This window comes from Microcaecilia unicolor, chromosome 6, assembly GCF_901765095.1.
Source record: "Microcaecilia unicolor chromosome 6, aMicUni1.1, whole genome shotgun sequence".
Lineage (NCBI taxonomy): Eukaryota > Metazoa > Chordata > Amphibia > Gymnophiona > Siphonopidae > Microcaecilia > Microcaecilia unicolor.
The window spans coordinates 33,138,374-33,278,895 of record NC_044036.1 but is presented as its reverse complement, the minus strand read 5'-3'; the positions used below and the strand labels follow the sequence as shown (position 1 = coordinate 33,278,895).

The 140,522-nt window shown below is 44.5% G+C and overlaps 2 protein-coding genes across 3 annotated transcripts; one reads left to right on the top strand and one right to left on the bottom strand.

Annotated features, from left to right (window-relative positions):
* The first annotated feature begins 30,909 nt into the window (after positions 1-30,909).
* Positions 30,910-80,254, top strand: C8B (complement C8 beta chain). 2 transcript variants are annotated; one of them, XM_030206547.1, is made up of 12 exons: positions 30,910-31,088; positions 35,273-35,429; positions 39,187-39,328; positions 44,480-44,621; positions 54,055-54,187; positions 54,308-54,505; positions 57,478-57,718; positions 64,079-64,207; positions 66,188-66,351; positions 72,073-72,226; positions 75,994-76,062; positions 80,058-80,254. In XM_030206547.1, the coding sequence occupies exons 1-12, from the start codon at positions 31,006-31,008 to the stop codon at positions 80,207-80,209; spliced, it is 1,764 nt and encodes a 587-aa protein (XP_030062407.1). In that variant the 5' UTR covers positions 30,910-31,005; the 3' UTR covers positions 80,210-80,254. The 2 variants fall into 2 exon arrangements, with proteins under 2 accessions (XP_030062407.1, XP_030062405.1); XM_030206545.1 differs by having other exon boundaries at positions 30,911-31,088; positions 35,258-35,429.
* Positions 80,255-83,659: 3,405 nt separating this feature from the next.
* Positions 83,660-136,817, bottom strand: C8A (complement C8 alpha chain). Its single transcript, XM_030207017.1, has 11 exons — positions 136,570-136,817; positions 127,087-127,186; positions 122,569-122,713; positions 119,663-119,810; positions 112,042-112,231; positions 109,231-109,431; positions 104,536-104,776; positions 100,732-100,866; positions 96,911-97,068; positions 87,997-88,219; positions 83,660-84,530 (listed from the first exon to the last, which is right to left on the bottom strand). Exons 1-11 carry the CDS (start codon positions 136,683-136,685, stop codon positions 84,382-84,384), a joined length of 1,806 nt encoding a protein of 601 aa, XP_030062877.1. The 5' UTR covers positions 136,686-136,817; the 3' UTR covers positions 83,660-84,381.
* Positions 136,818-140,522: the final 3,705 nt, after the last annotated feature.

The window sequence follows — 140,522 nt, the reverse complement described above, 5'->3', positions numbered from 1 at the left end:
CCGTTTCACATATCCACCCTCCCCCCTCAAAGATCGCCGCTAATCTTAACAAAAAAAAAAAAAAACACAGACAGCCTTCAGCCATTGGCTGTCTGCGCTGCAGCCACTCATCTCTCACTGGCTCTGGAGCACAGGAACACGAACTTCAAAACAACTTCCTGGTACCTGCGCTCCCACGGAGACAGAAAGAGGAGAGAGGAGCAGCAGCACAGCAAACAAATCAATGCATGAATGCTGCATGCACTGCCAGGGAGGCTGCACAGAAAAGAGGGAGGAGGGCTTGGGATGAAGAGGGCGGCTTGGGGGAGGGACAGCAGACTGGAATGTCGACGGTGAACACAGGGGGAGGAAAAGGAGCACAGAACGGGAAGGGGAATGCGCCACCTGCTTAAAACACTCACACATACACACACACACTTTCAAACACATACAGTCACTCTGAGGGGGGGGAGGGTGGCCTGGAACTTGGAGGGTGACTGGGGCGGTGAGAGGAGGGGAAAGAACAGCGGCACGGTAGGGGAAGGGGAATGCACCACCTGCTTAAAACACTCACACATACACAGAAACACACACACTCTTTCAAACACACACACTCTCTCCCTCAATCACTCACACACAAAGTCTACATATATCAAACGCACACTCAAATTCTTACACACACACTCATTCTTACACACACAGCCTCACTCTGTCACACACACTTGCACATTCACTCAGTCTCTCTCACACACACACTCTCACGATGAAAACCATGCTAGCGCCCGTTTCATTGGTCTCAGAAACGGGCCTTTTTTACTAGTATTATATAATTGATAGCATCATTCAACAAATTCTTCTATGTGAGCGTGAAGTTTGGAGTCTCTATAGGATCGGTCAGAATCTGAATATAAACCTTGAAGCTCCAGTTCTGTATCACAAAATCATATTCCCCAGCAGTGAAGCTACCCCCTTACAACTGACCACTCAAAAAATATTCAAATTACGAACAGCACATGCTCCTTTCACTGCCAGATACTTTGCTTAAGTACATGGGTTTTTTGTTTGTATGGTAACTCTACAGCAGTGCTTCTCAAACCAGTCCTTGGGGTACAACCAGCTAGTCGGGTTTTCCGTATATCTACAATGAGGATGCATTAGATTTAAAAAAAATCAAAAACAAAAAGTACCAAGGGCCCTCAAAAAAAAGGTCAAAAAAACTTTTAATCATGTACTTGGATAAAACAATCCTTGAATGGACCCGACACGGTCCGTGTTTCAGCGCACAGCGCCTGCGTCAGGGGTCACAGAGTCTCGTAGACTAGGTACAGCTGTGCTTTATGATATAAAGCGTTTGCTGAGAGCGATATACTGACTACGCGACAAAAGAAGTTCGCTTATACGGATTTGTTTGATCTGATGCGAAGGGATAACACAGCGGTATAGTATATCGCTCTTAGCAAACGCTTTATATCATAAAGCACAGCAGTACCTAGTCTACGAGACTCCGTTACCCCTGACGCAGGCACTGCGCACCGAAACACGGACCATTTTATCCAAGTACATGATTAAAAGTTTTTTTTAACCTTCTTTTTGAGGGCCCCTGGTACTTTTTGTTTTTGTTTCTTGGACTTTTGTTTATACTTTGTTCCCTCTCTTTGCTATGATGCATTAGATAAAGCCATATACTAAGGAGACGTGGAGGGGCATAATTGAACGAAAACGTCTATCTCCATGGGCGTTTATCTCCGAGAACAGGTTCGTGAAGGGGCGGACCGAACCGTATTTTCGAAAAAAATAGACGTCCATGTTTTATTCAACAATTTGTGAGCTGGGCATTTTTGTTTTTCAGTGATAATGGAAAATGAAAGCGCCCAGCTCAAAAACGAATAAATCCAAGGCATTTGTTCATGGGAGGGGCCAGGATTCGTAGTGCACTGGTCCCCCTCACATGCCAGGACACCAACCGGGCACCCTAGGGGGCACTTTTACAAAAACAAAAAAAAAGGTAAAAGAGCTCCCAGGTGCATAGCACCCTTCCCTTGTGTGTTGAGCCCCCCAAATCCCCCTCAAAACCCACTGCCCACAAGTCTACACCATTACTATAGCCCTAAGGGGTGAAGGGGGGCACCTACATGTGGGTACAGTGGGTTTGGGGGAGTTGGACGACTAAGCATTAAGCAGCACAATTGTAACAGGTAGGGGGGGATGGGCCTGGGTCCACCTGCCTGAAGTCCACTGCACCCCCTAACAACTGCTCCAGGGACCTGCATACTGCTGCCAGGGAGGTGGGTATGACACTTGAGGGTGAAAATAAAAAGTTGTGAAACATCATTTTTTGTGGTGGGAGGGGGTTAGTGACCACTGGGGGAGTCAGGGGAGGTCATCCCCGATTCCCTCTGGGGGTAATCTGGTCATTTAGGGCACTTTTTGGGGCCTTATTCGTGAAAAAACAGGGTCCAGGAAAAGTGCCCTAAATTCTAGCTACAAACGCATACTTTTTTTACATTATCGGCGAAAGGCACCCATCTCTGATCGGCCGATAACCACGCCCCAGTTCCACCTTCGCCACGCCTCCGACATGCCCCCGTCAACTGTGTACGCTTCCACGATGGAGTGCAGTTGAAAACGTCCAAAATCGGCTTTCCATTATACTGATTTATTTGTTTTTGTGAGATAAACGTCTATCTCCCGATTTGGGTCAAAAACTAGGCGTTTTTCTCTTTCAATTATGAGGTGGATAGTATGAAAATCTGTCTCATTGTGGATATCCTGAAAACCCAACTGGCTGGGTACGCCCAGCACTGCTCTACCAGAAGTGGAGACCCACTAGTCCTGAGCATTTTTATTTTTCAAACAGGGCAGACACTTTGAAAAATAATACAAAACCCTGCAAAAAGGCACTCGAAACCTATATAGAAAACTTACCAAATCATTATAGCCCTAACCCACCTATGAAGTCAGATTCTAGAGCACCAAAATAGCCTGCTACTGAGAAACTGGAACAAGATGGACTGTTACATAATCCTACACAAGCAACACATGCCGTCAGAATCCTTCATCTCAGTTGCAGATGGAGAACATGACTCTCGCTTGATACAAAATAGGGAACCGCAAAAAACGTGCAGACAAAAACTGAAAGCAGAGATACCAGACTCTGCATGTTGTGCAACACCAGAGAAACAGAAAGAAATGTATGCCCTCCTCTACAGTGCAAAATAAAGCCGACAGATGTAAACTCAACACTGACATAATTCAATCATTAAACTGAAAATAAAATAATTTTTCCTACCCTTGTTGTCTGGTGATTTTATTATTCTATCGTTCCCAATCTCTGATTCTGCTTTCCTCTGTCTGTGCTCTTAACTCTGTTTCCAGGGCCTCCTTTCCATTTCATTTGTTTTTTCTTTTCTCTCCTCCTTTCTTCTTCATTTCCTGCATTATGTCTGTTTGGCACTGATCGTTCATATTCAGCTGCCTTCAAATGTTCTGCCTCCTTCTCAAATCTATTTAGCTTTCCCTTTTCCCTTCCCTTCATGTGCAGCCTGACTCCCCTTTTCCCTTCATATGCAGCATTTCATCCCCCCCTTTCCTTCTCACTTCCATTCCATCTATGTGCATTTTCTACTCTCCCTGCCCTCCTATTCAAGTGCAGCATTTCCCACTCTCCCTTCCCTCCTATTCAAGTGCAGTATATCCTCCCTCTACTTTCCCTTCATGTGCAGCATTTCCCCTTCTCTGTTCCCTCCTATCCAAATGCATCATTTCCCCCTCTCCCTTCCCTGCCCTCCTATCTAAGTGCAGCCTTTCCTCCTCTCCTTTCCCTCCTATCCAAGTGCAGTCTTTCCCCCTCTCCCTTCCCATCAAGTAGTACCTCTCATTCCTTTCCCCCAATGTAGCACCTCTCTCCCTCGGGCAGCAGTGATCCCCAGTTGCTGCTGCCTGTACCAGCTCTGAGAATCAAAATGGTGCCTGCGACCTCTTGCAGTAGTCTCATGAGCGTTCGCAGACACCATCTAGAAACACAAGGCTGACATGGGAAGCAGTGATTGGGGGATCGCATCTGCCTGACCAACACCTAAGCCCCCTCCATAAATTAGGGAAAGCACCAAGTCCCCGAACCTACTTGAAATATTCAGGTAGGTCTGGGGACTCAGGGCTTTCTTGTGCAGATTTCACTGGGGGTGCAACAAAGATTTGGGGGGGTTAATTTACATCCCATAGTGATGCCTATGTATAGACGGAGGGGAAAGTAAACCTGAAATCCAGCAAGCTTGTGTTTTAGAAGGATTAAGAACCATCTTATGTTGCAACAGCCATTTCGCAAGAGAATGAAGACAAGATTGCAAGGGTGATAAATCAAGCACAGATGGAAGAATGGGATAAATCAGAAGAATATTGTGTGCATATATGAAAAATTTTATATTGCAATCCTGGATAAAAAGGGCCAGAGGACTAAGGAAAATATTAAATAGTAGTAAGGATTGGAAAGAACCTTGAGGTACACCATAGTTCAGAGATCTAGTAGAAGAAATAGATGAAGGTGTAGATATCGCAAAACACCTATTAGAAAGAAATGATGAGAACCAATTAATGACAGTACCAAAATTTCCATAGACTGAAGACGAGCTAGAAGAAGAGAGTGACCCACTAAGTCAAAAGCAGCAGAAAGATCAAAAGAATCCAGAAGAACAACCTGACTGACATCTAGAAAAGAGCGGAGTTCACTATTCAAAACAGTTGCAGTGGTTTCAGTAATATGTAATGCCCAGAACCCTATTTGACATGGATGTAGAATAAGATGATGACCAGAGAACTGAAGCGACTGATCAAAATTGACTTTCTCTGTGATCTTGGAAAGGACACTGAGATTTGAAATAGGCTGGCAGTGTTAAAGGAGGGAGGGATCAGATGCAGAATTTTTCAGAATGGGTTTGACTATTGCTTATTTCCATGGTACATGGACAGAACCAGTGGTAAGACTCAGGTTAACCATATGTAAGAGGAAACACCCATGCTTAGGAATTTTAATCCAGGAGGAAGGGAAAGGGTCTAAGAGTGAAGTGGAGAGGTGCATAGAAGATACAACAGTAGATAATTGGGTAAGTGATGGAACTGAAAAGAAAAACCAAGAAGCTGAAGAAGTCAAACAACCATGGCAGGGTGAGTTATTAGGTAAAAGCAAAGGAGCAGATGTTGGTAAATTAAAGAATGTTATTGGAAAAGAAAGCAGCCAAGGAGTCAGCATCAGGTAAAGAACTGGATGATGTGGGAGACCTGATGTTGGTGAGATGGTAGACAATGAAGAACAAGGACCTGAGGCTGATTCTGTTCAATATATTTGTGAGCGACATTGCTGAAGGGTTAGAAGGTAAGGTTTGCCTTTTTGCAGATGATACCAAGATTTGTATCAGAGTGGAGACCCCGGAGGGAGTAGAAAACATGAAAAAGGATCTGCAAAAGTTAGAAGAATGGTCTAATGTTTGCAATTACAATTCAATGCAAGGAAGTACAGAGTGATGCACTTAGGAAGCAGAAATCCAAGGGAGCCGTATGTGCTAGGTGATGAAAGGCTGATATACACAGATAGGGAGAGAGACCTTGGGGGTGATTGTATCTGAGGATCTGAAGGTGATAAAACAGTGTGAGACTGTGGTAGCTGTAACCAGAAGGATGCTAGACTGTATAGAGAAAGGCGTAACCAGCAGAAGAAAGGAGGTGTTGATGACCTTGTACAAGTCATTGGTGAGGCACCAGTTTTGGACGTCTTATCTTGTTAAAGATGTAAGAAGACTTGAAGCGGTCCAGAGGAAGATGACAAAAATGGTATGGGGCTTGCACCAAAAGACATATGAGAAGAGACTGTAAGACCTGAATATGCATACCCTAGAGGAGATGAGGGTGTTTGTGCTTTTTCGTGCTGCGTCCCAGAGCCCAAACAGAACCAGCAGTACTGGTATCATAACTGGTATCATATAAACTCGGACAGCTGGTAAAGTCTATTAAAAATATTATAACTAGAAACAAAAAAGGAAAAAGAACCAAAAGAAGCTTCTTGGGGTTAAGACAGGTTTATTCTTTATCCAAAATTAGGACAAAAAATAAGAAATAGAATAGATACAGTATACAGGACAGAATGGAGAACACGTACAGAAATGAAATAACAGTGGAAAAGGGACAGGACATTCTTTCAGACTCCCGGGCGTGGGGCCAAAAGAGATGTACGCTGCCCATTTTCCTGCCTTACAAAAAAGGTTTATATAGGGTTTTCTTTCTCTTACAGTACAAAGAAGTAAGAGGGAGGGGAGGTTCTCTCCCCCCCTAGTTAGCATCTTGCAAATACAGTCAGGATCTCCTTTGTTTATAGTGTCAACATAGCATATGTTTGCATTTCCTTAGAAGATGTATTTGTTCTGTGGTCAGAAAGTGACAAAATGTTTTGGATCATTATCTCTCTTCTGGTCATATTTACAAAAGAATATATTTGTCAGAACTTTTGGTCTCAGTATTTTCCTTATCCTATATTCATATTCTAAAGAGTGGAGACAAGAGTTTTAACTGCTCCCTTTTATTAGAGGTGTTATATTTCTCCCCTGTCAGCTTAGACCCTGTGTTTTGGAAATGGGTCAGAACATAGATTCTCTTGTGTTCAAGGAAATCTAATATAATAAAACGCACCGTGAACGTTCTGAAGACAACGTTCTGAAGCCACTCAAACACTCCCTGTAGGGTTCGTGGATTCGTGGTGTGAAGCCAGCCAGCCGTCTCTGCCCCGCCCTCGCGTCAAACGTCATGACGTCGAGGGCGGAAAAAAAACCAAACAATTCCGGCAGCGCAGCGTCAGGGAAGGAGGTGGCGCTCCCGACGTCTCTAGCCTTCCCTTCACTGTGTTCCGCCTTCTTCTGACGTCAAGGATGACGTCAGAAGAAGGCAGAACACAGCGAAGGGAAGGCTAGACGTCGGGAGCGCCGCCTCCTTCCCTGACGCTGCGCTGCCGGAACCGCCATGGAGGTAAATTTAAAAAGAAGAAAAAAAAAAGGGATGTTGGGGGGAGAGAAGAGGGTGGGCAGTAAAGTTGAACAATGGGAGCAGGAGGGCAGGGGAGAAACAACAGCATGGATGCAAAGGAGGGGGCATGGAAGGGAGAGAGGGGACTTGCTGGAAAAGGATGAATGGAGGCGGCAGGGGACAGAAGAGCATGGATGGGCATGGATTGGGAGGGCAGGGCTCAGGGAGAGAGGGGAATTGCTGGAAAGGGATGAATGGAGGGGGCAGGGGACAGAGGAGCATGGATGGGCATGGATTGGGAGGGCAGGGCTCAGGGAGAGGGGAATTGCTGGATAGGGATGAATGGAGGGGACAGATGGGCATGGATGGATATGGATTACAGGGCAGGGCTCAGGGAGAGAGGGGAATTGCTGGATAGGGATGAATGGAGGGGGCAGGTGACAGAGGAGCATGGATGGGCATGGATTGGGAGGGCAGGGCTCAGGGAGAGGGGAATTGCTGGATAGGGATGAATGGAGGGGACAGATGGGCATGGATGGATATGGATTGCAGGGCAGGGCTCAGGGAGAGAGGGGAATTGCTGGAAAAGGATGAATGGAGGGGGCAGGGGACAGATGGGCATGGATTGGGAGGGCAGGGCTCACACTCTCTCTCTCATATACAATGTCTTTCTGACTCTCACTCTCACACACTCTGTCTCATACTGTATCACATTCACTCTCTATGTGCCACACAGTCACTCACACACTCGCTTGGTCTCATACACTCACTCTCACAGAGAATCTGTGTCTCACACACACTCTCTCTCTCGCCTACACACACACACTCTCTCTCACACTGTGTCTCACTTACACACTTGCACACACTCTCATTCTCACACACACACTCTCTCACAAACACACTCACACCCAGACTCACTCTCTCTCTCACACACACACACTCACACTTTCACTCTGACTCTCAAACAGTCACTCTCACATACACTCTCCCAAACATACACACTCCGAGGAAAACCTTGCTAGCGCCCGTTTCATTTGTGTCAGAAACGGGCCTTTTTTACTAGTACATAATAAAAGCCATTGCTACCTGGCTCCAGAGGCCTGTCTCTCAAAGGGAAGTCTTTGGCTCTCCCTTGTGAGATACAGTATTTGATCTATTGTTCTAGGCAGAAAAAGAAGTCTTTTGCAGGTGTTGTTTTTCTCATGGTTACAGTAAAGTCATTCTCCCTTGCTTTGAAGTACCCCTTCACAAAAGACATGGAAAAGGAACTCTGTTGCCTGGATTCCCTGAGGCCTGTCCACACTTATGGGTCGTGGGCAGACAGGTTTACAATTACCTGGCTGGGCAGGAGGGGGGGGGGGGGGGTAGAGTGAATTGCTTCCAGCAATAACTGTTCTCATGATCAGAAGGGGAGAAATCTTCATCTCTCCCTGTCTAAAAATGAAAAATTAATTCTATGCATGGAATACTGGAGGCCTTCTTTATGCCTCCTCCAACAAGGGACAAGGGAGATATGATACAGACGTTTAAATACTTGAAAGGTATTAATATAGAAAAAATATTTTCCAGAGAAGAGAAAATGGTAAAAATAGAGGACATGAATTCAGGTTTTGGTGTGGTGAACTGTCGCGTGCACGGGGACCTTGGCACACTGTCAGGCTTTTTCCCCGGGAGCACGGGTTTCGCGAGTCCTTGGGCCACTACCGTGGAGCGGCAGTGGCAGGCAAGATCACCTACAGGGTAGAGACGAGACAAGACTGGACTGGAACCCCGGACTGGAGTTCTACACCGAAACACTCGGAACTGGAACGCACCGGACGGGTGCGCACTGGAGTGGGGCCCGCTGGGCTGAACACACTGGAGTGGCCCCACTGGACTGGAACATACCGGAGAGAAACCCGCTGGACTGGAATACACTGGAACGGAACCCGCGGAACTGGAACACCCTGGACCTAGTCTTCACCTACACTTGACTGCCTTCCCCCTCGGGTTGAGCCCTCAGGTTCTGGCAGCCGGTAGGACTTACAGGAACAGCAGGAGTAATGGTCCAGGGGTGCCCCCTGGCACCTAGACGAAGGCAAGGCAGAGAAGCAGGAACAGTCCGGGTTCTGGCAGTCGGCAGGATTCAACACAATGACTAGTAGACTGTACCTAGGCTAATAGGAACGCTATACCCAGGCAACCCAGTCATACACAGGAACATACACAGAGCAAACTCAGAAGACTTAGAAAAGCTATACACCAGCTAACAACAAAGCAGTGCCCAAGCTAACAAGTCAAACACTAGGAACATACACAGAGCAAACTCAGAAGACTTAGTAAAGCTATACACCAGCTAACAACAAAGCTGTGCCCAAGCTAACAAGTCAAACACTAGGAACATACACAGAGCAAACTCAGAAGACTTAGTAAAGCTATACACCAGCTAACAACAAAGCTGTGCCCAAGCTAACAAGTCAAACACTAGGAACATATACAGAGCAAACTCAGAAGACTGGAAAAGCTATACACCAGCTAACAACAAAGCTGTGCCCAAGCTAACCAGTCAAACACTAGGAACATACACAGAGCAAACTCAGAAGACTGGAAAAGCTATACACCAGCTAACAACAAAGCTGTGCCCAAGCTAACCAGTCAAACACTAGGAACATACACAGAGCAAACTCAGAAGACTTCGTAAAGCTGTACATCAGCTAACAACAAAGCTGTGCCCAAGCTAACCAGTCAAACACTAGGAACATATACAGAGCAAACTCAGAAGACTGGAAAAGCTATACACCAGCTAACAACAAAGCTGTGCCCAAGCTAACTAGTCAAACACTAGGAACATATACAGAGCAAACTCAGAAGACTGGAAAAGCTAAACACCAGCTAACAACAAAGCTGTGCCCAAGCTAACCAGTCAAACAAAGAAACTCACACAGAGCAAACACTGAAACTGTGTACAGAGCACTCTATACACCAGGACCTTTAGATGAGATGAGATGAGATGCAAAGGCCAGGAGTGTAGTCTTCAGATGACTAATAAAGCCCAACACCAGAGCCACAGGTGCAGCAATCACCTTGCAACCAAACAGAGGCTTGACACTCAGAGCAGGCATCCCATAGAAAGTGACAGTGGAAGCCATCTTGGATACTGGCAGAGACGAAGAGGCGGCAGCCATCTTGGAAGAGGCAAAGCCCACACAGGTGAGGTTCAGTAGTGCAATCAGCACACAGAGCCAGAGAGAAACTAAGACAGAGACAGACACAGAGACCAGCAGAAGCCAGCACAGACACTGACTCCCAGAAACAGGGTAAGTCTGAGGGTTGTCACGGCCACGGACGTGACATGAACTTAGGAATAATGTCAGAAAATATTTTTCATGGATAGGGTGATTGATGCCTGGAATGCCCTCCCGAGCCAGATGGTGGAGAAAAAAACCATGGAGGAACTCAAAAAGGCATGGGATGAACACAGAGGATCTCTAATTAGAAAATTAATGGTATAAAAATCAAAACTTAAAGAGTTGCATATGTGTTTGCATGTCAAGTGGTGCTTAGATGGCAACTCTGGCTATAAAAACTAAGGTCGCTGCTGGGCTGGCTTGTATGGTCTATGTCCTGCATTTAGCAATCCAGTTTAGGGTGGTCTGGACAGGGCTTCAATGGTCCATATCATCTTCCAGAGCCATTGTTTTAGCATCGGAGTCACTTGTAGCCTGGGTGCCTGGAAGGCCGGGGCAGAGAGCCCTGTTGCAGCTCTGCCAACTTCTGCAACGTTTGTTGCTGCACCTGCTGCTGCTGTTCAAAGTAGAAAATGCGACAAAGGAGAATGCTTGGGTGCATAGGAAGAGGAATGGCCAGTAAGAAAAAGGAGGTGATGATACCCCTGTGTAAGACTCTGGTGAGACCTCATTTAGAATATTGTGTACAATTCTGGAGATCGCACATTCAAAAAGATATAAACAGGAAGGAGCTGGTCCGCAGGGTGGCTACTAAAATGGTCAGTGGCCTTTGTGATAAAGTGTATGGGGTCAGACTTAAAGATCTCAATATGTATACTTTTGGAAGAAAGGCAGAACAGAGGAGGAATGATAGAGATACTTAAATACCTATGCAGCATAAATGCATGGGATGCAATTTAAAGGAAGCTCTGAAAAACTACAAATTGGACCTCACACTGGGAACTGCAGTATAAAATGGCTTTACGCATATATATACCGCCAAGACGGGCATTCCATATGGGACTCTCCCCATGGGGGGAATGCCCAAAATGTGGACAGAGTGGAGCAACATTAGGCCACATGTTCTGGACATGCATATGTATTCAGAAATTTTGGTCATTGATAACAACATATGTCTCTGGTATGTGGGGGCAGATCTGGAGAAGTGACCCAACTATGCTGTTCGGAGGCCTAGACCTTAGTCCTTCGTTGAGGAAGGGATATAAAGCATTTGTGAAGAGGTCTGTAATAATTGGAAATACAAGTCATTTTGGCTGAATGGTTAACAAACAGATACCCAACGAAACAACAATGGCGCACACGTATGCTGGTTTTGGTGCGTATGGAGAGACTTGGTACAACACCACTTGACTCTGAACAAGGGAAAAAATTTCAACAAAGGTGGAGCCCGTTTTGGGACACCATGAGCCCAGCGGCTAGAAGTTACTTGTTGAACATTTGATTGAACTGTTGATTATGATCAAAGCAGGAAGATACTTACCAATGCAGAGAGAGGGGTAGGGGGGAAGGGCGGGTAGTTGTGCTGTTAAGATGCAGGGGGAAAAAGGGAGTTAGACATTTGAACCACCGTCTGGAAAAGAAATAGTTTGTTGTAAAATGAAGTTAGATGATTAATTAATGTTGTTAACAAAAATCACAATGTCAAGGTGGGTAATTTGATATTAGCAAGGGGGGGAGGGGGGGAAATGTGATGATGTGTTTCTTTTGCTTTGCCAGGAAAGACCTGTTATAAATGACTATGAGCAATGATTGTTGATTGGTTAATGTGAAATATCTTGAATAAAAACTATTGAAACATAAAGGAAGCTCTGGAATGTGGGGGCATAGGATGAAGGTGAAAGAGGATAGACTCAGAAGCAACGTAAGGGAATACTTCTTCACGGAAAGGGTGGTGAATTTGTGGAATGGCCTCCGTGTAAAGTGGTGGAGACAAAAACGGTATCTGAATTCAAGAGAGCTTGGGACAAGTACATAGGATCTGTAATAGAGTGACAGACCGAATAGATGGCATGGATGGGCAGACTGGATAGGTCATATGGTCTTTATCTGCCTACATTTTCTCTGTTTTTAAGCTTGAATAAATTGCTGCTGCTCAGGGCTGCCGAGAGACTAGGCCGGGCCCGGAGCAAGACCGCCTCCGCCCCCCCCCCCCCTCCACTGCCACCCGCCCCTGCCATCCCCATCGCTCTCCCCGCCGCTGCCACCCCCATCACTCCCCTCACCGCTGCAGTTTGTGGTCTCACCTCCCTGCCTCCATGGCTCCGGGCCCCCTGCATTCAAGGCAGCAGTCGCAGATCGCCTCTCTTCTGGCCTTCCCTCCCTGTGTCCCGCCCTCGTCTGATGTAACTTCCGGTTTCCGCGAGGGCGGGACACAGGGAGGGAAGGCCCAAAGGGAGGCGATCTGTGACTGCCATTTCGAATGCTGAGGAGGCAGGCAGGTGAGACTGGGAACTGCAGCGCCGGCGGCCTGACACCGGCGCCGGGCCCCCCTTGGAGGCCCAGGCCCGGGGAATTTTGTCCCCCCTGCCCCCCCTCTCGGTGACCCTGTTGCTGCTGCTGTTGCTGTTGCCATTCTATTAGGGCCTGGATCAGTTTCTCAATGTTTTCCGTACACCTGCAGTGCACACTGCGTGAGAATCAAAGCAAAATAAAAACCCACCTGTCCAGCACTTACTAAACTCTTTAAAAGTTCCTTCTCTCTCGGGACAGAGTTAATCTCTTTAGCTCATTGGCCCCATGTGATAGTCCTACAAGGCTCAGACCTCCAGAGGCTAAGGATTCTGGCATCTTCTAGCAGGATATGCTCAGATCCTACCACTGCCACAACATTTGATACTGTGAGTGACGGTGGGCTGTGGAGCCCCATAAGACAAACTACACACACTCCACAAGTTACGATGAAAACAAATAATAGTTTATTAAAGGTAGCCAAGAAGCATTCCTGTTCACTTCACAGGAGGAGAGAAAACAATCTTCTGCTCAGTGTGCGGCGACGGCCAAACAAGGAAACAGGATGCTAGGAATAATTGTGAAAGGAATGTAGAATAAGACCAAGAATATTATAATGCCTCTGAATTGCTCCATGGTATGACCTCACCTTGAGTCTTGCGTTCAGTTCTGATCGCCGTATCTAAAAAAAGATATAGTGGAATTAGAAAAGGTTCAAAGAATGATAAAGGGGATGGAACTCCTCCCATATGAGGAAACGCTAAAGAGGTTAGGGCTGAGGGGAGATATGACTGAGGTCTACAAAATCTTGAGTGGTATAGAACAGGTAAAAGTGAATTGATTTTTCACTCTTTCAAAAAGTACAAAGACCAGGGACACTCAATAAAATTACATGGAAATACTTTTCAAACAAATAGGAGGAAATATTTTTTCACTCAAATAATAGCTAAGCTGTGGAACTCATTGCCAAAGCATGTGGTAACAGCGGTTAGTGTATCTGGGTTTAAGAAAAAGGATTGGTCAAGTTCCTGGAGGGAAAATCTATAGTCTGTTGTTGAGATTTGAGTTGAGGGAAGCAACTGCTTGCCCTGGGATTGGTAGCATGGGATGTTGCTACTAATTGGGTTTCTGCCAGGTACTTGTGACCTGGATTGGCCACTGCCGGAAGCAAAATACTGGGCTAGATGGACCATTGGTTTGACCCAGTATAGCTATTCTTATGTTCTTGGCTTTTTTTCAGGGAGTACTTAGGGGTCTTGAGTACCGGCACCTTTTCCATTGCCTGCTAAAACTGGCTCATGGTCCCTAAGCAGGGGTGTAGCTATGGGTGGGCCCAGGCCCGCCCAATTTCGGCCCAGGCCCACCCACCGAAGCGCACACAGTTGCAGGAGCATAAGCACGGCACGACGACGGAGGAATCCATTCCAGCCCGATTTCGCTCAGGCCCGCCGCCCGCCCACCACCACCCAAGCGCACACACACACTGCTGCAGTCTGCAGCAGCAGCAGCCCCGTCGCGGTAGCCAGGCATCCGCTTAGGTCTTCAGGGTAGGCTCCGAACATCAGCCCACCGACGCCTACCTTCGTGAATGCACTGCAGGGCCGCGCAGGCAGCGCGCCGCGTCATAGTTTCCCATCATGATTCTATCCGGATCCTACACGGCGGTAGCGGTACGGTAGTAGCAGCGGCGCTAATGACTAGACGTGCGCACGTGCACTATGCGAGGCGAGCCTCAGCCTGGCCCTGGACGTGGGAATTGGCATCGGAGGACCTGGAAGTTCACGAGAGATCACTCCAGAAATTTCAGCAGTAGTGTCTGTCTCCATAACTTTACTACCAGTGCCAAGGTAAGCAGCAGCTGCCTGCTGCCAGCAGCCCAGCCCAGCCCAGCAGCAGCCAGCAGGTTATAAAATTGCAAATGCTTTTTTTTTTCCATTATAATCATCATGTAATTTTTTTTTTTTAATTAAGGCTAGCTGGGGTCTGGGCACTATTAAAATTTATTGTTGTGGAATTTCTGGGTGGGGTAAACACTTCACTGCCTAGGGCAAAAAAATGTATATATTTAATGATTAAAATATACCTTTTTTTGCCCTGCAGTGAAGAGCCCACCCCGAAGCCCACCACCATGACCTGCCAGCATTTTGATTATTCTTTTGAAATCAAAATGATGGCTGTGGTCTGCTAGTGGGCTTCTGGATGGGGGGGGGGGGGGTAGACGTGCCGGTGCCTAGGGCAATGAGGAGCCCATCCCCACCCAAAAATTCCCCAACAATAAATTTTAATAGTGCCAAGCTAGCTTAATTTTAAAAAAGTTGTCTTTCTCTCATTTTAGTGGGTTTTTGGGTGGGGATGGTCTCTGCAGTGCCTAGTTTAAAATTTATTTATCTATCCATTTATATATATATATATATATATATATAGTGCCCACCCATATTAGCTCTGGGCCCACCCAAAATCTCAGGTCTGGCTACGCCACTGTCCCTAAGTATTAATGAAATATCCCAGGCTCTGCACACTAATGCTGCTCTTTCATAGATTCTGTGGTTGGTTGGAGGAGCCCTTGGTATTGTGGGGTGAGTCCATCAGTGGTCACCCAACCCCTGAAGGATGGCCTGGCAAGCACCTTTTTTGCTAGAAAAACTTCACTGACTAATTCTGTAAGCTGTGATAAACACAGTGCCTGCCCTTACAGGAGGAGGCCGCCAGGTGGCGCTCTCCCCATTGAAAACCTAAAAATGCCCATTCTGGCCACTAGAGGGAGCTTTAGAGTATAGTCCATGGTAGTGACCAGAAGGAACAGCTAGGGGGTGCTCCTGGCATAGGACTTGTACTGCCCTGGGAGGCCACCAGGGGGACTCTGAGTGGAAGCTGGAAAGGTGGAGAGAGTTCTGGGTGCGGACCTTTCTGGAAGCAGGGGGAGGGGCCTAAAGAGAGGTGGGAATGGATTATTGGGCACCCTATAAAAAGCACCCTCTAAGCCAAGGGAGGGGAGAGAAGATGGGGGAACCTGCAACACCCAGAACTGGAGAATTATGGGCCCGGGACTGAAGAGAGAGGCTGGCGGAAGTGGAGCTCAGGAGGGAGATCGGGAGAGGATTCCCTCAAAGGGCAAAGAGGTACTTACCTGGTAGGGTTATGAACAATTGCTACTGAAGTGTTTAAAAGAACAAACAGCCGTGGGGTGGAGGATAGGACTGTACAGTCAATGTGAGTGAAGAAAGTCTTATCCAGGGGTGGTGGCTGTTTTACACTGAGACCCAGGTCTCCCACGGTAGATGGGCTCAGTGAGAGAATTGGTACTAGATGACTAACGGCTGGAAAGAAGTGAGTTCCACAAGACTGCCGTATAGTTCAATAAATTGAATTTGCATTTTGATGACTGTCTCATTTGCATGTATGTGAAGGCTGGAGAATCCTAGTTGAAGTTCCAGGAGAGTGCGAGGGGTCACAGCCCGTGGATCAGAGGGGTGACCGGGGCACACTGAACGGGACAGGGGAGGATTCCCAGCCGAAGGAAGACATGCCTGAGCAGTCACCCTGAATAAGGCAGGAGCCCCAGATATAGAGGTGGGTGCTTGCAAGTGACTAGGAGAAGACCAGCCAAAGTCCTGCTCAGGAGCCCCGGGCCAATGAGGCTGGGTAGAGAGCAGGAAGGGCACATGGCTTTACAGATTGCCCTGAAGTCAAGTACCAGGGAGCCTGAAGAGAGCTTAGTTGAAGAATATGCTGAGGTGGGGAAGATAAAGGAACCCCTTGTGTTTTGAACTGTTTGTTTCAGTGCTGTGCTTGCTGGACTTATTCTGAAGGGAGGGGGAAGATAAAGGAAACCCCCTTGTCTGAACTGTTTGCTTCTATGCTGTTTTGCTGGAGTTACTAGGGATTTACCACAAGTTGAACTGCTTTGATTGGAAGTCTGTGGCTGAGCAGTTTGCCTGGCCAATTGCAATACATAGCTTGGCTTGGGGGACAAGGGAACTCCGAAGAGACTAGTAAGTGAGACCCCGGCCAGCAGAGGGCTGCATTTCTGAATCACCCAGCGGCCGGGAGCGTTACAAAGCACAACAGTATCTTTGGGTGGCCTGTTCCTGCAGGGCCACAGCATACATGGATTCCTCTCCACTCAGCAACAACTCTTGCTGGTCTCTAGTCTTGTCCCTGGATCCAGAGTTCCAGCATAGTCTCTAGCGCCAGGTCAAAACAAAAACTCTTCAAGGTACCAAGTTCAACCTGCCTACTGGGTTGCAGCTTCTCAGCGTCAGAGTAAAGGCACCCACAGTGGGTGTCATTGCTTTCCTCTGGGCTCCCTTTAACCTAACTCTGGCCAGGCCTTTTATATTTCCTGGACCATGCCCTCCTGGCTCCTCCCCTCCCATGTCACTTCCCCAGGGGCAGGACTAGGGGTTTTAGACAGCTCTGACAATGTGAGGGAGTGTCCTTAGACGGAAGTGGCAGCATCCTACAGATTCCCTCACACCCCCGTTATTAGCATTCAATACTGAGTTGAGCAAATGTTATTTTAGCATTTATCTGGTTTGAAGATCTTTAAAAACAGAAATGGTAGCAGTGTGGGGTGGTTCAATGGATTTATAAACTTCTCACTGCTGGAGCTCGAATTCTAAGTGGAGAACACATAAAAGTAATGAAGCAATTTAACTCGCAGGTAAGAAAAGGAATTAATTAAGAGCTCTCAAAAGAGCTTTACCTGAGAATATGCTGATATCGCTATTGCCAATTAGGGAGCTGTGAATCTTTTTAAAAAGAGTTTTGCCACCCAATTTGCTGAATGCAAAACCCTGTGGGCACCTGAAGTCAGCTTCATGAACCCCTTTTTAGGAAAATACTATGGGCTAAATTTTCTAACATGCACTAACCTTTTAACATGTAAAGTATCCAAAAAAACAAAAAACAAAACTGAGAACCATAGAATGGAGTCAAAATATAGATAGGAGATCAATCCGACACTGTGAATCTTTATAAAAACATGTATTTGTGTGAGTGAAGAGTTCTCAGAGTATAAACTCACCCAAGCGAGACTACCCCAAAGTGATTTATGTCTCTAAGGGTGGACAAGCTTCTCGAGCATGGAACTTCTCCGTGGTTTACATTTTTGTGTAAGCAAAACCACATGCTCGTGCTCTTATCACCAAATAGTGAACAACCTAATCTAAAATTCTAAAAATTGTCCAAAAGTGTCAGGGTTAATCAATCCTATCTATTACTCCATTTGACCTCATACATATGTATCAAAAATACTAGATCTCTATCAGGTCTTCAATATTTGTAATTGCAATGAGGCACTTATCGTTTTGTAGCAAATAGCTCCCCCCCCCCCCCCCCCGGGTGTTCAATGGATCACTCCGATTGGATCTTGCCTATTGCGTTCCAGCAGGGTGAGATATCGCATGCATTAATGTGAGTTGTGCGCTTAAAGGCCAATTTACACAGAGTATAGAAATCAGACTTTAGAGGTCTAGGTCAGGATGTGCTCAGTTCTGCAGGTATTTTGGTAAAGGCAGTGCCCACACAGGGCTTCTCTAAACTGCCCGCAAGAGTGCACACGTACCTGCCGCTAACATCTGAATTAGTTATTTGTATTTCAAACATTCCTAACCCGCTTAAACCTAAGCAGCTTACCTCAGTTAAAGTAAATTGATTTTTTACTCTTTCAAAAAGTACAAAGACCAGGGGACACTCACCACCTTATAATTGAAAGAGAAAAACGCCTAGATATCGACCCAAATCGGGAGATAGACGTTTGTCTCACAAAAACGAATAAATCGGTATAATGGAAAGCCGATTTTGGATGTTTTCAACTGCACTCCATCGCGGAAGCGTATGAAGTTGACGGGGGCGTGTCGGAGGTGTGGCAAAGGTGGAACTGGGGCGTGGTTATCGGCCGAGGAGAGATGGGCGCCTTTCGCCGATAATGGAAAAAAAGTATGCGTTTGTAGCTGGAATTTAGGGCACTTTTCCTGGACCCTGTTTTTTCACGAATAAGGCCCCAAAAAGTGCCCTAAATGACCAGATGACCACTGGAGGGAATCGGGGATGACCTCCCCTGACTCCCACAGTGGTCACAAACCCCCTCCCACCACAAAATATGCCGTTTCACAACTTTTTATTTTCACCCTCAAATGTCATACCCACCTCCCTGGCAGCAGTATGCAGGTCACTGGAGCAGTTATTAGGGGGTGCAGTGGACTTCAGGCAGGTGGACCCAGGCCCATCCCCCCTCCACCTGTTACACTTGTGCTGGTAAATGGGAGCCCTCCAAACCGCCCCCCAAACCCACTTTACCCACATGTAGGTGCCCCCCTTAACCCCTTAGGGCTATAGTAATGGTGTAGACTTGTGGGCGGTGGGTTTTGAGGGGGATTTGGGGGGCTCAACACCCAAGGGAAGGGTGCTATGCACCTGGGAGCTCTTTTACCTTTTTTTTTGTTTTTGTAAAAGTGCCCCCTAGGGTGCCCGGTTGGTGTCCTGGCATGTGAGGGGGACCAGTGCACTACGAATCCTGGCCCCTCCCACGAACAAATGCCTTGGATTTATTCGTTTTTGAGCTGGGCACTTTCATTTTCCATTATCACTGAAAAACAAAAACGCCCAGCTCACAAATTGTCGAATAAAACATGGACGTCTATTTTTTTCGAAAATACGGTTCGGTCCGCCCCTTCACGGACCCGTTCTTGGAGATAAACGCCCATGGAGATAGACGTTTTCGTTCAATTATGCCCTCCACGTGGTCCTTTTACTAAGCCGCAGCAATAGGGGGCCTGCGCTGGCATCAGAGCATGTTTTTGACGCGCGGCACTGGCCGATTACCGCTATGTAAACACTGATGCTACAAAAATTAAAATATTTTTGTAGTGCTGGAAATGGAGCACATGGGGGGTGGGAATTTCCGCAGGGCTGCCGCGGTAGCCTGGCAGTACATCCAGTTTAGTGATTCATAAGCATGAATTGGGCTTACCGCCGCTTAGTAAAAGACCCCCTCATGGAAATACTTTTAAAACAAATAGGAGGAAATATTTTTTTTCCCTCAAAGAATAGTAAAGCTGTGGAACTCATTGCCAGAGGATGTGGTAATAGCAGTTAGCGTATCTGGGTTTAAAAAAGGTTTGGAGAAGTTCCTGGAGGAAAAATCCATAGTCTGTTATTGAGATGGACATGAGGGAAGCCACTTCTTGCCCCAGTATTGCTACCATGGAATGTTGCTACTAATTGGGTTTCTGCCAGGTACTTGTGACCTGGATTGGCCACTGATGGAAGCAGGATACCTGGCTAGATGGGCCATTGGTCTGACCCAGTATGGCTATTCTTATGTTCTTAACAACATAAAGACTCGCATAAGGGTGCACTAGGGCCACCTTTTACAGCTGTTTGGTAAACAGGTCTCTAAATTTATCTGGATAAATTATGGTCCCCATCCCCAGCATTTCTCTGGCATCTCCAAAATTCAAATGGATACGTTTTGGCCAGACATCAACTTGTCTGGCCAAAATGAGTCCGTTGACTGGCACAGAAGTTTTTAAAAAAAAAAGCACATGTGCATCTGAAAATTACTGGATAAGCGCTTTGGGGAGTGACTTGTTCATATGAATGGAAATATGTGATGGTGGAACAATCATTTTCTAGGTTTTCCAAAGTATTAAATGAGTCAATCTTGAAGACGTTTCTACATTTCCTTCGATGTCTATATAGAGGGGAATAATCGAACGTCGCCGGCGAAATAGGTCGCCGGCGATCTATTTTGGCGGCGGCGTAACAGCTGGCCGGAACCGTATTTTCAAAAAAGATGGCCGGCCATCTTTTTTTCAATAATACGGTGTGGGCCGGCGAAATACCTTGGATTTTGCTGGGTTTGAGATCGCCACTTTTGTTTTTCCGCGATAATGGAAAAAACTGCCGACGATCTCAAACCCGGCGAAATCCAAGGCATTTGGCCGTGGGAGGAGCCAGCATTTGTAGTGCAATGGTCCCCCTCACATGCCAGGACACCAACCGGGCACCCTAGGGGGCACTTCAAACATCTTTTATAAACAACCAAATTAGCTTCCAGGTGCATAGCACCCTTCCCTTGTGTGCTGAGTCCCCCAAATCCCCCCCAAAACCCACTGCCCACAAGTGTGCACCATTACCCTAGCCCTAAGGGCTGAAGGGGGGCACCTACATGTGGGTACAGTGGGTTTGGGGGGGGTTGGGAGGGCTCAACATTACCCACCACAAGTGGAACAGGTAGGTGGGGGATGGGCCTGGCTCTGCCTTTCTGCAGTCCACTGCAACCAACAACAACTGTTCCAGGGACCTGCATACTGCTGTCAGGGTGCTGGGTATGACATTTGAGGCTGGCATACAGGCTGGCAAAAAAGGTTTGTATTTTAATAATTTTAGTGTGGTAGGGGGTTGGCGACCACTGGGGGAGTAAGGGGAGGTCATCCCCCATTCCCTCCGGTGGTCATCTGGTCAGTTGGGGCACCTTTTTGAGGCTTGGTCATGAAAATAAAAGGACCAAGTAAACCCGGCGAAATACTGCTTATCGCCGGGTTTTATTTTTCCATTATCTGCGAAAGCCGACCATCTGGTAGCCACGCCCAAGCCTGCCCATGTTCCGCCTTCGCTTCGCCGCCAACACGCCCCTTTGAACTTTCGCCAGCGAGGCAAAGGGAAAGCGGCGAAGCTATCACAAATGTAGCTTTCGATTATACGCTTTTCGCTGCTTTTGCGAAATCACCGGCCATATCCCGATTTGTGTCGGGAAATAGCCGGCGATTACTTTTGATTATAAGCTGGATAGTGTCCATTATTCAGGTTCATAAAATTGTGCAGAATTTCATGGTCACTGTGACAGTGTGTAGTGGAATTCTGCAGAGCTTCACAAATTCTACTGATTCCTTTGAATATTTCACAGAATTCCTTGCAAACATGGGGGCCCTTTTACTAAGCCGTGCAGGTGGCTACGTGCGCCCAATGTGCGCCTAATTGGAGCTACCGCCTGGTTACTGCCTGGCCCTTGCGATAATTTCAATTTTGGCGTACATCCACTACACGCATCTGAAAAATATTTTTTATTTTCTGACGCACGGCAGCTACGTGCATCAAGTGGAATTTGACGCACATAGACCATTACCGCCCAGTTACCATGTAAGACCTCCCAGCTCATTTTCGAAAGAGAAGGGCGCCCATCTTTTGACACAAATTGGGAGATGGGCGCCCTTCTCACAAGGCCGCCCAAATCGGCATAATCGAAAGCCGATTTTTTGACACCCTCGACGGCTTTCTGTCACGGGGACGACCAAAGTTCACGGGGGCGTGTCGGCAGGGTAGCGAAAGCCGGTCTGGAGTGTGATTAGGAGATGGGCGTCTTCGGCCGATAATGGAAAAAAGAAGGGTGGCCCTGACAAGCACTTGGCCGACTTTACTTAGTCCATTTTTTTTCATGACCAAGCCGTGAAAAGATGCCCAAACTGAGCAGATGACCACCGGAGGGAATTTGGGATGACCTCCCCTTACTCCCCCAGTGGTCACTAACCCCCTCCCACCATAAAAAACAGGTTAAAAATACTTTTTACCAGCCTCTATGCCAGCCTCAAATGCCATATTCAGGTTCATCGCAGCACTATACAGGTCCCTGGAGCAGTTGTAGTGGGTGCAGTGTACTTCAGGCAGGCAGTCCTGGGGGGGGGGGGGGGGGGGGGGGCTCAGCACCAAAGGCAAGGGAGCTATGCAGCAATTTCTGAAGTCCACTGCAGTGCCCCCTAGGGTGCTCGGTTGGTGTCCTGTCATGTCAGGGGAACCAGTGCACTACAAATGCTGGCTCCTCCCATGACCAAATGGCTTGGATTTGGCCGTTTTTGAGATGGGCGTCCTTAGTTTCCATGATCGGCGAAAACCAATGTCGGCCATCTCTAAGGGTGGCCATCTGTAAGGTCGACCCAAATGTTGAGATTTGGGTGTCCCCGACTGTATTATCGAAATGAAAGATGGCCGCCCATCTTGTTTCGATAATATGGTCGGGGATGCCCCTATACGGGGCCTTCCTTAGAGATGGGCGCCCTTATAGATGGGCGCCCCCGTTTGATTATGCCCCTCCACACCTTTAGGTCAATGGCTTGCAGTAAGGTTTCAGACCTAAAATGGACATGCAGCAATTTTAATTTTGACGCACGTCCATTTTTGGGAAAAATTAAAAAAAATGCATTTTTTAGGTACGCTACAAAATAATTCTGCACGTGCCCAAAACATGTGTATACACTACCGCAGCCCATTTTTCAGCGCACCTTAGTAAAGGGACCTCTTGATTCTGTGAGCTCTCTATAGCTCTCTCTCCCCTCTCCCCTCCCCCAGCTGTTTTGCATACAAACAAAATTTCCAAGAGCGGCTTCTTCTGCATGTAACATTTTTATGTGCACAGGTAAGTGTAGCCCCTTTGGGTGGTCTTTCCTATACCATTTTGTAGTTCCTTTCTTATATAAAAAAAAAAATTTTATTTTTGTTTATTGTGCACAGCTGTTATCTTGAACAAAGCCAATTTAATAAACTATTGGCCCTGTTTACTAAGCCGCGTTAGAGGCGTACTAGCATTCTTTGCATGCGCTAAGCATTAGCGCACGCTAATCATGTAGATGCCCAGGGCTGCCGAGAGGGGGGAGGGGGCAAAATTCCCCGGGCCCGGGCCTCAAAGGGGGGCCGGCGCCAGGGTCAGGGCGCCGGCGCTGCAGTCCCCGGTCTCACCTGCCTGCCTCCTGGCCCCCTGCATTCAAAGCGGCAGTCACAGATCGCCTCTCTTCTGGCCTTCCCCGTCTTTCCCGCCCTCGCGGAAACTGGAAGTTACATCAGACGAGGGCAGGACACAGGGAGGGAAGGCCAGAAGAGACGTGATCTGCGACTGCCACTTTGAATGAAGGGGGCCCGGAGCCGTGGAGGCAGGCAGGTGAGACCGTGGTCTGCAGCGGTGGGGGGGTGGCAGCGGCGGGGAGGGCGGAAGCAGGGCAGCAAGGGGGCAGAGGCGGGGCGGCCTTGCCCCGGACCTGGCCTAGTCTTTCGGCGGCCCTGAAGATGCCCATAATATTCCTTTGAGTGTCTACATGATTAGCATGCTCTAATTTTAGCACGCACTAAAAACACTAGTGCACCTTAGTAAGCAGGCCACTATGACTTTAACTACAATTCAAAATGATAACCAAAACATTAATGTAAGGACCCACTAAACTTTAAATGAAGGAAAAGCCTCAAAGAGCTCCAAATCAACAGATCTATAGAGCTTGAAATGATTAAAAAAAATCTATGAAATAATGAATGGATTGGAACGGGTAGATGTGAATTAGACTTGTTTACTCTTTCCAAAAATACTAGGACTAGGGGGCACGCAATGAAGCTACAGTGTAGTAAAATTTAAAACAAATCAGAGAAAATAGTTCTTCACTCAACGTGTAATTCAACTGTGGAATTTGTTTCCAGAGGATGTAGTAAAAGCAGTTAGCTTAGTGGGGTTTAAAAAAAGGTTTGGATTGCTTCCTAAAAGAAAAGTCCATAAGCCATTATTAAAATGGACTTGGGGAAAATCCACTGCTTATTTCTAGGATATCTAATAACAGGTGGCAAAGTTCTACTAAATTATGGTGATAAACCTCCAAACTGTAAGAGTAGAGTTTATACAGCGTATGCAATCAGCATGGTGTTGTTTTAGCAGGGGAGTCTCATAAGTCGCTGAGGTTAATTTTACTTTTTACAACCTTGTTTGCGACAGTTGTAATCATCGGCTCACCCTACCAACCTCCTTCGCTGTTTTATATAGGTGATTTTTATAGTTTTTATCTTTAACTTTTATCAATGCTTGATGTATCCAGGACAAGGCTGTGAGCATATTCAAAAATATAATTTGACTTAGCTTTTGATTTGAAGTGCGGAACTTTCCCCGACAGGTGCCTGTTTCGCACACTCGGCTTTCTCAAGGGGTTGTTGTCGCACCAATCAACGGGACAGCCTATCTATGCTTTACATTAAGCATTACGCATTAGATTGTCTCACTGTGTAGCTCCTAATGCGTATGCTACATTAAGCATTACGATACATCAAGCATTGATAAAAGTTAAAGATAAAAAAATACAGGTAAGAAACAATTCTGTGTTTGAGACAAAGGAGCATGTTCACTAAAGTGAAGTAAAATGGAAAAAATTATATCCTACCTGATATTTTCTTTCCTTTTGTTCTACCAGACCAATCCAGACTAATGGGTTATGTCCATCCACCAGCAGATGACAAAATAGTTCTTGTGATCATAGGCACTAGGTATAAGAGGCTTGGGAAGACTAAGCCTCCCCAGCCACAAGCCCCCAACTTTTACTGCTGCTACAGTTCATGCCTAGATTAGCCGTGGATCTGCCATATTCTATAAAACGGCTCACAAGCTGTAGGAACGCCCCTGACCCACCATGTCCCTCCCATGGCCACACCCCCTTTTCAGATCCATGCTTAAACATTTATGCTCTCATCTTTACAGGATACTGACTAGGGGAAGATGCAAGTGTAAATGCAAATTGCTTCCAATTAGTGCCAATAATGGAACTATTGATCTCTGATGGGACATGCAAAGGTGAACAGACAACATTTTTATTTTTTTAAATTTGGGGGGGCCCTTTGACTAAGTTGTACTTCCCACATGCTAAAAACAGAATTTATTTTTTAGCACTGGGGGGCAGGTCTGGTGTGCACTGTGCTAATCAGTGTAGTTACATTATCGCACACTAACCAAATACCACATGATTAGTGCATGAGACCTTCCTGCTTATTTTCGAAGAAGAAGGGCGGCCATCTTCTAACACAAATCGGGAGATGGCCGGCCTTCTCCTAATGCCGGCCAAATCGGTATAATCGAAAGCCGATTTTGGCTGGCTTCAACTGCTTTCCGTCGCAGGGCTGGCCAAAGTTTAAGGGGGCGTGTCGGCAGTGTACCGAAGGCGGGACAGGGGCATGGTTAAGAGATGGCCGTCCTCGGTCGATAATGGAAAAAAGAAGGCCGGCTCTGACGAGCATTTGGCTGACTTTACTTGGTCCCTTTTGTTCACGACCAAGCCTTGAAAAGGTGCCCGAACTGACCAGATGACCACCGGAGGGAATCGGGGATGACCTCCCCTTACTCCCCCAGTGGTCACCAACCCCCTCCCACCCAAAAAAAAAAACAAATTAAAAACTTTTTTTGCCAGCCTCTATGCCAGCCTCAAATGTCATACCCAGCTCCATCAAAGCAGTATGCAGGTCCCTGGAGCAGTTTTTAGTGGGTACTGCAATGCACTTCAGGCAGGCGGACCCAGGCCCAACCCCCCTACCTGTTACACTTGTGGTGGTAAATGGGTGCCCCCCACCCATAAGGGCTATGGTAGTGGTGTACAGTTGTGGGTAGTGGGTTTTGGGGGGATTTGGGGGTTCAGCACCCAAGGGAAGGGAGCTATGTACCTGGGAGCAATTTGTGAAGTCCACTGCAGTGCCCCCTAGGGTGCCCGGTTGGTGTCCTGGCATGTGGGGGGAACCAGTGCACTACAAATGCTGGCTCTTCCCATGACTAAATGGCTTGGATTTGGCCGGATTTGAGATGGATGGCCTCGGTTTCCATTATCAGCGAAAACTGAGGCCGGCCATCTCTAAGTCCGGTGATCTCAACATTTAGGTTGACCTAAATGTTGCGATTTGACCGGCCCCAACTGTATTATCGAAATGAAAGATGGCCGCCATCTTGTTAGTTAATATGGTTGGCTCCGCCCCTTCCCGGGGCTATCCCCGGAGATGGCCGCCCTTAGAGATGGGCGCCCCCGTTCAATTATGGCCCTCCTTACCACCTAGAAAATAGGTAGTAGGAATTGGTAAGTTGCTCATGCACTAATGGCCATGTGCTAATGGGGAGATTAGTGCATGGCCATTAATAGTGAAAATAGAAAATGGGGCCATTTTACCACTGTGCTAAAAGTGGCCTCAGCGCACGGGGAAGACACATGCTTGAGAATGCACTAGCCAGTTCTTAGCGCAGCTTAATAAAAGGGCCCCTTTGTTTTATTTTTAGGGGGTTTTTTTTGGGGGGGGGGTCAGTTTTGTTTAATTTCAGTAAATTTATTATAGAAACATAGAACATGACGGCAGATAAGGGCCAAATGGCCCATCCAGTCTGCCCTTCCTCAGTCACAAGTACCTGCAGAAACCCAATTAGTAGCAACATTGCATGCTACCAACCCCGGGGTAAGCAGTGGTTTCCCCATGTGCATCTCAATAACAATGGGCTTTTCCTCCAGGAACTTGTCCAAACCTCTTTTAAACCCAGATACACTAACCGCTGTTCCCACATCCTCCAGTAATGAGTTCCAGAGCTTAACTATGAAAAACTATTTCCTATTTGTTTTAAAAGTATTTCCATATAATTTAATTGAGTGTCCCCTGGTTTCTGTACTTTTTGAAAGAGTGAAAAATCAATTAACATTTACCCGTTCTATACCACACAGGATTTTGTAAACCTCGATCATATCCCTCCTCAGCCATCTCTTTTCCAAGCTGAAGAGCCCTAACCTCTTTAGCCTTTCCTCATATCAGAGGAGTTCCATCCCCTTTATCATTTTGGTCTGTGAACTTTTTCTAATTCCTCTATATCTTTTTGTAAGATACAGCGACCAGAACTGAACGCAAGTTATACGTGTAAGTATGAGTCTAGCCCATGCTCCACCCATATGAATGCCTACCTGTAAAATATTCCTTATGTAACATATGTAAGTATTTACAGAACAGAGCTAAGGCTGAATTTGGGTATTTGTGTACATTGTTCTATTCATTACATGCATATTCAGCTCATAAATGTTACACCTACTTTATAAAATTACCCCCAAAAGTGCTTTTAAAATAAATTAGCACCATTTCATATTAACAAATACAAAACAACTTACGCATCCGGCTTCTCCTACATAAGCGCACAACTATGGAATGGCCTCCCAAAAGCCCTGAAAACAATCCACGGCCACCAGAACTTCAGGAAATCACTAAAAACCAACCTCTTCAAAAAGGCCTACCCCAACGACCCCACGTAAACCTCTTCACCCAGCAACACAGCATGACTTTGATCATACTGGAGAACACGCAATCTTCATCCTTCCCGACCCTCCACATATACCTCATACGATCGCATTTCAACCTTGTACTTGTTATCAACCGACTGGGCAAACGCCTTTGACGGTACTATGTAAGCCACATTGAGCCTGCAAATAGGTGGGAAAATGTGGGGTATAAATGCAATAAATAAATAAATAAATAACAAAACCATTAGGCTCCTTCTTTTCTCAATCTGCTTATTTCTTTTCTATGGATTGCAGGTTTCCATGTTGGTCCTTGGAGAATCTGGAAGCATTGCAGATTCTGATGCCTCTTTTTGGATCCATGTAAGAGTTACCTGAAGATCTAGTAGCCTAGTGGTTAGGGTGGTGGACTTTGGTTGTGAGGAACTGAGTTCAATTCCCACTTCCGGCACAGGCAGCTCCTTGTGACTCTGGGCAAGTCACTTAACCCTCCATTGCCCCATGTAAGCCGCATTGAGCCTGCCATGAGTGGGAAAGTGCGGGGTACAAATGTAACAAAATAATAAAATATATGAGTTCTCGAGGCTACATGTATCCTGTCTTCAGATTTCTATTGTGAAAGTTTGTTTTGTTTGTATTTTAAAAAAATACTCCACCTACATAATGAATGCCACCAGCACGGCAGTTAGAAAAGCAGTGTATGTGGACACTAAACCTGTCCAGCAGGTAATGAAATGTACAAATGATTACAATTTCTTACAACCAAAGAAGAAATGAGGCCAAAAGAGGGAGCCACATAGCTTCAAAATAGTTGTGTTAAGGTTTCTAGTTCTAGTTATTTTTCTGCTGTTCTTGGGGTTGGTAATTTGATTGTGCCTTCTCTGTTTGTATTTCTATGAACATTAACAAATCCAGATGCAAGAGATACATGAAGTGTAAGAAGCATTTCCTGTAAATTGGTGTTATCAGCCAATAAATGATTAACAGCTAAAGTCAATCTTATCAAAGGTCAGATTTCTTAAACTCTTCAGAAATCAGCTCCAGTAATTCTGCTTTAATAGAGGCGTACATTAAAACTTTTTTATAGTCCTTAGAGTGGGGGGGGGGGGGGGGGGATTCATTTTCTCTTTCATTCTGTTTCCGCTTTATTTCATTTTGTAAAATGAAAATGCGATAAAAGTTATGAGAAAATCAAAACTAAAGGAAAAAAAAAAAGATTTGGGTGAGGGCCTCTCCACTACACTTACCCAACCTTTGCTTCTAAATTAATCCCCCTCCCCCGCCACGCACACACACTGAAGAAGCACCCCTGCTCAATGCTGTTCTTGGACTTTCCTTCTGACCATTTCCCACATATTAACCTGGGTTGAAATGCGGCAGGAGAGATATGCATGAATACAAAATGGTGCCAGTCTCGGATCTGCAGGACAGGGATCGCTCCTGCTCCATGACTATGCAGTCATATTTTGAGGATGATGAAGAGGAGGGTTCAAGGCTGGTATAAAATAAGCCTAGGCAGACTTTTTAGTTTGGTGCAGGTAACAGTAGCAGCAGTGACAACAAGGTTGGGGAGGAAGGGTCTGGCTTGCTATTAATCAAAATAGAAAATCAATGAACCCGATATTCAGCCAGCGGAGATCAGCCACCGGTGTTATACCTGGAAATCCAATCCCAAGCCATATCCAGGCTCCAGCATTAAACTTCTGGGTATACAGAGCAGGCGAAAACATAGGCAGTTAATTGCAATATTCGACATTTAACCGGCTATGAAGAAATACATAAAAGATAGGACTGTTGTTTTACGTGGTCCTTTTTATGCGGTTATCTTAGCAGGTAAAATGCTGAAAATTGGCACTTAACCTGCTGAATTCCCTAAGCTGCAAACCTCTGTCTCCTCTTTCCTCTTAGTTACTTCTTTTTTACCAGTCAGACCAAGCTGGTGTGGGGAATCTGTTCAGAGGTAACTCTGTGCTACATTTTAGCAGCTTGGAATCTCAAAAGGTCTCTTTCACTTAACTCATGATGGGCATCTTCTCCCTCACAGAAGCCTCCACCCCCTGAGTAAAGGATTCTTTATATTTAATTTGAAAACTATAAAATGGGGATACTCTTAGGCAGTGATGAGCACCAGTGGCGTGGCTACGGGGGGCCATGGGGGCCTTGGCCCCCCAAATTGGCTCTGGGGCCCCTAGTTTGGCTGGTGGCGGTCCCCAACGTCTGCCAGCTGAAGCATTTTTCCGGAGCTGCTCTCGCCGTATTGCTGAGGGCTATTGAGGTGGTTTGTACAATACTGCTTACCGCCCGGTTAGTGCTGTGTGCCGGAAAATTTCTGACGAATTTAGTGGATGCACGTAAAAAATGAAATTACCACCCGGGCCATGCGGTAGTTCAAACTTCACACACGTAGGGCGCACGTATACGCCTACATGGCTTAGTAAAAGGGCCCTTGAGCCCTTCCTAAAAGTACCACTTGCATGTGGATGTCATTTCTGCACATAAATGTCAGATTTTCCACATGGAAATGGCAAATAAGTCTGCTAAAACCAACTCCATAACGTTCTTAGCTCAGTTTGTGGTAGTATTGAAGGCTGGTAGACAAAACGGTTGTATCTCAAACACAGTAGCACTTTTAATGTTGCAGTTCTCAGTTTTTGGACTGTATGGCCTCACATACTGTGCACCTTCTTACATAAAGCAATGTCTGAAAATATTTCAAGGTAAGAACTTGGGGGTGGGGGTGAGGACGGGGATGTCTCCAGTGTTTACTTCAATATATTGACGTATTGAAGAGAGAAAGCTTGAAAGGGTGAGGCCATGGGAAAACGGCGTCTATTTCCTCTGGAAACCCTTTGGCCATTCTAGGTATTAGAAACTGGCTGGGTGCTTCTATTGTTTTCATTATCCATTTATGAAGTTCCTAGGAAGAATAGAGTCCTCCAAAGAATAAGATATACATTCCTAGTTATACTGTACATTTCAACTACTGCTATGCTGAGATGTCTCAAAACCAACATGCCATTTTTAAGCACTAATTTAACCACCAGGTTTTCATGTTGTGTTAGACCAGCTCCAGTGGTTCCAAAGTACAGCTTCCACAAGGGGGCTGATGTGCTGAGGCCTTAAGTTAGTCCATTTTGTTTACCGTGGGAGGAGAATCTCTGGTTTTGACATAAGAGTCAACTGTGCAGTTGAAAACACTATCTTTTCTAAAGCAAAAGGAAGCAGTGGCAAACGGCACAGTGACATGAGTTCATGCACTGAGGCCAGATCTTCATAGTTATGTGGACACCGTCAGAATGACAAAATTGAACACACAGTTCTCAGTGATAATGCTGCTGTTTTGCACTTTGTTAGTCTTTCTAAATGTTCATCATACCAGGTAAGCGATTTTTTTTTTAAATGTCAGTCTTATGGTGTAAAATGCTAGACGACTGAACACTGGACGCATGTTTGTTACGTCTAGATAGACAGAATGGAAGCTGATTTCTAATGGATTTTCTAATTCTATGGTTGTGGCGACATACAGTTTTCAAGAATAGGACACTTGTATTACTACTACTACTACTATTTAGCATTTCTATAGCGCTACAAGGCATACGCAGCGCTGCACAAACATAGAAGAAAGACAGTCCCTGCTCAAAGAGCTTACAATCTAATAGACAAAAAATAAATAAAGTAAGCAAATCAAATCAATTAATGTGAACGGGAAGGAAGAGAGGAGGGTAGGTGGAGGCGAGTGGTTACAAGTGGTTACGAGTCAAAAGCAATGTTAAAGAGGTGGGCTTTCAGTCTAGATTTAAAGGTGGCCAAGGATGGGGCAAGACGTAGGGGCTCAGGAAGTTTATTCCAGGCGTAGGGTGCAGCGAGACAGAAGGCGCGAAGTCTGGAGTTGGCAGTAGTGGAGAAGGGAACAGATAAGAAGGATTTATCCATGGAGCGGAGTGCACGGGAAGGGGTGTAGGGAAGGACGCGTGTGGAGAGATACTGGGGAGCAGCAGAGTGAGTACATTTATAGGTTAGTAGAAGAAGTTTGAACAGGATGCGAAAACGGATAGGGAGCCAGTGAAGGGTCTTGAGGAGAGGGGTAGTATGAGTAAAGCGACCCTGGCGGAAGACGATACGGGCAGCAGAGTTTTGAACCGACTGGAGGGGGGAGAGGTGACTAAGTGGGAGGCCAGCAAGAAGCAGATTGCAGTAGTCTAAACGAGAGGTGACAAGGGTGTGGATGAGGGTTTTGGTAGAGTGCTCGGAAAGAAAGGTGCGGATTTTACGGATGTTGTAAAGAAAGAAACGACAGTAGTGAATGAGCATGAGCATGTGACTTGTATGAGCATGCATTCCAGTATCCTATCTGAGTGAGGATGAGGGGGAGGTCTTGCTATTTGAATATGAAATATATCGCTGTTATATTTGTTTTTCTGGCTTAGACAAACTAGAACGGTTATGCAGGATACTAGCAGTTAGGACTCACCATGGGGCACTTTTACTAAGCCGTGTAAGAGTCTATGCACGCCCAACGTGCGTTAAAATGGAGTTACCACCCAGCTACCACGTGGCTCTTGCAGTAATTTCATTTTTGGTGTGCGTCCGATACGCGCATCCGAACGATAATTTTTTATTTTTGGACACACGTATCGGATGTGCGCCAAGTGGCATTTGATGCACATAGGTCATTACCGTGTGGGACTTTACCGCTAACAAAGTGTTGCGCATGGTCAGTTTCACTAAAATGAGTGTGTACAGCGCAACTGAGAAGAGCAGGGTAGGCAGTGCAGCGAGAATAGCGTGGGACAATGCTTTCGCTGGTGGGGGTTGGAGACCCCTACCAGCCAAACCTGGGGCCCCAGAGCCCATTTGGGGGGCCCAGGCCTCTGTGGCCCCTCGTAGCTATGCCACTGGTACCCATGTCTGTTTTATAATTCCCACCTTAAGTATTTCTTTTATCCTTTATTTGTCCTGTTTGTCTGTCCTGATTAGATTGTAAGCTCTGTCGAGCAGGGACCATCTCTTACATGTTTATTGTAGTGTACTATAATGTATAGTAACGCTATAGAAATTATAAGTAGTAGTAGTAGAAACTTGCACGTGTGCAACATTGCCCAGTTATGCATGCAACAGACACCAGTCCATAATTTGCACGCACAACTTTACATTGTTACAGGCATAACTCACACCAGTCCATAACTCACAGCAGGGGCGTAGCCACGGGTGGGCCTGGACGGGCCCAGGCCCAGCCACTTTTGCTCTAGGCCCGCCCAGCCTCTTCTGCCCGCTCTCCCCCTCCGCGTGGTCTGCTCACTTTTACTGCCCTGAAGCGCCGTTCTCCCTCCAGCAGCACCGGCGATTCCCATAGCCAGCCTTCTGCCAGCGCACGTCGTCGGGGCCTCTTCTCAGGCACGTCCCGCCTACCTGCAACTTCCTGCGTCCCACCTTTGCGGAAAACAGGAAGTTGCAGAGTAGGCGAGACGCGCCTGAGAAGAGGCTCCGACGACGCGCGCTGGCAGAAGGCTGGCTATGGGAATCACCGGTGCTGGAGAGAGAACGGCGCTTCAGGTCAGTAGAAATGACCAGAACTGACCATGTGCAGGGGGCTGTCGTGGGGAGGGGGGGGGGTAGCGGATGGAGAGGAAATGCGGCGGCGGCGGGAGGATGGAAAGGAAATGCGGCGGGAGGGGGGGGGAGTGGTAGTGGGTGGAGAGGAAATGCGAGGCCTGTGCCCACCCAGTCCACCTCCAGGCCCATCTAAAAATTAAACTCTGGCTACACTACCTACTCACAGATGCAACTTTACAGTTACAGGTGTAACTAACACCAGTCCCTAACTCACAAGTGCAACTTTGCATAGTTACACACATAAATTGCACGCACAACTTTGCACAGTAAGCAGAAAAAGTGCACACAAGTTTATAGAATTAGGGTTTTGTGTGAAGTTTAAACTATTACAAATCATTACTGTAAAGAAAACAAAATAAGAAATATAAATATATCCCTTAACAAAGCTATGAGATTGAAGGGGGGCAGACTCAAGAAAAATGTCAGGAAGTATTTTTTCACGGAGAGGGTGGTGGATACTTGAAATGCCCTCCCACGGGAGGTGGTGGAGGTGAAAACGGTAACGGAATTCAAAAATGCGTGGGATAAACATAAAGAAATCCTGTTCAGAAGAAATGGATACTCAGGAGCTTAGCCAAGATTGGGTGGTAGAGCTGGTGGTGGGAGGCGGGGCTGGTGGTTGGGAGGCGGGGATAGTGCTGGGTAGACTTATACGGTCTGTGCCAGAGCCGGTGGTGGGAGGCGGGGATAATGCTGGCCAGACTTATACGGTCTGTGCCGGAGGCGGGGCTGGTGGTTGGGAGGCGGGGATAGTGCTGTGCAGGCTTCTACGGTCTGTGCCAGAGCCATTGGTGGGAGGCGGGGATAGTGCTGGGCAGACTTATACGGTCTGTGCCGGAGGCGGGGCTGGTGGTTGGGAGGCGGGGATAGTGCTGGGCAGACTTATACGGTCTGTGCCAGAGCTGCTGGTGGGAGGCGGGGCTAGTGCTCAGCAGACTTCTACGGTCTGTGCCGGAGGCAGGGCTGGTGGTTGGGAGGCGGGGATAGTGCTGTGCAGGCTTCTACGGTCTGTGCCCTGAAAATGGCAGATACAAATCAAGGTAGGGTATACACAAAAAGTAGCACATATGAGTTTATTTTGTTGGGCAGACTGGATGGACCGTGCAGGTCTTTCTCTGCCGTCATCTACTATGTTATGTTACTATGTTAAAGACTCAAAATATGTGCACGTTGGCACAGGTATACTTTTATCAACATATTATGTTATTTTTTTTTCCCTGTAGCCTGATTATATTGTAATATTTCTTTGTATTCTAGAGTGCTTCACTGCAGTTACAGTTTGCATGCATCCCTCATAGACCTAAAAACGTATGTGCATGCGTTCTTTGATGGTTAGTCTATTGTTAATTACAGCTGAATGGCTGCATTCCCAACACATCTCAATTAGTCTCTGCGGAGAACAGAACTACAGTCACAGTTTCCAAAAATTCAAATCACTGTTATTCTTTAAGAAAAGGTAATTATGATTTGTGTAGCCTTCCAAAGTAGCTTGTAAATACTTAATAATATCCATTTTCAGGATTGCTGCCAAATGAGACTCCATTGTTTTATGACCATGTCAAACATAATGGTTATTTAGATAGTCAAATCCATTATCATGTTTTATTGAGATAATTTGTATTTCGATTCTGAGGATTTGTACAGTACCCAAATAATAATACGTTAAATTTACATTGCTTATCTAACCAAAAGATTAAAATATATAGTTCTGTTATAACACCAACGACATTTGGTTGGTTCCATTGTTTACTTGACAAGTGAAGGTAAAATGTACGGATACAATTAATCATTCCTAAACAGATTTGGCTACTTAAGTTCTTAGTCAAAAAGGAACTTTACTCCCCTATGAGTTAAATAAGTTAGTCTCAAATATAGGGCTCACATTGTGTTCATGGCAATTTTTTTTGGAGCTTAGACGTTATCCAATTTTTCTAGTTGTTTGAAATTTAGCAGTGAAACTGACCTCGTCCGTCAGCTGAATTCAACTATTGATCATGTGGCTAAGGGGAGATGGGCAAGATCTGTGTTGAGTCCACCTCAGCCCCTGGACTGTGTTCTCTCCAGCTGGTCACCTTGGAGTAGCTGTGACCCTTGCCAGAAGAAACGGGTGAGTTCCAACAAATTGTATGAACAATGCAGTAGTATCTCCTGTACATACTTAAAATGCACAATGTTTAGCTAGATATATTGGAATCTGGATGACCGAAGACTGAAAACATTTTTTATGCATAACATCTGGGTAGGGTGCCTCTTTTGTTCAGGATCCAGGGTACAATGTAGACAAAGGGTCTTCACTTGCTACCTCTAGAGGTATGTGGGAATGGAAGGGATAACCATGTCCAGGGTCCTGCATCTTGCATTTTCTTAGCTCAGTTTGGTCTAGCAGGCTGTCTTACCATTTACTTAAAATGTGGATAAAAGTGAGCTGGTTGATGCAGTGTATCTAGATTTTCAGAAAGCTTTTGATAAAGTTCCTCATAAGAGATTCCTGAGAAAATTCATGGGATAGGAGGCAATGTGCTGGTGTGGATCAGGAATTGGTTATTGAACAGAAAACAGAGGGTAGGGTTAAATGGTCATTTCACTCAATGGAGGAGGGTGAATAGTGGAGTGCCGCAGGGATCAGTACCGAGACCAGTGCTATTTAACATATTTATAAATTATATGGAAATTGAAATGACGAGTGAGGTGATTAAATTTGCAGATGACACAAAACTATTCAAGATTGTTAAAACACATGCGGACTGTGAAATATTATAGGAAGACCTTAGGAAATTGGAAGACTGGGCTTCCAAATGGCAGATGAAATTTAATGTGGACAAATGCAAGGTGATGCACATTGGAAAGAATAATCTGAATCATAGTTACCTGATGCTAGGGTTCATCTTGGGGGTCAGCAACCAAGAGAAAGATCTAGGTGTTATTGTAGATAATACGCTGAAATCTTCTGCTCAATGTGCAGTGGCGGCCAAAAAAGCAAACAGGATGCTAGGAATTATTAGGAAAGGGATGGTGAATAAGACCGAAAATACTATAATGCCTCTATATTGATCAATGGTGCAACTTCACCTTGAGTACTGTCTTCAGTTCTGGTCACCATATCTCAAAAAAGATATAGCAGAATTAGAAAAGATTCGAAGAAGAGTGACCAAAATGGTAAAGAAAGGCTAAAGAAGTTAGGGCTTTTCAGCCTGGAAAAGAGACGGATGAGGGGAGATATGATTGAGGTCTACAAAATCCTGAGTGGTGTAGAATGAGTAGAACTAAATCATATTTTATTTGTTCCAAAAGTACAAAGGCTAGGGGGCACTCAAGGAAGTTACATGGAAATAATTTTAAAACAAATAGGAGGAAATATTTTTTCACTCAACAAATAGTTAAGCTCTGGAACTCTTTGCCAGAGGATGTAGTAATGACAGCGTATCTGAGTTTAAAAACGGTTTGGACAAATTCTGGAGGAAAAGTCCATAGTCTGCTATTGATACAGACATGAGGAAGCAACTGCTTGCCTTGGGATTTGTAGTATGGAGTGTTGCCACAATTTGGGTTTCTGCCAGGTACTTTTGACCTGGCTTGGCCACTGTTTGGAAACAGGATACTGGGCTAGATTGGTCTGATCCAGTATGGCTACTCTTATGTTCTTAAAAAGCAGAAATCTTTACTAACTGTAATGTAAAAGTTAAATATGATAGATAGATAGATAGATAGATAGATAGATAATTTATGAGGTAGATTAGCAAGCAGATTTAGGGTTTAGGGGGGAAGTAATCAATGTGGGACCTACGGAAAAATAACCTGACCTAACAGTAGCCCATGTTGATAACTTCCTCCCTAAATGGATACAAATTCAAATGGTTTCTATCTTTTCCTTGTAGTGGGCTATTCTTCTCCTCTCTTCAATAGCTGGATCAAGGTGGTCTTCAGTTTTAATAGATTCCGCTTTCTTTTATCTTCACACTCACTTAATCTTGACAGTACTTTTGGTGCTTCGATCCTGATTCAGATTGCCGAAACATGAATTCATGTCGGGAGAGGTGGCCTTTCGTTGACGTGTAATACCAAATGGATTGTTAAATTTGATTGAAAGATGATTAAAAATGCATTAAAATGTAAAAAAAATTTCAAACATTGAGAATGTTGGATCAATGAAGAATTAGGCCAGAGCTGACTTTGGAATAGTGGTCTATAATTTCTTTCGTCAGTTTTGAAACAAAATCTTTTGCGCTAAACAGCTCTTATGCTCATGTTTAAAACTAGATTTGATCAATTCTTGTCTGTGTGAAGCAGGAGAAGAAGGGAGAAATGAAAGTGGGGAGCTGAAATGAATTAATGAGAAACCTATAAATAGACAATAATCAGGCAGCCTCTGGCTGCCTAACTGTGGACACACTGTTACAGAATTGTCCCCGGAGAGTATTATTTTATGGTCACCTCTGTATCTTCATGATTTTTTTTACCGCTACCTCAGTTTAAAAACAGTGTTTGGTACTTGCGTTCATTATAGATTACTAGTAAAAAAGGCCCGTTTCTGAGAGGAATGAAATGGGCGCTAGCAAGGTTTTCATGGAAGTGTGTATGTTTGACAGTGAGTGTGTGAGAGACAGAGTGAATTAGCGACTGTGTGTGTGTGTGTGTGTGAGAGAGAGAGTGAGAGTGTCTGTGTGAGAGTGTGTGTTTGAGACAGAGAGTGTGCCACAGGGGTCCCCCCCCCCCCTGCATGTGTTGGCATCCTTCCCGCTCCCCCCTGTGTTTCCTTTTCCCATATCCATCTCGTCCCCCTCCCAGCCTCAGGGTCGTGGCGCCCCTCCCCCTGGCCTGCAGGATCGTGGGCCCTGTGGTGGCGTTTTTCTGTATCGAAGTGTGTGTTGAGAGATATCTATCTCGTCCCCCTCCCCCTTCCCAGCCTCAGGGTTGTGGCGCCCCCCCCCCCCCCCCCGGCCTGCAGGATCGTGGGCCCTGTGGCGGCGTTTTTCTGTATCGTAGTGTGTGTTTGAGAGAGTGTTTGTGAGAGAGAGTGAATGTGTGAGTGTGACAGAGTGAGAGTGTTTGTGGCGTGTTTTTGCGAGAATGTGAGTGTGTGTGTGTGAGAGGGAATCCCAGCTTCAGGGTGTTGGCCCCGCCTCCCTTGGGCTTTCAGGATGGTGGTCCCTCCGTCTGCCAGCGTTTTTCCCCCTTCCCTCCTCGCAGGTTGAGGTTCGAGTGCCCCCCTTCCCTCCTCGCAGGTTGAGGTTCGAGTCCCCCCCCCCTTCCAGTGCCTTTCAGGGTCGTGGCGCTCCCTCCGACTGAAGCTGTCTCCCTTCCTGGCACGTTCAGGCAGGCAGGCTGGCTCCCTGCGTGTGTCCAACGTTCAGGCTGCCTGCCAGCGTCGCTCCCTCCGTGTCTCCGAGTTTGTGCGGGCCCGGGGCGATGGGAGTCCTGCGAAGTTGGGAAATGGCTGCCGAGGGGCAAGGGGAGTGAGATCGCGTGTCGCCGATGCTTACGTCCCCGCCTGCCTCTCTCCGACGTTGTGCGGGCAATGTTAGTCCTTCGGAGGTGGGAAATATCCACCGAGGGTCAGGGAGATGGCGTTTGGCCGATTGTCATAGCGCCGCCCTCGACGTCATGACGTTATGACGCGAGGGCAGGCCAGACACTCAGGGCAAACCGGATATCTCTGGCGCCTCAATTTCCGCCTTGAGGCTTCAGAACGTTGGAGGTGCCTTTTATTATATAGAGATTTATTATATAGAGATGTTTCATCTGTATCTGATAACAAATTGCATAGTTCATTTTTAAGGCTGAACGTAAGGTTCAATTAGGAGGTTTTCTCTGTCTTTGGATCACAATTTTCATGATCTGTTTTTTTTTTATCACTGTCTCTATAGTATAGGTACGTACAAATAGAGAAACCATCTCAGTTTAGCGGTGAGCCCTGTAAATTCTCTGACAAGGAAGCAGAATCATGTGTTACAAACAGCCCATGCAGACCTGCAAAGAGATGTGAAGGTTTTCTGTGTAAAATAACAGGTACATGAGTGATTTCATTTTCACATGCAGTTCTTACTGTATCAAAACTACTGATTTCCTGTTTGATCCATGATCATTCTTTGCACTGTCCTTGCTTGGATAGTTTTATGCTGTCAACACAGTGAATGTCATCTCTGGCTTTAATGTGAGTTGGGAAATAGTGTGTTCTGTGCTTTTCCTGATAGGGTGCAGTTGTTGCTCAAGTTTGTACATGCACAATAGTTCACAAGTGTTAAAGGTTCCACTTTCGGAAAACAGGGTGCCCTCTTTCCACATAGTGCTTCCTATTTCCAAAGAATGTGCACTTTTATCGGAGAACAAAAAAACGTTCTCCCAAATTCTATAAATGGTGCTCATGGCATGTATACATTTTCTTAGGATGTAACTGGAAAGGGGGCGTGGTCATGGGAGGGGCATGGAGGGTCAGGGCATTCACTTAAGATGCACTCAGCGTTATAGAATTTTGGGGGGGATCTGCGCCTAATTTAGGTGCAAGAATTTACACCAGGTTTTATGTGGTGTAAATGCTCATTCCCAAAATTGAGGGCTTGTTTTACTAAGCCGTGATAAGCCCAACGCGGACTTACTGCTCGCTGTACAGGAAGTACCGCCAAGCTACCGCAGCAGCCCCGCGGTACTTCCCACTCTTAGTGCGCTGTCATTTCCAGTGCTACAAAAATGTATTTATTTTTGTAGCGCCGGATTGTACCAGGTGGTAATCGGTTACCGTCAGGTTAACGCAGGAGGGAGCGCTTACAGCCACCTCAATGGGTGGCGGTAAGGTCTCCCCCCTGAAATGACCGCGTGGCAAGTGCTTTACTTGCCATCCAGTCATTTCCTGTAGGAAGACCAGACTTCTCTACTAGCTGCGGTAAAAGGGGGCCTCGGCGTGCATGTAAAACACACGCCAATGCCAGTGCCGGCCCCCTTTTGCCGCAGCTTGGTAGAAGGGGCCCTGAGTGTGGATCCTGGCACTAAGCTCTAGTCTATAAATGACGCCCAACTTGGACCACTGTTTTTAGAACAGCACTCGTTTTTTCCAGTGCCCAAATTTGGGCGCCATTTTCCGAATCCAGCCCAAAATGTCATGTGTGGTTTTTTTCTGCTGGTTATCATTTAATGATGTGCAACAGCATGCGCTATGTCATTTGACATGTCCTATGTTGCTGCAAAGAACAGCCCATTCCTATTGCAATGTAGCACCCACTAACTGGAAGTAACACAGTGCGAGAATGACGACTATCACCATTGTACAGTTTGTATCAGACTTCATAATAGATGTCGTGATGATCAGAATATCCATTACATTTAGATAGGCCTATGACTGACACATGGATGGCATTTATGTTTCAAAGTGAGTTGCTCCAACATACATAAGATCAAGATGCAGCAGGAATCTGAAACAAGACTTTAGACTTTAACAAGGTTCAGCGTTGGGAGTCAGGAACCGAGAAAGGGATCTAGGTGTCGTCGTTGATGATACGTTGAAAACTTCTGCTCAATGTGCTGCTGCGGCTAGGAAAGCAAATAGAATGTTGGGTATCATTAGGAAAGGGATGGAAAACAAAAATAAGGATATTATTCTGCCGTTGTATCGCTCCATGGTGCGACTGCACCTCGAGTATTGTGTTCAATTCTGGTCGCCGCAGCTCAAAAAAGACATAGTGGAATTGGAAAAGGTGCAGAGAAGGGTGACAAAGATGATATAGGGGATGGGACGGCTTCCCTATCAGGATAGGTTGAAGAGGCTGGGGCTCTTCAGCTTGGAGAAAAGGAAGCTGAGGGGAGATATGATAGAGGTCTATAAGATAATGAGTGGAATGGAACGGGTTGATGTGGGGCATCTGTTTACGCTTTCCAAAAATACTAGGACAAGGGGGCATGCGATGAAGCTGCAGCGTGGTAAATTTAAAACAAATCGGAGGACATTTTTCTTCACTCAACGCGTAGTTAAACTCTGGAATTCGCTGCTGGAAAAGGTGGTTAACTTAGCGGACTTCAAAAAAGGGTTGGACGGCTTCCTGGAGGAAAAAGCCATAGAATGTTATTGAATGGACGAGGGAATACAGTATTTCTAGGATTGCTTGTTCTTTTGGCCACTGTCGGTGACAGGGTGCTGGGCTCGATGGGCCCTTGGTCTGTCCCAGCATGGCGATGCTTATGTACATATTGCTTTTCATCTTCATACAGCTTAAAACAGGGAGTGAATAGCATCTTGTCAGAGAAATTTCAATAAGGACAACAACAGGACAGAATGAAGCCAACACACAATTCACTATATAGAGAAATTATTTCCCCTTTTATACAAACCCTCTTTTTTCAACTTTCAAGAGATCTTTTATTGACTAACACAACAGGCACAGTATCCCATAAGCAAAACAGTTACACTAGCAGCTTAGCTTAGGGATGCAAAGCATAAATCTCTTAAATAGAACAGTGCCACCTGGTGACTTTAACATAAATGGCAGGTTTTAACTTATAGCTATTGTGTATCTTAACAATTCAGTGGTTCTTGACCTTGTCACTTTACATCTGGACAAGTTTGGCACACAACAGGTGTCTACTGTAAGCATATTCATTGGGGTAATCCCGGAAATCCAACCGGCTAGGTGAGCCTCCAGGAGAGGGTTGAGAATTTAATGTCAAGTATATCACAGTGTTTACTAACTCCTTGTTGATTTTTTTTATTTATTTGCATTTAAGATTTACAATTCAAAGAATATCCTTTGATCAAGGAATTCAGAAATGTAAACAACCTCAAGTTGATTTTACTTAAATTATTTCATATTTAAAAAATATATATATTATTGGGTGGATAGTTTATCCACCCCTACCCTAGCTGAGATAATATTTAGCCATCTCTCTGACTTCATGTGCAACTTTCTTTAAATCAATCACCTTACTTTCTAACTCTTCCTACTTTCTTACCTATATGTTCCATCTTTGCTTTATCCTTCACTATCAATTATAATGTTCTATTACGTATTGTGTTGACATTGTAAGTAGTATACCATGAGGGGCATAATTGAACAAAAACGTCTATCTCCATGGGCGTTTATCTCCGAGAACGGGTCCCTGAAGGGGCGGACCGAACCGTATTTTCGATAAAAATAGACGTCCATGTTTTATTCGACAATTTGTGAGCTGGGCGTTTTTGTTTTTCAGTGATAATGGAAAATGAAAGCGCCCAGGTCAAAAACGAATAAATCCAAGGCATTTGTTCGTGGAAGGGGCCAGGAGTCATAGTGCACTGGTCCCCCTCAAATGCCAGGACACCAACCGGGCACCCTAGGGGGCACTTTTACAAAAACAAAAAAAAGGTAAAAGCTCCCAGGTGCATAGCACCCTTCCCTTGGGTGTTGAGCCCCCCAAATGCCCCTCAAAACCCACCGCCCACAAGTCTACACCATTACTATAGCCCTAAGGGGTGAAGGGGGGCACCTACATGTGGGTACAGTGGAGGGCTCCCATTTACCAGCACAAGTGTAACATGTGGGGGGGGGGGGGATGGGCCTGGGTCCACCTGCCTGAAGTCCACTGCACCCCCTAATAACTGCTCCAGTGACCTGCATACTGCTGCCAGGGAGGTGGGTATGACATTTGAGGGTGAAAATAAAAAGTTGTGAAAAGGCATATTTTGTGGTGGGAGGGGGTTTGTGACCACTGGGGGAGTCAGGGGAGGTCATCCAGTGGTCATTTAGGGCACTTTTTGGGGCCTTATTCGTGGAAAAACAAGGTCCAGGAAAAGTGCCCTAAATTCTCGCTAAAAACGCATATTTTTCTTCCATTATCGGCGAAAGGCGCCCATCTCTGATCGCCCGATAACCACGCCCCAGTTCCGCCTTCACCATGCCTTCGACACGCCCACATCAACTTTGTCCGCATCCGCGACGGAGTGCAGTTGAAAACGTCCAAATTCGGCTTTCGATTAGACCGCTTTATTCGTTTTTGTGAGATAAACGTCTATCTCCCGATTTGGGTCGCAATATAGACATTTTTCTTTTTCAATTATAAGCTGACATGCCATACTTTGTATTGTTTTGAATATTTTTACTGCTGGAATTGCCTATTGCTTATGATTGATCTATTCTTACTGTACACCGCCTGGAGTGAATTCCTTCAAAAAGGCGGTAAATAAATCCTAATAAATAAAGAAATATTCAAAGTGATTTTACTAGAACTTCCTCCCTGCTCCTGTGGGCACCACCTCAAAATGGTGGTGCTCTGCCTGATGCAGCATTGTATGCTGGTACTTTCTCTGTCCCTAGAGAGCTCCCAATCTAAGGGGTCCTTTTACCAAGCTGCGGGAAAAAGGGGCCTGTGCTAGCGGTGGGGGCCATTCAGTGTGTCTTCTCTAGCAAAAAAGGTGCCAGTACTCAAATGCTAGGCCATCCTTCAGGAGTGGGGTGATCACTGAGGGACCCACCCCACAATAGCCAGGCCCCCTGCAACCAGAATCTATGACAAGGCAGAATTGGTGTGTACAGCCTGAGCTCTTTCATAAAAACTTGGGTTCCATGGGGTCAGTTTTAGCAGACAATGGAAAAGGTGTTGGTACTCAGTACCTCCAAGTACCCCCTCAAAAAAAGCCCTGGGGCCATTTTTCCCAAGTGCCAGGGCCCTTTTTACCACAGTGGGTAAAAAGACCCCAGGCACACATGGCCATGCGGTAAGAGAACTCTTACCACATGGCAATGCGACGGGGAGCCCATACCACCATCCATTGAGGTGGCGATAAGGGCTCCCACGCTAACCCAGCGGTAACAAGGCAGCATGCACCAATGTCCAATTACCGCCAGGTTACTGCCATGCAAGCCATTTCCGGAGGGTTTCTTTTTTCCCCCGAAATGGCGCATGCTCGGGGCAAGGCTCCCACCAGTGGCCACATTGGGCCAGTGGTAGTCCCGGAAGAGCGAGTGGTAAGCCTGCGTTGGGCTTACTGCCGCTCTGTAAAATGGCCCCTTAGTTTTTGTAACTGGGACAATAGAGGGTTAAGTGAATTGCCCAAAGTCACAATGAGCTGTAGTGGGAATTGAACCCAGGTTGCCAGGAACAAAGCCGGCTGCACTATTAGGCTGCTCCTCCACTCCTGGAAGAGAAAATAGAAAAGAGTAATGGAAAGCAACTAAACCCTCCTCCGTTTCCTCTCAGGAAGATGCATTCTGCAGAAACTTGTTTGCAATGGAGATGATGACTGTGGAGATCAGTCGGATGAAGAAAACTGCAGAAGAGTATATCGGACATGCACCCATCCAACGGAGGAGTACTGGGGAATAGAAAACTTGGCAAGTGGGTGAGTGTTCTTAGCAGAGAAGGTGACATGGTTATAGATTTACCCTCCACAAGTCAGATGTCTTAAAAGGGTTTACTATTTTGTTGCTACTAATGCTTCCTTAGTCCATCTGATCCTAAATGACAATTTCCCAAGACAGACTCAGGGGCGTAGCTACGGGTGGGCCTGGGTGGGCCCAGGCCCACCCAGCCCAGGCCCGCCCAGCGCCAGCGCCAGCTCCCATTGCCGGCCACTGCTGCTTTTCCTGATGAGCAGTAGGGCCGGCGCCCGGCGCTACAAAAAGAAGAAGCGCTCAGCTGACTGAGCTGAGCGCCAACGCGTCGCTAAGGACAAGAAAAAATGTTTTTTAAAAAATGCGGCACCGCAGGCAGCCTCGAAGCATTGGCTGCTGGCTCTGTGCAGGCTCCTCCCGTCTCTTACATCACTGCCCCTGTAGCGAAGCAGGGGCAGTGACGTAAGAGACGGAAGGAGCCTGCAGAGCCAGCAGCCAATGCTTCGAGGCTGCCTGCAGTGCCGCGTTTTTTTAAAAACATTTTTTCTTCGTCGGGTTAGCGATGCGTTGGCGCTCAGCTCAGTCAGCTGAGCGCTTCTTCTTTTTGTAGCGCCAGCCCTGCTGCTCATCAGGAAAAGCAGCAGTGGCCGGCAATGGGAGCTGGGGCTGGTGGGCCTGAATGGGAGAGGGAAAATGGATGGCAGGATGGGGAGAAAGAGGGAAAATGGAAGGATGGGGAGAGAAGAGGGAAAACAGATGGCAGGATGGGGAGAAAGAGGGAAAATGGAAGGATGGGGAGAGAAAGAGGGAAAACAGATGGCAGGATGGGGAGAAGAGGGAAAACAGAAGGATGGGGAGAGAAAGAGGGAAAACAGATGGAAGGATGGGGAGAGAAAGAGGGAAAACAGATGGCAGGATGGGGAGAAAGAGGGAAAACAGAAGGATGGGGAGAGAAAGAGGGAAAACAGATGGGAGGATGGCAGAGAGAGGGAAAACAGAAGGATGGGGAGAGAAAGAGGGAAAACAGAAGGATGGGGAGAGAAAGAGGGAAAACAGATGGGAGGATGGCAGAGAAAGAGGGAAAATGGAAGGATGGGGAGAGAGAGCGAAAACAGATGGCAGGATGGGGAGAGAAAGAGGGAAAACAGAAGGATGGGGAGAGAAAGAGGGAAAACAGATGGGAGGATGGCAGAGAAAGAGGGAAAATGGAAGGATGGGGAGAGAAAGAGGGAAAACAGATGGCAGGATGGGGAGAAAGAGGGAAAATGGAAGGATGTGGAGAGAAAGAGGGAAAACAGATGGGAGGATGGCAGAGAAAGAGGGAAAATGGAAGGATGTGGAGAGAAAGAGGGAAAACAGATGGGAGGATGGCAGAGAAAGAGGGGAGATGGATGAAAGGATGCAGAGAAAAAGGGGAGAGTGGAAGGATGTGTAGAGAGAAGGGACACTGAATAGAAAAGGGTAGAGAGATAGACACTGGTTAGAAGGAGGGAGAGAGACATTAGATGGAAGGATCAGGAGAGAGGGTAGATGGGTGGAAGGATGGGGAGAGAAAGAGGGAAGATGCTGGATGGAAGGGTAGGGAGAAAGAGGTGACACTGGATGGAAGGATGCAGAAAGAAAGAGGGGAGACTATTGGAAGGATGGGGAGAGAGAAGGGAGACACTGGAATGATGGGGAGAGAAAGAGGAGAGCTGCTGCATGGAAAGGGGGAGTAGTGAAAGATTGGAGAATAAGATGAAGGGGCATGGGGAGAACAAGGGTGAGAAAAAGATGAAAAGCCATAAGTAGATGAAGGAAATTAAAGAATGGATAGTAAGAATGAATTAAATCAGGACAGAGAGAGAGAGGCAGAAAAATATTGAAGAAAGCAAAGAAAAATGAGAGAAAAATGAGAAATGGCCAGGAAACCGTGGCAGAAGAGTTAAGCGAAAACGAAGGAAAGCAGAATCTAGAGACTGGGAGCGACACAATGAGAAAAAGTAAATGGCCATACAAGAAAGGTAAAGAAAATAATTTTATTTTTAATTTAGGATAAAGTAATATGGTGTTAATAAAGTTTCAGAGACCAATACTTCCTTCCTTAGGTCAGGCGAGGATACCGTAACAGCATTATACTGACCTGAGGCAGGAGGTTTTGGCCTCTGAAAGCTCATTGAAAAGGGTGTTAGGCTATTAAATAAATTGTCTGAAATCTGATGCACTGAAAAGCAACACTTTACCCTGTGTGACAAATGCATCTGAATGTGACTACATTTTGCTGGGGGGGGGGGGGGGTAGAGAGAAAATTTTGTGCCCACCCACTTTGGGTTCAGGCCCACCCAAAATTGGCAGTCTGGCTACGCCACTGGACAGACTATCTGGTAAGTTGATGCTAACAGCAATTTTATTTTCTCAGATATCATAGTTAGAGACCACATTTCAAGGCATGCAAACAATGCCATAATAAACGCGACCTTGTACTGCATAGTTCAGGGGTATCCAACCTTTCATGCAGAGTCAATGAACCAAAATATACTGTACCCAACCTCCCTCTCTCTCTCTCTCTGAGTGCCCCCAACTCAGTAGTAATTTTCTAAAAATAAACTGGCAGATATTCAGCCCACGATGGTCAGCATTTTTGTAATCACTGACTGCAGGGGGCAGAATTAACTCCAGATATTCAGCGTGGACCATGTACAGGTGTTGGCATTGACTTATCCGGGGCTAATTCATCATGTGCCAGCCACCAGGCCTTATGTGGGTCTTGGCTAGTACTGAGCTGGTATCCACATAAGACACATATGTGGGTTCCGGCTGACTATTGCCCAGGACCCATATAAGGATGTCTTACCAGATTCTCCCCCCCCCCCCCCGATTCTTATCCTACCTCCTACCCCTTGGAGTATCCAGAAACCTCCTCAGGTTATCCCCCCTCTCCATCCCACCCCCTTGAATATCTATATTCCCCCATAGGATCCTCCTTCTAGTCCTCCTCCCCCCACCTGGAACTTCCAGAGCTCTCCCCCCTCCCCATGATTGCTGCAGGCCTACCTGCCCAATACCTGATGCTCTAGGAGGAAACAGACAGGAGTGAGAGCCATTCACTCCTTCTCATCATGGCTGGAAGGGAAGGAGCGGAGATCATAAGGGGGGGGGGGGTTCTTGCTCTTTTGAGGGGTAGGAGGGACGGAGTGGGGATCAGAAGAGAGTTCTGGATCTTCCAGGTGGTGGGATCAACATAATTCAAGCCAGGAACTGAAATTTATGTGGGTGCTGGCCAGTATTCAGTGTCTGCACCCACATAGCTAAATGACCAAAGTTAGGACTGCTATTTAGGCTTAGCTTTGTGGGCACCAGCACTAAATACTGCTGGCACCCACCTAGCTGCCAGCTCCTCCCCAACTCCGCTCTTGGAATGCCCCTATCCTGCCCACTTCAAAAATGTCCAGCCAGAGCTGTATTCAGCGGCACTGCTGGTTAAGTGCCACTGAATATCCGTGGCCAGCCCATAGAGTGCAGTTTAAGTGGTCAGGAGCCCCTCCTACCTGCTTAAAGTGTGTTTTGAATATGGACTGGAAAGATACTAATGTGAAGAGTTTGAATGGACTTGTGTAAGTGTGAGTTTGGCTCATAGTCCACCCCTGAATATCTCCCCTTTGCAAATACACACTATGGACAGAATTCAGTAAATTGTACCAAACGTTAGGTACTGAAATGATTGGCGCTAAACTAGTATTTTATAAAGGGCGCAGGACAATCTTTAAGGATACTAGCTTAGCATGCATTTTGGAGCCTAACTTAGGCACAAGCATTTACCCCTGCCAAAACCTGGTATAAATGCTGGCACCCAATTTACACAAATCAGTATTTTGTATCAGTCTATATTCCTTAAAGATCAAAAACATAGTAAACATAGTAGATGACGGCAGAAAAATACCTGCACGGTCCATCCAGTCTACCCAAGAAGATAAATTCATATGTGCTACCTTTTTATTTGTACTGTCCTCTTCAATGCACAGACCGTATAAGTCTGGCCAGCCCTATCCCCGCCTCCCAACACCAACCCTGCCTCCCAACCACCAGCTCTGGCACAGACCCTATAAGTCTGCCCAGCACTATCCCCGCCTCCCAACTACTAGTCCCGCCTCCCACCACCAGCTCTGGCACAGACTGTATAAGTCTGCCCAGCACTATCCCTGCCTCCCACCACCAGCTCTGGCACAGACTGTATAAGTCTGCCCAGCACTATCCCCGCCGCCCAACCACCAGCATCAGGAAATCATAGTAGGATCTATCAGATCAGCGTACCTGCCCCTATTTGGCTAAATACAGTGATACCTCAGTTTTCGTTGATAATCCGTCCGAAAACAATCAACAAAAACTGAAACCGACGAAAACCGAGGCAATTATTTCCATATGAATCAATGTAAATCCAATTAATTCGTTCTAGACACTCCAAAATACATACCAAAAACACATTTTATAGAGAATAAATATAGTCCCATGATGGAGCTAAAGGGAAAGGGTTAACTTATTAGCAAGGGAAACACTTAACAGGGACAATGAGATTTGAGCACATGTGATTTTTATCTTACGTGCATTGCGTTACATGCGCGAGGTGATGCTCACAGAACGAGAAACAACGCCACAATGAGCAGGAGAATGCGTGGGTCGTCCTTTGTTTTTCGCAAAATTAGCAGCGAGGTCACGTGGGCACGCCGATGAAATCCGAGACAAATTTTTCACTGAAAAAATCAACGAAAACCAAAACTGACGATAACCAAAGTCAACGAAAACCGAGGTATTACTGTAATTCAATGAGCCAAGCATACTTTCAGGGGTGGTATCGCAATCCTCATTAATCCTTATTTTTTTAGATAATTTTTTCATTAACATTTACTTTCAGGTTATTTTTAGACCAAAACCCTTTAAGCAGTATATCATCAGGCCAAAGCCATTATATATATATATCTCAAATTTCTTTCTTTTATATGTATGTAAGAATTTAGAGATAGTACTTAGCTTTTATAAAGCTCTCAAATGCTGGAAACCAGATGTCACCGACATAGATCCATGCTTTGCGTTTCCACGGTAGTCTCCTATAAAAAATAATAATTCTTAATAAGCAGCGATACTACTATGTCCTAATACATATCTTGATCGATACGAACCAAGAATATTTCTGACGGACGGCGTGTAAGATGGCCGCCGATACTTTTCACCAGGGTTTTATAACCAATCAATTCCCTTTCAACGAGGAGCACTAATCACAATTCAGGAACTGAACAGCTGACTGGAATTCAATCAATGAGACAATTGGGGATCATAATATTATTAAATGAGTGTCTGCCATTCGATTTCCCGACTGAGCCCATATGGTCCCAATTTATGGCACCCAAATGATAGTATTCTATAACATCACATCTAACTTCTGGAATGTCCTTGATCCTCCCATGTCCCTCCAATGGCCACACCCCTTTAGGGTTACACACTATGAAATTTAGGTGCATTTTACAGAATAGCATATAGGGCAGGTCCACACGTAACTATAAACTAACTCCAGTTATTGATTGCTGATACCGCATTGGCTAATTAATTTGTACGTGGATCTGCGATTGGTTTCTAAATTTGCATGACCAGCTTTGGGCAACCTATATAGAATCTGGGGCTGTGTAAGGTACAGAATAGCATTTAGGCAGAATGCTGCGTTTGCACACACGTGTGCTCACATACACACTTAAATGCGATTATTCCAAATCTTTGCACTTGTAAATGATAGCACCTATGGTTATAGAATTGCTCCCCTAGGTGGGATGCAATTTTAACTCCTGTGAATCTAGCTAGGCAATACCCCACCCGCCCATGTATACACCATTTATATAGCTTTTTATTTCAGGGATCAGTCAACAGAGCAGCCAAATATAGGGCTGTTTGAAGAACGTGTTCACTATTACTGATAAACAGCTCCTGAGACTGTGATCAGCCAAATGTGAAACAGGGGAGCATCAGAGGTCTAGAAACCCATTTTTAAAGTACAGAAAATTACATGACCTGCAGAAATGAGGCAAACAGTCTTTTGAGAAGATTCCACCGTGCCCTGCACATTCCCTGCTTGCTGATCCATGACACAGTAGCAGCCTCAGAGAACGCATCACCTTCATCCCTACAAGCTGATTTATAAGAGGTCACAGTGGGGGAAAAAATACTGGGGCAGGTTAGACAATAGGATAAAACAGAGATCAGGATAAGGGGTCGTCTGGAAAGCCCCACTCTGCCTCTTGAGCCTGGGGGAGAGTAAATAGAGAGATTGTTGTAATCAGAAGGAGTCAGAAATCTGATCATTACCTAAACACCAGAAAAAAAAAAGTAAAAGTGTTTGGGGTTTTTTTCTCTTCTTTTTTTTTCACCATTATTTTAGAAATACATCCATGTAAAACACAGCAGCATTTGCATGTATATTCCCCATTTTACAAAAGGAATATATGTGTTCATGGAAAAACATTCCATGTTGGGTTTTACACTAGCTCAAAGGCCCACATTGGTTTAAAAAAAAAAAATGCTCTTCTCAGCCAGAGTTTTACAGGAGGGATTAAGGGAGTCATTCTGCTCAATCCCTTGTAGTTTATTTCCTTCTTCAAAATGAAACCAGGTTAAAATTGTCTCCTCACCTGGTCAGCACGTAGAGATGTAGATTTGCAAAATGTGGTGACATCACCACTTCCATGAACAGACACCTCCACGTAGAAGCTGCTGGATACAGGCTGTTTATTTTTCTTTTTATTTAAATAACTGTATATTTATTAGATGTTATAATATATCATCTATCATATAATAACGAATGGAAAGAAATTAACATATATAATCATCAAAACTTTTTCCCTCACACCGTAAATTTCAACCACAAAATTCAACAAAGAAAACTTAGACCAGGATCAAGGAAATAATTCAAATAAGTAAAAACCAAAACAGCTCAATATGGATGGGAAAGATGTTTTACGTCAGCCAGAACTAAACAGGAACATTAGAGATAGAAGTCATCGATACCATGGGCTCTTCTTTTGACATAATAAACTACAACAATTGTTTAAGATCAAAGAATAAATACTGTTTATCCCCACTGTTCCGGTAGTGAAGTTCTTTGCTCCTGCAGTGCAACCATGCCACTGCCAGGAAGTGGCCTAATGATGATCAGACACCCCAAGGGATCTTCCTCCTTCCTTGGCTTAAGCGTCAATGAACTTTGCAGCATCAAGGCAGGGACTCCCGCAGATGAAGCACTTCAGGGGCATGCACTCACTGTTCGGGGCTGAGAGATGACCCCTCTCCACTTTGCTCTGAGTCTACTGGAGTTGTCCCAAAAACGCCAACCTCTTTACCAGGTGCTATCCTGAAGGCTTTGTGGGCCGGCTGTGAGCCTGAGGTTGCATTGGTGAGTAACGAGTAATATATCACCCATTTAGCTTTCTCTTCCCCATACTAGAGTTGCCCCTACTGTCTCCAATTGAGCCAAATTCGAAAACAGCTCCACATGGCTGCATCAGATGCCATCTTGACCACCATTGGACTGTTGTTTTCTATGCGAAATTTGTAAAATGGCTGCTACTGCTGCACAGTCTGGCAAATACACATTCACAACTCGTGCAGTCGGCACACACTCAGACGTATCAACCCCCGCCCCCTTCAATACCACACTACAAGCCGTATCTTTGATAGAATTGGATTTATTTTGGCCGCAGCCAGGAACATCAAAATTGTTACAACTTAAACAAATTACATTACATCTTCTAATAATCATTATGCCAGCATGCATTTCTACCCGGGTACACAGCTTCTACACATAGTTGCATATTCTGGGCCACAGGCCAAGCCGTACCAAGCCCCTGTGGCCCCCTGTGCTGTTTTCCAAGCACCCGACGTCACTTGGTGTCTCCCGTTGAAGGAGGCACCTACCACATTTACAAAATGATGTTCTAGGCCTCCCGGCCGTCGAAGCCAGGAGACAAGCTGTATACACGTTGTTTCCTTATAACAAGGCTGCTCACATGCAAGCCTACCATTTGCATCAACTTGATAACTTTCCACACAACTCTTTCTGCAGCAGTAGTTACCCCAAACTTGTAACTGTTATGTGTCAAGCTGCTGTGTACCCATTGCTGGCTGCGCGTAAACATTGTAGTCTAACGCCTCGCTGCGACAAATCTTGCCTCTCAACTGGGTGGGCGGGTGAGCTTTGCTCTTCTCCTGCCTCCAAATTCAAAAGGACTTCCTGTGCAGTTCAAATTCCTCTCTCCTCCTCCCTTGCTCCTCCCCTTCTTTCCTGCCCCCTCCCCTTGCTACCCCTTGTTTCTCTCCCACTACTACCTCTGCTCTCTAGCTGTCCCTCCCTGTACCCTACCCCACACTTCTGTCTTCGTTGGCCTTCAGCCCGGTTGTGGTCGGCCCCCGCTTTAATGGGTGAGCCTGGTTCTCTCCTGTTGGTATTTGAAAAAAGGCCCTACCACCAGAATCAAGCACATCCTGACCTGGATGTCTCGATTCCGTTCTTACGTTCAATGTAAAATGGGGCTCCACTTGTTAGAATCCACTTTATGCATCCCCTGTACACCAGATCATACTCCCCCTCTTCCTCCTTTGTCCTGTCAAGATGGAAACTCCCAAGAGGTTTCCCTGCCTCAAGTTCAGGAATATGGTGAAACTGCTAAGTCGTCGATTATATTTACCAAGCTGCCGATAACTTTTCAATTGGCAGAATCACCTAGTGTGTCTCCAACTAGAGAGGAAAAACAGGACATAATGTTGAAAGATTTATGGGACTTTAAGAGTGGAGGGTATGCTTAAATATGTGGTCTCTCAGCCTCTCCTGGCCATTTAAATTGCTTTGAATATCGACCCCATAAGTGCTAGCATTCTGTACTTTTATGTGTGGTAGTGGTGCTATAAATGGGGTGCCTAGATTATTGAATTGCTGAGGGGAGATATGATAGATGTCTATAAAATAATGAGTGGGGTGGAACACGTAGTCATGATGAATCACTTGTTTACTCTTTCCAAAAATACTAGGACTAGGGGGCACGCGTTGAAGCTACAAAGTAGTAAATTTAAAACAAATCAGAGAAAAATTTTCCTTACTCGACGTGTAATTAAACTCTGGAATTCGTTGCCAGAGAATGTAGTAAAGGCGGTTAGCTTAGCGAGGTTTAAAAAAGGTTTGGCTGGCTTCCTAAAGGAAAAGTCCATAGATCATTATTAAAATGGACTGGGAAAATTCACTGCTTATTTCTAGAATAAGCAGCATAAAATGTATTGTACTTTTTTGGGATCTTGCCAGGTACTTGTGACCTGGACTGGCCACTGTTGGAAACAGGATGCTGGGCTTGATGGACCTTCGGTCTGTCCCAGTTTGGCAATACTTATGTAACTTCTCACTTCTATGACACCCTTTTCCTGTCTTTTCTGCAGATTAAATATCTTCACTAATACTCTCGAAGGATTAGTTTTGGACCACAGATACAACGCTGGTGGATGTGCACCCCATTATATTATCAACACCAGATTTCGAAAACCATACAATGTAGAAAGTTACATTCCAGAAGTAAGTGCTGTAATAGACCATGAGTTAATACCGGTTCCCCCATGATTCAATGCCAGTCAGTGAATGTTAAATACTGTTTATATAAAAAGGCTTAATTTTTTTGCCTTTTTTTTTCTAAAGTCCAAAGGCAAATATGTATTTAAATGGACAGAATACGAATCCTACACAGACTTTGAAGAAGATACTTTCGAGGCTTTTATGAAACAGACCAGCTTCAGTTTTGGCTTCAAAATACCAGGAGTATTTGAGCTGGGCTTCAGTTACAGTGACAGCAAATTTCAGAAGTTTATTAAAAGGACAAGAAAATTTTCCAGAACAGTAAGTGCTTTTTGTTGCTTTTCTTACGAAGAATTTTGTCCTTGCAGTGGAGCATACTGGACTGCTATATAGTTTTGAGACTGCTTCTTGAAGCAAACATTTTGAAAGATGCTTCCACAGGTAAAACACTGTTTCCCCATAGTAATGAGCTTGCAGAAAATTGTCTTCCCTGTATGCAGATAAAATCAAGCATGTTCTCATACTACATGGATAATTTTATCTGCTGTAGGGGGAAGCATTCTTTGGGGGGGGGGGGCAGAGGGAAGGGCAATAGAATTTTGAAAGGGAAAGTATACACAATACTTTCACTTTAAAAATTAACGTAACGTCCATAGAGAAATATTACCCATGAATTTTATATCTGTTTGAATGTAGACAAGAGAATACTAGAAGAAATGTAAAATTATACCAGGGGTTACCAAAACTGGAAGACACTTGCAGGCTCATTTTCGAAAGACAAGGATACCCATCTTTCGACACAAATCAGAAGATGGGCGTCCTTCTCACAGGGTCATCCAAATCGGTATAATCGAAAACTGATTTTGGACTACTATTTAGCATTTCTATAGCGCTACAAGGCATACGCAGCGCTGTACAAACATAGAAGAAAGACAGTCCCTGCTCAAAGAGCTTACAATCTAATAGACAAAAAATAAATAAAGTCCCCAACTGCTTTCCGTCGCAGGGACGGCCAAAGTTCAAGGGGGCATATCAGAGTCATAGCGAAGGCGAGATTTGGGCGTGCCTAACACATGGACGTCCTCGACCCATAATGGAAAAAAAAAGGCATCCCTGACAAGCACTTGGACGACTTTACCTGGTCCTGTTTTTCTTATGACCAAGGCACTAAAAGGTGGCCTAAATGACCAGATGACCACCAGAGAGAATCAGGGATGACCTCCCCTTACTCCCCCAGTGGTCACTAACCCCTTCCCACCCTCAAAAAATATCTTTAATAATATTTCTGCCAGCCTCTATGCCAGCTTCAGATGTCATACTCAGGTCTATCACAGCAGTATGCAGGTCCCTGGAGCAGTTTTAGTGGGTGCAGTGTACTTCAGACAGGCGGACCGAGGCCCATCCCCCTCCCTACCTGTTATGTTTGTGGAGGAAACAGCGAGCCCTCCAAAACCCACCAGCAACCCACTGTACCCACATCTAGGTGCCCCCTTCACCTGTAAGGGCTATGGTAGTGGTGTACAGTTGTGGGTAGTGGGTTTTAGGGGGGGTTGGGGGGCTCAGCAGACAAGATAAGGGAGCTATGTTCCTGGGAGCAATTTCTGAAGTCCACTGCAGTGCCCCCTAGGGTGCCCGGTTGGTGTCTGGCATGTCAGGGGGACCAGTGCACTACAAATGCTGGCTCCTCCCACGAGCAAAGCTTGCATTTGGTCGTTTCTGAGATGGGCGTCCTTGGGTTCCATTATCGCCGAAAATCAGAAACGACCAAGTCTAGGGACAACCATCTCTAAGGATGACCTAAATTTCAAGATTTGGGCGTCCCCCGACCGTATTATCGAAATGAAAGATGGACGTCCATCTTGTTTCGATAATACGGGTTTCCCCGCCCCTCCATCGGGATGTTTTAGGAGGACGTCCTCAACAAAACTTGGGCGTCCCTTTCAATTATGCCCCTCCAAGTCAGCTGGGTTTTGAACATCTATGCAATGAATATGCATGAGCTAAATTTGCATGTGTGTTCTTACCAATATATTTACTTGTATATGTGTATGCCCCTGTGCAATTTATTATAGCTGTTGTTCAATCAAAACCTTTAACGGTGATTGTATTTTCAATTGAGGTCTTGAAATCTATCCCCCATAGAACATCCACCTCAGTGGCGTAGCCAAGGGTGGGCCTGGGTGGGCCCAGGCCCACCCACTTTAGGCTCAGGCCCACCCAGTAGCAGCACATCTATGATGTGACTGGCAGGGATCCCAAAGTCCCACCATCCGAAAACTCCCAACAACTGTCCCTCCTGTATACCTTGTAAATAGCAGATCTTCACCTGCAGTGAGCAGCGACTGATGCATATTAATCACACCAGCACCACAGCCTTTCCTCTGACGTATTCCCGCCTATGCGGAAACAGGAAGTTGCATCAGAGGGAAGGCTGTGGGGCCAACATGAGCAGTGTGTATTAGTTGCTGCATGCTGCTGGTGAAGATCTGCTATTTAAAAGGTATGCAGGGGAGGGGGGGGGGGGGTGTTTGAGAGACCATATGGCATGCAGGTGAGAGAAGGAGAGACCAAATCACCTGTGGGATGGGGCATGGTTCTTCTGCCCACCCATCTTGGGCCCAGGCCCACCCAAAATTGGGTGTCTGGTTACGCCCCAGATCCACCTTCCTCCCAAAGCCCCCTTTTAAGAGCATCCGCCCCTCCCATAGATCCTCTAAAGCATATACCCTCCTCTTATAGCCCCCCCCCCCAGATCATGTACCCTTCTCCTGAAGCCTCCAAGAGAATGTATCTCCTCCCAAAGCCCCTTAAGATCATCCGTCCCCTTCTGAAGCCCACTGGAAGAACCCCTTTCCCCAACTTCTTTCCACCCCAGTAGTAGGGGAAGGAAAAGCTGGTAGAGGTGTACAAGGAAAAATGATTTAATATCTTGTTTTATTTTGTTTGGGCTGGCTTAGTAAACGGGGGTTAGTGTGTGCAAAATCTATTAAATGTACATTAAACTATGAATTAATGCATGCATAATTTTTTGCGCATTCAAAATCTCAAATGCATATTGTTTCTTGTTATTAAATCAACAATGTAAAACACCAAAAGCACCAAAATACTGAGAATAGTTCTGAAAATTCTGAACACAACAGATAATTATTTTGGTCGTACACATAACTGGCAGCCACAAGAGGGTGACACTATTTGAAACAAATAAATAAAAATTACAGACTGCAAAACACTTCTGAAATAGAAATATTCCCCAGAGCTGCTGTTCTAGTTTCCTGGACCTTTGTTCCTTTTAGGCTAGTAAATATATCCATGCTCGATCTGACCTACAAGTGGCCCGATATAAACTGAAAAGCAGGAATCTGATGCTTCATTATGAGTTTTTCCAGAGAATAAAGCAGTTGCCTTTGGAATACAGTTATGGTGAATATCGAGACCTCTTCAGGGATTACGGAACGCATTACATCACAGAAGCTGTTCTCGGCGGCGTCTATGAATATACTTTAATTATGAACAGTGAACAGCTTCAGCAATCAGGTTTGTGTTTATATTTGTATCCAGCATCTCATAGGTATTTTGCTTTGCCAGGAAAGCTGTTCTTTACATACCGTTCAACCTTCCTTGGGTGCAAATATGACCATCTCTGGGAAAAGGTGACTAAAGTCACCAGAAACAAACAAAAAAGAGGTTTTAATGAATTTTGTTAGAGCAAACAATTTGTATACAATAGTCCAAATCCCATACTTTTATGTGAAAAAAAAGTTTTTAAAAAGGTTAGAATTTCAAACATATAACTTTCTCAGTCTGCTTATGGACTCATGGAACAGAAAATCAGCCATGCTCAGCATTTTGCATCCACTACTTTAGACACCTTTTCCCAATGGGGACACGTTATGAAAGTAACAGCCAGAAAGACTAAGGAGGCTAGGGCTTTTCAGCTTGGAGAAGAGACGGCTGAGGGGAGACATGATAGAGGTATATAAAATAATGAGTGGAGTGGAACAGGTGGATGTGAAGCGTCTGTTCACGCTTTCCAAAAATACTAGGACTAGGGGGCATGCGATGAAAGTACAGTGTAATAAATTTAAAACAAATCGGAGAAACTTTTTCTTCACCCAACACATAATTAAACTCTGGAATTCGTTGCCAGAGAACGTGGTGAAGGCGGTTAGCTTAGCAGAGTTTAAAAAGGGGTTACTAAATGGACTTGGGAAAAATCCACAATTCCAGGAATAACATGTATAGAATGTTTGTACGTTTGGGAAGCTTGCCAGGTGCCCTTGGCCTGGATTGGCCACTGTCTTGGACAGGATGCTGGGCTCGATGAACCCTTGGTCTTTTCCCAGTGTGGCATTACTTATGTACTTATGTCCTCTACTTGGCTCACTTTTATTACATAGAGCAGTGATTTAACCTATTGTGATGTCATAGTGGCTCATTCCACCAATAAGAGCCAACCTCATTAGTGATGTCACAATGGCTTGATTGTATAGAATGTTTGTACGTTTGGGAAGCTTGCCAGGTGCCCTTGGCCTGGATTGGCCACTGTCTTGGACAGGATGCTGGGCTCGATGAACCCTTGGTCTTTTCCCAGTGTGGCATTACTTATGTACTTATGTCCTCTACTTGGCTCACTTTTATTACATAGAGCAGTGATTTAACCTATTGTGATGTCATAGTGGCTCATTCCACCAATAAGAGCCAACCTCATTAGTGATGTCACAATGGCTTGATTGTATAGAATGTTTGTACGTTTGGGAAGCTTGCCAGGTGCCCTTGGCCTGGATTGGCCGCTGTCGTGGACAGGATGCTGGGCTCGATGGATCCTTGGTCTTTTCCCAGTGTGGCATTACTTATGTACTTATGACATCTGCAAAACAGGTTTCGAAAATACCGATTTGGATGTTTTGAGAAGAAATCTGTCCAAATGGTGCTTCATGATACTTTTGGATGTTTTTCTCTTTCAAAAAGGAGCCCCTTTGGCACCTATGTATCGTTACAGAACAGGCTAAAAATAGGTGCCTTCTCATTATAGGCCACCTTTAATAAATTTACCCTCTGTATGAATTCTCTGTTCTTGGATGGGAGACACCTTGATCATTATTGCATAAAATCAGTGCAATTTGTCAAATAATGATCACTTTTCCCCATGCCTCTCCTCATTACCACTGTTCCTGGCATTTCTTGATATTCTTTAAGGCTCATCTTTTCTGGCCAGTTTGCATTTCCTTTTATTTGCTTGTAGAGATCAGTACCCTTCTCCACCACTGCCAACTCCAGGCTCCGCCCTTTCTGCCTCGCCTCACCCCCATGCTTGGAATAAACTCCCTGAGCCCATACGCCAGGCCCCCTCCCCGCCCATCTTCAAATCCTTGCTCAAGGCCCACCTCTTCAATGTCACCTTCAGCACCTAACCACTATACCTCTACTCAGGAAACCTAGACTGCCCCAACTTGACATTTCGACCTTTAGATTGTAAGCTCCATTGAGCAGGGACTGTCCTTTTTTGTTAATTTGTACAGTGCTGTGTAACCCTAGTAGCGCTCTAGAAATGTTAAGTAGTAGTAGTAAGGAGACAATGGGAGGGTTGTGAGCAGACTCTGCTTCCTGCCAGTAGCATGTCTCACTTGTCCTTGGTAAAAAGAAAAGAGGAAGAGAATACAGAATATACAAGCTAGAACATTAATTGATATATTTCCTCTTATCCATTAAAATGGCATATTTCTTTGCTATCTCCAATCAAATTGTTCTAAATGAAATGATAGATAAAGGTTAGTGGTACCATTCTAATGTCATAACAAAGCATACTCTTTAGAGATAATTATATATAGAGAGAGAAATGGAGACTAAAATGGCAGATAGAGACCACATGGTCCATTTAGTTGGTTGATTTAATGCCTCTTGCATTGTCCTTTCCTCCTTTGCTGCTAAGTATTATCTGTGTTTTTTGCAATTTAATTACTAGTTTTGGTTCCCTAGCTCCTTTGGGAGGTTATTCCATGCATTTACTATTCTTCCTTTGAAGAGATCATTTTTCAAATGATTTTCTTTCAGTTGTTATCAAAGTACAAGTAAGACTGACATCCCTGATTCTTGTAAATAAAAACATGTCCGCCTTCTTGATATTCTTTATAAATGCATACTTGGACAAAGCACATCTAGCTATGGGGTCCTTTTACGAAGATGCGGCAAAAAGGTGCCTGCGCTGATGTCGGTGCATGTTTTTGACGCACACTGAGGTCCCCTTTTACTGAAATGGATAAAAGGCAGGGTTGTTTTTTTTTTAAAGAAATGGACGTGCGGTAAGTGAAGCACTTACCGTGCACCCATTTTGGGTGGGAGCACTTACAGCCACCCCTTGAGGTGCAGGACATCAGACTCACAGAAACAGAAACCTGCCCTTGCAGATCAGCAACTTGGCCACGCCGGAGAAGAGGACTTCGGCTGGCGGAGGAGGGTTGGCGGTGGTGGGAAGAGGGGGTCGAAAGGGTTGGCGCGCTGGAGGGGGGGTCAAAGGTGGTGTTGGCGGCGGGGAGGTAAAAAATGGCAGGGGGGTCGGCGGTGCCGGGGGGGCTAAAATGTGCCCCCTCACCTCGGGCTCTGGACCCCCCTCCCGACAAAGTCTGGCTACGCCCCTAGTGCACACCGGCACTACAAAAATAAAAATATTTTTTGTACTAGCAGAAATGGTGTGCGCTGGAGGTGGTAACTACTGCTGGGCTGCTACGGTAGCCTGGTGGTACTTCCCTTTTAGTGAGCGGTAAGCCCATGTTGGGCTTTCTGCTGCTTTTGTAAAAGGGTCCCTATATGTTCTATATTCATCATTTTTTTTACATTGGATACATCGGGTGAGGGGAGGGGTTTATTTTAGAAGCCATATACATGATTTCCATTTACAAATAATGCCCTTAACATATGTGACCTGCTGAGCGAAAAGGTACCAAAAGTGGGGTTACAAATAACAGAGATAAAGGCTATAAAAGTTTGGAGGGGTAAATTTGGGCAACTTATATTTTTGAAAGTTTTGTGTACTATGGGGTCAGTAGAATGGGACTATGCAATATTTTTCACAATTTAGATATTCCACAGCCTACAAACTGCAAGTGCCTTTAGTGGGATGTGTGATTTCTAGGGTTAATTACTTTTTTATTGATGAAGGTTTCTCATTTTTTAAAGATGTAATTAGTCTATACCTGAGGCTGAAATTTGGCAGGATTATACTTTGGTAACTTTTTGTGCAGCAGGTCACATGTGTAAAAGCCAAAGTCAGAAAACTAATATTTACACGCAGAAATCCACACTGCCTAGAGATTTTGAGGGGGTATGCTTTGGGCTAGACTTGGGTGGAACCAGCATCAAATATTCCCCGTTTCTCAAAGGGAATACAAGGGTATGAGGAAAAGATGTCACATTAGCTTTTACAGCCACTCAACGGCAGGCTTTAAAAAGTGCTCATTTTGGCCTGGACTTTACACGAGGGATTAAGCTTTTCTCTATCTCCAAAATAAAGCCCCATTAAAATTGTAACCTCACTACTTAATTGGTGGCACTTACATGTATATGTTTAAAATGGGGCAACTTCATATGAAAGTGTGCGGCGACGGCCAAAAGAGCAAATAGGATGCTAGGAATTATTAGGAAAGGGATGGCGAATAAGACCAAAAATACTATAATGCCTTTGTATCATTCCATGGTGCGTCCGTACCTTGAGTATTGCATTCAGTTCTGGTCGCCATTTCTCAAAAATATATAGCGGAATTAGAAAAGGTTCAAAGAAGAGTGACCAATATGATAAAGGGGGTGGAACTGCTCTCGAATGAGGAAAGGCTAAAGAGGTTTGGGTTCTTTAGCTTGGAAAAGAGACAGGTGAAGGGAGATATGATTGAGGTCTACAAAATCCTCAGTGGTGTAGAACGAGTAAAAGTAAATCGATTTTTTACTCTTCCCAAAAGTACCAAGACTAGTACTCGAGGAAGTTCCATGGAAATACTTTTAAAAATATTTTTTCACTCAACGATAAGCTCTGGAACTCTTTGCCGGAGGATGTGGTAACAGCGGTTAGCGTATCTGGGTTTAAAATAGGTTTGGACAAATTCCTGAAGGAAATGTCCATAGTCTGCTATTGAGACAGACATGGGAAGCAACTGCTTGTCCTGGGATTTGTAGTATGGAGTGTTGCCACAATTTGGGTATTTGCCACTGTTTGGAAAACAGGATACTGGGCTAGATGGACCATTGATCTGACCCAGTATGGCTACTCTTATGTTCTTATGCCGACACCCCTACATAGAAGCTGCCAGGTCCATGTCATCCATTTTTTACATTGCATTACATTTCACGTCTGATAGCGTGCTATCACCATCACAGTGGCGTTCCTAGGGGGGCTGACACCCGGAGCGGATCGCTGATGCACCCCGCCCCCGGGTGCAGCGCCCCCCCCCCGGCAAAAGGACACCCCCCCCGCGAAAGAAACCCCCCCTGGTGCACGCCGCTGGGGGGGTGTGGCGCGCGCCTGTCCTTTGTTCCATGCTCCCTCTGCCCCGGAACAGGAAGTAACTTGTTCCGGGGCCGAGGGAGCATGGAACAAACGAAGGACAGGCGCGCGTGGCACCACCCTAGCGGCGTGCACCCGGGGCAGACCGCACCCACCGCCCCCCTCCCCTAGGAACGTCACTGCACCATCAAAGTTCAATGCAGATTACAAATAAGAATGACTGGAACAGAGTCCAAGAATCATCCTATTTTTAAACAAGATATATTTTTTTACAAACAAAAAACGTTTTTAAAGCTTGCCTAAATAGGAGACTACTTCTTTGTTGGTGAACTGTAGATGGCAAAGAGTTCCAAACCAAGGCAGCTTGGTAAATAAAGATGACTTTAGCAATTTACAAGATTTAGGGGCCCATTTTATTGCAAGGATTAAAACACATGAGGTCCATACACACTAATAGAAATGCATCAATACACTGTCTTCTGAATTCTCTTCCCCCGTATTTTCACGTCACTTAAAACTCTACCCACAGATAAAATTGTTATACCCTAATGTTCTTTTGCTATTGTTTATCGCCCTATCATTTCCTCATTGTTACGTTCCATTGTTCTATTCCCCAAATGATGTTTTGACTTTGACTTTGTCTTCCCATAACTCTTCACAATGTAACCCATAATCGTACTGTAACAAATTGTATTTCCATAATTCACAATGTATTGTAAGCCACACTGAGCCCACAAATAGGTGGGAAAATGTGGGATACAAATGCAATAAATAAATAAATTTTCAAAACTGAAAAATGTCCAAAAAGCAGCACAAAGCGACAGATGGATGGGGGGGTTTTATTGTCCAAAACGCCCAAATCGCTATTTTCAACACCCATTTTAAAGACATCTTTCTAGGCAGTTCATCTGCAGTGCGTCCAGATCAGAAGGAGGTGTGTCAGGGATGTATTGGGGGCAGGATTTGGGTGTTCCCAAAACTTGGGATGTTTTTCTGCTGTAATGGAACAAAGCAAAAACATCCAGGGCTAAATAGTAGCCATTTGGTCTAAACCTGTTTCAGTCAAGGCTAAGTCACAAAAAAGTACCCTATATGACCAAAAGTCTGCAGGAGGGATTAAGGCATTACCCCTCCCCACCTTACTTCTCCAATGGTCACTGACCCCAAACAGCGTGAAACCCGGGGTGGTGTTTATAGAATAGCGCTCCATGCTGAATTTTTTCAGTGCCAATTGCTGAATGTAGTCCATAGTGGGGCTTCACATCTCTACAGAATGGATATCCAGAAGCTCAGCCGGATGCTGTTTTGCGATGTTATAGGTAAAGACTGAAATGTTGTGAAAGATCCCTTGAAAATTCTCTTTTCTATATCAATAATGTATGGAATTCTGCTGTGTTTTGAAGGGTACAGCTTAAGTGATGTCCAGTCCTGCATGCAATTTGGATTTAACATTGGTGGAAATATTCAAGGTGTCTACCTGAGTGCCGGGATATCAGTCGGACAGTGTAAGGCACTCTTAAACGAAATAGGAGGTAAGCAGAGAGATGCTTTCACAAAGTGGCAGGATTGTTGGCTTCCGTGGAAACAGGCCTGATTGACAGTTTTCTTACCCAGAGGGGAGTAGCAGAGGAAATATGTGTCATGACTGCGCTGCATTTGGCAGAATGTTCTGGGGAAGTCTGTACAGTGCCTGTCTGGTCCTTAATTATTCATTTTTTTTATTGGAATGTCCTAACAAAAATGTACTAACACAGAAGGGAAATTACAAATGTACATTAAGGGAATGAAGCACTTTACCAGATAATTCACAAAAATCATGTTTTATTTGCCCTTAACAGACAATTTTTTAGCGCAAAACATGTTAAGTACTAATGAGATGCATGCAAAGCAGCTCATTATTATGCAAAATTAATAATGCAGCTTTTGTTTAACCTTTCAAGCTTTATTATCTTTTGTTCCTGGAAGCATCAGGCTAGTAATGTGAGGCCTGATACTCCTGAGAAGTCTGTTAAAGGGGCTGGTGCCTAATGGTATAATACCACCAACCCCAATCCCCCGATAGCATAACCCACCAAAACAGACTCTTCAAAGCCTCCTTCTGAAACAGAACCCAACTCCCCCCCCCCCCCCCCCCCCCACCACCACCTCGATCCTCTTGATTGTCATCGGTCATGGCCCCTTTAGGAAATATTGGGATTGATTTAGAGCCCACTCTCTTTGATTGGCTGCAATCAGGAATGATCAATATTCTGGGATACGGCAACACAAAATGGAATTTACTGTGTGATTTAATGGAGCTTTGTAACTGCCTTTCTCAATTGGTTAACTGTGATTTATAAAAGAATATAAAATAATTATTATATCTACATGCCAAAAGTGCTTTCATGTACTGATTAGCATTTTCCAAGTCAAACATCCCCCTACATTTTAGGTGTAATCTTGGGCGGACCCATTGGCACCTGCAGCCTGACAACAGCCATTTGACATGTATTGTTCGATTCTTTAGGGATGGGGAAAACTTATTACAAGGACCTGGTGAGGTAATGAAATATTGTACCTCCTCTCTCCTCCTCCTCCTCCTCTATTCACCCCTCCTTCCCCCATCATAGTCTCTTCTGTGTTCCCATTTACACTTCTTTCTCTTCTCTAGGGCAGCCTGCATCGAGCCTTCCCTCTGACCCACCCTGCCCCCTTAACCTTCTGACACAACTTTCTGTTTGGGATGGGTCAGAGGGAAGGCCCGGTGCAGCTGGAGGTGGAGGGAGAGAGAGAACCTCAGGTGGCTGTGAGGAGGGGGGAGGGATAGAGGAAGAGAAAACCTTGGGGTGGCCGTGGGGAGGGAAGGAGAGAGAGAGGGAGAACCTGGGGTGGCTATGGAGGGGTACGTGGGGTGGAATCGTGGAAGTTGCTGTTTGGGGGTAGGACGAGGGAGGAATTGTGAAAATTGCTATGGTAGGGTTGGGCAGGGGGAACAGGTGGGAAGTTGGGGACATGGTGGGTGGGGGGCACAAAAACAAAAGTTGGTCCAGGGTGCCACAACCTCTTGAGCCAGCCATGCCAGTAGCCCATTTCACTACACCTCTTCTCAGGAAAACTTATCTACCCCAACTTGACATTTCGTCCTTTAGATTGTAAGCTCTTCCGAGCAGGGACCGTCCTTAATTGTTAATTTGTACAGCCCTGCGTAACCCTAGTAGCGCTCTAGAAATGTTAAGTAGTAGTAGTAGTAGTAGTAGTAGTAGGTCAGCTCATCTTTAGGTCTGTCCAAGTGCAACTGCTGCAGGATCTGCAGTGCCTTTTGACTGTCAAGGTGTTCAGGTTTACCCTGTGTAACGAAGACCAGTTAGCAGGATAAAACAGAAATGAGCGCAATAATTACAATCAAACAAAAAGCCACAGCTCATTGTATGTATGGAATACGGCATGTCCCTTTATTCTACATGTGTGGATTTTATTATTTAATGCAAATGAAACAATTAAGCCACAGCTTGACACCTGACCCCATGTTACAGATACTTCCGGTACTAGAAAATACGTAGAAGATTTCATAGCCCTTGTCCGAGGAGGTGCTAGTGAACAAATCACAGCTCTAGCATATAAAGACTTACCGACGCCAGACCTGATGCAAGAGTGGGGAGATGCAGTTCAGTACAATCCGGACATCATCAAAGTAAAAGTAGGGCAATTTAATTGAATATTTGCACATATTCTGATATTTTCAACCAGCCCTGTTGTACAGAGTGGAATGACTATAAATAAAACCAAATAGAAACTGGCTGGGTGATATTCTGCCCATGGCAGTCAGTGGTTTTAAAGCTGCTGACAGCTGCAGACTGAATTATACAGATGTTCAATACTGGATTTGAAAATCTGGGTCATCTACGGACTCGGAAGTTATGCTCAGTACTCGATGCTGGTACATACATAACTAGCCGGCTAAAGAGAGGACAGCTTTTTATGCAGCCCTATCTATCCATTTGATAACTGCCCCCCCCCCCCACCAATATATACAAGATAGATTAGGGGCTGAATGCATGCAAATCTATCTCATACATATTCAGTTTAGAAATCTGACTAGATAGGCATGTCTCTAGATCAGGAAGCACTTCCCTATCCAATCTGCTACCACAAACAAGGTCACTGGGGTGGGGGGAGGAATTACCGGGGCCCGTGCCTCCAAGGGGGGGCCCGGCACCGGGGTCTCTCTCTCTCTCTCTCCTGCTTCTGATGGGACTTGAACGATTGCGTCCCGACAGGAGCAGGAGAGAGAAAACTCTGGTGCCGTGCCCCCCCTTGGAGGCTGGGGAGGACCCGGAGGAGCAGACACCGCAGGTCTCTCTCCGGTGCTGCTCTTCTGCCCATTGCTTGCTGAGCAGCAGCTTTTCCTCTCAGGCATGCATGCTCGGTTTTAACGGCAGTGGCAGCTGCAGGGGGGGGGGGGGGGTGGCAGCAGACGATGATTGTGGGGGAGGGGGGCTGCTGCCCTACCCCGGGCCCGGTTCAATCTCTCAGTGGCCTTGACCACAAGAAAAAGTACTTCTTTTAAGGCCAAATTCAGACCAGGTTTAATAAAATTGATTTTGTCAAGTAACTGGTGGTTGGGAGGCGGGGTTGGTGGTTGGGAGGCAGGGATAGTGCTGGGCAGACTTATACGGTCTGTGCCAGAGCCGGTGGTGGGTGGCAGGGATAGTGCTGGGCAGACTTATACAGTCTGTGCACTGAAGAGGACAGTACAAATAAAAAAAGTAGCACATATGAATTTATCTTCTTGGGCAGACTGGATGGACCGTGCAGGTCTTTTTCTGCCGTCATCTACTATGTATGTTTTGTAAAGATAATGCCATCCTGTTTAGCAGACAGCCTCTGTTTTAGAGATCATATGAATTAAATGGTACCTAAGTCTTTCAAAAGTCCTACTGTAAAACACACACTTTTACAAAAATCTCATTCATGAGAAATGCTGGAATAATGAAGGGCTCAGTATTTAAAACAATGTAAACAGCCAGAAAAGGCTGCTGGCCATTTAAATTGCCTGCCCAGGGCTAACTAGGCATATTCAACACACTTAGGGGGTCTTTCAGAAAGCATCGGTAAGCCCAATGCAGGCTTCCCGAACGCTAAATCGGGACTACCACCGGCCTAATTCAGCCACTGATGGTAGATCTGTCTGGAGCATGCGCCATTTCCGGGGGGAAAAGAAAACTCCCAGAAATGGCTTGTGTGACACTAACCCGACAGTAATTGGGCATCGCTGTGCATTGCCCGGTTACCACCGGGTTATCGTGAGAGGCTTTATTGCCACCTCAGTGGGTGGCGGTAAGGCCTCCCTGCTGCATGGCCATGTGATAATTCTCTTACCGCATGATCATGTTTGCCTGGGGGCTTTTCACCTACTGCAGTAAAAAGGGCCCTGGCGCTCAGAAAAAAACAGCCCACTAGCACAGGGCCCTTTTTCCTGCAGCTTGATAAAAAGACCGCTTAGCTGGTTAGTGCCACTGAAAATGTCCAGTTTAGTGCCCAATGTGAAACTGGCTATTTGGGAGGCATTCTGGGGGTGGAGTCAGCACTTAACTGGTTAAGTGCCAAGGGAAATATTTCATAACCTGATACAATCAATGGTACTAAGCCACGCAAACTACTGTATTGGAATCTATGCAGCAGTGACGATCCTAGGTCGGGTGCCACCCGGGGCGGATCGCTGATGTGCACCCCCCCCCCCAGTGCATCACCCCCCCCCCCCCCCCCGGGTGCATTCTTGGCTGGGCTCTCGGCTTCGCTGGCTCCCTGCTCCCTCTGCCCCGGAACAGGAAGTAATGAGACTGGGAGATGGTGCATCCAAAAGGCAATTGACATTTAATGTGAGCAATTGCAAAGTGATGCATGTGGGAAAGAGGAACCAAACTATAGCTATGCAATGCAAGGTTCCACATTAGGAGTCACCGACCAGGAAAAGGATCTAGGTGTCATTGTTGATGATACGTTGAAACCAGTGTGCAGCGCAGCTAAGAAAGCAAATAGAATGTTAGGTATTATTAGGAAAGCATTGGAAAACAAAAATAAGGACGTTATAATGCCTTCTATCACTTCATGGTGTGACCACACCTCGAATACTGTGTGCAGTTCCTGGTCACCGTATCTTAAAACAGATATAATGCAATTAGAAAAGATACAGAGAAGGGCGACGAAAATGAGAATGAGAATGGGAAGACTCCCCTCTGAGGAAAGGCTAAAGTGGCTAGGGCTCTTCAGCTTGGGGAAAAGATGGCTGAGGCCTATAAAATAGTGAGTGGAGTGGAATGAGCAGACGTGAATCGTTTGTTTACTCTTTCCAAAAATACTAGGACTAGGGGGCGTGTGATGAAGCTACGAAGCAGTACATTTAATACGAATCAGAGAAAATGTTTCTTCACTCAACATGTAATTAAACTCTGGAACTTGTTGCCAGAGAATGTGGTAAAAAGCAGTTAGTTTAGTGGGGTTTAAAAAAAGTTTGGATAATTTCCTAAAGGAGAAGTTCATAAGGCATTATTAAGATGGACTTGGGGAAAATCCACTGTTTATTTCTTGGATAAGCAGCATAAAATGTATTGTAGTGTTTGGGATCTTGCCAGGCAGTGGCGTACCAAGGGGGGGGGGGCGGTGGGGGCGGTCCACCCCAGGTGCACGGCGCTGGAGGGTGCCGCAGCGTGCGCCTGCTCTGAGTTCGCTAAACTTCGTCGCTCGTTCGCTGCAGCTCCCTCTGCCTCGGAACAGGTCACTTCCTGTTCGGGGGCAGAGGGAGCTGCAGCGAAGCGAAATTTAGCGAACTCGGAGCAGGCGTGCGCCGTGGCACCCCCCCCCCAGCGGCGTGCACCCGTGGGGGGTGTCATTTCATCGGAGGGGGGGGGGGAGGTGTCATTTAGCCGGGGGGGGGGGGCGCATCGGTGCTCCGCCCCGGGTGCCATCCAGGCCAGGAACGCCACTGTTGCCAGGTACTTGTAACTTGGATTGGCCACTGTTGGAAACAGGATACAGGGCTTGATGGACCTTTAGTCTGTCCCAGCATGGCAACACTTATGTACTTATGTTTTTATGACTTGCAATATTTTGTAATTTATGCTAGTAAGTGGCAAAATAGCCCACCTGCATCCATGCTTCACCTATGTCAATGCCACTTATGTATACATTACAGCAAAGCGCTTAGTTGGCAATTCTGTAAGGTGGTGCCTAATGGGTGAGTTAAGATCTAGAACTCTTTGCTGGAGCAAATGGTAAAAGCAGTTAATACAGCTGGGTTTAAAAAAGGTTTGGACAAATTCCTGGAAGAAAAGATCATAAATCTTTATTAAGGTAGACAATAGAGAAAGCCACTGCTTTTCCCTGATGTTAAGTACCATGGAAGTTTGCTACTTTTTGCGACTTCGCCAGGTACTTGTGACCTGGACTAGCTACTTTTGGAAGCAAAATATTGAGCTAGATCATGGGTGGGCAACCTCAGTCCCAGAGGGCCTCAACCTAGTCGTTTTTTCAGGATTTCATCTATGAATATGCATGAGATCTATTTCCATGCACTGCCTCCATTGTATGCAAATAAATCTCATGCATATTCATCGGGGGAAATCCTAAAAACCCAACCTCGAGGACCTAGATTGCCCACCCCTGCTCTAGATGGGTCCTTGGTCTGGAACAGTAGGGCAACTCTTATGTTAAGTTGTGTTTACTATTTTATCCTATACTAGTAAAACATGCCCGTTTCTTGCAGCAATGAAACGGGCGCTAGCACGGTTTTCTTCCAAACCTCCCCCCCCCCCCTCCCTACTCACCTCGTCGAGGTTCGTCCGCCATTGTTGCGGACCTCGGCACGCCACCTTCAATCTGCTGACAGTGCTCCGCCCTCGACGTCATCACGTTTGACACGAGTGTGGGGCCCCAACACAGTGTTTTCGGTGGCTTCACCACCACGAAGGCTTCGAACTGGAGGGAAGTGCCCGGAGGACCTGATAGTGACGTCAGTGTCCTCATAACGTTGAGGGTGAGTTTTATTATATAGGATAATAAAAGCACCTCCAACATTCTGAAGCTGACTCCGTGGCACTGTGACAGTGTAGGGTTCGTAAGTCTGTAGTTCAGTGTTTAATTGGCTCTCACTGTCAACGAAAAACCAATCAGACAGAACGGAACTTGGAGGAGGGAAGTGGAGTGGATTGAATCTCTAACAAACAATCATATACAGGGACGTACGAACATCAGTGGAGGCAAGTGCACAGAACGGAAGGGAAGACAAACATTTAATCACTTTGTCACTCACACACATCACACACACACACACAGACATCACACACACACACACACTCAGTCACTCTGTGTATCTCTCTCTTACACTGTCTGTAAAACACACAATCTCTCTCAGTCTCTCACATGGATCCTCAGAAGCTTAGCTGAAATTGGGTGGCGGAGCAGGTGGGGGGAAGAGGGGGTGGTGGTTGGGAAGCAAGGATAGGGGAGGGCAGACTTATACGGTCTGTACCAGAGCCGGTGATGGGAGGCGGGACTGGTGGTTGGGAGGCGGGAAATACTGCTGGGCAGACTTATATGGTCTGTGCCCTGAAAAGGACAGGTACAAATTCAATTCAAGGTAAGGTATACACATATGAGTTTGTCTTGGGCAGACTGGATGGACCATGCAGGTCTTTTTCTGCCGTCATCTACTATGTTATGTTACTATGTTATTCTCACGAGTAAGGAGCTCTTCTGATGTGATTGTTAAACTGATTGAAGGGCCTGGACCAGGAAACCTTTTACCACATTGTAACACAGTTTACACAAAAAATATTGTATATAAAGAAATCTTACACATGTAAACAACAATTATATTCAGAATACAACCGTGGAAACATTAACGGCAGGAACTCATTACATTGCTAGCGCCCGTTTCATTGCGTTAAGAAATGGGCCTTTTTTACTAGTGTTTATATAATGATTTTTAAATATAATTTTATTTAATTTGTTCCCTTAAATATAACACCTTCCTAACAAAAGTAAGGGTGTCACAGGTCTGCATATCCCATAGATTCATGATGCTTTTGCGTAAAAACGCCTAACAAGTTTGTCACTAATAATGTTATAAAAATAATACATTTTTAGGTCACTCCTGATGAATTCTACCCTTTACATTCTCCCATTATGCTATCAGACTCCCTTTCTTCCACAGTGATGTTTTTGTTGGTGGTGATGGTTGTGGTTTTGGCCAAGTGGGGCTTAAAGAAGCCAAACTGTCCAGTCAACATTTATGAGCAGGGATGTGTGGAAGGGCAGACAGGGTGGACCAGATAGTCTTTATCTGCCATTTCAAAAAATAGCTGCCACTGTAACGATAATCTTTAACTTTATAAATGGATTCTGGTTACTGTCCTTGTAGACTGAACCTCTCTATGAACTGGTGACTGCCACTGAGTTTGCAAGTGCAAGCACATTGAAAGCCAATCTAAGGCGTGCCCTGGAGGAGTACCAGGCGGAAACCAGCTCTTGTCGCTGTGCTCCATGCCAGAACAATGGAATCGCAGTTCTGAAAGGTATAATTGTCCATAAACGTTTTTCTTAAGATTTAATTTATTTATTGAAAAACAAAATGCATGGTACAAATTGTCTAGATTTCCCACTTTACATGTAGCAGAGAAAGGATTCCTTTTACTAAGCTGCGTTAAGCCCTAATTTGGACTTAACACAACAAAAATAGCCTGTCTTCCCTGAAAGCATCAGGCTAATGCCATAATCCCCCTTGAAACCCTATTCTCCAAAAGACCCATCACAACCTCCCCTTCTGAAAAGACTTCTTAACCCTTGAACAGGTGGGGGAAGAGAGGTTGGTAGTTGGGAGGCGAGGATAGTGGAGGGCAGACTTATACGGTCTGCCAGAGCCGGAGAGGGGAGGCGGGACTGGTGCTTGGGAGGCGGGAAATACTGCTGGGCAGACTTGTACGGTCTGTGCCCTGAAAAAGGCAGGTACAAATCAAGGTAAGGTATACACATATGAGTTTATCTTGTTGGGCAGACTGGATGGACAGTGCAGGTCTTTTTCTGCCGTCATCTACTATGTTACAATCCAGCTTATAATTGAAAGACAAAAACGCCTATATTGCGACCTAAATCGGGAGATAGGCGTTTATCTCCCAAAAACGAATAACGCGGTATAATCGAAAGCTGAACTTGGACGTTTTCAACTGCACTCCATCGCGGAAGCGTACAAAGTTGACGGGGGCGTGTCGGAGGCGTGGTGAAAGCGGGACTGGGGCGTGGTTATCACCCGAACAGAGATGGGCGCCTTTCGCCGATAATTGAAAAAAAGTATGCGTTTGTAGCTAGAATTTAGGGCACTTTTCCTGGACCCTGTTTTTTCACGAATAAGGCCCCAAAAAGTGCCCTAAATGACCAGATTACACACCAGAGGGAATCGGGGATGACCTCCCCTGACTCCCCCAGTGGTCACTAACCCCCTCCCACCACAAAAAATGATGTTTCACAACTTTTTATTTTCACCCTCAAATGTCATACCCACCTCCCTGGCAACAGTATGCAGGTCCCTGGAGCAGTTGTTAGGGGGTGCAGTGGACTTCAGGCAGGTGGACACAGGCCCATCCCCCCCTACCTGTTACAATTGTGCTGCTTAATGCTTAGTCGTCCAACCCCCCCAAACCCACTGTACCCACATGTAGGTGCCCCCCTTCACCCCTTAGGGCTATAGTAATGGTGTAGACTTGTGGGCAGTGGGTTTTGAGGGGGATTTGGGGGGCTCAACACACAAGGGAAGGGAGCTATGCACCTGGGAGCTCTTTTACCTTTTTTTTGTTTTTGTAAAAGTGCCCCTAGGGTGCCCGGTTGGTGTCCTGGCATGTGAGGGGGACCAGTGCACTACGAATCCTGGCCCCTCCCACGAACAAATGCCTTGGATTTATTCGTTTTTGAGCTGGGCGCTTTCATTTTCCATTATCACTGAAAAACAAAAACGCCCAGCTCACAAATTGTCGAATAAAACATGGACGTCTATTTTTTTCGCAAATACGGTTCGGTCCGCCCCTTCACGGACCCGTTCTGTGAGATAAACGCCCATGGAGATGGGCGTTTGCGTTCCATTATGCCCCTCCACGTATGTTTGATCCTACTTGAGCATCTATGTGGTGGTAATTTGGGGGACAGGAGCAATCTCTTGTAATGATATACTTTTAGGGAGCAGGAGGCATCATGAAAAATGGTAGTTCCAGGGCAGGAGTGCCTGGGAAGCACTCCTTTCCCCATGGAACCACCACCAATGAGATTTGATAAGTGCAGAGGGAGGGGCTCAGGGGCTTAGCTGGATCACTTTTTGAGTTTTATGGGCAGTCAGTTGGAGACAATAAAGTATTAATTGGTCTAAGATTAATAGACCACCAGAGAGGTGGATGAATATGCTAGGTGGGGGAGCTTTTTTCAATCAATGCCTCTATATCGTCATCTCTGAGAGCACTGGCTGGCGAGTTAGCAGGCCAACGCTCCCAAAGAAAGTTAACAACATGTTGGAGGTGTCCTAATTTGGCAATCTAACCCTCTAGCAATAGTACCACAAGATTACCCCAGGGGTCAGAGGGTGCCATTTTGATATAGCAGCTACCAGGGGAGAATCGAATGGTGATTGAACCTGCCACCATTGCCCCCAGACTCTCAGGGTGAGTCGCGTTACTGAAAGAATTTATTTATTTATTATATTTGTATCCCGCACTTTCCCACTAAAAGCAGGCTGAATGCGGCTTACATAGTAATAGGTAACACCGAATTTTGTTATGTAAAGTAGGAAATTAAGTATAACATAATAGAAGGATGGATGGGTAGGTAGGTAGAGACAGGTGATAGAGAGAGGAGGGTAAGGTGGGAGATAGAGTCTGGGTCAATGTCGTTTTCTGTTCAGTATATGTAAGGTAGATGGGTTCATGAGATTAATCTGGGTCTTTTTTTTTTTGTTACATTTGTACCCCGCACTTTCCCACTCTCATGGCAGGCTCAATGCGGCTTACATGGGGCAATGGAGGGTTAAGTGACTTGCCCAGAGTCACAAGGAGCTGCCTGTGCCTGAAGTGGGAATCGAACTCAGTTCATCAGGACCAAAGTCCACCACCCTAACCACTAGGCCACTCCTCCACTGTTGCTACTATTTGAGATTCTACATGGAATGTTGCTATTCCACTAGCAACATTCCATGTAGAAGTTAGCCCTTGCAGATCACCAATGTGGCCGCGCAGGCTTCTGCTTCTGTGAGTCTGACGTCCTGCACATACGTGCAGGACGTCAGACTCACAGAAACAGAAGCTTGCGCAGCCTTCTACATGGAATGTTGCTAGTGGAATAGCAACATTTCATGTAGAATCTCCAATAGTATCTATTTTATTTTTGTTACATTTGTACCCCGCGCTTTCCCACTCATGGCAGGCTCAATGCGGCTTACATGGGGCAATGGAGGGTTAAGTGACTTGCCCAGAGTTACAAGGAGCTGCCTGTGCCTGAAGTGGGAATCAAACTCAGTAGGCTTGTTTGAATAGATGGGTTTTTAGTGCTTTTCTGAATGGTAGGTGGTCATGGATTGCTCGGATAGGTCTAGGGAGAGCTGCCCAGGAAGGAGAATGGGAGATGGGAGATAGGTCATTATTTTCAGAAGAGGCGGGGCTTCTTGGACGGAGGCTTTAAAATATTTTAGCCCTTCATGGAATCTGGAAGAGTATTGCATGATTTTACATTATGCAAGCTCTTTATTGAAAATGGGCTTTATTAAAGCATATTTCAATGCAATAAACAAATGAACATGACCACTGTATGTCAGAGAAATGCCAAATTTACAGAAACTTTCTCACAAATGGACTTTGCACCAAAGTTTACTACTGCAAAGTGTACTTTTGTGATGCGACTTCACAAAAGTGCACTTAAGCAAAACACATGCGCTTTGGTGCTTTTTGCATGTTTCTGGGTGTTTTGCATTATTTTTTTTTTGTGTGCGAAGTGCAATTTTTTAAAGTCACTTCACACATTAATGCATAAAACCCTAAGGATCTGTTTCATGTTTGATTTGATTTGATTACTTTTCTTGATTTACCGCATTACACAATAATGCATCAAAGCGGTTTGCAAAATTAATAAAATATAAACAATGCAGTACAAAATATTAAACAAAATAATTTCAATAAATAAAATACATCAAACACTCAGATTACCAATGTACTCCAGCATTACAAAGAACAGCAACGCATTTTCACAGCTACCCAAAGAAACTCTCAAAAATACATTATTCTAGAGCTAATGAAGTCCTTCTTTTCTTTAGAAACTCGTTGTGACTGTATTTGTCCAGTTGGATTCCAGGGAACAGCTTGCGACAGAACACAAAGAAAGGGTATGTGGCGAGAGAGATAACATTGCAACACTGGAATGATAAAAGCATTTTGTCCTATCAATGATAGGGTAAAAAATAGGGATAAGCTGTGTTTTTGAAATGAATGTTTAGCATGATCTACATATAGGACCAGATTCTATATATGGCGCCAAATGTTATGCAATACAGACAGAGAGGGCATTACAGTATACAATTAGACAAATCAGAAGAAAAAAGCAACACTGGGCCTTCAGAACTAGGACAACAGGAGTACTTTATTAATCAATGACCCGACACGGGCCGTGTTTCGGCGCTAACAAGGGCGCCTGCTTCAGGGGTCGATGTGTTGATGCAATGACGTGCAGATGACAAAGCACGATTGCCTTAAGCCACTGAGAGGTTATCTGCGATCGTTTGCAATGGCGAAAAACGCTGATAGCGCTAGCTTCAACAGAAGCACTTTCTCCTGTGTTCTAATTGATCTTGTGTTATTGCGCCGGAAAGCGCTGAGAGGTGCTGACTCCGATTGAAGATTTGTTCTCTATAACAAAAATATATCACTTCAATCGGAGTCAGCACCTCTCAGCGCTTTCCGGCGCAATAACACAAGATCAATTAGAACACAGGAGAAAGTGCTTCTGTTGAAGCTAGCGCTATCAGCGTTTTTCGCCATTGCAAACGATCGCATGTAACCTCTCAGTGGCTTAAGGCAATCGTGCCTTGTCATCTGCACGTCATTGCATCAGCACATCGACCCCTGAAGCAGGCGCCCTTGTTAGCGCCGAAACATGGCCCGTGTCGGGTCATTGATTAATAAAGTACTCCTGTTGTCCTAGTTCTGAAGGCCCAGTGTTGCTTTTTTCTTCTGCTAAAAGTTATGCACAAGGAATATCTGTGCGAAACTCCTATTCTGTAAAGGACACTTGACTTTTATAGAATATCACTCATAAAATCATTCACGGAGATGCACCAGTCTACATGCTAGACCTAATAGGCATACCCCCCAGAAACGCTAAAAGATCATCCCGCACATTCCTGAATCTTCACTTCCCCAGTTGTAAAGGTCTAAAATACAGAATAACGCATGCGTCCAGTTTTTCCTACCTATGCACGCAGCAATGGAATGCACTACCGCTTAACCTAAAAAACATTTATGAACTAACAAACTCTAAATCTCTAAAGACCTACCTCTTCAACAAAGCATACCACAATGATCAATAACTGTAAATGTAACACTTCTTACTTATCTATAATTTGGAATTGTAACCCTCTCATATTTGCTCATTTCATATTTGCTTACTTCATCTTACTCTGCAAGGCATGTTCTCTATGCAGTACTACTGTTATATAATCTGCTAAGGCAATTGCCTTAACGACACATTGTAAGCCACATTGAGCCTGCAAATAGGTGGGAAAATGTGGGATACAAATGCAATAGATAAATAAATAAAATTAGCATAGCATGCGGGTTCCACCTAAATGTGGACACCGACTTATGCTGTGTTACCATGCCTGCAAATCATCATTTCAGTATTTATGTACTGCTTACACCTAAGCAGTTCACAGTTTCATTTTACAGGTACTGGGTCTGTCCCTAGTGGGCTCACAGTCTAAGTAGTACATTGTACTACTGTTGTACCTGGGGCAAAAGGAGGGTTAAGTGCAGTGGTATGCTGGAGCAGGCTCTCACAGGCTCGCAAGAGCCGGTTGTTAAGTTTTTAAGAATTTTGGGAGCCGGTTGTTAAAGTAAGGCCCTCCATGGCTACTTTAACAACTGGCTTCCAAAATGTGGGCTTGGGCCCCCTGCTGAATTCTCTTTTACTTTGCTGGTGGGCATGCTGAGCCCTGCCAGCCAAGTAAATAGACTGCTGCTGCTCCCCGCTCCTTGTTTCCATCTCTGAGCAGCAGGCTGGGACTTCTCCAGCATGTGTGAGAAGTTTCAGCATGCTGCTCAGAGCAAGACGTTGGGAGTGGTGGCAGTCCATTTATTGGCTGCTAGCAAAGGTATGCCTAGCGTGCCCGCACGAAGGGAGGGAGGAGAGAGAGGTAAGTGTTGCTCCTCCCCCACCCTGGCCACCCCTAGCCCTTCCAACTGCAGAGCTAGCTACGTCTGGAGAAAGAGCCTGTTGTTAAAAATTTACCAGCACACCCCTGGTTAAGTGACTTGCCCAGGGTCACACAGAGCTGCAGAGGAAATTGAACCTGGTTCCTCAGGACCTCAACCCACTGCTGGCCATCAGGCAGCAGTGGGAATCGAACTCAGTTCCCCAGGTTTGCAACCTAATCCTTAGGCCACTCCTCCATTCAGTTGAAAAGGCCCATCTCCAAGGATTTACCCTAAGGAGATATTTAAATGTTTCTATCAAATCTTCCCTCTCCTGCTTTTCTTTCAAATTATGCATATTGAGATCTTTAAGTCTGGTTCCCATAAAATGAATGATGAAGATCACTGACCATTTTAGTAACTGCCCTCTGGACTGATTCCATCCTATTTATATCTTTTAGAAAGTGCAGTCTTCAGAATTATACACAGTACTGCAAATTAGGGGGTCCTTTTACAAAGGGGCGCTGAAAATGGCTTGCAGTAGCGTAGGCATGCGCCGATCCATTTTTTAGCGTGCCTGTAAAAAAGGCCTTTTTTAAATTTTTGCCAAAAATGGACGTGCGGCAAAATGAAAATTACCGTGTGTCCATTTTGGGTCTGAGACCTTACCACCAGCCATTGACTTAGAGGTAAAGACTCACACGGTAACTGGGCAGTAATGACTTATGTGCATCAAATGCCACTTGGCGCGCGTAGCTGACGCACGTCAGAAAATAAAAAGTATTTTTCGGACGCGCGTAGCAGATGCATGCCAAAATACAGCTGCTAAATTAGTAGCTGAGTGTGCTGGGTGGAAGAAGCAACATCATGTTTGATTGAGATACATTGGTTGCCTATACAGGCACAAATCCAGTTTAAGCTACTGGTACTGACTGTTACGATCTTACATGGTTTGGCACCAGGATATAATGTGCAGCTGAGTGTAGTTGAATGCCCTGGACCAAAACTTACATTCCACAGATGCATTCAGATTATGGGCACTGTTTATTAAGGTGCATTAATTAGCATTTTTAAGGTGCATTAATTAGCACCTACAATTAGCACAGTTAACGCACATACATGATTGAGTCCACGACTGAAGGACTGCGTTTCCTTAATCTAACTATCTTTTCAAATTTGTGTGAAGGGGATCACACGGCATAGCAGTACATTGTATTGTTCTCACAATACTACTGAATGTTGTCAGCTTGCGACCCCTGATGCAGGTGCTGTGCGCCGAAACACAGACTGTGTCAGGTCCATTCAAGCACTGGTTTATCAACATATATGATTAAAGACTTCAATTCCCCTTTATCTTGAAGGCCCTTGGTGCTTTTTTGTTTTTGTGTCTTGGCTTTCTGTGCTTTGCTCCCCCTCTCTCTGTTATATAACACACATTAAAGACATTAATGCACCTATAACGCTGCATAGCAAACAGGACCCCGTGTTTGCCCCTCCCCAAGGAGGATCAGAGGTTTGGTGCCTAGGCAATGGAATGCAATGCCATTGAATTTATGGAAAACGTCTTGTCATGTTTCTTTTCATTGGCGTTTGAAGACTTGCGGCCCTGTTTACTAAGCTGTGATAGAGGCACGCTAGCATTTTTAGTGCACTCTAGATATTCCTATGGGCATCTACATGGTTAGCACATGCTCATTTTTAGCACGCGCTAAAAATGCTAGCGCATCTTAGTAAATGAGGCCCTTGGTTTTAGAAAAAAAAGTTACAAATGATTTACAAAATGTAACTTTTTATGCAATAGAATTTGTGTTGAATTTATGTTTTTAAGAAAATTTGTTTTGCATTGTTTGTGAGGTGCCATGAACCATTTTAGGAGATGAATAGAAATGCCAGAATTAAATTAAATTAACATGCAGCGTAATGCAAAAATGTATCAAATAGCATTTTGAGATTTGTCTTTCTTCTTTTTCAGACATCAGTATTAACGGGAACTGGGGGTGTTGGTCCGGTTGGTCTTCGTGCTCCAGGGGAGAACAAAGGAGAAGCAGACAATGCAACAACCCGGCTCCCCAAAATGGCGGTGAAGGATGCAAAGGCCTAGATACTGAAGTTAATAGCTGTTAGTTTAATTGAAAATATTGAAATAAATATAAATTATTATAACCATGATGCACGTGCGTGTTGTAAATGACTTGAAAATTGGTGAGGTGCCAATTATAGTTGCATTGTCTAGCAACAGATAAAGAGTAAAAAGAGATGGGCCTAGTTTCACTTTACTTAAGGGGCCTTTTACTAAACTACAGTAAAATTTTCCTTTGGGGCATTCCCACTATTTTGTATTGCCGGTTGTGAGATAAAATTCAGATGAACACATGCTACGTGCTCTCAGTTAATGCTGGATTTCTATAAAAGTCGCCCCAGCCCAAAGTACGACTTCCTCCTCAGCTGCCTTGCTGGTATTGCCCCTCTCTCTCTCTTCCTCCCTAAGCCACCTGCCGACATTCAGTTGTTTTTGTTCCCTTCTTCCTGTTACCTTACCATCTCTGCCGGGCCTGCAGTAATAATTATACAGCAAAGATGCACAGGACCCCGACTTTGTGCACTCTGTGGCTGCTTCTTCTGTGCCAGCCCCACCTCCTTCAAAAGAAGCAGCCACAGCGTGTACAAAGCTGCGGTCTTGGGCATCTTTGCTGTATAATTAATACCGCGGGCCCAGCAGAGATAGTCAGGGTGCCCCCCTGCAGACTATCAGTTGGCGCCCCCCCCCCTCTTTGTGGCACAAGATGCAAAGTAAATAGGAGCTGAAAGATGGAGTGCATCTTTGTGGGATTGCTCAACAAATAGAGGGTTTACAACCACTTAGCTTTTCATGCTTTCATATTCACAAAATTAGTAATTAAATCTTTGATATCTAACTGGGCACATATATCATTCTCAATAGCAATCATGGCAAGGCTTACAAGTCTTTCTTGCGAAATACTTGATCGCAAATAATTTTTTATGATTTTTAACCGTGAAAATGATCGCTCACCACTTGCTACACTGACAGGAATTGTCAGCAATATTCATAGAAACAAATTGCTATACATTGCAAAATAAGATAGCAGATGTAAATTCTCAAAGTGGACATATTCAAACAATAAAATAAAAATAAAATGATTTTTTTCTACCTTTGTTGTCTGGTGACTTTCTTTTTCTGATCATGCTGGCCCAGTATCTGATTCTGCTGCTATCTGTCCTCTTAACTCCGTTTCCAGGGCTTCCTTTCCATTTATTTCTTTACATTCCTCCTTTCTTCTTCATTTCTTGCTCTATATCCATAAGTAAAAGCTGGGTCCTCCGCAGACTTGAATGTCCAGTGGATCCAGCTTCTGCCTATTTTCTCCATCCATGTGCAGTTTTTCTCCTCTCTTCCTTTTCCCTCATCTCATCTCCTTCCTCTCTCTTCCCTCCCCTCCATCCATGCCCAGCATTTCTTCTCTCTCCCTTCCCCTCCATCCATGTGCATCTCCTTCCTCTGTCTTCCCTTCCCTTCCCTCCATCCATATCCAGCAATTCTCCTCTCTCCCCTCCCCTCCATTTCCAGCAATTTCTCCTCTCTCCCTGGGCCCTTCCCTCCCATCCATGTTCATCCTTGTCCCTCTCTGCCCTCCCCTCCTCCATCCATATCCAGCAATTCTCCTCTCTCCCCTCCATTTCCAGCAATTTCTCCTCTCCCTGGGCCCGCCCATCCATGTCCATCTTTCATTTAAATTTACCTCCAGCCTTCCCTTCGCACTCGTTCGTGCACTCAGTGTCCCGCCCTCGCAAGGAAATGACATCAGAAGAAGGCGGGACACTGAGGGAACGAATGAGAGCGAAAGGAAGGCTGAAGACGTTGGCAGCGCTTTCACTGATGCTGCTCAGCTGCTGCGACGTCGGAGGTAAATTTAGATAACAGACTTAAAGACCCCCAGGGCGGCGCGGAGCTGGGGTAAGCGGCGAGGGTAAGCACCACGGCGGCGCCCTATAGAGGTCAGCGCCCCCCTGCGATGCTTACCCCGCTTACTGTGTTGGCACGGCCCTGGAGATAGTAACAAGAGGCAGGGAACAAAAACTGCTGACTGCAGGTGGGTGGCTCAGGGGGAAGAGAATGAAACAGGAGCAGTACTGGGGGGGAGGGGAGGGAGAGAGACAAGAGCATGGTTGGTGAGGGGAAGAAAAACAAAAAAGAAAAAGCAACACTGGGCCTTCAAGAGTGGGACAACAGGAGTACTTTATTAGCCAAAGACCCGACACGGGCCGTGTTTCGGCGCCAAAAAGGCGCCTGCCTCAGGGGTCAATTTGTAGATATAGTAGTTAGACAAAGTTCAAGTTATAAGTGCCTTTGAAAACAGCCTCAATAACTTGAATTAATTTCGCTATCGCGCGAAATTAATTCAAGTTATTGAGGCTGTTTTCAAAGGCACTTATAACTTGAACTTTGTCTAACTACTATATCTACAAATTGACCCCTGAGGCAGGCGCCTTTTTGGTGCCGAAACACGGCCCGTGTCGGGTCTTTGGCTAATAAAGTACTCCTGTTGTCCCACTCTTGAAGGCCCAGTGTTGCTTTTTCTTTTTTGTTTCTCTTATTGTATACTGTATCACCCTCTCTGTCTGTACTATACTTACTGGTGAGGGGAAGAGACAGGACAATGCTAGGTGGATGACAGAGAGAGATGTAGGGGCAATGCTGAATTGTGAAGTGGGAGAGAGAGAGACAGACAAGCGAGCAATGAGGGTGGGGTTGGGGTAGAAAGACATGCTGGACAGCACAGGAAGAGAGAGGAAGACCCACAAGCAATGCTGTGTGGTAGGGAGTATAGACAGAAAGAGGCAATACTGCATGAGGGAGAGAGAAAGATAGGCAATAATGCATGAAGAGGAGAGAGAAACAATGGCATTTTGCATAGGGGAGAGAGAGAGACATTGGCAATGCTGAATGGTGAAGAGAGGGGAAGAGCTGCATGCCAGGGAAGAGAGAGAGACACACACACACACAGACTGGGGCAATGCTGGATAGTGGAGTGGGTGGAGACAGACAAGAGAGAGGAGGTGCAGTGTGGCAGGAGAGAGGAAAAAAAACGAGAGAAGATGCTGGATGGAAGGAGGGAGAGAGACACACACAGAAGAGATGGTGAGAGGGGGAGGATGATTCCGTGAGGAGCTTCTGAATGGCAGGTGGTAGACAGAGGAGATGCTGGATGGCAGGAGGGAGAGAGACACACAGAAGAGATGGTGAGAGGGGGAGGATGATTCCGTGAGGAGCTTCTGAATGGCAGGTGGTAGACAGAGGAGATGCTGGATGGCAGGAGTAGAGAGTGAGAAGCTTTCCATTAACGCCATAAATGCCGCAAGCTAGGGGTGGGTGGTACTACCGCCGGTAGATCCAACTTACCGCTGCTTTGTAAAAGGGCCCCTATGCGTCCCATTTACTGAATCTATTCCTCTATGTTTTAATTTCTCCCAATAGTAAGGTCGCATTCACACACCGGCTCAATTTTGCGGACTGATGGAACTAATGGAAATCCAGCAACACGGGAAAAAAAATGCTGCTATATGAACATAAGTCTCAAACACACATTTTTCATACATAAAACCTTTTAATGCTTAAACACCATTTTGAAGGGCAAAAAGAAACATAATTTCAATCATGAAACAATTATTTAGAGAAAGGGTCCATTATTGTAGAACAGGTTATTTCGTTTCACCTGGTTCTGCTTTTATTAACAGTCTAGAAAACCTTCAGTACTGTTACTGTGCCTAACATAGTCTGCAAATCATTGAAGACACAGAGGAAATAGAAATATAACTTTATCCCACATCCAATCATAAGGTTAGAGGGGGAAGAAAAGGTTTTAACCAGGTCAGTGTTTCCAAATGGGTTCATTTTGTGTCTACTGTGACGAGAATGAGTCTTAAGCTAGGGCGTGTTGGGTATGATCTCAGTCTCTCAAATATACCACTTGTGCTTTATCTAATATTTGTAACTGTGCTGAAAAGGGCTTCCTTCTGGACCTTGTCAGTTGTAATATATACTGTCAACAAGTCAAGGTGATCGTCGATATTCTTGTTTATCGAGCTGTTGGCACCCAAGAAAACGGAAACTTCTGTGACAATCAATCAGTTCTCCAACAGGATGTACTGCTGGCATTTCAACACATTCCTCCCAGGCAATTTTAACTGTATTTAAGAAAATAATTGGCCACCTGTTCTGTCTTTGTGCAATGCTATCTTGTATTGCATGCAGCGTCCACCAGTCTTCGTTGGGTAAATTAACAGTACTCAGTTTGTGCATTCTTCCCAATGCACCACATGCCACCCTTAGGGGTAGGATTATTACATTCTCTGGTTCTCCTTCTTGTCCCAGCCTGGCATTGTGACCAGGCCGTCCAGCAGCTCCAGCTACCGTCTGCCGTGGTACCTGCGGAATCATTTGAAAACATCATTAGAAGACATGCCATATTCCTTCAAATGTGCAAACAGAGCCTCAGCAGAATACAGTAGTGTATTAACGCTTCTTCCTGTGATGCGATAATCTTTATTTAACATTTTCAATATTGATGATAAAGTAGTATGTTTGCCATGTTAATTCACTTTAAATCCAGAGTTGGAAAAAAAAATCATAAATGACCTACAGCAACTACTGCAGGAGGATGAATTATCGAGAGATATTCCCAGCTGCACCTGTGTTGGCCGTCCGCCAACCACCATATCTGAAGCAAACATTTGTGAAAAGCAAACTTCCAACTGAAGCTCAAGAAAGAAAAGAGAGAATGGCACACATCCCCGCAATAGCCCAGGCTGCAAACTGTGCCAATGCATAGTCACATTCACAGTTCACCTTACACTGGCTGCGCATTAATGCCGACACAACCCATTCGCTTTGAATGGGCTGTGTTGGCAATGCTGCATGGAAGCCTCTAGCGAGGCTTAGTAAACAAACTGCTTAATTTCATTTACCACAAAATGATAAGATTCTAAAGTGATTTACAATAAAAACTATTAATGAAGAGGTCTAGAATTACAGGATGGCATGGTTACCCACATGAGAAAAGCATTTATTTATTTAGATTTTGCTCACACCTTTTTCAGTAGTAGCTCAAGGTGAGTTACATTCAGGTACTCTGGATATTTCTCTGTCCCAGGAGGGTCCACAATCTAAGTTTGTACCTGAGGCAATGGAGGGTTAAGTGACTTGCCCAAGATCACCAGGAGCAGCAATGGGATTTGAACCGGCCACCTCTGGATTACAGGACCGGTGCTCTAACCACTAGGCCACTCCTCCAGTAGCAACATTCCATGTAGAATCTCCAATAGTAGCAACATTCCATGTTGCACTGCACTAACCACTGGGCTGGGCTACTCCTCCACTAGCAACATTCCATGTAGAAGCCTGCCCTTGCCGCGCAGGCTTCTGTTTCTGTGAGTCTGACGTCCTGCACTTATGTGCAGGACGTCAGACTCACAGAAACAGAAGCCTGCGCAGCTGTGTTGCTGATCTGCAAGGGCAGGCTTCTACATGGAATGTTGCTAGTGGAATAGCAACATTAACATTCCATGTATAATCTCAAATAGTAGCAACATTCCATCTAGAATCTCCAACATTCCGTTTATTTTATTTAGATTTTGCTCACACCTTTTTCAGCAGTAGCTCAAGGTGAGTTACATTCAGGTACTCCGGATATTTCTCTGTCCCAGGAGGTCTCACAATCTAAGTTTGTACCTGAGGTAATGAAGGGTTAAGTGACTTGCCCAAGATCACAAGGAGCAGCAGTGGGATTTGAACTGGCCACCTCTGGATTGCAAGACTGGTGCTCTAACCACTAGGCCACTCCTCCAGTAGCAACATTCCATGTAGAATCTCCAATAGTAGCAACATTCCATGTTGCACTGCACTAACCACTGGGCTGGGCTACTCCTCCACTAGCAACATTCCATGTAGAAGCCTGCCCTTGCCGCGCAGGCTTCTGTTTCTGTGAGTCTGACGTCCTGCACTTATGTGCAGGACGTCAGACTCACAGAAACAGAAGCCTGCGCAGCTGTGTTGCTGATCTGCAAGGGCAGGCTTCTACATGGAATGTTGCTAGTGGAATAGCAACATTAACATTCCATGTATAATCTCAAATAGTAGCAACATTCCATCTAGAATCTCCAACATTCCGTTTATTTTATTTAGATTTTGCTCACACCTTTTTCAGAAGTAGCTCAAGGTGAGTTACATTCAGGTACTCCGGATATTTCTCTGTCCCAGGAGGTCTCACAATCTAAGTTTGTACCTGAGGTAATGAAGGGTTAAGTGACTTGCCCAAGATCACAAGGAGCAGCAGTGGGATTTGAACTGGCCACCTCTGGATTGCAAGACTGGTGCTCTAACCACTAGGCCACTCCTCCAGTAGCAACATTCCATGTAGAATCTCCAATAGTAGCAACATTCCATGTTGCACTGCACTAACCACTGGGCTGGGCTACTCCTCCACTAGCAACATTCCATGTAGAAGCCTGCCCTTGCCGCGCAGGCTTCTGTTTCTGTGAGTCTGATAAGTGCAGGACGTCAGACTCACAGAAACAGAAGCCTGCGCAGCTGTGTTGCTGATCTGCAAGGGCAGGCTTCTACATGGAATGTTGCTAGTGGAATAGCAACATTAACATTCCATGTATAATCTCAAATAGTAGCAACATTCCATCTAGAATCTCCAACATTCCATTTATTTTATTTAGATTTTGCTCACACCTTTTTCAGCAGTAGCTCAAGGTGAGTTACATTCAGGTACTCTGGATATTTCTCTGTCCCAGGAGGGCTCACAATCTAAGTTTGTACCTGAGGCAATGGAGGGTTAAGTGACTTGCCCAAGATCACCAGGAGCAGCAATGGGATTTGAACCGGCCACCTCTGGATTACAGGACCGGTGCTCTAACCACTAGGCCACTCCTCCAGTAGCAACAATTCATGTAGAATCTCCAATAGTAGCAACATTCCATGTTGCACTGCACTAACCACTGGGCTGGGCTACTCCTCCACTAGCAACATTCCATGTAGAAGCCTGCCCTTGCCGCGCAGGCTTCTGTTTCTGTGAGTCTGACGTCCTGCACTTATGTGCAGGACGTCAGACTCACAGAAACAGAAGCCTGCGCAGCTGTGTTGCTGATCTGCAAGGGCAGGCTTCTACATGGAATGTTGCTAGTGGAATAGCAACATTAACATTCCATGTATAATCTCAAATAGTAGCAACATTCCATCTAGAATCTCCAACATTCCGTTTATTTTATTTAGATTTTGCTCACACCTTTTTCAGTAGTAGCTCAAGGTGAGTTACATTCAGGTACACTAGATATTTCTCTGTCCCAGTAGGGCTCACAATCTAATTTGACTTATTCTCTTCCTCAAATGTCATTATTATATCAAAACAGAAAATGTGAAGAAAGGTGCTGTACTAGGGAGACAGGCCAGATGCTAAAAACAAAAATCAACTTTACAAATCAAACCAAGGTGACATTTTTCAGGGCTTGGGCACTGCATCAATGACCTCATGGTCAGAATACTTGAGTACCTGATTCAGTGCTGCTTGTCGATGGAGAATCAACTCTCAATGTTCTTCTTTTACATCTATTTGTTTTTATTCTTTAAGATAATATTTTATAATTGAGCAGATGCATAAATAGAAAGCACACAGGTATCAGAAAATTTTTGAAAGTGAAAGTATGTGCAAAAAATGTTAAAAAGGCATTTTTAACAGGTGTGCCGAAAAATGATTCTGCATTCACCCAAAACATGTGTCTCCGCTACCGCAGGCCATTTTTCAGCGCGCCTTAGTAAAAGGGCCCCTAAGAAATGAAACCCAGAAACAAAATAAATAGAGTAATTTGTTGGAGAAGGTTGGTTATCCTACCTGTTCGAGATGTCTTCTCACAGGCTGAACCTTCATACCCTGATTTACACTGACAGAGGCAGGTGGCCCCGTTCAGGATGGGTTCCCCGTTATTCTGGCAGGGACCACAGCGACATGCATTAAACTCATTTATATACTCATCAAAGGCCTTTTTCATGTTCTGCTTTCTTGTTTCCATTCCACGAAGTTGACTTCTGTGTACTACTTCATATATTGGCTGTAGCTAGAAGTTATTAGAAAACAGAATAGATTATCCTGGTTATTCTATCTGCTTTTGAACATTCTGATAGGCATATTGATAATGCTGATCATGTACTGCGCCATGCAAATATAAATTGAGCTTTTCTTTTAAATGTGATGGGAGACTGCTTTTATTTATTTATTTAGTTATTTATTTACAGTGCATTTTTCTAGCAAAAAAGGTGCCGGTACTCAAATGCTAGGTCACCCTTCAGTGGTGGGGTGATCACTGTGGGACCCACCCCACAATAGCCAGGTCCCCTGCAACCAGTCACAAATCTATGACAAGGCAGAATTGGTGTGTAGAGCCTGAGCTCTTTCATTAATATTTGGGGTCCCTGGGTCAATTTTAGCAGACAATGGAAAAGGTGCCGGTACTCAGTACCCCCTCAAAAAAAGCCCTGTTTATTTAAGACATTTGTATCCCACATTATGCCAAACAAGCTCAGGTTCAATGTGGCTTACATTCAAGAAAAACATCAAAAATATGATACAGCCATATAATTATAACATTTAACATATCTAATATAATAATTTGCTCCTCCAACATTCCAATGTGTCTCACTGGGATCGTAACCATCTGCTGACATCACTCTTCCAACATTCTCCTCAAACATTCCAATGTGTGTCACTGGGATCGTAACCATCTGCTGACGTCACTCCTCCAATGTTCTCCGTCCCCCCTCCCTCCCAGTTCCATGGGACCCTGGAACTGGAAGGGAGGGACGGAGGGACAGAGGGAGGGGGGACCCTGGAAATGGGAGGGAGACACTGGAACTCGGAGGGGGGAGGGAGGGAGGGGGCCTGGAACTCGGAGGGAGGTGGACGGGGCAGGGGAGAGATGCTGCACATGGATGGATGGAGGGGCAGGGCACAGAGGACGTTGCCTGCATATGGATGAATGCAGGGTAGAGAGCATAATGCAGGGGAGGGAGGGGACCCTGAAACTCGGAGGGAGGCAGGGAGGGGACGACCCTGGAACTCGGAGGCAGGGAGGGAGGGAGGGGATGACCATGGAACTCAGAGGGAGGGAGGGGGACAACAACCCTGGAACTTGGAGGGCGGGAGGGAGGGGGGACCCTGGAACTGGGAGGGAGGGGGGCCCTGGCACACACTCTCATGCTCACACACACACTCTCTCTCTCACAGACACACTCGCACCCAGTCTCACTCTCTCTCTCTGTCACACACACACACACACACACACACACACACACACTTGCACATTCACTCTCTCTCTCTCTCTCTCACACACAGTCACTCGCACACACACTCTCTCAAACATACACACTCAGAGGAAAACCTTGCTAGGGCCCATTTCATTTGTGTCAGAAACGGGCCTTTTTTACTAGTTAGGAATAATTGTGTGTTTGTCATGAAGCTAGGCTAGAGTACTGGTTATGCTGAAACATATAAGAGACGGCAAAATTAGTTTGTCATCTTTTACAGAATCTCAGATAATCTTCTAAGTACCTTAATTGCTTGGGTAGAGAATTCCAAAGTTTGGTACTCCAATATGCGAAGCCTGCGAAAAGGATCAATTTGTAAGAAAGACCTTTGCAGTTTGGCTAATGGACCGTGAGGTATTCTCTAGATGTTTTTGCTGAATTATGCGAAGGTAAAATCAATTAGTTGTTGCATGTAGGATGATGATAAACCGTATATGATTTGGTAAACAGTCAGGCATATTTTAAAGGAGATCCTGGCATTTATGGGAAGCCAGTGAAGTTTTAACAAGAGAGGGGAAGCCTTCTCAAAATGAGGAGCACTGCTTAAAAGGCAGGCAGCAGTATTTTGCGTATCGCATTCAAAATCTGCACGACAGGTCACAAAATCATCTACGGCGAGGCACCGGGATGCATGACAGACCTCATCGACCTACCACCCAGAAACACCATAAAATCAGCAAGATTATACCTAAACCTCCATTACCCAAGCAGCAAAGGACTCAAATACAAATCCACCCAAGCGTCCAACTTTTCCAACCTGAGCGCACAATTGTGGAACGCACTACCAAAAGTAGTAAAAACCACACTTGACCACATGAATTTCCGGAAAGTACTAAAAACGGAACTGTTCAGAAGGGCATACCCCTCCTCCCCCCCGACCCAACATAAAAAACCTGGACATCTGCGACACAACTTAACCAAAGAACGTAATGGACATATCCTAACTCTTCCTTTCCCTCTGTAAGTTTTCCCCAACTGTCTTTACCATACATGTATCTCACTCTACCATAATATCACCTTGATATTAATCGCAACTTGTATTTGTTCATACCGAAATCGGTTAACGCCGATTACGGTACCATGTAAGCCACATTGAGCCTGCAAAAACGTGGGGAAATGTAGGATACAAATGCAACAAATAAATAAAATAAAATTATTGTTGGCTATCTTGGTTTATATTCCCAGTGTCTATCTGGCTTCTTTACATGTAATCCGCATAGAACTTTTAAGGTGTTTGTGGAATACAAGAATATTTGTGATGGAAAGTCAGTGCCAGCTCCAGCGAGACACGAGGCACTAGCACTCAATGAATGGCCAATAGGCAGAGCATAGGTCTCCAGGATGGGCTGGAGTGGCGCTAGAGTTGAGTGCTGGCAACTCAAAGATTTACTAAAGATATGGGATAAAACAAAGTCAGAAATGGCTCAGTACATGAAAAGATCAGAGCAATTTTTAAAGCCCTGTATTAAAAAGGACATAGAGAAGAGAATTATTCACTTGTCCAGGTCAGGATGTGGAGGCTTTTACATAAGTACATAAGTAATGCTGTTATGGTATAAGCCAATTGTCAGAATTAAATATGTAGCAGAGTTATTGATTTTATCAATATAAAAATGCAGCTTTTAAAAGATGTATTGAAACTGCATTTCAATACCTTCTTTCCCCTTTTCCCTGGGAATTTCTGGTAGTAGGGCTAGTCAATTACAAACACTTAACAGAGACAAAAGCTGGCTGGGAGGGTCACCAAGACATCTCTAGAGAACAAAAAACTGAAGCAGACAGTCTGGAGAACCCATTGACAACAAAGAACTCAGAGGAAAACCATAAACAAAACATTTGCCTGTCATCAGAGGTATACCTGCCCCCTCCCATCAGCTATCAGACAAATGGACGCCAGGACATCTGCAGAAAGGAAAGACTTATAATGTGACCATGTGAACAGACTACAATAACCACAATGCCTTGCAAGTTATCCAGTGCAAACCAGGAAGCAGGTGCTGGGACTCTGTGATCATATCCTCCTGCAGCTTGCAAGATATAAAAGCAAAAGCTGTTTCCCCAAGAAGCAAATTCTCTCTTCAGCTGCAAGCAACTCAGATCCATTCACTGCAGAAGCCCTGATGGCTTATCACAGCATGCTTGTGACAAAGACTCTCCTGTAAGTTAAACTGTAACCTTAACTTTTAAACTGGCTACCTTACTTAAGTACAGATTATCTGTAAAGATCTCTTAAAAGAACTATCTCTCGTTTGTGCTAGCCTTATATGATTGCATTAATCATATTGTAACTTAATAAACTTTTTTGAAGCTAAAAATATAGTCTCTTTGTGTCCTGGGTGCATAACTTTAAATCTGGAAACACAGGACACTGCATTTCAACAGAGATAATATTTAATTCATTGCAATTGTGATTATTGTTACTTTAATTAGCAACTGGTGGAGAATATACATACATATATTAAATTATAAACATTAGCAAGTGCTCTAGAGCTCTTTCCCCCCAAGATAAATCATTTCTTGTAACAATGCCACACTGGGAAAAGACCAAGGATCCATCGAGCCCAGCATCCTAGCCACGACAGCAGCCAATCCAGGCCAAGGGCACCTGGTAAGCTTCCCAAATGTACAAACATTCTATACATGTTATTCCTGGAATTGTGGATTTTTCCCAAGTCCATTTAGTAGTGGTTTATGGACTTGTCCTTTAGGAAACCGTCTAACTCCTTTTTAAACTCTGCCAAGCTAACCACCTTCACCACGTTCTCCGGCAACGAATTCCAGAGTTTAGTTATGCATTGGGTGAAGAAATATTTTCTCAGATTTTGTTTTAAATTTACTACACTGTAGTTTCATCACATGCCCCCTAGTCCTAGTATTTTTGGAAAGCATGAACAGATGCTTCACATCCACCTGTTCTACTCCACTCATTATTTTATATACCTCAATCATTTAGCAGGTGACTCTGAAATATGTAGATCCTAGTATAAAATAGATGCAGTGGGAGCAGTGATTTTGAAAGGTTGCGTATGGAGAAAATAAATACACCCCCTCACTCCCACACGTATCAGAGCAGGCTGCTGCTGTAGACAAATAGCCAGAGCCAGCAGAACCATTGTATCACTACGATTACCTTCCAACCTGGATACCCTTCCCTGAAGGCCACACAAACATCTGACTCCCTTCCTGACAGCCAAATCCATCTCACCCCCACACTTCCCCAAAGCAGACCCTCCTTCCACACCTATAATGGTCCACCACAAAGAACCCCCTCTCCACCTAACCCCCTGGCAACAACACCCCCCCCCCCAAAGCAGTCCCTCCTTCCACACCTATAATGGTCCACCACAAAGAACCCCCTCTCCACCTAACCCCCTGGCAACAACACCCCCCCCCCCCCCAAAGGCCCTCATGTACGGGCTAGACCCCAGCATATAGAGCTACAAACAGAGCTTGGCTAACAGCCTCCTGCAATTCAAAATTCATACAATGCTCCAAACAGCATGAACTTTTGTCTCAATATTTGCCAAGGCCTGCATCTCAGCAGGATGGTGCCTCATGGATCTCTTGTTCAGAGTCAAGAACTTCTGGTCAAGTCAACCCAGCCACTTTGGAGCCTGGGTTATGGGGAAAAGGCCTCAGAAATAACATCACAAGACTAATCGGAGCTCTGAGTTCCAAGAACTGCAACTTTGATGACCTAGTATGGCCGTTCTTGTGGTTTTTCAAATCAAAATGTCCAGAACAGAATGAATTGTTCACCTTATCTTCAAGAACATTGCTCCTCGCAGAACCATATGCAAGGCCAAAATCTGTTGTTTTGTTTAACTTTCCTGCATTGTTTATGGGATGTTTTGCTTTGTGTGTTTTAAAATTATTTTCATTTCAGGGCAATGTTGTCACTCAGGAGTGTGTATTATTGAGCAATAAGCACATTAGGGAGAAATAGGGTTCACCACTGAGCATCTAAACACATCATGCACACCACCATTAAGCTTCTGATATGACTTTTGACATAGTTGTTAAGAAATGGTCACACTATATGAAATATTTGGGACTTGTAAAGTCCATAAATTCATTTTCATGCATATATGGCCACATATATATGTAAATTGCCTCCAATATAATACCAACTGGTGTAAAAATATACATGATGACATGATGGTGCATACTTTAGTGGTAGGTGTATACAGTATACACATCCTATATAATAATTCTCACCACCAACGTTCTAATGTGGGACTGCCTGTGTCCGTGGCTCCTGGAGTTGCTGAGCTAGGCTCCGTAGTCAGGATGACGTCACTGACAGCTGATTCCCAGGCAGGGGGAGGAGTAGGGAAACACGCGTGTTTCCCTACTCCTCCCCCTGCCTGGGAATCAGCTGTCAGTGCGCCGCTCGTGGCAGGGAGCAGCGCATCAAAAAACTACAAGCACGGCACCACAGAACCCCCCCTCGGCACATCACCCAAGCCCCCCCCCCCCGGCACATCAAACACCCCCCCAAGCACATCAACCACCCCCTCCCCCCACCCGAAGCACATCAACCCCCCCCCCCACACACACACACACACATGTCACAGTCTCCCTCCCTCCCAGATCCCCGAGTTTCACGGTCTACCTCCCACTTCCAGGATCCCCCCTCCCTCCCAGTTCCAGGATCCCCCCTCGCTCACAGTTCCAGGGTCGACGTGCCTCCCTTCCTCCCTCCCTCCCGTCCACTGCCAGCCCCCCTTCTTACGAATTTTTGAAGTCTCAGTTACCCAGTTGGGGTTATGGCGGACGGCGGCAGCACCGGCAGCAGCAGCATCGGTAAACGGGGTACAGGCTCGGCCCGTCTGTCTCTCAGCTCTGGTCCCGCCCTTGCAGAAACAGGAAATGAGGGCGGGACCAGAGCTGAGAGACAGAGACGGCCCGAGCCTGTACGCCATTTACCGATGCTGCTGCTGCCGCCGCCGTTGTCGTCATCCGTCGTAACCCCGACTGGGTAAGTGAGACTTCAAAAATTCGTAAGCAGGGGAGCTGGCAGTGGATGGCAGGGAGGGAGGAAGGGAGACACGACGACCCTGGAACTGTGAGCAAAACAGTCCTCAAACTTCGGCATCCGTTGCCTCAGAACCAAAGAGGGAAACAGTCAGGAAGCGAGTGTCAGAGAAATATGGAGATGAGTTCAAAAAAGAAGGCAAAATTTATAGATTGAGGACTCAGGATGATGACGATGAAAACAACACTTGGAACAGAAACTCTACTCAGCAAATGTAGTTTCTTCCAAGTAATGGATGTGCAATAACCTTTTTTTCTTCTTTGATTTAATTCAACTAAATTTCTGCAGGATGGGGTATGGGGAGCAAGTTTTGCATTTTGTGCCCTGATCTATCAGTGTAATTTAATTCTGTTGAGGTATGAGATTACAGCCCAAAGAAGGTCAAAACATCTGTTGTATCTAATTATTATGGCATGATATGGTACCAGTAACAGTACTATGAATGCTTAGGATTAAAGAGCTGTTTCACCTCCCAAAAAAAAAAAATGTTTTTAAACTGCTGCACACCAGATACAGGATGCTTGGAAATGTATTTGGCTGAACATTGTGTATACTTTTTTCTTAGAAAACTAAGGCATATTTTTAATCAAATACACTCAACAGGGAGGCGGAAAAAGAATAGGACATGAAATGTTTAATATTTCCCTGAATTTTTTCATGGGTTGGTATCTCACACACACAGCGAATCACTCTCTCTCTCACACACAGCCTCGCTGTGTCTCTCTGTGTGTGACACACACACACACACAATCAATCGACATTCTGTCTTTCTCCCCCCCACACACACACTCTGTCACAGTCTATCTCTCTCTCACTCACATACACACATACACTCTGTCACACACACACACTCTCACACATTCACTCTCTGTCTCTCACACACAGTCACTGTCAAACACACTCTGTCAAACATACACACTCAAAGGAAAACCTTGCTAGCGCCCGTTTCATACCTTACAGAAACGGGCCTTTTTTACTAGTAGATTATAAAATATGCTAATCAAACTTGTACATGAATAATCTAGTCATGAATAATTACACCAGCTCAAAGAGCAGGTGTAAATGTCTGAACCTATCAGGTAGGCACAATTTCTGCTTCTTACGTTAGATTTTATAAAGACACATAGAGGGGCATAATCGAACGCGAACGCCTATGTGTAAGAACGTCCATCTCCGAGAACGGGTCCATGAAGGGGCGGGCCGAACCGTATTTTCGAAAAAAATGGACGTCTATCTTTTTTTGCGAAAATACAGTTTGTGCCAGGCAAACGCATTGGATTTGGTCGTTTTTTGAGCTGGGTGTTTTTGTTTTTTAGCGATAATCGAAACCGAAGCAGCCCAGCTCAAAAATGACCAAATCCAAGGCATTTGTTCGTGGGAGGGGCCAGAATTCATAGTGCACTGGTCCCCCTCACATGCCAGGACACCAACCGGGCACCCTAGGGGGCACTTTTACAAAAAAAAAAAAAAAAAGTAAAAGAGCTCCCAGGTGCATAGCACCCTTCCCTTGTGTGTTGAGCCCCCCAAATCCCCCCAAAACCCACTGCCCACAAGTCTACACTATTACCATAGCCCTAAGGGGTGAAGGGGGTCAGCTACATGTGGATACAGTGGGTTTTGGGGGGGGGGTGGAGGACTCAGCATTAAGCAGCACAAGTGTAACAGGTAGGGGGGATGGGCCTGGGTCCACCTGCCTGAAGTCCACTGCACCCCCTAACAACTCCTCCAGTGACCTGCATAATGCTGTCAGGGAGCTGGGTATGACATTTGAGGGTGAAAATAAAAAGTTGTGAAACTTCATTTTTTGTGGTGGGAGGGGGTTAGTGACCACTGGGGGAGTCAGGGGAGGTCATCCCCGATTCCCTCCGGTGGTCATCTGGTCATTTAGGGCACTTTTTGGGGCCTTATTCGTGAAAAAACAGGGTCCAGGAAAAGTGTCCTAAATTCTAGCTAAAAACGCATACTTGTTTTTCCATTATCGGTGAAATGCGCCCATCTCTGTTCGGCCGATAACCACGCCCCAGTTCCACCTTCACCACACCTCTGACACGCCCCCATCAACTTTGTCCGCATCCACGACGGAGTGCAGTTGAAAACGTCCAAAATCGGCTTTCAATTATACCGATTTATTTGTTTTGGGGAGATAAACGTCTATCTCCCGATTTGGGTCGCAATATAGGCGTTTTTCTCTTTCGATTATAAGCAGGGTAGGCACCTATGTTTCTGTATAGAATATCATTTATATCAGTGCTTACTTGTCCTCTTAAACCAGGTGCCCTGTTATGAAATTACCCCTCAATATTTCATGTCCTATGAAGGACGCTTAATTTAAAATACGAGAAGACCAGAACTAATATGCCTTGATTCCACATGACTTTGGAAACTCTTCCAGTTTACAGGGCCTTACCTCAAAATCAATAACAACAGGATTGTATTTTAATGACCTTCCCCAGCGACGATATGCAGCAGCATTAATATCATGTAAGAAAGCAGCACTTGAGCCGGTATCCCCACCTCGAACCAGGGAAATGACATCTTTAATGAGCTGCTTCTGTTCAGATGAATCTGAAAATGAAAAATGTAGTAACTTCTTTTAAACAATTTATTAACCAGGAAAACCAACGTAAGACAAATGTCTTCTCTTCAGAAGGGAGATGTGCCAAGTTTATGCGATGAGTCAGTGGGACAAGTAAGTCAAGGCTTGAATTCATGGTCAAAGCCTTCTCTTCGCTGTTAGATATTTGGACCACTGGACCACTCCTGCTTCCTTATGGGTACATATATGCAAAGCTGAAAATATTTTTCATGTTCTCCCATGAGTCGTGCATATTTTTAAAGGGTAGCCAGTGTTCAATAGAAACTGCTAGGTTCTCTAGCTGATAGAATCTGGAGCACGTTTACTACTAACAATAATCATTTCTATAGCACTACTAGACATACGCAATGCTGTACACATTATATGCAGGTATTTTCTCTGTCCCTAGAGGGCTCACAATCTAAGTTTTTGTACCTGGGGCAATGGAGGGTTAAGGAGCCTTTTTACTAAGCCATGTAAGCATCTACGCACGCCCAATGCATGCCAAAATGGAGTTACCGCCCGACTATCACGTGGCTCTTGCAGTAATTTCATTTTGGGCGCGTGTCCGATACGCGCATCTGAAAAATATTTTTTTATTTTCGGGCTCATGTAACGGATGTACGCCAATTGGCATTTGGCACGCTTGAGTCTTTACCGCTAGGTCAATGGCTGGCGGAGCGGTAAGGTCTCAGACCCAAAATGGACACGCGGCAATTTTCATTTTGCCGCACATCCATTTTTGGCAAAAATTTTAAAAAGGCCTTTTTTACAGGCGCACAAAAAAATGGATCGTCACACACCCAAAAGCCGCACCTACACTACCGCAAGCCATTTTTCGGCACGCCTTTGTAAAAGGACCCCTAAGTGACTTGCCCAAGGTCAAAAGGAGCCACAGTGGGAATCAAACGCAGGTTGCAAGGATCAACGCCCACTACACTAACCATTAGGCCACTCCTCTGTGTGAATGATATTATTACAATTATTGGAAAGTATGCAGCTTCACATTGTTCATTAGCTAACTTTTCTACCCATCTAATGAAAACAATGTTCCTGATGTTTCTAAGAGAACTCACAGGTTATCAATAGAAATCAAACAAAATAAAACATGGAAAAGAAAATAAGATGATACCTTTTTTATTGGACATAACTTGCCCTTCGAAAGCTAATCAAGAAATGTATTAAGCTATGTCCAATAAAAAAGGTATCATCTTATTTTCTTTTCCATGTTTTATTTTGTTTGATTTCTATTGATAACCTTTAAGAGTGGACTAACACGGCTACCACACCTCTCTCCTTAAGAGAACTCACAAAATGGGTCGAATTCTCCTTTTCAAAAAAAGGATTTTTCCACCCTCTTTAGGAGATATTGTTTTAACACCAATCCCAAAATAACCCAAATAAAGAATGAATAAAAGTTGAAGGCACACATTTTAGACCAGTAGCTTTGATTCCTTTTTTAGCTGAAGTGCAGCGAGGATTAGTGGCAATGCGGTTATCACGGTATTTAGATAATTAAGGAATATTACATAAGTCCCAGTCAGGTTTCAGAAAATATTTTAGTACCAAATCAGCTTTGCATGCTACGATATCAGAAACAAGAATTTTTTTTGAGTCTTGGTAATAGGGTGCTGATTAAACAGTTCAACCTTCCGAGCAGATTTGAGTTGGTAGATCATAACATTCTGCTAAATGTATTACGTGAAATTGTTATATATGGAAAAAATCTTATCTTGGTTTGAGGGATTCCTTGCGTGCTTGGATTTACAGAGTCAAGATGTCTAGTTTATTGTCGAAAGCATGGAGTGTAGAAAGTGGGGTACCACAGGGATCACCAATTTCTCCTATTCTATTTAATATATTATGATATCAAATCTAGGTTTCTGATTGGATGATATAAGAGTAAAAGCCTTTATATATGCTCACAATATTACATTGTTGGTACCTTTCATTTTCTCTTCTACTAATATAACTGATATAAGATCCTGTTTAGATACAGAAGAACATCGAGGCTCAGCTAATCTGCTAAAGCTAAATAGAGAGAAAAGTAAGTTTATCATTTTAAGTCATCCCAATGATAATTTAAATTGCCCAAAAATCAAGATTGATAAAAATGTATTCAAAGCAGAATCTACTTTGGGAATCATTGTAGCTGGGGTTATTTTACAATGATTTATGGGCCATAATACAACTTGTGATGTGTGCCCAGTGCATAGCTCAAATCACATTAGGGTTTTTACATAGTAATGAGCTGATTTACATGTATTTGCATGTTTTGCATCTCATTACTATGTAACCTGTTGCGACTTAAATATCACTGCAGTAAAATAAGTCAAGCTGCATTAAAGCCCTTTAAAACACATTTAGGAGAAAATAACACAACTTAAAGCCCTAATGCAGCCTGATAACGTACCCCCTGAGAGTGTAACTATAATTCACAATGCAACAATGATTTTGCTACTGAGAGAAAAACATGTGATTTATACTAAATTGAACCCGCCGATTCCAAATATGAACTCCGAATTTGCCTGACACATCTAGATTTTAAATTATACATGCAAAGCCTATTCACGTATAACATTAATGCATTATATATTGGAAACATGGAGAGAGGTTCCATAAAGACATTTCTACAATGGAGAACAGATATCAAGGCCGCTGGAATCCCAACACGATGGGGGACTACTGCTGGTTTTTGCAACGGGAAAGTATGACTGGTCACAAACGCAAAAGCAGATGCCTGAAGCACTTTTAACAGTGCTGGGCCTTGCTGAAGTAAGACTTTCAAACTGGAATACGAGACTTTTTTGAAATTTTGTTATTCCATTGCATTTTCATATACTGTTTACTATGAAAACTTTGATATAGATCAGGTAATTGTTGGAGTGAAACTCGTTCTGTAAAAAATTATTCAATGCTTTCCAAGTGCTTAATTCATTTGGGCAAACTTATGCATAACAAAATTTCCTGACGTGTTACAACAATTCTGACTTCGGATTTGGAATACGCACACTGAATTTAGTATAGGACAAATGTTTTTTGCCCAGTAGCACATGAAAATTTTTTTTGTTGTTGTGCTGTGATAATGAATGCCAATGTGCAAACTCCTGCAAGCTTCTAAAAGCAATATCCTATTGAAAACTGGCTGACCAAGAAACTAGAGAGTAGCAGTCCTCTTCACAGATATAAGCTCTGGGGTCCTTTTACTAAGCCGCAGTAAAATGTGGCTTGTGATAGTGTAGGCACTGGTTTTGGGTGCGTGCAGAAATGTTTTTCAGCGCACGTACCAAAAATGCCTTTTTAAAAATTTTTGCCGAAAATGGACGTGCGGCAAAATCAAAATTGCCGAGCGTCCATTTTGGGTGTCTGACCTTACCGGTAGCCATAGACCTAGCGGTAAGGAATCTGTGTGGTAACGACCTACGTGCGTCAGATGCCACTTGGCGCACATCCGCTATGCGTGTCCGAAAAGAAAATATATTTTCCAGACGCGTGTAGCAGATGTGCGCCAAAAATGAAATAACCGCAAGAGGCACGAGGTAGTCGGGCGGTAAATTCATTTTGGCATGCGTTGGGTGCGCGTGGAGCTTTATGCGGCTTGATAAAAGGGGCCCTCTGTGTCTTTAAACTCGGTCAGTTTTAGGGGAACATACCACTCTTCAAAAAACCACTTTCTTTACACTTCTTTTCGGATGTTGTCCATCTTGTCTCCAAACCCATATCTTGGTCAACAACTGAGACGCTCAATGATTGTCCAAAGCATGAACTTATCTGTTCACTGTTCAACTCTGCAATCAAGAGAAGCAAAAATGAATATGCCAAAAATGAATATGCTAACATTACATTCAGAAGAGATAACAATAACTCAGAACACAGTTTGTTCTCTTTATTTTAAATACTAAAATGAAAACTGGGTAATGGGTAACTGCAACTGAGTCTGTCATCTGGATGCTTCAAAAATGTGTCAACCTCCCATTTTGGAGTAATAATCAAACTACCATGCAATCAAAGTTAAATTACACAAGTACTTTTGCCTTGATAAATGCAGCCGGAATGTACCTGCTTTCTCTTCCATTTATTGGTTTTTCAGAAATCACGTGTGTAGTTTTGATTATAGCAAATTGAGCATATTGCCGTGTAGCTCATCCTTCCTCTTTCCCCAAGAACATCTCTAAGCAACATCAACAAAAACATCAACTCTTGGACAACAAGAGTGGTGAGTTTATCTGCATTGAGGGTGCGTAATTTTCAAAGACCCAGTTTCCGTGAGTGAAAAAGCAACTTTTTCAGGATTTAGCTCAAGCTGTTTTCAGTAGTAGCTCAAGGTGCATAATATTTGGATACAGTAGATATTTTCCTGTCCATGGAGGACTTACAATCTAAGTTTATACCTGAGGCAGCGGTGGTTTTAGTGATTTCCTCTTTCCCAAGATCACAAGGTGCTGTGTGATTTGTACCCGGCTACCCTGGTTCTCAGCCCATACTATAACCATTAGGCTACTCCTCCATTCTCAAAGCATCATACCATGAACTGCACTGAATGCATGATTTCTGCCTCTGGGAATCTACTTTCTGGAAAGTACAGCCCACATCTAGAGAATGACTCTAATGGTGTCAGGGCAACACCCTAATGTGATCCTGAACCAGGGTCAGTGTGGGGTTTAGAACAGGAGTTCTACCCAGCTAGGAACGTTTGGACCTACACAAATGGCTTTGACATTTGCCTTCTCTGGGAGTAATTTTATAAAGCATTCCAACATGTAAAGTACATTTAACATGAGGAAAATTATTATTATTATAAAATAGGGCTGGTGATGACTCAAGTGCATGTATTTATAGACAGATTCTCAGGGCTGTAGCGTCCATGGAGTATGGGTGAAGTTGAGTAGCCCATGCAGAGTACATACACATCCTTAGCTTCTGTTTACTCTTGGGGATAATTCTGGGTGGCTGTTTTATAAAGAGGGGCATTTTCAATATGACATCTAAGTCCGACTTTGGACGTTTTGCAAAAAACATCCAAAATCTGAATAGCAAAGAAGGTCATTTTCAAAAAAGAAAAACTAGTTGGGTGAAGTGCTAAGGAATGGGCTTGTATGACTTGTGACTGTTGTCTAGACAGGAAGGACAACTTTCAAAAGTGATGAAATGGCTGAAATAAGAAGTTATTATTATTATTATTTATTGCATTTGTATCCCACATTTTCCCACCTCTTTGCAGGCTCAATGTCGCTTACAATACATCATGAATAGTGGAAATGAGAAGAGAATAAGCAATTGGTATTACAGAAGGATTTTGGGTTACATGATAATGATAAAGCATAATAGTGAAATAACAAGTTAAGATTTTAAGATAATTCTGGGTACATGTGGGGGATTTCACATGTCATGATCTTAGTGATATGTCTTGTTGAAGAAATGAGTCTTCAGGAGTTTGCGGAAGCTGGTTAGTTCGTAGATCGTTTTTAGGTTGCGCGGCAGCGCGTTCCAGAATTGTGTGCTGATATAGGAAAAGGTTGATGCGTGCACTAGTTTATATTTTAGGCCTTTACAGTTGGGGAAATGAAGATTAAGGAATGTGCGAGATGATTTTTTAGCATTCCTGGGTGGTAGGTCTATCAGGTCTGACATGTAGGCTGGGGCATCACCATGGATGATTTTGTGAACTAGGGTGCACACCTTGAACGCGATGCGTTCTTTGAGTGGGAGCCGGTGTAGTTTCTCTCGTAGGGGTTTAGCACTTTCATATTTTGATTTCCCGAATATGAGTCTAGCTGCAGTGTTCTGGGCTGTCTGGAGTTTTTTGGGTATTTGCTCTTTGCAGCCAGCGTAAAGTGCATTACAATAATCTAGATGACTGAGTACCAATGATTGAACCAAATTGCGGAAGACGGTCCTTGGGAAGAATGGTCTTACTCTTTTTAATTTCCACATTGAGTGGAACATCTTTTTGGTTGTGTTTTTTGCGTGATTTTCTAGTGTTAGGTGCCGATCAATGGTAGCTCCATTTACAGTAGAATGGCTGAATGCACTTCAGGAAATTTTCAGTTATTTTCTTTTTGTTACATTTGTACCCCGCGCTTTCCCACTCATGGCAGGCTCAATGCGGCTTACATGGGGCAATGGAGGGTTTAGTGACTTGCCCAGAGTCACAAGGAGCTGCCTGTGCCTGAAGTGGGAATCTTGCCCATTAACTATACATGTAAGTTCTTTATATGTATTGACTTCATTATACACTACTAACAAAAGCAAGTATTCTGGGTCTGTTCTGAGTCTACATGCATAGATAGCAGGCCAATAACATGTTTAACTTATGGCTTCATTAAAACATAGGTGAAGAATATTCAGTTGACAGACTTCAATGCGTAAGCCAGCTGAATATAAGCATAACTTTATACTTTTTTTAGCAGTACTATCCACATAAAATCCTGAGTGGTGTGGAGCGGGTGGAGGTAAATTGATTTTTCACTCATTCAAAGAGTACAAAGACCAGGGGACACTCAATGAAATAGCAGGGAAACACTTTTAAAACAAGTAGGAGGAAACATTTTTTCACTCAAAGAATAGTAAAGCTGTAGAACTCGTTGCTGGAGAATGTAGTAATGACGCTTAGTGTATCTGGATTTAAAAAAGATTTGAACAAGTTCCTGGAGGAAAAGTCCATAGTCTGTTATTCAGATGGACTTGAGGGAAGCCACTGCTTGTCCTGGGATTGGTACATGGAATGTTGCTACTAATTGGGTTTCTATCAGGTACTTGTGAGCTGGATTGGCCACTGCTGGAATCAGGATACTGGGATAGATGAACCGTTAGTCTGATCCAGTATGGCTGCTCTTATGTTCTTGTAAAATTATAAGGGCAATTGTATAATCTAGATACCTGTATTTATGTGCCCTTTGCACATGTAAATGTCTAGAATACTAGCAGTTACGTGCATATACCCACAAACGTGCAAGCAGGGCACCTAAGCAGTATTCTATAAATACTCAACTTACATGGCACATATTTGCAAGGGGGCAAACACAGGTGGATAATGGATGAGCCATGGGTGGGGCTTCCACTTATGTGTATAACTTACATAATACTGTAAGTTCTGTGCATTGCTGCCTCATTCAAGCATCTGCACACACTTATGCCAGCTCTATGGCTGGTCTGACTGCAGGTGCAGAAATGTTATGTGCGTTGATACCAGGTTGTGCTATTATTCTACAACGGAATCTGGTTGTCCAGGTTCTGCTATAGAAGAGGCTCCTACCACACTGCCTTGGAGCACCTATATGGAGGCACCCAATTGTGGTCGATTGCATATTAGCTCCATGGTTAATAGCATCAATGTAATCAGTATATCTATATGCACCACTGATGTACACGGCAGGAAGTTTGAGACATGATTTAACCAACGTAAAGGTGCTTCTACCCCTTTCAATAGCTATAAATGTTTTAAACTGCATACAAACCCATTGCTCTCATTACATCTTGGTCAACCACTAGGATATATTCATATACGCCTCCCATGGTTCCAGAAGTTAAAAAATGGGTGCCATAGTCATTAATAAATTTGGCGTACAGCCCATAGTTGTATCTCTCTGGAAGCTCCATTAAGGACAGCAGAAAGTCTTCGTCAAGAGCAATATTATTCCTTCGCATTTTAAAACGAGCTGTTTGTACCTTGGTCAAAAATCTTATAAAAGCAGTATTCTGTGGGGAAAAGGAAAAAAATAAAGATACTGTTAAGATATAGATATAGATATAGATATAGATATAGATATAGATATATAGATATATATATAGTGCTATAAACTACACATACTACATAGGGGGGGTAACAGATTAGCAGACATAGCATTGTGCTGGTTTCGCTCCTATCTCGTCCAATGCTCCAACACAGTCCTATGGAAGGAAGTCACCCCGTCTCTTTACTCTCTTACTTGTGGGGTTCCAGTTCCACAGGGTTCCACAGTAGTTCCCTTATTATTGAATATATTTCTAGCACTATTACTGATGTTGATTCAATCAATTGATTTGAATTCCTTTGATACTGGGCAGCCCTTGTAAATCAATTACATCTAAGAATTTGGTAATTAATGGAATCACTTTTAATGTGTGGAATCTCACCTCAAAATTTTGGGAGTCATCTTGGATAGTTATCTAACATTCAAACCACAGATATCTGCAATTACCACTAAAGTTTTTCGATTATTATGGAAACTGCAAAGGCAAATTTTGATCGTCTTTTTGATTGGTAATTCAGTCGACGGTGTGTGTTCATTTGGATTATTATAATTCAGTTTGTATTGGAGCTAGTGATTTTGAATTTAGAATTGCACAATATGGCAGCACACCTAATTTATATTTCTTCTAAATTCGAAAGAGTAATACCACTGTTTTTGAAACTCCATTGGCTTCCAGTTAAAGTGTGCATTGTTTTTAAAGTTTGCTCTTTAATTTACCTAATCCTACATGGATTAGCTCCGATAAACATTCAAAAACTTGTAGATCTACCAATGCTAATGCTATGGGTGTCTCTAGCATTAGCAAGTGCTAATTTTTAGCACGCCTACAGCACAGCTTAGTAAACAGGGCCCTAAAATTGAATGTGAATAAAACAAAGACTCTGATCTTCAGCACTATTCTATCACAGACCTTATCTATACCCCTTACTATGGACAGGATTCAGATTGACATTGTCACATCCCTGAAATTTCTAGGAGTGCATTTTGATAGCCAACTGAAATTTCAGTCACATATCTCATCCATTCTACAAAAACGCTTTTTCAAATTGAAGCAGTTTCATAGTAACATAGTAGATTATGGCAGATAAAGACCTCTATGGTCCATCTAGTCTGCCTTAGTAGATAAACTCATTTCATAAAGGCATGAGGTGATCCACCATGTGTATAACCGATCTTGATTTGTTCATTCCATTTTCAGGGCATAGATCGTAGAAATCTGCCTGGCACTGTTCTTGTTCAAAGACTTCTGAAGATGTAATTGAAGCCCTTAAAAAACTCCAGTCCAGCCCATCCATATCTATCCAGGCCACAATCAGGGCATAGACCATAGAAGTCTACCTAGTGCTGACTACGCTTCCTAATTACCACTGTTGCCACCTAGTTTCTGCTAAGCTTCTTTGGATCGATTCCTTCTAGTCAGGATTCCTGCGTGTTGTCATCTCCATCACCTGGTGCGGGACAGCATTCCAAGTATCTACCACCCTCTCAGAATTCCAGACATTTGGATTACTGTAACTCACTCTTCATGTGCCTCTGAGTGAAAGATATCAAATGATTATAACTTATGCAAAATACCACTGTGAAATTAGTTACAATGTAGCATGATATGTTTAATTGTCAGAGTTATTGATTTTGCTGGATCAGATACAAATGTATATATATAAAATATACAGCTGCAAAGGCTTATTGGAACAGTATCAGATAAATTGCTCTGACCATCACCCTCCCTTAACAAAGGCTAGCCGGGTGGATACTTACAGTCAATCAACACAAAAATCTGAAGATGGACAGGAATCACAGAGACTGGAGTTAACAAAAGACAGTGAAACTCCACCTATTCTCAGACAATGACTCAGAGACTGAAAGCCCATCTACCTATCTAATCTAACAAAAGAAAGCCAAATCCTGTCACTACCAGCAGATGGCCAGACAGAAACTCTTATGATGTCATTAAAACATATGACCAGCTACCATGCTCCATCTCAAAACTAGATGAAACTAGTTTTCAGCTAACCCTGAGTTTTCATTGGATTGAGTGCATCCCACCTGACTTCAGCCTATGGTCCAACAAGAAATTTTAAAAAGCCTGGAACATTTTCAGTTCACTCTCTCCTGTCTCTTCTCTCTGGCCCTGCTCTTTTTGTCCTCTCTGTCGCTTCCTTACCAAAGATGTAAAAAGGCCGGAAGCAGTTCAAAGAAAAGCGCCAAAAATGGTATGAAGTTTGCGCAGCAAGACAAACGAGGAGAGACTTGATGACTTGAACATGTATACCCTGGAGGAAAGGAGAACCAGGGGTGATATGATGCAGACGTTCAAATATTTAAAAGGTATTAATCCGCAAACAAATTGAGCCTTGCTGGACTTCACACACATCCAAGATAAGACTCTCTCCAGGCTCCAGCAACAACTTGCAAAAAAAAAGACTTCTTTTCCAGCAAGGACCTCCTTCATCACTCCAACCAACAGCCCCCATCAAAGTGAGTTACCATTAATCCAGCCTAATTTATAATTTAGACTTTTCTAATCTTGTAGCACATTTCCCTTGTGAAAGAGCTCTAAAAACTGCTTCTCTTTTAACATTATTACATTACCTGTATTGTAAATAAACATTTTAAAGTTAAATATATGGTCTTTATGTTCTGAACACATGTCCTTAAACCTGACAGTGCAGGTTAATGTAATTCAACAAATATATTATTTAATTCCCCTTTTCTTACAACTTATTATTTCTTACTTTTTACATTATATTTAATTGGTGGAGAATATTATTATTATTTACAACAAGACCCACTCGCCAGAATCATATTGCACTGTAACTACAACAAGATCATTGTTTGCAAATATCTGTATGAATCCCCTTCAAAATCCTGACACTCATTCATAAAATATGCTCTTCAAGAATAGTTTTGTTCCTGCTTCGATTACTCATACCTTATGTACTCTCACACTCACTCAGATTTCCCAACAGGCTCTACAGTTCATTCTTCCCCCCCAAATCAGTGTCATTAATATACACTCCTCTATGTACTCAGTCATTGACCCATCCTTGTGGAATAATCTCCCACCAAGCCTTTGAACTGAATTGTCCTTTTCCCAAATTAAAGCAGTATTAAAGACCTAAGACCCAAATTAGACCACGGGTGATAGCGCGGTCCCTGCTGAACCTAGATATTCAGTGTCGGGCCGTTGAATTTGACCGGCATTGAATAATCGGTTTAACTTTGGCCGGTTTCACCTTAACTGGTCAAGCCGATTTTCAGCACTGGCCAGTTAAGTTGGAGATGGCCAAAGTTATTCCACGTATTGTGGCAGCCAAATATAGCTGCCAAACTTAGTCAGCTCCTTGATGAAAATCGCAAGATAGACGGTTATAGATGATATAACGGGCTATCTTTAAGCTGCTAATCAGTGATATTCAGCGCCGGACAGCCAGCTATCTGGCACTCAATATTGCCGGATAGCCAGTTAGGTGCCATTTTGATGGTCACTTCTCTTTAAATATTGGATGGTTATTATATTTCTCTCAATGTTTCAATAACTGACAGCTCTGCTTTCTCTGTGCTTGATTCTAGCTGTGAGGGTGGTGGTCACTGCAACCTCACAGTAGTCAAGACTTCTCTCCTATTAATATTGTATGTTCCACTCTCTGCTTTTCTACCTTTTTTACGTATGTAAATTGGCTTTAGATGGTTGATATACCAATGGGTGGTAGATCAAATGTATAATAAACATGCAGAAATAAGAACTTATTAAATTGTTTCTGAATCACAGTGCACACTTTTATGTACTGCAAGGGCCATTACCTATCTGTAGCCTAGTTTAACAGTACTACCGCTAGGGGTTCAAACTGCCATATACAAGCAAAAGGCGAGACTACTACTAGAGGTTGCTGACCATTTTGAACTCAGTGCTTGCAGGGCTAGGTGTGACTAGAGGCCCCTCCTACCCCAGAGCTCCCTAGACCACCAGGGATTGAAAGAGGTAGGCCTAGGGGGTCTGCAGAAGGGTTGGGATTGTCAGGAAGGCTCTACGGGGAGGGAGACCTCAATGGAAGAGTTTGTTTTGAAGGGCTCTACAGTGGGATGTTTAGGGTAGCCTTTTGTGAGGGTCTATTCAGGAGGTCTGGTGGACGGGGGGTGTCTTTGGTGGAGGGGGGACACGATTCAGCTGCAGCCCCTTTAAGAATGCTTCCTGGGAGCGTTGGGTTGCAGGTTAGTGGCACAATGTTCCCAAGGAGGATGAGTAACACAACTTGCAAGGTTGATCGCAAGTTGCGTTATGGTGTGGTAATAGGCCAACTTTCATTGTACCTTAGTATGACCCCCGCTAAAGATAAAAAAAAGCACAAGTAGTATGCCAAGAATGTGTAATAGATTATAACATGATAGGAGATTGCTGTCCCATTCTATGTACAGTACCTTCTCTGTATGTTTTGTTATGTTCTGAAGACTTCCTACAGACTTTTCACTGCTCACACCATACTGCACACCGACAGGAATGTCACTAAATGATATTCCTAACGTTAACCCTATAGAGAAAGATTTGTCCTTCTTAATAGCATTAAGCAAATCTCTTGCATCTTCGTAATACTCAGATGAGAATCCAGAGTCAGCATGAGCCTGAAATAAAATAGGAGAGATCATTTTAATATCATTTGTTTTACTTTTTTCCCCCTGAATTCATTTTATTTTCTTTACAAGACTAAATTGCTTCATGGACACTTCAACACCTTAATAAATTATTAAAGGGACAGGAATAATGACATTGTAGATTTACTCATCTTTTCATACCAACCTAATCACATTGTGCAAAATTAGTTCCTTAAGACAGAGCTTTGAGAAAATTCTGACAATTTCCCTTAAATATTTGCTCTGTAGAATTGTCTAGGGTTCACCAAAATGTATTAAATTTGCATTGCTATTTGGAAAAAACTTACTTAGCGATTTGCTAACGTGGAGTGGCATAATCGAATGGGGTCGGTCATCTATAAGGGTGTCCATCTCTAATGACGGCCCCGTCAAGTGGCGTACCCAACTGTATTATCGAAACAAGATGGCTGGCCATCTTTCATTTCGATAATACGGTCGGGGCCGGCCAAATCTCAACATTTGGGCCGCCCTTAGAGATCACCGGCATTAGAGATGGCCACCATTGGTTTTCGCCGATAATGGAAACTAATGGCGGCCATCTCAAACCCGGCCAAATCCAAGCCATTTGGTCATGGGAGGAGCCAGCATTTGTAGTGCACTGGTCCCCCTCACATGCCAGAACACCAACTGGGCACCCTAGGGGGCACTGCAGTGGACTTCACAAATTGATCCCAGGTGCATAGCTCCCTTAACTTGAGTGCTGAGCCCCCCAAAACCCACTACCCCAACTGTACAACACTACCATAGCCCTTAAAGGGTAATGGGGGGCACCTACATGTGGGTACAGTGGGTTTCGGGTGGATTTTGGAGGGTTCCCATTTACCACCACAAGTGTAACAGGTAGGGGGGATGGGCCTGGGTCCGCCTGCCTGAAGTGCATTGCAGTACCCACTAAAAACTGCTCCAGGGACCTGCATACTGCTGTGATGGAGCTGGGTATGACATTTGAGGCTGGCATACAGGCTGGAAAAAAAGTTTTTAAAGTTGTTTTTTTTTGGATGGGAGGGGGGTTAGTGACCACTGGGGGAGTCAGGGGTGGTCATCCCCGATTCCCTCCAGTGGTCATCTGGTCATTTAGGGCAGTTTTTTGGGACTTGTTCGTGAAAAAAAGGTCCAAAAAAGTGACCCAAATTCGCAGTAAAAACGCCTTTCTTTTTTTCGATTATCGGCCGAGGACGGCCATCTCTCCTCGGCTGATAAACACGCCCCAGTCCCGCCTTCACCACGCCTCCCACACGCCCCCGTCAACTTTGGCCATTTCCGCGACAAATTGCAGTTGAAGACACCCAAAATCGGCTTTCGATTATACAGATTTGGGCGCCCACGAGAGAAAGACGCCCATCTCCCGATTTGGGTCGAAATATGGGCGTCTTTCTCTTTCAAAAATAAGGCAGACAGTGTCCCTACCAGTGTTCCCTCTAAACTTAGCAGGACCAATAAAAGCTAAGTGGTGTTTTACATAGTTAAATGTGTTGTTTAAATGGAGCACGGATTGGCATGTATAAAAATCAATAATATGTGCAATGATTAGCAGCCTCTGGACAATATAAGACCACATCGGTCTGTGCTGGTCCTTAAGAAAATTCTCTAAGCATATATACAAAAATATATATGTGAATTGTTTGGTTTATATGTATGTGTTATTTTTGCAACAGATAAGTACATAAGTACATAAGTATTGCCATACTTGGAAAGACCAAAGGTCTATCGAGCCCAGCATCCTGTTTCCAACAGTGGCCGATCCAGGTCCACAAGTACCTGGCAAGATCCCCAAAAAAGTACAAAACATTCTATACTGCTTATCCCAGAAATAGTGGATTTTCCCCAAGTCCATTTAATAATGGTCTCTGGACTTTTCCTTTCGCAAGCTGATCCACATACAGGTGATTTCCATTACCCCATAATCTTCGATTCCTTTCCCATTGTTTTGTGATCAAAAAGTGTACAGACAGTTCAATTTTATGCAAGTAGAATACTGATAACCAACTGTATCCCAATGCCTGTGCCACTTTGAATAGGACTTTATCTTACCAATGTTGACAGGAGTTCTCCTGTATGAGAAGCTATAGACTTGAGAAAGAACTAGTAATCAAAGCTCTATATTGCCCTTTAGCATAATGATGGAAGCAAAAAATAACAACCCACTATCCCATGCCTTGGTTTTGACCAGAGAACATCAATCAGGTTGAGGGGTCCTTTTACTAAGATGCGCTGAAAAATAGGACTGGGGTGGGGGGGTAAAAAATGGACCTGTGTCAAAATAAAAATTGGCGTACGTCCATTTTGGGCCTGAGACCTTACCGCCACCCATTGACTTAGCAGTAAGATCCTTCGTGTTAACTGGGCGGTAATCGTCAGCGGACATACACTGCCGATTACCAACCGGTTAGCGCCACGCAGTAGAAAATGAAAAATATTTTCTGCCGTGCGTGTCAGAATGCTCATAAAAAATGGAATTACCGCCCTGGGCTCACGGTAGCCGGATGGTAGTTCCAAATTGACACGCGTTGGATGAACATAGGCATCTATGCGCATTAGTAAAAGGGCCCGTGAGTGTCCTACGAGAACTAGCACACTTACCTGGAACTGATACAAATGAAAATTGTAAGGCTTTCGAAAATATTTCTCATCATCCCCGTAGTATAAGCGTTCACAGGTAGGATCATATTTCAAATCTCTCCATTCTCCATTGTACACATACTCACATTGGCCACCATAATATGTAGGATCATACACATACTGCATTTCATCTTGTGTAAGTATGTTAAATCTTTAAGGAAAAGATAATAGCCAGAATTCTTGATTTAGTATTGTTTTGCAAATAATATATAGCTTTCAACATCCTTTTCTCCTATTTCTACAGTTACCAGACTTCCAGGTCAATAATAAAGATTGTTAGTTACTATAATAGCATATTAAAAAAGTAAATGACAGCAAATAAACACCAATTGGCCCATGCACCCTGCCCAGCTATTTTGCTCCTAATTTAGAAACACAAGAACATAACAATAGCCATACTGGGTCAGACCAATGGTCCATGTAGCCCAGTGTACTGCTTCCAACAGTGGCTCTAGGTCACAAGTACCTATCAGAAATACAATTAGTAGCAACATGCCATACTACCATTCCCTGGGCAAACAGTGACTTCCCCATGTCCATCTTAATAACAGACTATGGAACTTTCATCCAGGAACTTGTCCAAACCTTTTTTAAACCCAGATAAGCTACTATTATTACCACAGCCTCAGAAAATAAGTTCCAGAACGTAACTATTCTTTGAGTGAACAACTATTTCCTCCTATTTGTTTTACAAGTATTTCCACATAATTTCATTGATGGGCTCATTTTCAAAAGAGGACATCCATCTTTCGACATAAATCGGAAGATGGATGTCCTTCTCCCAGAGACGTCGAAATTGATATAATCGAAACCTGATTCTGGCCGTCTCCAACTGCAGCCCGTCACAAGGATGTCCAAATTTCAAGGGGACGTGTCGGAAGTGTAGCAAAGGCAGGACTTGGGCGTGCCTAACACTTGGATGTCTTTGACCCATAATTGAAAAAAAACAAGGACGTCCCTGATGAACACTTTCAGCGTATTGTCTACGACGATACCTAGATCTTTTTCTTAGGTGCTGATTCCTCAGGTGGATCTTAGCATCAGGTAACTATGATTTGGATTATTCTTCCCAATGTACATCACTTTGCATTTGTGCACATTAAATCTCATCTGCCATTTGGATACCCAGTCTTCCAACTTCCTAAGATCGTCCAATTTTTCCCAATCTGCATGTGTTCTAACAAATCCGAATAGTTGTATGTTGTCTGCAAATTTAATCACCTCACTCATCATTCTCATTTCTAGATCATTAATAAATATGTTAAATAGCACCAGGTCCAAGTACAAATCCTTGGGGCACTCCACTATTTACCCTCCTCCACTGAGAGAATTGGCCATTTAACCCTACCCTCCATTTTCTATCCATCAACCGATTCCTAATCCACAACAGAACATTGTGACCTATCTAATAGGTTTTTAATTTTCTCAGGAGTCTCTTATGAGGGACTTTGTCACACACTTTCTGAAAATCTAGATTCACTACGTCAACCAGCTCATCTTCTTTATCCACATGTTTATTCACGCCTTCAAAAAAAGAAAGCAAATTGATGAAAAGACTTTCCTCAGCTGAACCCATGCTGACTTTGTCCCATTAAACTATGTTTGTCTATATGTTCCGTAATTGTATTCTTTATAATAGTTTCCACTCTTTTGCCCAGCACTGACGTCAGACTTACCGGTCTGTAATTTCCTGGATCACCCTGGATCCCTTTTTAAAAATTGGTGTTACATTGGCCACCCTCCAATCTTCAGGAACTATGGATGATTTTAATGACAGGTTACAGATCACTAACAGCAGATCTGCGATTTCATCAAAGCTTGGCATGTACTTTTCTGCTAATTGATATTATATAAGAGGTCATCAGTGGCGTTCCTAGGGGGGCTGACACCCGGGGCGGATCGCCAATGCGCCCCGCCCCCCGGAGGGGGGGTGCCGCGCACGCCTGTCCTTCGTTCGTTCCATGCTCCCTCTGCCCTGGAACAGGAAGTAACCTGTTCCAGGGCAGAGGGAACATGGAATGAACGAAGGACAGGCGTGCGCAGAACCCCCCCCCAGCAGCGTTCACCCATGGCGGACCGCACCCACCGCCCCCTCTAGGAATGCCACTGGAGGTCATTTATATGCATAAGAGACTGGAATACACTATTCATGCTCCTTCTTTCTGAAACTAGGCAGCTCTTATAGAATTACTCCAATAGGGTGCACTGCTCTCAAAAGTCACATCTTATTTATGGCACTGCCCCCAAAAGAAAAAGATTTTTGAAAAAAATAATGAAAACTCATAAAAATTCCTGTAAATGACGCAGTGGCCATTTTGATTGAGGGGAACAGAGTGAAGATTAGGCATGAGACAACTAAAGGTAACAAGATTATGAGAGAATTATTGACTATTGAAATTGAATAAGTAATAATATAGTAACATAGTAAATGATGGCAGTTAAAGACCTGAATGGTCCATCCAGTCTGCCCAACAGTCACTTTATCATGAGTCTTTCATTGGTGTTTCTGGGACATCGACCATAGAAGTCCGTGCAGGACCCAGACTGTAAATGTCTGTCTGAAACTGCCCTCAGTTCCAGTTACTGAGGTTGTCGTTGAAGCCCTTTCCAGCCTATCCTAAACTTCTTATTTTTGTTTTACACCATCTATTTTCTAAATAGAGTTCCTCTGTGTTCATCCCATGCTTTTTTGAAATCCGCCACTGTCTTTGTCTCTACCATCTCCCTCAAAAGGGCATTCTAGGCATTGACCACCCTCTCTGTGAAAAAGAATTTCCTGACATTACTCCTATGTCTACCTCCCCAATAAATTATCTCTCTATATTTGTGATTCAGAAGGGAAAGCCTTGAAACAGCATCAGGCAAGTCACGTGTCGGCACCAAATCTCCTTGAGTAAATGAAAGAAATCATTAAGGTAAGTACTTGAGTATTTGAATAATACTCAAGAAATAAGTAAAAAGTCATAAAATAGCAACAAAAAAAAAAATCAAAAGTGCATTGGACTATGACGATATAAGGTCGTACAATCTACTTCCTATATGAGTGGGAAAATGTGGGATACAAATGAACCATAAATAAATAAATATATATATGATGGAAATTAACTTCTGAAGGTCCATTTTTTACTCGTTCCAAAAGTACAAAAACTAGAGCACACTCAAGGAAGTTACATGAAATACTTTTCAGTAAAAAGGAGGAAATATGTTTTCACTCCACGAATAGTTAAGCTCTGGAACTCTTTGCCAGAGGATGTAGTAACAGCGGTTTGTGTATCTGGGTTTAAAAAAGGTTTGGACATTTCCTGGACGTAAAGTCCAACATCTGCTATTGAGACAGACATGGGGAAGCAACTGCTTACCCTGGGATTGGTAGCATGGAATGTTGCCACGATTTGGGTTTCTGCCAGGTACTTGTGACCTGGCTTGTCCACTGTTGGAAACAGGATACTGGACTAGATGAACCATTGGTCTGACCCAGTATGACTACTCTTATGTTCTTCTGCCTCAGCGCTATTCTGTAAATAGACATATATCTTATATAGCTCATGTTGGATAGGTGGAGCCTAGGTGGAGCACGGGCAGTGCTCTGGGTTACATGAATATCTTATTGAATATTAGGAGGGGCAGTTATCAATGAGGGCTACCATTAAGACATGCTATTTTACTGTTAACCCCAGGTTATTAGTAAATAGGTCTCATAATATAAAAGGGGACCTGTGCTAAAATAACATGAGTTAGTGGTAAAATAACACATCTTAATGGTAGCCCACATTGATAACTTCCCACCTTAGTGTGACAAGTTTCAGCCTCCAGTAACCAAAGCTAATATTGTGATGTCATAATGTCTCAGTCCACCAATGCCTAAGAGACAACCACATCAGTGATGTCACAATGGCTTGATTGTTCTACACTTGGCTCACTTTTATTACATATAGCAGTTTATTTTGATTTCTAGAGACTTTTTTTTAATTAAGGGAGGAAGTAATCAATGTGGGCTTGCGTTAAAATTAGTCATTTTACTATTAACTCCAGTTATTAGTAATTAGGTCTAATTGTATAAAATGGGACCTACACTGACTTAATACCTTTTGAAGTGTTGGCTTGTGACTATCAACTGCCACCATGTGACCATTTTCTTTATTTGCAGCTCACCCATTTCTTAACTCTGAAATCTATTAATCCTGTTGTTAAGCAAGAAAACAGGTTCCTGGAAGATTTATGGGAAGATTTTCATAATACTCATAAATTAACTTCAATGCTGCAGCTTTATCTTAGGGAACAATTTGCCCCTTGATCTGTCTCACAGAGATAAATGGGAAGCTGAGCTAGGTACTTGATATGAGAAGCATAATTGGAAGGCAATGGAAGTGGCATTGCCTTCTTGTCTAGAGCTGTTAACTTTCAAGAGAATAGGGTTAAATGAATGCTTCACTGCTATCTTACTCCTGCCAGACTCTGTAACATTTTTCCTGCCGCTTCAGCACTTTGTTGGAGAAAATGTGGTGAGAGAGGACTACGGGACACATTTGGTAGACCTGTCTCAAGCAGGGGCGTAGCTAGCTTGGACCATGGGGGCATGGGCCCCCACAGATCTTTAGCCCTGACCCCCCCTCTACTTTCAACCCCCCCCCTGCTGCTGACCCTCCCCCATCACTTTCGACCCCCCCCTTCCTGCCACCACCGCCGACCCTCCTTTGCCGCCGCTGCCGCCAGGTACCTTTGCTGGTGGGGGTCCCCAACCCCCACCAGCCAAAGTCCTCTTCAGCGCCGGTCTCCAGCATGTTCGCTGATCTGTTTCTGTGAGTCACAGACTCACAGAAACAGATCAGCAACATGCCGGAGACCGGCGCTGAATGGGGTTGGGGTCCTTCGCCAGCAAAGGTACCTGGCAGCAGTGGTGGCAGGGGAGGGGCAGCGGCAGCGGCGGAGTTGGTCAAAAGTGGCGGGGGGGTTGAAAGTGGCAGGGGAGGGGTCGTTGGCACAGGGGGCTAAAATGTGCCCTCTCACCTCGGGCTCTGGACCTCCCTCCCACCAAGTTCTGGCTGCGCCCCTGGTCTCAAGGTGCATTCTTATTGGAAGATTGTGCAGTATAAGCTGCGATCTTGGTTGGTTATCGAAATACCATGGGACTAGGGGATGTGCTTGCTTAATAGACCAGTTCCGGGAGCATGCTTGAGACAACAATGTTTTATCCAATATTGTCTTAACGCAGTATGACTCACTCTGCCTGCTGCCTGGAAATCGGAGACACCTTTTCCAGAGACGGGAAGGCGGTAGTAGAACTAGAGGACATGAATTGAGGTGATAGGGGGCAGACTCAGGAATAACGTCAGGAAGTATTTTTTTCAGGGAGAAGGTGGTAGGTACCTGGAATGCCTTCCCGCAGGAGGTGGTGGAGATGAAAATGGTAACTGAATTCAAAAATGCGTGGGATAAACAGAGATTGGGTGGCTACAAAAGTAATTGGGAAGAAAAGCCAGTGCTGGGCAGACTTCTACGGTCTGTGCCCTGATCATGGCTGAATAGATTTGGAAGGACTGGAGTCAGGGGCTTCGACGTTAACTTCAGAAATTTTACAACAAGGACTGTGCTTGGCAGCCTTCTTCGGTCTATGCCCTGAAAATGGTAAGGACAAATCAAGATCAGGTATAGATATAAAGTATTTTATAAGAAAAAAACAGTATGAGCTGTTAATCCTAATCAGGTAATCTAAATCAACAAAAAGTTGAAAAACAGCCAAACACAATCCAAAGGGTTGTGTAGAATGATCGTAAACAAATGAAATGGAAAGAATGGGAAATACCCTCAGAAACCAAGGCTCCCGCCAAGGTCTGATCAACAAGACACTTTTATCTACAAGAGATTTTGTGTCTGTGACCTAATCTCTTTCATAGGGTAAACTTTCCCTACACTTTTCATTCACAACTGCCCATATTGGAGCACAGATTTCAAGAATAACCCTCGTCGGTTTCAAGAGAAGTTTAGCTATGATACAACTGAATGGTTCCTGACGAAGCCCTGTAGTGGGTGAAACGTATCGGGCCCCGTTGAAAATCAGCAGTTGAGATGTGGGGTTGTCAAGCCAGCATTTACTAAGCTAAATTTATATATGCTATGCTGTAGCTTGGAAAATTTTCTTGTTAGTTATTCTTGAAATCTGTGCTCCAATATGGGCAGTTGTGAATGAAAAGTGTGGGGAAAGTTACCCTATGAAAGAGATTAGGTCACAAACACAAAATCTCTTGTAGATAAAAGTGTCTTGTTGATCAGACCTCGACAGGAGCCTTGGTTTCTGAGGGTATTTCCCATTCTTTCCATACATATAAGTATCACATACCATACGTAATGAGTTTATCTTTTGGGCAGACTGGATAGACCGCACAGGTCTTTATCTGCCATCACCTACTATGTTACTATCATTCCATCTGCCTATAAATGAATTACAAAACTTTGGTTTATAGCTGATATGGAAAAGATCATAGCACGGCATAACAAGACCCTGGCTCAATGGGAGCACATATGGAATCCTTTTTTACAAATTGCTCATAGAATTTGTTTATGGGCATTCATTGCCCATTTGTTTTTTTTTGCATAAAAACTTAGAGGTTCCGGTTTGGTCCTTTATGTTTGAGAAGCAATTTGATTTACATGGTGTATATTTTTCTTCTTATGTTTGATGTATGTTGCCTTTTTTTTGTAATGTTGACCTCTAAAATTAAAAAAAATAAATAAATAAAATGGGACCTGTGCAAAAATAGTAGTAAAATAATCCTTCTTAACGATAGTCCACACTGATAATTATGTCCCTAAAAGTTACTTGTAGATCTACAGAATATAGGTACACACTTTTACACCTGCTCTATGGCTGGCTTACCTGCTTACATCTAAGCGTATACACACAACTACATCTGTTACACTAGTCCTATATAATAATTTGCACCTCCAACATTCCATGTTTGGCTACCTGGGTTTGTAACATCTTCTGACGTCAGCCAGCCTCCAGCGTTCCATTCCCCCTCACTGTCCCACCCTCGCGTCAAAACGTAATGATGTCAGAGGGCAGAACAGTGAGAGGGAAGGGAACGCTGGAGGGGAGCTGACGTCAGGAGGGATGTTACGAATGGAACAGAAGCCAGTGCCAGCCAGCCAGAGAACGTTCAGATACAAATCGAGGGGAAGAGAGAATCGCGGGACATCGAGGGGAGGGAGGGATATAGGGTAGGGGAGGGGAAGGCAGAGGAGAATTGATGGACATGGATGGTATGGGAGGACAGTAGAGGAGAGAATCGCGGGACATGGATGGGAGGGCAGGGAAGAGGAGAATCGCTCGACATGGAGGGGAGGGAAGAATTGATGGTCATGGAGGGGAGGGCAGGGGAGAGATAGAAAAAAAGCTTATATGACAGCCTTCCTAGGGCCCGTTTCATTGTTGAGGAAATGGGCATGGTTCCACTAGTATTCTATAAAAGAAAGTAGGCACCTTAGTTTTAACGTTTCACAATTAACAAACTCTCCTCCTTAATATGATTTTGCATTATTGATATGGCTGCCAAAAGGCAATTTGTGCAAAGTAACTGCTCACCCTCTGACTGCTACCTCAGATCCAGGTATGGGGAAGAGAGTTTTGCAGAATGTCTCACGATCATTTGCAGCATCACAGTCTCTCTCATCAGATGCATCTCTACAGTCTGGTTCTCCATTGCATCGTAAGTGAGGTTTGATACATCGCCCTGGAAAACACCTCACCCTTTTATACCAATTTTCAAAATCTGCATATTTTCCCAATACATTTCTTCAAATGTATAAAATCTTTATGCCGTTTTCACCTCTGCTTTTCTCTTTAACCGCTGAAGAATGCTCCAGTGTACAGTTTACCAATGCCAGTCCTTGAAATCCACAACCTGGTTTTCAGGTTAGCCAAAACATAGTTTTTGAACTGAATTGCAACAGATGAAAATAACAGGAACTGTGTGGATATCCTGAAAACTTGTTTGGGGGCCTTGAGGACTAGATTTAGAAACCTTTGAACTAGACCATGCTTGATGGCGGACTCATAGGGGCCCTTTTACTAAGCTGCGTAAGCGTCTACGAATGCCTAACACGCGCCAAAATGGAGTAACCACCCAGCTACCTCATGGCTCTTGTGGTAATTTCATTTTTGGCACACGTCAGATACACACAGCCGAAAAATTATTTTCGGACGTGCGTATCGGACGCGTGCCAAGTTGCATTTGACGCTAGGTCAATGGCTGGCGGTAAGGTCGCAGACCCAAAATAGACCTTACTGTCACCTATTTATTTAAAACTCTGCTGCCCGTCTCGTCTTCCGCCAGGGTCGCTTTACTCATACTACCCCTCTCCTCAAGACCCTTCACTGGCTCCCTATCCGTTTTCGCATCCTGTTCAAACTTCTTCTACTAACCTATAAATGTACTCACTCTGCTGCTCCCCAGTATCTCTCCACACTCGTCCATCCCTACACCCCTTCCCGTGCACTCCGCTCCATAGATAAATCCTTCTTATCTGTTCCCTTCTCCACTACTGCCAACTCCAGACTTCGCGCCTTCTGTCTCGCTGCACCCTACGCCTGGAATAAACTTCCTGAGCCCCTACGTCTTGCCCCATCCTTGGCCACCTTTAAATCTAGACTGAAAGCCCACCTCTTTAACATTGCTTTTGACTCGTAACCACTCGCCTCCACCTACCCTCCTCTCTTCCTTCCCGTTCACATTAATTGATTTGATTTGCTTACTTTATTTATTTTTTGTCTATTAGATTGTAAGCTCTTTGAGCAGGGACTGTCTTTCTTCTATGTTTGTGCAGCGCTGCGTACGCCTTGTAGCGCTATAGAAATGCTAAATAGTAGTAGTAGTAGTATTTATTTTCTGCATTTGTATCCCACATTTTCCCACCTCTTTGCAGGCTCAATGTGGCTTACAATATACCGTAATGGCGATCGCCATTTCCGGAATGAGAAGTACAGAAGATTATTGCAATTAAAGTACAGAAAATGTAAAATAAATTAGAAGAAAATAGATATATAATTAATTTCAGGTATTTGAGATCAAGGGTAATGAATAACATTCAATAATGACAAAATGCTTAAAGTAACCAAATAAAAATAGCTCAATGTTAACTTATTCCGGTACGGATTTGATGTCAGGCCTTTATGGAGGATCCTTTTGATAAGTTTCTTTGAACAGGTTCGTCTTTAGTAATTTCCGGAAGGCTACTATATCGTGCGTTGTTTTTATGGCATTCGGTAGTGCGTTCCAAAGTTGCGTGCAGATGTAGGAGAAGCTAGACGCATATATCGAATTATATTTAAGTCCTTTACAATTGGGGTAATGGAGGTTCAATTTACTTGGCGGTAAGGGCTCACGCACTACTCATGTGGTAATCAGGCAGCGTGCAGCAATGTGGCTATGCTGAAAATGCCCCCACGGTAGAACATCCCCATGCCCGTGCCGAGAATGCCCCCCACGGTAGAAAATCAAAATTATTTTCTACTACGGGAAACTGCGTGTGCCAACTTCGGGACTACCGCTGGGTGCCCATGCTACCCTGGCGGTAGGGTTGATTTGGCGCATGATACCCACACAGTAGCCCTACCCCAGCTTAGTAAAAGGGCTTCTAAGAGAACTTAAAATCTACGTGGTTCCCAAGATTATGAAGAGTGAAGTGACTTGCCCAAGTCATATGGAGCATCACTGGGATTTAACCATAGAAGCCAGTTCTGTGGGTATCAGTGGATGCTGAATCTGCCTTCCCCCCCCCCCCCACCCCAATGTTGAGCAAACAGTACTACAGGAGATGGGTGGACATACAGCTTTATGTCTAAAGGGACAGACTGACCAGTCCGGGTTTTACCTGCCCCTCTCCCTCACCCCTCGCTGCAAGCAAATGCAATCTTGGGTTTCTTACATTTCAGTACATTCAAGCAGGGTGAAACCTGGAGTAGCTCTGTCTGTGCCTTTTGATAGATCCACGTCATCAATTTGTGCCAGAGACACCGCTCGCATGACAAATCCCTCCTCTCAGTACCCTTCTCCACCACTGCCAACTCCAGGCTCCGCCCATTTTGCCTTGCCTCGCCCTATGCCTGGAACAATCTTCCTGAACCCCTACGCCAAGCCCCCTCCCTACCCATCTTCAAATCCTTGCTTAAAGCTCACCTCTTCAATGCTGCTTTCGGAACCTAACCTTTCGAACATATAGGCTGCCCCAATCTGTCTGACCTATCAGATTGACTGTACATTTGTCTTTTAGATTGTAAGCTCCTTGAGCAGGGACTGTCCTTCCATGTTAAATTGTACAGCGCTGCGTAACCCTAGTAGCGCTTTAGAAATGTTAAGTAGTAATAGTAGTAGATATGCAGCTCATCGGCATTTACCATGTGGCACACCCAGCTATCTATATCCGAAATTCTTGTTTGTTCAACCTAGGACTGAGCGTTTTTGTTTTGTTGGTGCCAGAAATGTTGCTCACCCGTTTCTTCACACTGGAAGTCTTCTCCGCATTGGTTTTGTGGCACACATCTCTCTGTTGTCTTGCAAGATGCTTCATCCCAGAGATAACCGGCACATATCCTCCCCTCAAACTTGGCTGGCTGCTGTAATCTCCGATGTCTGTACTAAATTACAAAAAAAAAAAAAACACACACACACAAAAGGAGATGCCATCAAAGGTGTAAGTCTGAAAAATATTAGGCAGAAATCAACAATTTAACCAATCTATTTTGCCCCCCAAAAATCACAGCTCGCTGGTGTTCCTTCTTTTATTATAACTGCCGAGATTACAGGAGACTCAGGTCTTGCCCACAAACTCATTTTTACACAGTGTTTTTAAATCGATCATAACGAAAAGCAAACTCTCTTCATAGCAAACAACCTGCACGTAGTAAATGGAAACTGCTTTGAGTGTATCACAGAAAGGCGATGTAGCAAAGCTCACTAGGAGGAGTTGGCCTAGTGGTTAGGGTGGTGGACATTGGTCCTGAGGAACTGAGTTCGATTCCCACGTCGGCACAGGCAGCTCCTTTGACTCTGGGCAAGTCACTTAACCCTCCATTGCCCCATGTAAGCCGCATTGAGCCTGCCATGAGTGGGAAAGCGCAGGGTACAAATGTAACAAAAATAAAATAGATACTATTGGAGATTCTACATGGAATGTTGCTGCTATTGGAGATTCTACGTGGAATGTTGCTATTCCACTAGCAACATTCCCATGTAGAAGGCTGCGCAGGCTTCTGTTTCTGTGAGTCTGACGTCCTGCACGTACGTGGCAGGACGTCAGACTCACAGAAGCAGAAGCCTGCGTGGCCACATTGGTGGAATAGCAACATTCCATGTAGAATCTCAAATAGTAGCAACAGTGGAGGAGTGGTCTAGTGGTTAGGGCGGTGGACTTTGGTCCTGAGGAACTGAGTTCGATTCCCACTTCAGGGACAGGCAGCTCCTTGTGACTCTGGGCAAAGTCACTTAACCCTCCATTGCCCCATGTAAGCTGCATTGAGCCTGCCATGAGTGGGAAAGCGCGGGGTACAAATGTAACAAAAAAAAAAAATCATTAACCTTTACCCTTTATTGCATCATAAAGAATAGGGGTATGCAGCCAGAATTTTTTCATTTCTTGTGTTGTTTCTGGGAATGCTCATTTTGATTGGGTCTTTTTTTCCTTTATGCAGCCCACAGGAGTAATGTCATTAAGTGTACGCACTCTTTTGGAAAGAGTTGACCAGTGGCATAGCCTTCTCTCTGTGCCCCTCCCCCCCAGCACCCCTCCCCCTAACGCAACATATTAAATTTATTTATTTATTAGGATTTATTTACCGCCTTTTTGAAGGAATTCACTCAAGGTGGTGTACAGTAAGAATAGATCAAACATGAGCAATAGGCAATTACAACTGTAAAAATATTCAACTAACAGTACAAAGTATGGCATTGTATACTACTTGCAATGTTGACACAATATGTAATAGAACATTATAACTGGTAGTGAAGGGTAAGGCAAAGTTGTAACATATAGATGAGTAAGAAAGTAGGAAGAATTAGAAAGTAAGGTGATAAGATTTGAAGAAAGTTGCACGTGAGGTCAGAGAGATGGTTAAATATTATCTCAGCTAGGGTAGGAGTGGATAAACATGTCCCGCTGCAGTATGTGCAGCCCGAGTCATCCTTGTGTGTGTGAGTGAGACTAACAAGTTAGTTACTTCTTCCATTAAAGGCTTGGTTGAAGAGCCAAGCTTTCACCTTCTTCCGTAAACATGACTATGCTAGCAGGGATCCCAAGACTCAGCAGCTGAAGACCTCCTGGAAGGCACCAAGAACTCCCTCCATTACAACTTAGCAGTCAGCAGCAGCTTAGAGAGCCACCCAGTGCTGGCATCCAGTGCCTGCTCATGCATGAAAACCAAACATGTACCGAGCCTTGGTGTTGTACGACACACTCAAGCTGCCGTCAACTATTGGGCTGTGCTGGAGGGAGTTTAAGGCATCTTACATAGTAACATAGTAGAAAAAGACCTGCACGGTCCATCCAGTCTGCCCAACAAGATAAACTCACATGTGCTACTTTTTGTGTATACCTTACCTTGATTTGTACCTGTCCTTTTCAGGGCACAGACCGTATAAGTCTGCCCAGCACTATCCCCGCCTCCCACCACCGGTTCTGGCACAGACCGTATAAGTCTGCCCAGCACTATCCCCGCCTCCAACCACCAGTCCAGCCTCCCACCACCGGCTCTGGCACAGAGCGTATAAGTCTGCCCAGCACCATCTCCACCTCCCGCCCACCCAATCTTGGCTAAGTTCCTTAGGATCCATTCCTTCTGAACAGGATTCCTTTATGTTTATCCCACGCATGTTTGAATTCCGTTACCATTTTCGTTTCCACCACCTCCCGTGGGAGGGCATTCCAAGCATCCATACTCTCTCCGTGAAAAAATACTTCCTGACATTTTTCTTGAGTCTGCCCCCTTTCAATCTCATTTCATGTCCTCTTGTTCTACTGCCTTCGCATCTCCGGAAAAGGTTCGTTTGCAGATTAATACCTTTCCAGGAGTTCTTCAGCTGGAGTAGCTTGAGCATCCTTGCCAGCTGCCACAAGAGTGCACTGCTGCTGGGTGGGCCTGAGCTCAAAGTGGGTGGGCCCATCCGTGACTAGGTCACCGGAGCCCACTCTCTATTAAAAGAGTGTGCACTTTTCAGAAAGAATGCATGTTATTTCAGAAGTGCACACTTCCATAGCGCATAGATGCACAATGATTCACACTTGTATGCACTGCTCTTTCGGAAAACAGTGTACACTCAAAAGGGTGCACGCTCTTTCATAAGACTGTGCACTATTGATGGTGCACACACACACACAAACATCACAAATCCAAATACCAGAAGGGAGATTACTCTGTAAAAAAACAAACAAACAAAAAAAAAAACCCTTCAACAACACACAGACCTATATGAAATGTTAATGATCCTGTATATATTTTTTTATTAATTTTGTATTTACTTTTTCAAACTATAGATGGGAGAAAAGGGGATCTCAGACATCTATGGTGAGCCACAGGGTCGCCCAAATCGGCATAATCGAAAGCCGATTTTGGGCGTCCCCAACTGCTTTCTGTTGCGGGGATGACCAAAGTTCCCTGGGGTGTGCCGGAGGCGCAGCGAAGGCGGGACTTGGGAGTGTATAACACATGGGCATCCTCGACCCATAATGGAAAAAGAAGGGCGTCCCTGACGAGCATTTGGATGACTTTACCTGGTCCAGTTTTTCTTATGACCAAGCCTCAAAAAGGTGCCCGAAACTGACCATATGACCACCAGTGGGAATCGGGGATGACCTCCTCTTACTCCCTCAGTGGTCACTACCCCCTCCCACCCTCAAAAAGAACTTAAAAAATATTTTTTGCCAGCCTCAAATGTCATACTCAGGTCCATCGCAGCAGTATGCAGGTCCCTGGAGCAGTTTTAGTGGGTGCAGTGGACTTCAGGCAGGCGGACCCAGGCCCATCCCCCCCCCCCAACCTGTTACACTTGTGGTGGTAAATGTGAGCCCTTCAAAACTCACCAGAAACTCACTGTACCCACATGTAGGTGCCCCCCTTCACCCCTTAGGGCTATGTGTAGTGTTGTACAGTTGTGGGTAGTGGGTTTTATTTGGGGAGAGCGGGTTGGGGGCTCAGCACCCAAGGTAAGGGAGCCTATGCACACTGGGAGCAATTATGAAGTCCCTGCAAGTGCCCCCTAGGGTGCCTGGTTGGGTGTCCTGGCATGTGAGGGGGACCAGTGCACTATGAAATACTGGCTCCTTCCATGACCAAATGCCTTTGGATTTGGTCGTTTCTGAGATGGGCGTCCTTGGTTTCCATTATCGCCGAAAACCGGGGACGACCATCTCTAAGGACGACCATCTCTAAGGTCGACCTAAATGTTGAGATTTGAGCGTCCCCGACCGTATTATCAAAACGAAAGGTGGACGCCCATCTTGTTTCGATAATACAGGTTTCCCTGCCCCTTCGCTGGGAAGTCCAGCGAGGACATCCTCAGGAAAACTTGGGCGCCCCGTTCGATTATGCCCCTCCACGTGTAAGTATGATGCACTTTTCTTAAAGAGTGCATAATATGTGCAAAAGGATGCACTTTTCTTAAGAGTTCGCATTCTTTTCCCAGTAGTGTACACATATGCAAACCATCACGCGCATGTGAAGCATTGCACATATGGTGCTGTCATGCACTATTGGGAGATGTGTAATCTTTAAGAATAATGTAGACTATTATCAGTGAACAACATCTCATCACAAAAATCAGGCCATCCCTATCCCAAATGATGTCCATCCATTCCCCTTTAATCTGTCCCTGCCTGCAATCAGAATTTTTAGTGTGCTAACATTCACCCAATGAATATAAAATGTATTGAATTAGAACAGTGTCCTAACCATCACCATTCCCATCACTACCAGCATCATTGACGCCTCTCAATCAGACGCATAAAATGAGCTCTTACTTTTTTCTCTTGGCAAGCAAAGCAAGGAGTCCATTCTGCCCACTGACCAAGCTGGCAGTCAACCGGGGCCGATGTCCCATCTGCTGATCTACTGTCTCTCCTAAACAAAATTAACAACACCAGATTTACAAGTTAGTACAGTGATAAAATCTATTTGAGTTAAAACTGTATACCTGGCAAAAATACTAACCATGCTGAAAAATGCCTAACACCATATGCAAGTACAGCTCCCACCGCCATGCCTACCATGATTGTAGAAGGCTGAGACATGACCAGTCCACCCAAATTGTTTGGCCCTTTTACTAAGCCGCATAGGTGCCTACGCATGCCCAACATGTGTCAGTTTGGAGTTACTGCCCAGCTACCGCGTGGCCCGTGTGGTAATTTCATTTTTTTTTGCATGTCCACTACGCGTGCCATAAAATATATTCTATTTTCTGGCGCGTGATGAAAATCGGGTGGTAAGTCTGACTTGATGAGTGTAGGCGATTACCGCATGGTTAACGCAAGAGACCTTACCGCTAAATCAATGGCTGGCAGTAAGGTCTCAGACCCAAAACGGATGCGCGCCAATTTTTATTTTGCCGCACATCCATTTTCAACAAAAATTTTTTAAAATGGCATTTTTTTTTGCAGGCACGCTGAAAAAAGGATCTGCGTGCGCCAGTGGCGTAGCCAGGGGGGAGCGGCCGCTCCCCCAAACAGAGTTCTGCCGTCGCTGGCGCCTATTTTTTTCAATGTGTTGCATTGAAAATGTGCTCTGGCACCGGCGGAAGTCCGCTCTCGCTCCCCCGCGCCGTCAACCTGGCTCCGCTTCTGGCGTGCGCCCAAAACCCAGGCCTACACTACCACAGGCCATTTTTCAGCACACCTGAGTAAAAGGACCCCTGGGAGAATTTTTAGCTGTCTCCAACTTAATGGAGATTTTCAAAATCTTCTCAGATTCTCTATGGAAACTGTTGATGTTTTTCAAGAGACTCTGAGGACAAGCCAACATTTTTGTCAGGGTTTCACCAATTCACCGGAATATGCATTACATCTGAGAACCCAAAGAATCGGGCAAATCTACATTCTCTTCCTATACGTTTAACCGATTCCTGAACTGCATTGGAGCTTTAGCTGTTGAGCTCACCTTAATATAGTTCTAGCTAGCTATTGAGAGCTTCACTCCCTTTATTAGGTCAAAAAGAAATGATGCTTTGGACTTGTCAGGGATAACATACCGCCAAAAAGCTAATCAGAAATGTAGCAAGTTAGTCCAATGAAAAAGAATGATCTACAATGTGTTTGTTGACCTTTATTATTTTCCAACTTGTCTAGCACAGCAACCCCACTACCTTATTCCAGATAGGAAAAGCTTTCATTTATTTGTATTGATTTATTTCGTAAGCTTATACCATTTTCCTGAGAAAATCAAGTACGAAGAAGGTTGCAAAATAAACATCATAAAAATGCAGTGAAAAAGAGTAAAATAGAAACAGGTTCAAAACATTGTATATAAATTTTAAAAAAAGAAAAAAAAAAGATTCCTTGGTTGGCAGGGAGGCCAGGTGCCTTTTTGCTGTACTCATCGTGGGCCCAATATTCAGCCTGTGGAGCTGAGCGGCTGATAAGCTGCTTCTAGCTGTGGTCCGAACTAACCTCGGAAATTCAAAACCAGGTTATGCATGGCTCTCAGTTTTGAATATCGCCCAGACGTTAAGCAGGCACCAGTCGATGTTCAATCTGGCACTCTGCGCAGATTCCACTTCTGGAAGGTCGATCGGATATCTCGTTACTTACTGGTTTGTTTTGATTTGGTGTTGGTAATACAGTTTTTTTTTTTGTTACATTTGTACCGCGCACTTTCCCACTCATGGCAGGCTCAATGCGGCTTACATGGGGCAATGGAGGGTTAAGTGACTTGCCCAGAGTCACATTGAGAATGCTGATTGTTACGATGCCTTTAGCATCAATAAAAACGTTGGAAATAAAAGATGAGGGGTGGGAGGGAGAAAATGTAAAATCTTGATGATACAGTTGAATGATTTTATCTATGTGTCTAAACATGGTAGGATTAGATTGTAAGCTCTCTTGAGCAGGGACTGTCCTTCCCCATGTTTAAACTTGTACAGCGCTGCGTAAACCTGGCAGCGCTATAGAAATGCTAAGTAGTAGTAGTAGTAATACTCAAATGATTATCAGAGCAATATTATGGTTTTGTTTAATATGTTAATCATCAATAAAAATTATTTAAACATGTTGTAAATTTTACCTCTATTAAAATCTGTTACAATTAGATTTAAAAAACACCCGATATATTTAATCTCTGTCTCTCCCTGCCAATTTTGGGGTACACGTCATAGAAATCTGCCCGGCACCATCAGGAAATGGGCAGGGAATGCAGATAGTGTGGATGCATTTATGACCCCATAAATAGGACGAGTATGGTAATATTGTTTTGCTTCGACGTAACTCTATGGAAAGATGCTGGAAAGCCCCAACACTTACTACGAAAACTTTACACTTACAGGGGCCCTTTTCCAAAGCTGTGGGAGGGATAATGCACAGTAGCGTGTGTCAAATCAGCACTTCGGTCAGGGTAGTGGGTGCACACAGCAGTAATTCCAAGTTTGGCATGTGCCGAATCCCGCGGTAGAAAATATTTTTCTACTTTCTACTGCGGGCAGCATTCCTGTGTCCAAAACGCAGCCTGTGCACACCGGTCTGCTCAGGTCTCCCCCGCAGTGCATGTGTGACAGTATGTCCTGCCAGCACTGAGAGCTCCTGGGACCCAGATTCCCTAAGCCTATGGCAAAGTTGGGATCATGAGTGGAGGACCCAGAATAATTTTCCCAGCAGGGCCAGCACTGATCAACAGGCACACCCATCAGGTGCTCAGGAGCAGTAGACCTTTACCTCAGTCTGTAGGACGCTCAAGCCCAGGTTTAAAAAAAAAAAGAGAGAGAGAGAGAGAAAAGAAAAAAATGTTTAAAATGCTGGTGGGTATTTCGGTGGGGATGCTTTTTCAGTGCCCAGGTATAAAATGTTTTATGTTTAATGTTGGTGTGGTTTCTGGGCGAGGGTGGGCTCTGCCCAGGATGTAAAAAAAGAAAAAAAAGTTTATATTTAATGATGGTAAGCATTAGAGTGTGTGTGTGTGTGTGGTGGTGGTGGCAGGGGCGTAGCTACGGGTGGGCCTGGGTGGGCCCAGACCCACCCAATCTCAGCTCAGGCCCACCCATTTGGTTGTCCTTCTCTAACTGATGCACTGGGAGTGCACTGTACATTTTAGTACTTCTGTGGATCAGTCGCGTGCATTTAGGGCAGCTGGCAGCAAAAAGAGCTTTAGAGTGAGCCGGCTGCCTAAATGCGGTAACCTGCCTAATTTTTTTACCTGATTTTTTTTAAAGTGCGGGTCCGGGTTGGGAATGGCTGCTCTAGTGCTGCGACGCACCACTGCTGTCGCAGTGCTGTGCTCTGCTGCTCTTCGACGGGCCTATTAGGGCAGCCGGCAGCAAAAACAGCTTTAGAGTGAGCCAGCTGCCTAAATGCGGTAACCTGCCTAATTTTTTTACCTGATTTTTTTTTTTAATTATTTATTCATTTAATCAAAATTTACAAGAAACTTCTTGTTTAGGAAAGTGTCAAGATTCAAAGACACTCAAGTCCATAAATGGAGATCCAAGATTTAGGAAATCTAAGGGAGAAATATAACATAGAAAAAAATAGAGGAAATTAATCTCTGCTAAGAAATTGTGCACCTTCTAATGTTGCCTCTCCAATTTAGCTGAGGCTAAAAGTGTTGATACATGAGCAGGTTCAGTAAACATATATTTCTTGCCTCCCAGCCTTATTATGCACTTGCAGGGGTATCTAAGAAAAAAGGTACCCCCCAAGTGCAAAACTTCGGGCTTGAGGAGCAAAAATTGTTTCCTCCGTCGTCTTGTCTCTTTCGAGACGTCAGGAAATAGCATAATTTTAAAACCCATAAAAGGTTTCTCCTTATTACGGAAAAAAAGACGGAAGATCCAATTCTTATCAGGAATCAATGCGACTGTTGCCACCAGTGTAGCAGCAGTCGCCAACTGGGAGTCAGAGGTCTCAAGCAAAAGGGAAATATCCAACGGTTTTTCATTATCTGGATTAATGTTCCTCTCTGGGACATAATATACTTGGGAAAAGGGTGGAATATCCTTTTCCAAGATGTTCAAAACTTCACGGAAATATCGTTTCAACATATCCAGAGGGAGAACTGTTTGTATCCTTGGGAAATTGACAAACCTCAGATTATAATTCTTAGTAAAGTTATGAAAGACCTTCATTTTCTGTCTGAGATTTGTCACATCTTTTATAATTGTAGTTTGTAACGTTTCCACTTTCATAATCCTTTGGTCAATTTTTTCAATTTTTTCATTTAAAGCTTTAATCTCTTCTCCCTCTTTTTGTAAATCAGTTTCTACATGTTTTACCCTAGGTAAAAGCTCGTTACCTGATTTTTTAAAGTGCGGATCCGGGTTGGGAACGGCCGCTCTAGTGCTGCGACGCACCACTGCTGTCGCAGTGCTGTGCTCTGCTGCTCTTGGTGGAGAGATTGGGAAGGGCAAGAGAGATGCCAGACTATGGGGGACATATAAAGGGTAAGGTAGGACTGATGTCAGGCTACAGGTAGGGATGAGGGGTAGGAAAGGTTATGGTTGATTCTGGGCTATAGGGATGGATTGGGGGAAGGGTAGGATAGGGCAGGGCTGATGCCGTATACAGAACAATTTCAAATTTTTGGTCCTTTATTCTGTAATTGATGAGGGTTGCATGTGACTGAGGTGAGAGATTCTGCTGGTATGGCATGTAGTTTGTATGGGGGATCTAGGAGTTTGACTTGTCTAGCTTTTCCCAATGGAACACATATTGCTGTTGTGTATATTCACTGCTACCTTTTTAAAGGTACTGTCATTGGTATTCATGTTCAGAATTGGTGATAAGGTTTGTAATATAGGCTCTGAGAAGCTTCTTTGCAGGATTTAGTGTTGCTTCACAAAGTATCTGACAGCGAAGGAATTTTGTGTTGCTATTACTGAGGTGCTCCCAGAATTGGAATACATTTTTTTTAAAATGGGAACTGTAAGAGGAAACATTCTAGTTATTTTTGTACCCCATGCTTTTCCCACTCATGGCAGGCTCAATGCGGCAGGCAATAGAGGGTTAAATGACTTGCCCAGAGTCACAAGGAGCTGCCTGTGCTGGGAATCGAACTCAGTTCCTCAGTTCCCCAGGACCAAAGTCCACCACCCTAACCACTAGGCCACTCCTCCACTGTTGCTACTATTTGAGATTCTACATGGAATGTTCCAACATTCCATGTAGAAGTCGGCCCTTGCAGATCACCAATGTGCCGCGCAGGCTTCTGCTTCTGTGAGTCTGACGTCCTGCACGTATGTGCAGGACATCAGACTCACAGAAACAGAAGCCTGCGCAGCCTTCTACATGGAATGTTGCTACTGGAATAGCAACATTCCATGTAGAATCTCCAATAGTAGCAACATTCCTTGTAGAATCTCCAATAGTATTTTTGTTACATTTGTACCCCACACTTTCCCACTCATGGCAGGCTCAATGTGGCTTACATGGGGCAATGGAGGGTTAAGTGAACTTGCCCAGAGTCACAAGGAGCTGCCTGTGCCTGAAGTGGGAATCGAACTCAGTTCCTCAGGACCAAAGTCCACCACCCTAACCACTAGGTCACTCCTCCTCCTTTATATTCTGTATGCTACAGTAGGTGAAAAAAAAATCTTGATGTTGACAATACGATTTTGCATATGTTTATCATTAAGAATTCTTGAACTTTCTTTCCTTCATGTGGTTTTTGATATGTTAACATTTGTGAAAAATTTAAATGTATTCATTTGTGTAAATGAATGGTTATTGAAAATGATTATTGAATTGAGAGTTTTATATTTTCCTTGCAACCTTTTTTTTTTTAAACTAAATGATATTTGGGCTCTTTTTGGTTCTGTCACAGACTGCAGTGTTCAGTGAGTCGCCTAAATGAACATATCTGTTGGGTGTGTCCCAGCCACTGATCTAGATTGTGGGGTTTTGGGGCTGCAAAGCTTTAGAAAGAAGGTTACTTTATTATGCTTCTGCTACCCGCATTTATGGAAGAGGTTTATGTTGATGCAGGACAGCTGTTTCCGTGCGCAATAGGCGCACTTTGCGGCCACCACCACTTACTAAAAGAGCCCCCAAGTTCACTTTAATTTGTACCTATATACATAGTGACCACCCATATTAGCTCTGGGCCCACCAAAAATGTCAAGTCTGGCTACGCCACTGGCTTGTGCTGTGTACTTTGATCCTCTCCATTTCATGGTGCGGTCAATTACATCAAGTTAAACCTGCTGTAATTAGGTGCGGAGCGGGTGTATGATATAAGAACCATGTAGATTTTAGAAATGCCCATGAACCAACCATTCCACGTCCATAACTGCACCCATTTTTCAACTATGTGACTTAGAATTTATGCGCAGCACGTTACAGAATACACTTAGCAAGTAGTGCGTGTAAAGTCTAATTAATGACAATTAGTGCTGATAATTGCTTGTTAACATCTAATTATCAGCACTGATTAACTTGTTAGCCAATTAAAGGGCCCTTTTACTAAGGCGCGCCTGAAATTGGAATGCGCTGGTTTAGGCGTGCGTTTTAGACACGGGATCAATTTTTCACCTCGCTTGGGAAAAAAAAGGCTTTTTTTGTGGCCGAAAATGGACGTGTGGTTAAATTAAAACCAGCGCGCATCCATTTTTGGCCTGAGACCTTATCACCATCCATTGACTTAGCGGTAAGGTCTCACGCGCTAACTGGGCAGTAAGCGGCCAGCACGCATAAACCACCTATTCCTGCCGGTAAGTGCCACACAGTAGAAACTGGAAAATATTTTCTACCGTGTGTTTTGGCTGCGCATCAAAAATGGAATTACTGCCCGGGGCATGCTGTAGCTGGGTGGTAGTTACAATTTGGTGCACATTGGACACGCATAGGCGCCTATGCGCCTTAGTAAAAGCCAGACTTCTCCAGGAGGAGGGTCCAGAGCCCGAGGTGAGGGGGCACATTTTAGCCCCCCCCCCCCGGCCATTGCTGAAACCCCCCAACGCCACCACCACCACTAACAACAACTTTGACCCCCCCCTGCTGATGACCCTCTCGACCCTCCCTCCCACCACCAACCCTCCCCCGCTGCCACCGTCGCCTACGTTTGCTGGCAGGAGACCCCAACCCCCGCCAGCCGAGGTCCTCTTCTTCCTTCGTTCTGTTTCTGAGTCTGATGTCCTGCACGTACGTGCAGTAGGCAAAGGCGGGTTGGCGACGGGAGGGGGGTCAAGAGGGCCATTGCCAGGGGGGTCTAGGGCCAAATCCATGGGGGCCCAGGGCCCCGTGGCCCCACGTAGCTATGCCACTGCCCCTAATGTGCATTGTTATAGAATATGCTTCATTTTCCATGCGAAAATTAAGGTGCATATATAAATCCCGGGGATAGGGCCCAATATTCAGCTGTGGCAGTCAGTGGTTTTTAAGCTGCTGGCAGCCACCGGCTAAATTAAGACCAGATATTCAACAGTGAGCCTTGTCCAGGTCAGTGCAGTCACTTGGAAGTTAATTGAGCACAGCTGATATTCAAACTGGTGCCTCTTAGTCTGACGGATAAAGTTAGAATAACTTTTTTGCTGTCCTAACTTTATGTGCTTACTTATCCGATTAGCGGAGTGAATATCACCACTAACTTGTGAAGTGCTGGCTCCACCCAAGCTCTACCCACAGACCAGTGCTGCACTGCCCAGGGCCAATATTCAGCTGCACCACCCAGTTAAGTGCTGCTGAATATTGGCGATCAGCCTGCTTAGAGTTGTTTAATCAGGCAGCAGCCTCTTCCGTCCGCTTAAACCATGCTGAATATTGACCCCCCAAAACAGTCTTATCTACATGTGTACTTAAAAATCATAGGCCAAGTTATTTTCACCCGCTCCAGATCGGGTGTAAATGTCTATGCTTGCAGTGTAAGGCCAATTTCTACCCTTCATGTCACTGTTCTTTTTAAGCTGAGCGGGAGTCCTCCACCTATAGTCCTGCCAGTAGATGGCACTGTTTCACTATCACATTTTCAATAGTAAGAGACAGGCTAGCTCTGCAGGACTCCAGGGAACCTGCCTATCCCAATGGAAGACACAGTGTTAAAGCCAGGGCCGTGCCTAGGGTCTCTGGCACCCCTCTGCAGACCATCAGTTGGCGCGCGCACACCCCCGCCTGGCTCCAAGGCGTGTGGAAGAGCTGGGCGGTGCCAAAAAGCCGAACGCTGCTCCCCCAAGCTGCCGTCTGGGGCGCGATGGAGGAAATGGCTGGGTTTGGCCTGCAGAGGAGGCTCTGAGCATACTTCTCATTCAGCCTGAGCCTCCTCCGCTCCATCCCCGATTCCCCAGCGCTTTAAATTTACCTCTCTCCGACTCCGACGTCTGCGCAGCGTCAGTAAAAGCGCTGCCTGTCTGACGTCTCTCCACCAGCCTTCCCTTCGCTCGTTCGTTCCCTCTGTGCCCCGCCTTCTTCTGATGTCATTTCCTTGAGGGCGGGACACAGAGGGAATGAAGGAGCGAAGGGAAGGCTGGTGGAGAGACGTCAGACAGGCAGCGCTTTCATTGACACTGCGCAGACGTCGGAGGCGGAGCGAGGTAAATTTACAGCGCCAGGGAATCGGGGATGGAGCGGAGGAGTAAGGTTTTTTTAAAAAATAGAACAGGACGGCACGGCGCCCTTGAAGGCAGGCGCCCCCCTGTGGCGCTTACCACACTTACTGTGTTGGCACGGCCCTGGTTAAAGCACTGTTTCCCCCCCCCCCCCCCCCACTGGCAACAATGCAATTGGAGGACTACCACCGAGATTAGAGGGAACAGTGCTTCTTGCTAGTACACTAAGAACCAGTGAAACCTGATTCAAATCCCACTGCAGCTCCTTGTGATCTTAGGAAAGTCACTTAGGGGCCCTTTTACAAAGCGGAGCTAAGCCCAATGCGGGCTTATTGCATGATAAAATTGAACTACCGCCCGACCAATGTGGCCGCTGGCGGTACGTCCGGGTTGAGCGTGCGGCCATTTCCGATGTTCCCCATTATTCCCATGCCTTTATTCCAGCCCTAAAAATGGATTCTGAAAACCAGTCTTGCAAGGCAAGCAAGCCTATGGCATATTTGCTTGCAGAAAAGCGCAAATAGCATGGATAAATCATTAACATATTAAACTGGAACGATTTTATGAATATGCAGGAAAACTATTGCTAAGTATCTTCAATTAAGCTGAAAATGATGACGATAATATGCAGATTATATTCTTATGTTGCTCATTACTGTCAGAAATGCAATACAGCGCTCCTCCAAAAGTTATAATTAAACAACTCTCTCTGATTTAAAATACACATTGTTATTTTAGTTCTTAAAGTCATTGGGCAAACGGTACATACCTCAGTGCAAGAAATTCGTCCAGCTTACTGTCTCCTGTAATTGTGCCCAAGCAGGACAGAAAATAGATTATCAAAAGGATCAGAGAAGAAATATGATTGGAAGCCGGCATTTTCATCTCGGTATATTCCGTGCTGATGTATTTTGATTTTAACTTTAAAAATATATGATTTGTTTTAAACTTGGAACCTCTATATTGAAGTTTAGGAGTAGCATCACGTCTGACTGTATTACAAAACAAAACAAAAAAAAATGCCTGTAAATCATTGACAAAGGCTGTGCCTTATCATTTAATCATTTCAAGTTACCGGAACGTACTGAAGGGCAATAGTTTTGCAACAGGAATTAACAAAGTTTATATTTACATTTTAAAGTTGGTGAATTTATCTGATAAAATAGCCTCATTGATGAGGCAACTGGATGTGAACACAGAATGGACCAGCCCTCAAAAGGGAGATTTCTTTAAAACTGGCGAATGAATCCAATAATTGGGAGGATTAATAATTCTCTATTTGTGCATGAAGGAAGCAGTGAGTGTCTAAACCTTTCAGCTCATTAACATTATGGGGACTGTATTTAAAGATAGGGCTGCCACTGGCCTAGTGGTTAGGATGGTGGACTTTGGTCCTGGGGACCTGAGGAACTGAGTTCAATTCCCACTTCAGGCACAGGCAGCTCCTTGTGACTCTGGGCAAGTCACTTAACCCTCCGTTGCCCCATGTAAGCCGCATTGAGCCTGCCATGAGTGGGAAAGCGCAGGGGACAAATGTAACAAAAATAAAATAGATACTATTGGAGATTCTACATGGAATGTTGCTACTATTGGAGATTCTACATGGAATGTTGCTATTCCACTAGCAACATTCCATGTAGAAGGCTGCGCAGGCTTCTGTTTCTGTGAGTCTGACGTCCTGCACGTACGTGCAGGACGTCAGACTCACAGAAGCAGAAGCCTGCGCGGCCACATTGGTGATCTGCAAGGGCCGACTTCTACATGGAATGTTGCTAGTGGAAGAGTAGCCTAGTGGTTAGGGTGGTGGACTTTGGTACTGAGGAACTGAGTTCGATTCCCACTTCAGGCACAGGCAGCTCCTTGTGACTCTGGGCAAGTCACTTAACCCTCCATTGCCCCGTGTAAGCCGCATTGAGCCTGCCATGAGTGGGAAAGCGCGGGGTACAAATGTAACTAAAATAAAAGATAAATAAGATCTTGCCAGGCACTTGTGACCTTGATTGCACTTCTGGAAAACAGGTTACAGGTCTCGATGGTCCATCAGTCTGATCCAGGTCTTGCTTGTGGTGATGCTTATGTACTTAGACGTACCCACTCAATATTCAGTGGCCCTTTCTTTAGGTAGGACCAGTGGCGTAGCCAAGGGTGGGCCCAGGCTCACCCACTTTAGGCTCAGGCCCACCCAGTAGCAGCACATCTATGATGTGGCCGGCAGGGATCCCAAAGTCCCACCATCCGAAAACTCCCAACAACTGTCCATCCTGTATACCTTGTAAATAGCAGATCTTCACCTGCAGTGAGCAGCGACTGATGCATATTAATCACACCAGCACCACAGCCTTTCCTCTGATGTATTCCCGCCTATGCGGAAACAGGAAGTTGCATCAGAGGAAAGGCTGTGGGGCCAACATGAGCAGTGTGTATTAGTTGCTGCATGCTGCTGGTGAAGATCTGCTATTTAAAAGGTATGCAGGGGAGGGGGGGTGTTTGAGAGACCATATGGCATGCAGGTGAGAGAAGGAGAGACCAAATCACCTGTGGGATGGGGCATGGTTCTTCTGCCCACCCATCTTGGGCCCAGGCCCACCTAAAATTGGGTGTCTGGCTACACCCCTGGGTAGGACTGCTGATATGTGCTCCTAAACTCAAATTGATCTATTTATGTTAAGGCCTGCTTTTTGTAGACTACCTCTTAATGACTACATATCTATATGATGGCTGAATACGTCACCACTGTCAAGGTAAAGTCTGGCCTCCAACCCCAGAACACCTCTATTCCTGCCTCCTTCGAAATGCATGACTTCTGGCCGGATATTGAGATGTCTAGCTAAAGTTACGATTTGGTTGTTATTTTCATGGGTAGAGCCCAGTGCTTACTGTATGAATATTTGTATATCGACCTATATAGAGATAAATGAGTTGATAATTTTAAGAAATGGGATAAGCCTTCTTGCTCACAAAGTACACAGAACTATTTTAGATCACGGAAAGACTAAACGTATTTCTTAAAGAGAATAAGGTTCCTTATTGAATTAATTCAAGCTATTCCCGTCTGCAAAAACTTGAGAACCTTATGTAATAAAATATTTTAACATAATTGAAAGCACTAGTACTATATAGATTTCTCAACAGAATTAGCTACTTTTTTCGTTGGTCAACAAGCCACCCCATTTGATTAGTCCGCCTGCAAAAGTCCTCTGACACCCCTGTCTTCAGCCTATTTTTTCTTTACCACCTCATCTCCCAAGCTCAAAACTCATGGCAAAACATTCTTTTTGATTGTATCAGCTTCAATAATGTTGTCTCTGGGACTGATGCAATACAGTGCACTAGGCTTTGCACACTGGTTAGGCTAGGCCTTAGCGCACAATGTTTTGGGCACAAGACGCAAAAATGAGTTTTGTGCATGAGCTAACAATATGCAAAGCTTTGTGTAGACATCAGCAAACAGCACAATTAAATTTATGCTAATGAAGTTAACAGCAGAGGTAGTAGAGAAGTGTGCAAAAGACCAAAAGGCTGAGCTCAACGCCAGGGCTTAAATGCAAGATGTGAGAAGGCATAAAATGTTAAGTTTATTCTTCTGTGGCCATCTTTAGTGTCTGCTATGTACTGTGAGCATTTAAGACCCACAACATTTCTCTGGTTCCCATAAAGAGCATAGGCTGAAAAGAGAAGATAGAGTTAAAAGAAATCAGAGTAGTATAATTAAATTAATAATCTTTGAAGTGGGTCTAGGTTGACTTGTTTTCCTCTATTGTCTAATTTTTCTTGATACTTAAGTGTAAGGGAAAACTTGAGGGAGCCACCCCCCCTACACACACACACACACACACTCAAAGCAGCCCTTAGAGTCCTTGCCAAGAGGGTGACATTCTACTTAGTCTATCTGGACCTGATAATGCTTTGGGCCTGTGTGCCAAACTGCATACTGAATGGTGTCTTTCTGTTGCAATTGCGGTGATAGGTGCTTCTATGTTGTTGGGTATCGTATCTGTACAACTGGAAGATTCAGCTCAAGTTCGAGATGAAGTTCGGACAGGGTCTTCAGACTCTGATCAGGATCAGCTCCCCAACATTGCACAAAGCACTTTCCTGCTAGCTGTCTTTGGTTGCCGAAACACGACGTTGTGTCGAGTCTTCATACTTCAAATAAACTTTCTCATTTAATGTACATCTTCCTGTCTTTGGTATCCTTGGTCGCTCTCCCACTTTTTTTGTTGTACTACTCAGCTGGAATAACATCGCAACCAAAGGAGATTCCTCTTGACTCCATTTGGACAGTGTTGAGTTCCCTCCATCTTGTTTGTTCTGCATTTATTCCAAGCAACGTGCATTAGCAATCCTCTTCACTTATTCCTGCACAGATTGAAGGATGACCACATCATTCCTTAATGTATCAACCAGACTATTGTAAAATTCCGCCATTAAATTCCTAATAGACTTGCCGTGTTGCATTATCTGTAACTGTAAATATTAGATATAATGAGATAATTTTGTAAAGTTTTTAGTACATAAACACTTTTTATAAAAGACCTTTAATGAAAATTACCACATGAAATATGTGTGTTAAAGTATGCTCTTTGACAAGAAGGTGTCTATGTTTATGTGACCTGTGTGTAGGTGTGTTCAGAGGAAGAATCTGGACAAAGTACACAAAATGTAGGCAGAGTCAGAAATAGACACATAGGGCTAGATTCTATATATCATGCCTAAAAAATT

Bases quoted from the DNA above. Each gene is read 5' to 3' on its own strand.
- C8B (XM_030206545.1), top strand. From the start codon at position 31,006: ATGACAAAATTGAACACACAGTTCTCAGTGATAATGCTGCTGTTTTGC. The intron at 57,719-64,078 runs GTTTGTGTTTAT...TGTGTTTTGAAG, and splicing joins TGAACAGCTTCAGCAATCAG to GGTACAGCTTAAGTGATGTC. The intron at 72,227-75,993 runs GTATAATTGTCC...TCTTTTCTTTAG, and splicing joins TGGAATCGCAGTTCTGAAAG to AAACTCGTTGTGACTGTATT.
- C8A (XM_030207017.1), bottom strand. From the start codon at position 136,685: ATGAAAATGCCGGCTTCCAATCATATTTCTTCTCTGATCCTTTTGATA. The intron at 104,777-109,230 runs GTACTGTACATA...TTTTCCCCACAG, and splicing joins TAACAAAACATACAGAGAAG to AATACTGCTTTTATAAGATT. The intron at 84,531-87,996 runs GTAGGATAACCA...ATGATTCCGCAG, and splicing joins TGAGAAGACATCTCGAACAG to GTACCACGGCAGACGGTAGC.